Below are 144,179 nucleotides of genomic sequence, written 5' to 3' on the forward strand. Positions count from 1 at the left end.
TGATTAGATTAATGCATGAGGAACATTTGCTCTGGGGCTGGAGTTTGAAAGGATGAGGGGGGGATCTCATTGTAACCTATTGCATAATGAAAGGCCTTGATAGAGTGGACGTGAAAATCATGTTACCAGTAATGGGAGAATCTAGAACCAGAGGAAGCAGCCGCAGAGAAAAAGGACATAACTTTAGAATGGAGATGAGGAGGAATTGTTTTAGCCAGAGGGTGGTGAATCTTTGGAATTCATTGCCACAGATGGCTGTGGAGACCAAGACATTTGAGCAAGATATTTGACCAAGACATTTGACATTTGAGACATTTGACCAAGACAATTTTAAAGCGGAGATTTTTGATTAGGAAGGGCATCAAAAGTTATGGGGAGAAGGCAGTAGAATGGAGTTGAAAGGGAAAAATAGATCTGCCATGATTGAATGACGGAATAGACTCGATGGGCTGAATGGCCTAATTCTGCTCCTATCCCTTATAATCTAACTCTGAGGGAATGCCCAAAGACAAGGGACCTTTATACTTTCTACCAGATTACTCAACAAAATGTAATTCTTTAGATTTTATCAAAACCAAAGTAGTCTGATGAAGGGTCTCGACCCGAAACGTCACCCATTCCTTCTCTCCCGAGATGCTGCCTGACCCGTTGAGCTACTCCAGCATTTTGTGTCTGCATGTGCAATGCCCAGGTCAGCACTTAACTGTAGTAAATGAGCTCAGTTCAAAACTGCAGTTCCTCATTCATTATTAATAACAATGCAGCTGCATATGTTAAGCTGATTGACTGTTGTGTGATATTATTGCACAATGTATATATAACTCAGCAAGGAGCCCCCCCACCCCCCTCCTCCCCCCACCCCCCTCCTCCCCCCACCATTTCCAAACCATTGACTTTCTTTCCCCCCCCCCCCCCACAAAAAAAAGAGATGAGAGAGAGAGAAATGTTGTCCTCGGTCAATCTGTACCAATTAATTCAAGAGGGAATGAAAATTTGAAAAACTGGTGTTGCTGTAAAACTGAAATAGAAAATAGAAAATGCTGCAAGCTCTCAACAGGCCAGGCAGCAATAGTGGAAAGAAAAACAGTTAATGTATCCGGTGGAAGGCAAGTCAAATCTAGTCAAGTTGAGTTTATTGTCAAAACACTAGGTTCTGGGCGGCACGGTGGTGCAGCGTAGAGTTGCTGCCTTACAGAGCCAGAGACCCAGCCAGGTTTGATCCTGACCTTAGGTGCTGTCTGTACAGAGTTTGTACGTTCTCCCTGTGAACCATGTGGGTTTTCCCCGGGATCTCCGGTTTCCTCCTTCACTCCAAAGACGTGCAGGTTTGCAGGTTAATTGGCTTTGGTAAAATTGTAAATTGTCCTTGGAGCGTGTAAGTTAGTGCTAGTGTACAGAGATCACTGGTCGCCGCAGACTTGGTGGGCCGAAGGGCCTGTTTCTGTGCTGTATTTCCAAACTAAACAAAGCTAAATTTAACTAAACTAAACTAAACCTGATAGTTGTAGGGAAGTAGCTGTTCCTGAATCTAGTAGTGTGGGCTCCTGCCCAACAGTGGCAGCAAGAGGCAGGCATGGGCCTGGCTGGTCAGGATCGCTGCTGATGGATGCTGCCTTGAGATTTTAGAATCTAGACTTTAGAGATTCAGCATGGAAACAGGCCCATCGGCCCACCGAGTCCGTGCCAACCAGAGATCACCCTGTACACCAGCACAAACCTGAACAGTAGGGACAATTTACAAATTTTCAGAAGCCAATTAACCTTCAAACCTAGACATTTTTGGAATGTGGGAGGAAGCCGGAGTAAACGGAGAAATCTCACATGGTCACAAGGAGAACGTACAAACTCCGTACAGACAGCACCCGTAGTCAGGATCGAACCCATGTCTCTGGTGCTGTAAGGCAGCAACTCTACCGCTGCGCCATTGTGTTGCCTTCTTGAGGCAGTGTCTTCATCAAAACTGAATGATGCCTATTTGTTATACAAATGAGAAGAATTGAAGTAACAGCGAGCATAAGGTTAAAGATAACTGGGAAAAGACAAAGATGAAAGGTTCGTAATGTTCATAAGTTCACAAGTGATAGGAGCAGAATTAGGCCATTTGGCCTATCAAGTCTACTCTGCCATTCAATCATGGCTGATCTATCTACCCCTCCTCTAACCTCATTCTGCTGCCTTCTCCCCATAACCCCTGACACCCGTACTAATCAAGAATCTATCTATCTCTACCTTAAAAATATCCATTGGCTTGGCCTCCACAGCGTTCGGTAGCAAGGTTACAGAGACATTGATCAATGATGACTTATAACAAAACTGAAATCCACAAGTAACCATTGTGTGGTGAGAGTATAAAACTGCTGTCAGTACTGTGAATCTTTGAAACATTTTGGGTTTTCTCAGAGTGTTTCCCAGGATACGCTGTTAAGGCCTTCATTAACCCAATTTGTTTGAGAAACTTACCTTTGGTTTATAGGATGTTTTATTTTGTGTCTTGCTATCTGAGCTGGGCCCCATGTAAAAACAGATTCGGGGTACTGGCAAACACACAAAATTCCTTCCTACCAACATATTCAATGAAATTTTGTGCCCATATTGCAGGAACTTTGTTTAGCAAGATATTCAGGAACACATGACACATTTTATATATTTTTATTGTAAATTATTGTGAATATTATAAAAGAATATATGTAACAATTAGGAATGCAAATTGCAATTGTATTATTAATCATTTTGAAAAGTTGCTGGAACTGTTAGACTCATCAATATTGAAACATATGTGAGTTAATAACATACAAAAGGTAAAGTACTATTTAGTGATTCTGATAAATGTAGCCACTGCTCATTTGACTATACAGCAGATACAAACGTGACGAAGAAAATAATATACTTGTGTTATCAATGAAGATAAATACAAGCAGTTTGGTCATTACTACACGTATTCCATATTGGTCCTTTACTACATTTCCTTTAATCTTTTGATTACATAGAACATAGAACATAGAACAGTACAGCACAGAAACAGGCCCTTTGACCCACAATGGCTGTGCCGAACATGATGCCAAGATAAACTAATCACATCTGCCTGACCATGACCCATATCCCTTCATTCCCTGCATAACCATGTGCCTATCGAAAAGCCTCTTAAACACCACTGTAATATTTGCCCCCACTACCACCCCTGGCAGCGTGTTCCAGGCATCCACTACCTTCTTTGTAAAAGACTTGCCCCACACATCTTCTTTCAACTTTGCCCCTCTCACTTTAAAGCTAGTCTTTGACATTTTCATCCAGGGATGTATATTAATACTGTAAAACAAACATTTTCAGCATACATATCCAGTACTTTTTGAATAACTTTAGGGATGTGCGCAGAATATTGTGTGCAATATGCTCTGATCAAATGCTTTATAAGTACATCTCTATATAACATTCTTCCAGTAACTCATTCATGGCTGCTTGGATTTTTTTCTCAGCTTTGTGTTCACAACTGGTGCCCCCAGCTCAGTGTTTTACACTAATAGACCCAGACAAAAGCAGTGCTTCAGGTCAGAAAGGTTAATGCATTTTCTCTAGGCCTTCCTGCAATAAAGCACACCATGTTATGTGGCCTGGATGAAAAGCAATTAGTTTTATTTCCGACTCAGATGGCAAATTTCAAGCATGAGCCAGCACCGGAACTCAAATCCACAGCAAAACTGTGTGATTGTCATTCCTGAGCCTCGAAGTCAATGGTTACTCTGGAATTACCCAACATTTGTAGGAGTTTTCTGCAATGAAATCTTCACAAGAACCACAAAAAAAAAACCACCAAGCATTCATGTCTCTCATAAAAAGAGCTTTCTTTTGTTTCTTTATCTCACTTCAGATCAGGCACAGATGACAAGCATATGAGATTTTACATTGCATTGAAACCAATGGTCATTTTATTATCGCATATTTCCTCCGTTTGCTGTTGGTTAGAATTGTTCCGGCATTGCTTCATACTTCAGGGAATATATCTTAAGACCTTAAAAATCTTTGTTCGGATCGGATAAGACTTAAAGAAGGTTTTCGCTTGCAGGCACAATTTAAAGTTATATTTCAAATGTAGTATCTGATTAGTGATTATTTATACAGGCAGGTACATTTAGACAGATACATTCAAAATAAGCACTCAAGACGGTGTCTGGAGAAACAATAAATCTACTTTGTATGCTGATCATTTGACAAACCTGTGATGAGGCTGCACGTTCTTTCCCTTTTTAACACAGTAAGTAAGGTGCTCTCTCCACATCGCCGTGAGAAGATAGGCTGGCTAAAATCTGGGGGTGCACTCACAATGAACAGACAATGTTTACAGAAGGCTGTGGAGGCCAAGTCCATGGATATTTTTAAGGTGGAGATTGACAGATTCTTGATTAATAAAGGTGTCAGGGGTTATGGGGAGAAGGCAGGAGAATGGGGTTGAGAGGGAACGATGGATCAGCCGTGATTGAATGGCGGAGTAGAAGTGATGGGTCGAATGGCCTAATTCTGCTCAGAAATTTCAGAATTGGGTAGAACCAATGTTTTTATATGAAATGTCAGTGTCACTGGTGCCATTTGACAGAAGTGCAAGTTGTGTGAATGTAGGTCCACTTATGAACTTATGAACTTATAGGCCACAGAAAGCATGCAAGGTGGCATCCATGTATGGCTGGCAGGTGAATAGTTTGAATATTGAAGGAACATCAAATATTGATTTGACACCGGGGCGCAGCGGTAGAGTTGCTGCCTTACAGCACTTGCAGCGTCAGAGACCTGGGCTCGATCCCAACTACGGATGCTTGTCAATAGACAATAGACAATAGGTGCAAGAGTAGGCCATTCGGCCCTTCGAGCCAGCACCACCATTCAATATGATCATGGCTGATCTTCTCAATCAGTACCCCGTTCCTGCCTTCTCCCCATACCCCCTGACTCCACTAACCTTAAGAGCTCTATCTAGTTGTACGGAGTTCACAAGTTCACACGTTCACAAGTTATAGGAGTAGAATTAGGCCATTCGGCCCATCGAGTCTACTTCGCCATTCAATCATGGCTGATCTCTGCCTGCTAATCCCATTTTTCTACCGTCTCCCCATAACCATTGACACCACATCCTGCACCTATTGTCTATTGTCTATTGTTATATCTAAATTAAACTAAAATTTCAGAAATGGGTAGAACCAATGTTTTTAATGTCAGTGTCACTGGTGCCATTTGACAGAAGTGCAAGTTGTGTGAATGTAGGTCCATCATGAGAGAGAAAGCAACTCTATATACTGCGTTATTTAACCCAACATTAAAAACACCAAGAACTATCGTGCCCCTCATGCCTCTGATTTTCAGTCAGCTTCCACTTATACAAATACTTTGTCTTTTACATTTCTAAATTATCATGGCAATTAATATTTACCATCCATGAATTTCACATTGGACTGCACCTACCATCAAGACAAAAGTCAGCGTAGTTTTCACCAATGTCAAACAGATAGTTCATGGTGGCCGTGTTGTGTTTGTTAGATTGAATTCCAGTCTGCATAAAGTCATCATGGACCATCAAGTCTTCATCTTCCACATCTATCACTCTCCCTTTGGTCAGCACTTCATTGTCGGAGTCTCTGAAATCTGGAATCAGTCTCCCCGTCTTCTGGGATAAGTCTTCTGGCATATATATTTTGACTTCTCTGCAATACTCGTCAGGACTGTATGGTCCTATGGTGTAGTAGTTGTCATCATCTTCTTCTGGACAAGAACTCCCTTTGGCACTCTCACCGTCAGACTGGGATACGTTTTTAATTCTGCTCTTTTGGGAGAGATCGAAGGGCTCTTCCTGCACAAAATTACTCAGGCTGTTCGGTGCGAATCCAATGCATCCACGCCGCCTGAAACCTAAAATTAAGGAACATCAACGGGTTCAATCCAAAGACTGCATGCGATATTTTACGCTAGTTTCAATCAAATTTGGCTTCATGACGAAAGGGGCAAAGTTCAAAGGAGTTGTGCGGTGCAAGATTTTTTTCACACAGTGGGTGCCTGGAACACTCTGCAGAATTGGTGGTGGAGGCAGGTATAACAGAGGCATTTAAGAGACTTTTTGGACAGACACACAGAGCTGCAGGGGATAGGGAAAAAGGAGTATGTGCAGGCAGATAGCAGTTGATCTTGGCATCAAGTTTGTCACAGACATTAAGGACACCCTCCTGTGTAAGACTACTCTTTTATGTTGTCAAGTTGGAAAGGGAGCAGAGAAGATTTACGAGGATGTTGCCAGGGCTCGAGGTTCTGAGCTTCAGGGAGAGGTCGAACAGGCTGGGGCGCAGGAGGATGAGGAGTGATTTTTTGAGTTGTATAAAATCATGAGAGGAATAGATCGGGTAGACGGTAGATGTTGGAATAGATTGGGTTGAGTCTCTTGCCCAGAGTAGAGGAATCAAGAACCAGAGGGCATAGGTTTAAGGTGAAGGGGGCAATACTTCATAGGATTCTGATGGCCAATTTTTTCACACAAAGGATGGTGGGTTTATGGAACGAGCTGCCAGAGGAGGTAGTTGAGGCAGACACTATAAGGCCTGTCCCATTTAGGCAATCTTTTAGGCGACTGCCGGCAACTGTCATAGTCGTAGCAGGTCACCGAAAAACCATCAACTGGACCCCCTACGACAATGTCTACGACAAGCTACAATGACCTACCACCTAGTCGACGTCAAGCTATGGCAAGGTACCGACAACCGGCGACCCAATCGTCGTGAGTAGGACGTCCACCTACGACCGCAGATACGACAACCTACGACCACACTGGCGACAACCTACGACAACCGAAATCAACCTACATCTACCCGCGACACGCTACGACAAGCTACGACCCTGTCGGCAACAACTGAAGACAATTCACGTCATTTTGGCCTTCGGTTTTGACGCCGGTACCTGTCGCCGGTTGACGTAGGTTGACGTAGGTAGTAGCCAATGGAATTCACCAAAGTCAGCACCGGCGACAACCTACGTCACCCGGAGACAACCTACGACAGCACCTACATCAGGAGACGTCAAGCTACGCTCATTGGCATCAAACCCACTGTCGGCGAAAAATTTTCAACATTCTGAAAATCCAGCGGCGACCAGAAAGACGCCACGACTCTTTGGAGATGACTCACGACCATGGTGACCATGTGGCAACAGCCTAGTCGCCTGTAGTTGCCTAAAGAATCGCCTAAGTGGGACAGGGGTTTATGGCAACGTTTAAGAAGCAATTAGACATGCGCATGGATAGGACAGGTTTAGAGGGACATGTGCCAAACAGGCAAGTGAGACGTGTACATGGGACATGTTGGTTGGTGTGGGCAAGTTGGGTCGAAGGACCTGTTTCCACACTGTATGACTATGACTCTCTCTCTGTTCCACGTTATAACAGGATGCTTCTTCATAGAATGGGTATGGACCTGATGGACCGAATGGCCTCCTTCTGTGCTGTGATAATTCTATGATCCAGCAATCCCAAACTCTTCACTTTTGACAGAAAACATTACATTTTCATATTCCTGTTTTCTATTCATCATTTGCTGGGTGAAGAAGGGCAGCAGAAACAAATAGAAAAATTAAACACCATATTTAGTGGGTTTTGATTGAAGGTCACACTTTAAGGTCATTGTTTAAAAAATGTTGCTGCTCTTGAGACCTGCTCTTTGGTTCAGGAGTTGATTGTTACATTGACGAATTGTAGGGTCACAATAAGTACAAATGTACTCAATCAAACCTGGAACAAAAGGGAATAAAGTGCTATAAATATTAGAGCGCATGAGTGTTTGATGTTAATCTCTCGCTGTCATAACACCACAGGCCTGCTGGAAATAGTTTAAACCATTAAATGATTTCATCCCTCCTTGGACTATACACTGATTAGAATACACATTTAGTTAATGCTCTGACTTCTTTGGTTAGGCAGAATAAATTGCACATTATGATATTTTATTATAGGTGACGTCAATGGAATTTCTTTAGAAAAGAACGGCGGTTTCATTCTGGTCAGCGTCCAAATGTGTTTTAGATTTTAGATTTAGAGATACAGCGCGGAAACAGGCCCTTCGGCCCACCGAGTCCGCGCCGCCCAACGATTCCACGCACATTAACACTATCCTACACACACACTAGGGACAATTTTTACATTTACCCAGTCAATTAGCCTACATACCTGTACGTCTTTGGAGTGTGGGAGGAAACCGAAGATCTCGGAGAAAACCCACGCAGGTCATGGGGAGAACGTACAAACTTCGCAGTCAGGATCGAACCTGAGTCTCCGGCGCTGCATTCGCTGTAAGGCAGCAACTCTACCGATGCGCCACCGTGCCGCCCACCATACAAGCACAAAATTTAACAATTTCCCAATTCAGAGAATAGATATATCATAGACGGGTTTCATAGAAGGGGAATTGAACCAGAGGACATAGGTTTAAAGTGAAGGGGCAAAGATTTAATAGGAATCTGAGGGGTAACCTTTTCACACAAAGTTTGGTGGGTGCATGGAATGAGCTGCCAGAGGAGGTAGTTGAGGCTGGGACTATCGCAACGTTTAAGAAATAATTAAACAGGTACATGGATAGGACAGGTTTGGAGGGATATGGGTCAAATGCAGGCAGGTGGGGCTAGTGTAGCTGGAACATGTTGATCATATGTTGAAAGACTGGAGCAACTAGGCTTGTAAACACTGGAATTTAGAAGGATGAGAGGAGATCTTATCGAAACGTATAAGATTATTAAGGGGTTGGACACGTTAGAGGCAGGAAACATGTTCTCAATGTTGGGGGAGTCCAGAACAAGGGGCCACAGTTTAAGAATAAGGGGTAGGCCATTTAGAACTGAGATGAGGAAAAACTTTTTCAGTCAGAGAGTTGTGAATCTGTGGAATTCTCTGCCTCAGAAGGCAGTGGAGGCCAATTCTCTGAATGCATTCAAGAGAGAGCTAGATAGAGCTCTTAAGGATAGCGGAGTCAGGGGGTATGGGGAGAAGGCAGGAACGGGGCACTGATTGAGAATGATCAGCCATGATCACATTGAATGGCGGTGCTGGCTCGAAGGGCCGAATGGCCTCCTCCTGCACCTATTGTCTATTGTCTATTGGTCGGTGTGGGCAAATTGGGCTGAAAGGCCTGTTTCCACGTTTTATGACTCTATGACTGTGACTATGAGTGCAGCACAGGAACAGGCCATTTGGACCACAATGTCTGTGATGAATATCATGCCAATTTAAACTAATCTCTTCCGCTGCACATAATCCACATCCCTCTAGTCCCTGCACACCCAAAATACCACTATTATATTAATCTCCATAATCACCCCAAGTCGCAGATTTCAGGCACCCACTACTCTCTGTGTAAAAAAACTTGCCTGCACATCTCCTTTGAACTTTCAAAGAAAATATTAACCAGTAGGTTTTATAGGTTATTAGAGTGCATGGTTATTAATATTCCATACATACGTGTTTATTAATTCCAGGTCCATTAATTATTTTTAAATATTTTTAATTTATTGACTATAAACAATTTTGATGTTGAAACAACACTGCAGCCACCAGATACCCTTCAATAATTGAAGCATTGAACAATTGAAGCACTGTTGGTGCGGCACGGTGGCGCAGCGGTCAAGTTGCTTCCTTACAGCGCCAGAGACCCAGGTTCGATCCTGACTACGGGTGCTGCCTGTACGGAGTTTGGACGTTCTCCCTGTGACCATGTGAGTTTTCTCCGGGTGCACCGGTTTCCTCCCACACTCCAAAGACATACAGGTTTGTAGGTTCATTGGCTTCTGTAAAATTATAATTCGTCCCTAGTTTGTAAGTTAGTGCTGGCGTACGGGGTGATCGCTGGTCGGCGTGGACTCGGTGGGCCGAATAGCCTGTTTCTGCACTGTATCTCTGTATCTCTAACGCCTAATGTTCTATAATATCTTATAGAAACATATAAAATTCTTAAGGGGTTGGAGAGGCTAGATGCGGGAAAATTGTTCCCGATGTTGGGGGAGTCCAGAACCAGGGGTCACAGCTTAAGGATAAGGGGGAAGTCTTTTAGGACCGAGATGAGAAAACATTTCTTCACACAGAGAGTGGTGAGTCTGTGGAATTCTCTGCCACAGAAGGTAGTTGAGGCCAGTTCATTGGCTATATTTAAGAGGGAGTTAGATGTGGCCCTTTTTGCTAAAGGGATCAGGGGGTATGGAGAGAAGGCAGGTACAGGCTACTGAGCTGAATGATCAGCCATGATCATATTGAATGGCGGTGCAGGCTCGAAGGGCCGAATGGCCTACTCCTGCACCTATTTTCTATGTTTCTAATGTCTAAAGTCTGTATCTCTGCTTCACATTTCTTTCTTTTGACTATCCTTGCCTTTCTTTTTTCTTGCTCCTATCTTTCCATTTTATGTACCTCACCTTTTTCCTTTCCTTTTAAGCCTGAGAAATTGCTCCCATGAAAGCAGCTCCTTGCTTTAATCAGTGCTGGAGGGATGTTGTATGTTGATAGAACCGAATAATCACCATCACACAATGGCCTCAGAGGCGAGGATGGCAGGAAGATATTTTCCGTGGAAGGAAATTGGCCAGAATTAAAAACAAAGATTCAAGGGTACGTTTTACAGGATAACCTTTCAGCTTTTGAAAATATTTACACACAAGGTTTCCTCACAGAATAAAAAATGTGTGGGATAGAGTACATCACAGGGGAGAGAATGTGTATAATGAAAGGAATAAGCTTTTAGATCTGATTGTGATTTCTCATTGCATATTTGCTTCATGCTATTTTGTTTCACGTTGTCACAGAGTGATACAGCATGGAAACAGTCCCTTCAGCCCAACTTGCCCACACTGGCCAACATATCCCAGCTACACAAGTCTCACCTGCCCGCGTTTGGCCCATATCCTTCCAAACCTGTCCTATCCATGTACCTGTCTAACTGTTTCTTAAACATTGGGATAGTCCCTGACTCAACTACCTCCTCTGGCAGCTTGTGCAGGAAAATAACTGCAGATGCTGGTATAAATCGAAGGTATCACAAAATGCTGAAGTAACTCAGCGGGTCAGGCAGCATCTCTGGAGAGAAGGAATGGGTGACGTTTTGGGTCGAGGCCCTTCTTCAGACTAATGTCGGGGGGCCAGGACAAAGAAAGGATATAGGTGGAGACAGGAAGACAGTGGGAGAACTGGGAAGGGCGAGGGGAAGAGAGGGACAAAGGAACTATCTAAAGTTAGAGAAGTCAATGTTCATACCGCTGGGCTGTAAGCTGCCCAAGCGAAATATTAGGTGCTGTTCCTCCAATTTCCGGTGGGCCTCACTATGACACTGGAGGAGGCCCATGACAGAAAGGTCAGACTGGGAGTGGGAGGGGGAGTTGAAGTGCTCAGCCACCGGGAGATCAGGTTGGTTAAAGCGGTCTGAGCGAAGGTGTTGAGCGAAACGATCGCCGAGCCTGCGTTTGGTCCAGCACTTTGTGTCCTTTTGAATACAACTACAATATTATCTACCCGACAATTGTATTGAATTAGATCCCATATTTCTTTTCTCTTAAATTCATTTTCAATGTTCCCGCAAATAAATCTCTGTATAGCGTTCACACATGTGCACTTACTTTGTGAATCGGGCCCTCCATCCATGATGCCATGTTTGACCTTTATGTGGCGGGTAAGGTTTCCCTTCAGAGTGAATTTGCTGGGGCAATAGAGGCATTTAAACGGCTTGCTGTCTGAGTGTAGATGCATGTGGCCCATTAAATTGTGCATCCGATTAAATTCCTTCCCACACAGCTGTCAACGAAAATAAAGACACAAATTTAATGGGATGTATTCATTTCTAAGAAACCACCATTCTGCTGAGATATTAAATATTGCAAGAATATAACCAGGATTATTGTGAGCTCAAAAAAAGTCGTTGCTGTGCCTTACATCCAACCACCAAGTTTTTTTTAATAGGTGACGTGTTACCTACGTATAACAAGTAACTTACTTGTTAAATGTTAGGGTGGCACAGCGGCAGAGTTGCTGCCTTACAGCGCCAAAGACCCGTGTTCGATCCTGACTACAGGTGCTGTCTGTATGGAGATTGTACGTTCTCCCCGTGACCTGCATGGGTTTTCTCCAAGATCTTCGGTTTCTTCCCACATCCAAACACATACAGTTCTGGCTTGGTATAATTTTAATTGTGCCTAGTGTGTGTAGGATTGTGTTAATGTGTGGGGATCGCTGTTCAATAGACAATAGACAATAGAAAATAGGTGCAGGAGGAGGCCATTCGGCCCTTCGAGCCAGCACCGCCATTCAATGTGATCATGGCTGATCATTCTCAATCAGTACACCATTCCTGCCTTCACCCCATACCCCCTGACTCCGCTATCCTTAAGACTCTATCTAGCTCTCTCTTGAATGCATTCAGAGAATTGGCCTCCACTGCCTTCTGAGGCAGAGAATTCCACAGATTCACAACTCTCTGACTAAAAAAGTTTTTCCTCATCTCAGTTCAAAATGGCCTACCCCTTATTCTTAACCTGTGGCCCCTTGTTCTGGACTCCCCCAACATTGGGAACATGTTTCCTGCCTCTAACGTGTCCAACCCCTTAATAATCTTATACGTTTCGATAAGATCTCCTCTCATCCTTCTAAATTCCAGTGTATACAAGCCTAGCCGCTCCAGTCTTTCAACATATGACAGTCCCGCCAGTCCGGGAATTAACCTAGTAAACCTACGCTGCACGCCCTCAATAGCAAGAATATCCTTCCTCAAATTTGGAGACTAAATCGCTGTTCAGTGCGGACGCGGTGGGCCGAAGAGCCTGTTTCCGCGCTGTATCTCTAAACTAAACTAAACTAAACTAACTTAAAGTGTTGCTGCTTCTGTGCCTCAGTATTTTGCAGCTTTTCAATGGAACCAGCAAGCTGCCAGAGGAATGTTTGACATCCTGCCCACAGGGCTCTGTCAGAGATATTTTCATTGTCAGATGTTCCGAACTGCACTTCGTCATAGATTCATAGAAACATACAGCATGGAAACAGGCCCTTTGTTCCAACTTGTCCATGCCTACTAAAATGCCCCATCCAAGTTAGTCCCATTTGCACGGATGTGGCTCATATCCCACTAAACCTTTCCTATCCATGTACCTGTCCAAGAGTCTTTTAAATGCTGTTACGGTACCTGACTCAACGACCTCATCTGTAAGATCCTTCCATATACGCACCACTGGTTCTTGATTCCCCCAGTAATAGACTCTGTGTATTCACCGTACCAATTCCCCTCATGATTTTAAACACCACTATAAGATCACCCCTTAGCCTCCTGCGCTCCAAGGAATAAAGTCCTAGCTTGCCCAATCTCTCCCTATAGTTCAGGCCTTCGAGTCCTGGCAACATTCTCATAAATCTTCTCTGCACCCTTTCCAGCTAATGACATCCTTCCTATAGCAGGGTAACCAAAACGGAACACAATACTCCAAATGTGGCCCCACCAACATCTTGTGCAACTTTTAGCAGAATGTTCCAATTTCCATACACAGTACCCTAACTAATGAAGGCCAATGTACCAAAAGCTTTCTTTACCATCCTATCTACCTGTGAGGCCATTTTCGAGGAACTATGCACCTGCACTCCTAGTTCCCTCTGCTCTACAATACTCCCCAGGGCCCTATCATTCACCGTGTAGGTCCTGCCCTGGTTGGACTTCCCAAAATGCCAAAACATCGCACACTTATCAGCGTTGAACTCCATTAGCCATTCCTCAGCCCATGTGCCAAGCTGATTTAGATTCTGCTGTAATTTGTGGTAACCCTCTCTCCACTGTCTACGATACCACTTAATTTAGTGCAGTCCGGAATACAGATGGAATCCATGTACATGTGGAAATTTAATTACATCGCTGGGGCACTAGCTATGCCATGCTTCTAAAAGTATAGAAAATGAAAAGTATTTTGGAACTGTGCGATTGAGAATTGCCTCACATGCCTCAGATGGGAAAGTGATAAAGATTTTACTAAAAATCCACCCAAGTTACATTGCACAATATCCTCGTACGTGTCTGAAAGATGGTGCAGAAACCTAATTTGAGCCAGTGATTTGACTTCTCCGTTTAACTTCACTCTATCAAACGCTAAAGTGCCTGGATAATTCTAGTTGTCATTCTCTTGGAAGCATATCACTGCTCCGTCATCATCACTGGGTCAAAATCCTGGAAATCCTTATTTAAGAGCACTGTGAGAGTGCCTTCAAAGGAATCGAATGGTGCTTTTGCCTTCTGCAAAAGGGTATGGCGCCAAAGCATTGCCTTCCTACCCCCTCCACAGATACTGCCTGACTCGCTGAATTACTTCAGCACTTTGTGTTTTACTCAAGGTTCCAGCACTTGCGGCTCCATGTGTCTCTAGATGTCAAACTGTCTATTTATTTATCCATATCTCTAATGGGTAATCTGTATATTCATGTAGAAACAAAGAACTCCAGAACCAGGGGCCACAGTTAAAGAATAAGGGGTATGTCATTTGGAACGGAGATGAAGAAAAACTTTTTCAGTCAGAGAGTTATAAATCTGTGGAATTCTCTGCCTCAGAAGGCAGTGGAGGCCAATTCTCTGAATGCATTCAAGAGAGAGCTGGATAGAGCTCTTAAGGATAGCGGAGTCAGGGGGTATGGGGAGAAGGCCCATACTGATTGAGAATGATCAGCCATGATCACATTGAATGGTGGTGCTGGCTCAAAGGGCCGAATGGCCTACTCCTGCACCTATTGTCTATTGTCTATTAACTATCTCCTCTGATAGCTTGTTCCATACACCCACCACCCTTTGTGTAAAAACGTTACTCCTCAGATTCCTCTTAAATCCTTTCCCCTTCACTGTAAACCTACAGTATGTCTTCTGGTCCAAATCGTGGGCTCGTTGTTCCTATTCTATTGACATTGGCTGAAACGGCTAACTAATGCAGCTGAATACCGAATGTAGCTCATCTTTCCTCTGACTATGTAAGGTTACAATTTAACTATCCTCACTGAAACATCAGCACAACATCTAAGTTGACACTTCAAGGGAGTGCTGCATTGTTAGAGACATTGCCATTTGGATGTGACGATAGATCGATGCTCCCTTTCGCCATGCTCGATGGTGCCCCAAAGGTGCGATTTTGCGGGTTCACACTGCCAATTGTCCCCCACATGTCCAGAGATCTCACTGAATGAGGAATAAGGATTATGGTGAGTTGCTGCAACAAGTCAGAACCATCTTCAGCAGGTGCAGCAGGCAGTGAAGAAAGCGAATGGTATGTTGGCATTCATACCGAGGGGATTTGAGTATAGGAGCAGGGAGGTTCTGCTGCAGTTGTACAGGGCATTGGCGAGACCACACCTGGAGTAATTGCGTACAGTTTTGGTCTCCTAATTTGAGGAAAGACATTCTTGCCATAGAGGGAGTACAGAGAAGGTTCACCAGATTGATTCCTGGGATGGCAGGACTTTCATATGAAGAAAGACTGGATAGACTAGGCTTGTACTCGCTGGAATTTAGAAGATTGAGGGGGGATCTTATAGAAATATACAAAATTCTTAAGGGGTTGGACAGGCTAGATGCAGGAAGATTGTTCCCGATGTTGGGGAAGTCCAGAACAAGGGGTCACAGTTTAAGGATAAGGGGGAAGTCTTTTAGGACCGAGATGAGAACGTTTTTTTTCGCACAGAGAGTGGTGAATCTGTGGAATTCTCTGCCACAGAAGGTAGTTGAGGCCAGTTCATTGGCTATATTTAAGAGGGAGTTAGATGTGGCCCTTGTGGCTAAAGGGATCAGGGGGTATGGAGAGAAGGCAGGTATGGGATACTGAGTTGGACGATCAGCCATGATCATATTGAATGGCGGTGCAGGCTCGAAGGGCCGAATGGCCTACTCCTGCACCTATTTTCAATGTTTCTATGTTTCTATCTTCAGACCAAGGAGAAAACACAAGTTGGAATGAGATTCAACTCATTGTTTCCAATAACACAGGTGCTGTACATAGAGCAACATGGACAACAAATCAACTGAGATCTTAGGTGAGGGGGGGATCTCTTGTAAATGCTCCCCTATCTGTTTCGGTATTTTGAGCACCATTCTGCTGATTATTCTGTTATGAGAAAAAAAAAAAATGTATTCGGCCCTCCTGTTTGAGGTACAAATAAGATGAAGTAACACTGCTGTATATTTGTTATTTGTTGCGGCAACTTGGCATTTTGTAGATCCCACTCTCAGCCAGAACATCAAGGAAAGGCGCTGAGACAGTGCCCATTACACACAATTGAGGAAATCAGGAGGGAATCGAGGGGATATGCTGGGACATTATGCACTTGGCCATTTCACCGTGGTTGGCGACAGGGAGCCATTGATTGAAGGCAGCCTCGGATATTAATTTTCCATTGCCAACAGTCACGTCTGTTAAAGATATTCTCACAGTCCGTAGATTTTTTTTTAGATTTAGAGATACAGCGCGGAAACAGGTCCTTCGGCCCACCGGGTCCGTGCCGCCCAGCGATCCCTGCACATTAACACTACCCTACACACACTAGGGACAATTTTTCACATTTGCCCAGCCAATTAACCTACATACCTGTACGCCTTTGGAATGTGGGAGGAAACCGAAGATCTCGGAGAAAACCCACGCAGGTCACGGGGAGAACGTACAAACTCCATACAGACGGCGCCCGTAGTCAGGATCGAACCTGACTCTCTGGCGCTGCATTCGCTGTAAGGCAGCAACTCTACTGCTGCGCCACCGTGCCGCCATAAATAAGTCCTCTTAAATAGGAATTTCCAGGATTTGGACCCAGCAGCGATAAAGAGACAATGATATAGTTCCAAATCAGAATTTGAGTTGAGTTTAGTTTAGTTTAGTTTAGTTTAGTTTAGTTTAGTTTAGTTTAGTTTAGTTGAGTTTAGTTTAGTTTAGAGATACAGCGTAGAAACAGGCCCTTCAGTGCACTGTGTCCGTGCCGACCAGCGCTCACCTATATACTAGTTCTATCCACAAAATGCTGGAGTAACTCAGCAGGTCAGGCAGCATCTCGGGAGAGAAGGAATGGGTGACGTTTCGAGTCGAGACCCTTCTTCAGACTGATGTTTATACTACTAGTTCTATCCAATACACTGGGGTCAATTTACAGAAGCCAATTAACCAACAAGCCTGTATGTCTTTGGGATGTGGGAGGAAACCAGATCACCCAGTGGAAACCCACACAGTCACGGAGAAAACATACAAACTCAGTGCAGACAGCATCTGTAGTCGGGATCGAACCCGGGTCTCTGGCGCTGTAAGGCAGCGGCTCTACCACTGCGCCACCGTGCCACCCTAGAGAATGATCCTCAACTTGGAGGAGAACCTATGGCAAGTGTTCCTGCTTGCCTTCTACCTCGTACTCTTCTCTATGGTAAATGATGTGGGGCTGTAACAAGCTACGCAAGTACATGTAGTGTATTTTGTAAACTGTACACCTTGCGGCCAGGGTAGCCAACAGTGGAGGGAACAAATATTTAGGATAGAATGTCAATTATGGAAGGTTTAATTTAGTTTAGTTTAGTTTAGAGATAGAGCATGGAAACAGGTCATTCGGCACAGAGAGTCCACACTGACCATCGATCACTGGTTTACACTAGTTCTATGTTATTGCACTTTCTCATCCACTCCCTGTACACTAGGGATAATGTACAGAGGCCAATTTACCTACAGACACGCACGTGTTTGGGATGTGGGAGGAAAGCGTGCACGCGGAGGAACGCACATGCTCACAGAGAGTACGTACAAACTCCACACAGTGATATTACCCAAGGTCAGTTTTGGCCCATATGGTGTTGAGCTTATTGAGACTTGTTGGACTTGTTCATCGAGGCAAGTGGACATGATTCCATCTCACACACCTGAATCCCACTTTGCAGATAATCTTGAATGTTTGGTGAATCAAGAGGTGAATCACACAATGCAGGACACCCAACCTCTCTCTATAATACAGAGCGAGGGAAAATGCATGTGTCTTACTCAGGAATAGCATTGTTTGGATGACCATAACCTTGGACATCAACAAACCTCGGAGTGTGTTTTTAAATTCCTTCTGAAATTGTGCAAATGACTCAATAAATATAATTACCAATGATTCAAGAAACAGTTCCACAACTTTTAGGGCGGCACGGTGGCGCAGCAGTAGAGTTGCTGCCTTACAATGCTTACATCGCCAGAGACCCGGGTTCGATCCCGACTAGAGGTGCTGTCTGTACGGAGTTTGTACGTTCTCCCCGTGACCTGCGTCGATTTTCTCTGAGATTGTTGGTTTCCTCCCACACTCCAAAGACGTACAGGTTTGTAAGTTAATTGGCTTGGTATAAATGTAAATTGTCCCGAGTATGTGTAGGATAGTGTTAATGTGCGGGGATCGCTGGTCGGCGCGGACTTGGTGGGCTGAAGTGCCTGTTTCCGCGCTGTATCTCTAAACTAAACTAAACATCCAGTCACTTGTAGTGTTTCAATTTGTTTGTCTTTACAAATTCTTAGTAACAGGTAGCCACCACACCACTAAATGTAGCCCTGAATCTCAATTTCAAAATCTCTGGGTACATGGGGCTATAAAACAATGTTGCTGTCCACATTTTGAATTCTTCTGGAGAGGTTTCTGAGTTCTCAGAGAGAGGGAACAAGTCTGTAATCTGTCCAAAAGGACCGTGAGAAAACAGGAAGTTTTAAGGAGTACAAGAGAAAGCGAGATGAAATCTATTTGCAGAAAGTTCCCCGGGGACATGAAACTATTGTTAAGCAGGCAGTCAATGCAGCGATATCCTTCCTTCTGCTGAAGAGGAGCCTCTTGCCAAAAGGCATCTATCTGGTCACTGTTTTAACCCTTCATTAACCAAGATTAGCCACAAATCTTAACCTCTGACGATGAGATAGATTTTCACATCATATCACAAGTTCACAAGTTCACAAGTTATAGCAGTAGAATTAGGCCATTTGGCCCATCGAGTCTACTCCACCATTCAATCGTGGCTGACCTCTGCCTCCTAATTCCATTTTCCCGCCTTCTCCCCATAACCCTTGACATCCATTCTGATCAAGAATTTGTCTATCTCTGCCTTCAAAATATCCATTGACTTGGCCTCCACAGCCTTCTGTGGCAATGAGTTCCACAGATTAACTACCCTCTGACTAAGCAGTTCCTTTGTATGTGCCTGTAGTGGCCTGGCGGAGGCCAGAGAAAAGGCAAGACGCCAGGCAGTTTTTAGTAAGATTCTTTATTTATTAGGCCGCGCTTCAGCCCACAGCGTAGTTCCCCTAGGGTATAAGCCACGCCTCCCCCTGGTCAGGCTTTTAACCCCTTACGCCTGTCCGTCACGTAACGAGGGGGCTGACCCAAGGAGTGGCCTGATCCGCCACAGGACCCCCCCCAAGAACCGGAGGTACAAAACGGACAGGAGGGCGCACGAGGCGACCAGCCCGGGTGCGCACCATGACCGGCGCAGGGACCGGCGACTGACCGACAGGTGGAGGGGTCGTAGCAGACACTGGAGGGGGTAGCTTGGACGGGGGGCGACCGCGCGGGCGGGGCTGCGCAACCGGCACCGGCCGATCAATGTCCACGTGTGCCGGCTTCAGCCGTGCGACCGAAACAGTCTCTCTGCGACCCCCCATGTTCAGAACGAATGTGGCCGAGCCGTGTTGCAGGACCCGGAAGGGGCCCTCGTACGGCCGCTGGAGAAGTGATCGGTGTGCGTCCCTGCGCAGGAACACAAACTGGCAGTCCTCCAGAGCGGCAGGGACGTGTGGCTGTAAGGTCCCATGACGTGACGTGGGCACAGGTGGTTGCCCATAAGGGCGAGCATGTCCTCCAGAAGGGCCGACGGCCGTCGGTCCCCGAGCCCCCCCTGGCTCATAACTCGAGTTGCCCTCTCGGCGTCGCTGAGGCCGAACCTCCTGATAAGGAGTTCTTTAAGGCCCTTATATTTGTCATCCGCGGGGGGGTCATTAAGGTAAGGCTTTACTCGCCTTGCTGTCGCCTGGTCCAGGGCGCCGACGACATAAAAGTACTTCGTCAAGTCGACGGTTACCCCTCGCACAGCAAACTGTGCCTCTGCCTGCTGAAACCAGACCTCAGGCTCTTCGGTCCACAGGGTCGGGAGTTTGAGGGAGACGGCATCGAGGTCGGCAGGACCGGGTTGCACATCAACGTTCGACATCACTACGTGTGATGTCCGTCGAGGTCACCAATGTAGTGGCCTGGCGGAGGCCAGAGAAAAGGCAAGACGCCAGGCAGTTTTTAGTAAGATTCTTTATTTATTAGGCTGCGCTTCAGCCCACAGCGTAGTTCCTCTAGGGTATAAGCCACGCCTCCCCCTGGTCAGGCTTTTAACCCCTTACGCCTGTCCGTCACGTAACGAGGGGGCTGACCCAAGGAGTGGCCTGATCCGCCACATGCCAAACAATATCCTAAGTGATCATAGTGTGTCTATTAGAGTTTTGCAGATTTTATTAACCTCTTACCATTTAGATTTTATAAAGTACACATTGATCACTAATTTTGTATAGCTTTTCCAATGTTCAATAATCTGGCAGCAATGAAAGATACACAAATTATGCATTAATTAACCCAATTAGTTTTTGGTCAGTAATTCCCAACATGATTCTGAAGATTTTTGAAAAAATATGTAATTTCTTTTAATTACAGTGCAAGTCACAGATAATCATAGCCTACATGCCAAGACATTTTGAGATGGATTTATTGTTCTGTAAGCAGTTTTTGGCACTGTTCTCTGCTCTTGCTCTCAACAGATGATTTTGGGGAAACATGAGGTCATATCGTGGGCTACATTTACATAGTTTCGTAAATTTTGTCAGTTCAGTTTTAGAATGAATTAAGTGATCTGACCTGAATATGAAGTAGTATGGACTGGCCACCTCTGACGTTGAAGAACGGAGATACAATGGGCATTGACAAGGTGACTCTTTCCACCTGAACTCCCACCTTGGCCTGTCCCTGCCTTACTAAATAACTTTACTAAATAACCTTTTGTGACAGACAATGATTTTTGTTTTGCCAATGATCTGAACACCTTCTTTACCAGATTTGAATCACTAGATAATTCTGTTAAGTGCACCGAAATACTTAATACTGTTACACCTGCTGTTACGCCTCTGATAGAATTGTCACGACTGTCGAAGACGTTAGGAAAACATTTCAGTGTACAAATATCAAGAACGCCGCTGGGCTGGATGAGTGCAGCGCTTTTCTTTTGAAGAACTTTGCAACTGAGCTGGCTCCAGTGTGGCAACCAATCTTTCAGGCTTCCATAGATACACATACTGTCCTCTGTTATGGAAAACTTTGCATATAAAACCATTACCCGAAATCCCATGTCCAAAAGAACATAAGGATTTTAGACCGATAGCCCTTACCTCAGTGATTATGAAATCTCTAGAAAGAATTCTGCTCCAATATCTTGTCAGTACGACAAAAGACAAACTTGACTCTTACCAATTTGCGTATAAGCAGGGTTGTGGTACAGAAGACGTTGTTGCCACTCTGACTCGTACCATTTATAAACATTTAGACAAACCTAACACCTATGCAAGAGCCCTCTTTCTAGATTTTTCATCCGCTTTCAACACCATACAAGCAGACTTTTTGGTGTCAAAAATGGTCCAGCAGGAATTGAATCCTCACTAATGGAGTCCAGCTCGTAAAGGTGAACAAAACACTTTCATCTGCCATCATGACCAATGTTGGTGCTCCACAGGGCTGTGTGAGTTCAGCTATGCTTTTTATTTTTTACACTGACGACTGTCATACAGATAAACCAAATCAATAATAATAATAATAATAATAATAAGCCTTTATTGTCATTGTATTTAGAGATACAACAAAATTAGGAGAGCTACTCCTGATCAGTGCAACCAAAACAAGTTAAAGCAAGTTAAAAACACATCCAATACGTCATTTAAATGCTTAAAGTAGTAAATGAATATATATTTATCACACCTAGGTAAGATATTGCACTTGGGAGAATACATTTTAAAGTATTCTGATGATAGAGTTTTAATATCTCTGTTGAGTAAATCAGACAACCCTGAGCAGCACCAGCATGGGGTGAACGAAGTGGTCGAGTGGAGTGATAATGATGCTCTTGAGATCAATACAAAGAAAACGGAAGAAATTGTATTTGGTTCATCATCTGACTCTCATGTAGTTCGTATTGTTATCCATAATGAAAATATCAAGCAGGTGTGTTCTTTTAAATACTTGGGTGTGATGATATATATGTAATATAAGAAAATAACTGCACATGCTGGTACAAATCGAAGGAATTTATTCACAAAATGCTGGAGTAACTCAGCAGGTCAGGCAGCATCTCGGGAGAGAAGGAATGGGTGACGTTTCGGGTCGAGACCCTTCTTCAGACTGATGTCAGGGGGGCGGGACAAAGGAAGGATATAGGTGGAGACAGGAAGATAGAGGGAGAACTGGGAAGGGGGGGGGGAAGAGAGGGACAGAGGAACTATCTAAAGTTGGAGAAGTCAATGTTCATACCACTGGGCTGCAAGCTGCCCAGGCGAAATACGAGGTGCTGTTCCTCCAATTTCCGGTGGGCCTCACTATGGCACTGGATGAGGCCCATGACAGAAAGGTCAGACTGGGAGTGGGAGGGGGAGTTGAAGTGCTCGGCCACTGGGCTATCCTGGAAAGACCACATTGAATTTATTTTCTCCGCCGCCTTAGGTCCTTTGGGGCGAGTAGACAAATTCTTCTTTTGTTCCTTACTTCTGTGATTATGAGTGTTCTTCAGAATTGTAATACTACATGGTACGAGTGTTTGTCCATCGCTTCAAAGTCAAAACTGCTCCACCAAATGAAAATCTGCTCAAAGATCGTCGGTCAACCCCTTGAGAAACTCTATGAATCAGCCTACCACAATAACATGCTAAGGTTGGACAACAACATTGTTTCTGACCCCGACCATGTCCTGAACAGTGGATACGAATTGTTACCATCAAATCGGAGGTACAGGGTACCAAGATTTAATAAGGTTAGACTGAAGCACTCTTTTGTGCACCAGTCAATCCTGAAACTAAACATAGAACTCAATCCCAGATCAAATGTACATTGAAGGGTCTTGAATGTGTCATCATTTGTGATTGTAATAGAAACATAGAAAATAGGTGCAGGAGTAGGCCATTCGGCCCTTCGAGCCTGCACCGCCATTGAATATGATCATGGCTGATCATCCAACTCAGTATCCCGTACCTGCCTTCTCTCCATACCCCTGATCCCTTTAGCCACAAGGGCCACATCTAACTCCCTCTTAAATATAGCAAATGAACTGGCCTCAACTACCTTCTGTGGCAGAGAATTCCACAGATTTACCACTCTCTGTGTGAAAAAAAACGTTCTCATCTCGGTCCTAAAAGACTTCCCCCTTATCCTTAAACTGTGACCCCTTGTTCTGGACTTCCCCAACATCAGGAACAATCTTCCTACATCTAGCCTGTCCAACCCCTGGTGAATGGTGAATATGGTTATGGTGAATATATGTATCCTCGTTCCTTGTTTTACATTCTTTGTCTTTGTTGATGTTGCAAGTGGAGCTGCTGAGATGCAAGAAAAACTTTAGACTTGATCTGACAATAAAGTATTATCGTTATTTAACTAGTATTCTTACTGCTTTCGTACATGATTTGATTTTGGACTTTATTTGTTTACTTCCTGCATACTCAAATGCAATTAAAGATTAAGCTTACAACCCAGCGGTATGAATATTGATTTCTCTAATTTCAAGTAACCCTTGCATTCCCTCTCTCTCTGTTCCTCCCCCACCCTAGTCATCCTGCTAGTTTCACTGTTCGTATCACTGCGTTATCACCTCTTCCACAGCCAACAATGGACCATTGTGGGTTCCACCTTTCCTTGGTCATCGGTGCCAGCTCTGATTTGTTCTGTACCTTTTTATACCTCTAGTTTCCCTCTACCCTGACTCTCATCTGAAGCAGGGTCTCGACCCAAAACGTCACCTGTTCCTTTTCTCCAGAGATGCTGCCTGACCCGCTGAGGTACACCAGCATTTTGTGTCTGTCTAAGCATTAACGAGGTAGAGATTCACAATTAAATCATGTCTGGCTCCAGTTCATAAAACTTTCTGAAGATATGACCTTTTAAAGATTTGTACAAAAGTGAAATAAATATATTATATGCAGCAAATGTTATCCCACTTTTTAAGAAAGGAGGGAAAGAGAAAACGGGTAATTATAGACCAGTTAGTCTGACATCAGTGGTGGGGAAGATGCTGGAGTCAATTATAAAAGACGAAATTGCTGAGCATTTGGATAGCAGTAACGGGATCATTCCGAGTCAGCATGGATTTACGAAGGGGAAATCATGCTTGACAAATCTACTGGAATTTTTTGAGGATGTAACTAGGAAAATTGACAAGGGAGAGTCAGTGGATGTGGTGTACCTCGACTTTCAGAAAGCCTTCGACAAGGTCCCACATAGGAGATTAGTGGGCAAAATTAGGGCACATGGTATTGGGGGTAGGGTACTGACATGGATAGAAAATTGGTTGACAGACAGAAAGCAAAGAGTGGGGATAAATGGGTCCCTTTCGGAATGGCAGGCAGTGACCAGTGGGGTACCGCAAGGTTCGGTGCTGGGACCCCAGCTATTTACGATATACATTAATGACTTAGACGAAGGGATTAAAAGTACCATTAGCAAATTTGCAGATGATACTAAGTTGGGGGGTAGTGTGAATTGTGAGGAAGATGCAATAAGGCTGCAGGGTGACTTGGACAGGTTGTGTGAGTGGGCGGATACATGGCAGATGCAGTTTAATGTAGGTAAGTGTGAGGTTATTCACTTTGGAAGTAAGAATAGAAAGGCAGATTATTATCTGAATGGTGTCAAGTTAGGAGGAGGGGGAGTTCAACGAGATCTGGGTGTCCTAGTGCATCAGTCAATGAAAGGAAGCATGCAGGTTCAGCAGGCAGTGAAGAAAGCCAATGGAATGTTGGCCTTCGTAACAAGAGGAGTTGAGTATAGGAGCAAAGAGGTCCTTCTACAGTTGTACCGGGCCCTGGTGAGACCGCACCTGGAGTACTGTGTGCAGTTTTGGTCTCCAAATTTGAGGAAGGATATTCTTGCTATGGAGGGCGTGCAGCGTAGGTTCACTAGGTTAATTCCCGGAATGGCGGGACTGTCGTATGTTGAAAGGCTGGAGCGATTGGGCTTGTATACACTGGAATTTAGAAGGATGAGGGGGGATCTTATTGAAACATATAAGATAATTAGGGGATTGGACACATTAGAGGCAGATAACATGTTCCCAATGTTGGGGGAGTCCAGAACAAGGGGCCACAGTTTGAGAATAAGGGGTAGGCCATTTAGAACGGAGATGAGGAAGAACTTTTTCAGTCAGAGGGTGGTGAAGGTGTGGAATTCTCTGCCTCAGAAGGCAGTGGAGGCCAGTTCGTTGGATGCTTTCAAGAGAGAGCTGGATAGAGCTCTTAAGGATAGCGGAGTGAGGGGGTATGGGGAGAAGGCAGGAACGGGGTACTGATTGAGAGTGATCAGCCATGATCGCATTGAATGGCGGTGCTGGCTCGAAGGGCTGAATGGCCTACTCCTGCACCTATTGTCTATTGTCTATTGTCTAAATTACAATCTTCCCAGCTCATAGCAGGAGCAGAGATTGCAGCAGGCGGCCACCGTGACGGGCGTCACGGTGGCACAGCGGTAGAGTTGCTGCCTTACAGCTTTTGCAGCACCGGAGACCCGGATTCGATCCCGACTACAGGTGCTGTCTGTACGGAATTTGTACGTTCTCCCCATAACCTGCATGGGTTTTCTTCGAGATCTTTGGTTTCGTCCCACACTCTAAAGACGTACAGGCTTGTAGGTTAACTGGTTTTGTGAATGTGTAAATTATCCCTAGTATGTGTAGGATAGTGGATAGTGTTAATGTGCGGGGATCGCTGGTCGGTGCGGACTCGGTGGGTTGAAGGGCCTGCTTCCACGCTGTGTATCTAAACTAAGCAGGAGCAGAGATGGCAGAGCTTTGGCAAATGTAAGTGCCCTCGATCGAACTAATTACATTGCAAAAATTTCTAAACACCTGTTTTCACATCTTCATTCTGGGGCATTGTGTGTAGATTGATGATTAAAAAAATGAATTTAATCCATTTTAAAATAAGGCTGTAACGTAACAAAATGTGGAAAAAGTGAAGGGGTCTGAATACTTTCTGAATGGACTGTAATATTATAAGTTAATTAAATAAATCAATAATTTATAATTATATTATTTACCATCCTGTATAATTTTAATATTGTTTTCTTAAAGTTTACATAGAGCTTATAACAGTACAAGAAGCACAAACACATGTATTATGCCTGCTATTTCACTTCTTGTGAATAAAATTCTATCCAACTGCTAGAAATCAACTTCACTGTACTGCACGGTGGCATGATGGTAGTGAACTAGGCTAATGACCTGTAACCCAGAGAAGACAGGTTCAAATCTCACTCGGTACTAAACAAAGGGGGGAGCGGGTGGTGTTTGCATTGAATGAAGATTATAGTGCGGCACAGTGGTGCAGCCGATAGAGCTATCTTATCTCAGCACTTGAGACTTGGATTTGATCCTGTCCTCAGGTGCTGCCTGTGTGGAGTTTGCGTATTCTTCCTGTGATCACATGCGTTTCCTCAGGATGCTCTGATATCCTCCCCATCCTAAAGACGTGCAGGTTTGCAGGTTAATTGGTCTCTGTAGGAAATTGCCCCTGGACTGTAGGGAGTGGATGCCAAAGTGGGATAACATAGAACTAGTGGCAAAGGGTGATCATTGATCGGTGGGCCGACGGGCCTGCTTCCATATTGTATCTCTAAACTAGATCAAGTTATTTATAAATCCTCAAGCCACCTTCATAAATTCATGGCACAGAGGGCGTGCAGCGTAGGTTCACTAGGTTAATTCCCGGAATGGCGGGACTGTCGTATGTTGAAAGGCTGGAGCAATTAGGCTTGTATACACTGGAATTTAGAAGGATGAGGGGGGATCTTATTGAAACATATAAGATAATTAGGGGATTGGACACATTAGAGGCAGGAAACATGTTCCCAATGTTGGGGGAGTCCAGAACAAGGGGCCACAGTTTAAGAATAAGGGGTAGGCCATTTAGAACGGAGATGAGGAAGAACTTTTTCAGTCAGAGAGTGGTGAAGGTGTGGAATTCTCTGCCTCAGAGGGCTGTGGAGGCCAGTTCGTTGGATGCTTTCAAGAGAGAGCTGGATAGAGCTCTTAAGGATAGCGGAGTGAGGGGGTATGGGGAGAAGGCAGGAACGGGGTACTGATTGAGAGTGATCAGCCATGATCGCATTGAATGGCAGTGCTGGCTCGAAGGGCTGAATGGCCTACTCCTGCACCTATTGTCTATTGATAGATTCTTGATTAGTACGGGTGTCGGGGGTTATATGGAGAAGGCAGGAAACCCGCACATCTTTAGGATGGGAAGGATATCAGAGCACCCTGAGGAAGCCCATGTGGTCACAGGGAGAACATGCAAACTCCACACAGACAGCACCTGAGGACAGGATCAAATCCAATGGGGTTGAGAAGGAAAGAGAGATCAACTATAATTGAATGGCGGGGTAGACTTCATGGGCCAAATGGCCTAATTCTGCTCCTTTCACTTATGAACCACCTGGATCCAGCAGCTGTGTTGCTCCAGAGCCTACATGGGCTGGTTTGATCTCCCCTCTCATCCTGTCATTTTTCCTTCCATAACAACTGCTTGCCAACTGAATACCAGAGACCAGCAATGGACAACTCAACCACTTGGGTCCCTCTCCACTCTCCAAGTGGGAAGCAGCAGCCCCAGGATTAAAATGCCACTCTTCCAATCTCTACAAGAATGGATGAGTATTTAAGTCACCTCACCACCTTGCTTTGTCCATCTTCCCAAAACTGATATCTGCCCTTTGCTCAGCATAATTAATTTAAATGTAACATTGACCCTTAGTGTCCCTTTTCATCACTCTCATATTCCCTGAGTTGCAAACCTTCTATCCACTTGACACCTTCCTGCAATAAAGGACTGAAATCAGTAGCTCTGTGCACTGAAGAATCAAACCTAGAGCATACTATTCCCTAATACAGATGGTTCTGCTACAACAAGCATTTCCACGACATGGATTAGATATAACACAAGTGATTAATTCGGGAACACCATTTGCTTTATGTGGGCTGAATTGGCAATTTCAATCAGAAACTAGAGAAACTCACTTTCAAAATTGACAAGAAGAAATAAGCTCTGGATACAAAAAACTGCAGATGCTGGTTTACAAAATAAGGCACAAAGTGCTGGAATAACTCAGTGGGTCAGGCAATATCTGAGGGGATCATGGATAGACAATAGACAATAGACAATAGGTGCAGGAGGAGGCCTTTCGGCCCTTCGAGCCAGCACCATCATTCAATGTGATCATGGCTGATCATTCTCAATCAGTACCCCGTTCCTGCCTTCTCCCCATACCCCCTGACTCCGCTATCCTTCAGAGCTCTATCTAGCTCTCTCTTGAATGCATTCAGAGAATTGGCCTCCACTGCCTTCTGAGGCATTGAATTCCACAGATTCACAAACTCTAATTGAAAAGGTTTTTCCTCATCTCAGTTCTAAATGGCCTACCACTTATTCTTAAACTGTGCCCCCTTGTTCTGGACTCCCCCAACATTGGGAACATGTTTCCTGCCTCTAACGTGTCCAACCCCTTAATAATCTTATACGTTTTGATAAGATCCCCTCTCATCCTTCTAAATTCCAGTGTATACAAGCCTAGTCGCTCCAGTCTTTCAACATATAACAGTCCCGCCATTCCGGGAATTAACCTAGTAAACCTATGCTGCACGCCCTCAATAGCAAGAATATCCTTCCTCAAATTTGGAGACCAAAACTGCACACAGTACTCCAGGTGTGGTCTCACTAGGGCCCTGTACAACTGCAGAAGGACCTCTTTGCTCCTATACTCAACTCCCCTTGTTATGAAGGCCAACGTTTCATTGGCTTTCTTCACTGCCTGCTGTACCTGCATGCTTCCTTTCAGTGACTGATGCACTAGGACACCCAGATCTCGTTGTACGTCCCCTTTTCCTAACTTGACATTTTGGATAGGTGACGTTTTGAGTCAGGACCCTTCCAGAAAAAAGCTGTCTTGGATTTAAACAGTACAGGGGGGGAAACAGTTTCCATGTAACTTCCCCGCAGTAGTTAGACAACAAGGCCTCTTAAGAACACAGCTGCTGCTTTCAACCAGCGGGTTGAAATTGACGATCAATTGCTTCTGTTGATACTTCTGTGCAACAATGCTCTATAAACAATGTAACATGCAAACTTTGGTAGTGGTGGCTTGCGGTAATATAATACAACTTATTGCTGTTGAAAAGATCTTTCAATTTGAAAAACCTGCAGGAAAAGAACTTTGTTATTGTGAGTTTGAGACTCTTTTGCCCCTGACCTCCTTTCTCCTATTTGACTTTATAACGCAATTCTGTATAACACGGTTTCTTAAGAATGCAATTATCACGTTAGAGTCAACATGGACTCAGTGGATACATGGCCTCTTGCTATGTCTTCATAATGGTATGATTCCATGAAAAGAAGTTGCACTTTTGTTTATCTCAATTTTTTCCCTATTTTTCGACTACAACACACATTTACTGCTTCATTTTAAGCTCCTACTTATCAATAAATAAATGACATTTTGTTAACTATATAAATAGTAACCTATATATTAGAATACCAATATTCGTCACCCTTTAGCCTGTGATATTATAATATCCAAATCTAGGTCTTTTTTTGTGCTGTTGGACTTTAGGCAAATTTTGGAAAATAAATTGCTGGCTATCCAAACTAATGATGAGGCTTATGTGTAACTTTACTTTAGAGGTGCAGTGTGGAAACAGGCCCTTCGGCCTATCGAGTCCGCGCTGACCAGAGTTCACCCAGTACACTAGCACTATCCTACACACACTAGGGACAATTTACAATTTCACCAAAGCCAATTAACCTACAAACCTGTACGTCTTTGGAGTGTGGGAGGAAACCGTACATCTGGAGAAACTCCACGCGGTCACAGGAAGAACGTACAAACTCCTTACAGACAGCACCCGTAGTCAGGATAGAACCCGGGTCTCTGGTGCTGTAAGACAGCAACTCTACCACTGCACCACCCTGCTGCCCTGTTGAATGCTAATCAGTTTATTAGTTTCACTTTGCCTCAACTGGATAGTTACAACCAAAGCATCATGAAGCGGAAACAATTTATTTGCTAAGCTGCACAATTAATCAATACAAACAGGAAATGCCGGAAATGCTCAAGTGGTCAGGCAGCATCTGTGGAAGGAAAAACAGAGCTAACAGAGGGGCTCAGCCCTGAAACATTAACGCTGTTTTCCTTTCCACACAAGTTGCCCGGCATGCTCGGTGCTGCCAGCATTTTCTGTTTTTATTTCAGACTTTCGGCATCTGCACTTTAAATAAAAAATATGCATGCATCTTTACAAACCTTGCATTTAAAAGGTTTGATGTCAGAGTGGACTATCATATGTGCCTTCAAAGTTTGTTTCTGCACAAAGCTCTTGAAGCAAAGATGACACTGATAGGCTCGGATGTTGGTGTGAATAAGGACATGCCTCTTCATGTTTGCCAGCAAAGTAAACTCACGTCCACAGATCCCACATTTATGTTCCTTCACGCCCTGAAACAAGAAACAAAAAGAGGAAACATTTTACTGTAGGAATTCCCCTGTCACATCTCATTTTGTGCTTTTAATTATGTCGACAGGGTGTAAATTTCCAATTTCTTTCGCTCTCAGCTTGAAATCTTAGCCACAAAGAAATGAGAACTAGATGTAACAAATGCTTCTGTTTTCTCTTCTTTTTTTGATTTCTCTTTTCAAAATGCACTGACTTGTACTGTTCCTAAGGCTGTTCCCAGGGCACCTACCGCATTTCGTCCAAATGGTTGCCTAGACAAGAAGCCCAAATATTCTGTGGAAGTCGAGAGAGGTTGAACAATATAAAATGGGAAGTGGAGAGAGGTTGAACAATATAAAATGGAATTCAGATCTGTCTGGATTAACATATAGTAGGTGGGGAAGTTCTTATGGTGGGAAGAGATGAGGTCAGATCTTTCATTGGACCTTTCATGTCAAGAAAACACATATGGACTAACACCTCATATTTCGCTTGCTTAGCCAACAACCCAGCAGTATGAACATTGAACTCCCTAATTTTAGGTAACTTCTACCCCTCCCTCTCCCTCCCTCCTTGCTCCTTTCCACCACTCTAGTCGTTTTACCACTTCCACTGTTCTCCACACTGTTTCCCTCTTTCGATGACACCTCCCGTAGCCAACAGTGGGCTCACCACGCACCACCCTGCCTGAAGTCAGTGGTAGCCGACCCTGATCGATCCTGGTCTTTTCTCGCCTCCAGCTCTTCACTCCCCCCACCCCCCCCATCCCGTACTTTCAGTCTGAAGAAGCGTCCCGACCTGAACCGTCACCCATTCCTTTTCTCCAGAGATGCCGCCTGTCCCACTGCGTCACTCCAGCACTTTGTGTCTATCTTAAGCAAATATGTGTCAGCACTCCTCCTATTGAAGGTATATTCTTCCTTAGGAAAGGAGAGCAGAACTGTATACATCGCTCTAGGTGTAATCTCACCTTGGCCCGAAATAATTGTAGCAACACATCTTTGCTTCCTAAACTCCTGCAAATTAGGCCCACAAACCATCTAGAATTCTTATCTTGCTCACTCCACAATAGACAATAGACAATAGGTGCAGGAGTAGGCCATTCGGCCCTTCGAGCCAGCACCCCCATTCAATGTGATCATGGCTGATCATTCACAATCAGTACCCCGTTCCTGCTTTCTCCCCATACCCCCTGACTCCGCTATCCTTAAGAGCTCTATCTAGCTCTCTCTTGAATGTATTCAGAGAATTGGCCTCCACTGCCTTCTGAGGCAGAGAATTCCACAGATTCACAACTCTCTGACTGAAAACCTGCTTGTTTGCTTTCAGTGACTGGACTCTCACATCCTTTGCTAAATTTATCATCATTTAAATAATGTTCTGCCTTTCTGTTTTTCCACCAAATTGGATGACTTCACACATTTATCCACATTATACTGCACCTGCCACCTATTTGCCACTCACTGATCTTGGCTGAATCCCCTTGAATCTTTAGTATAAGAAAATAACTGCAGATGCTGGTACAAATCGAAGGTATTTATTCACAAAATGCTGGAGTAACTCAGCAGGTCAGGCAGCATCTCGGGAGAGAAGGAATGGGTGACGTTTCGGGTCGAGACCCTTCTTCAGACTGAATCTTTTTTGAATTCTCCTCCCATTTCACAGTCCCACCCAGTTTCATGTTTGGTAAACTTAGAAATATTACATTCAGTTCCCTCATCCCATTCAGTATGTTTCCTGTACATCCTGTTTCCTTTCTCTTTTAGGCCCACCTGCTGCACTCACATATGGTTTGATTGCACACGTGTGTGGTATGTTCTGCCAGGACAGTACGCAAAACATTGATCTTTACTGTATCTTGCCACACGACAATGATAAATTAATACCAATGCCAGCTGCTGGAGGAGGTAGTTGAGGCACGGACTATTGCACCGTTTAAGAAACATTTACACAGGTACAAGGATAAGGACAGGTTTGGATGGATATGGGCCCAACGCAGGCAGGCGGGACTAGTGTAGATGAGACATGTTGGTCGGTGTGGGCAGGCTGGGTCGAAGGGCCTGTTTCCATGCTGTATCACTCTATGACTCTACGACCAATATCAATGAGTAGCTGGAATCTGGTAATACTCTGTTAGACACTACCAGCCATCCCAAACGAGACACTTTTATTCCAATCTTTTATGCATGAAATAGCTTTCATACCATGGGAATACATTGCCTAAATCCTATATTCTTTAATTCCTCCCACCTTTATGTGGGATTTTATGCAAGGCCTTCTGAAAACCTAGATCACAACGTGCACAGGTTTTCCCTTATCCATTCTACCATTTACATCTTAAAAGGCCTCTAATAGGTATGTCAAATACAGCTTCCCTTTCATAAATCCATACAGAATCTAATGTCATTGATAATTTCTGTGTTCTGTAATCATATCATAGAACTATTGAGTAATACTGCATGGAAACAGGCCCTTCGGCCCAACTCATCCATGCCCACGAGGATGCCCCTCCTAAGCTAGTCCCATTTGCCAGCATTTGGTCCACATCCCTCTAACATTTTCCTATCCATGCATCTTTCCAAGTGTCTTTTGAACTTTGTTATTGTTCCTGCCTCAACTACCTCTTCCTGCAGCTCATTCCACATACCCATCACCCTCTGTGTGAAAAGGTTGCCCCCTCAGGTTCCTATTAGATCTTCCCCTCTCACCTTAAACCTATGTCCCCTGGTTCTTGATTCCCTTACCCTGAGTATATTCTTAGTAATACTCCACAGCATTTTCCCTATTGTTGATGACCAGTCTTTTTCTTCCTCCTTTTTCACGGTGGCACAACGGTAGAGTTGCTGCCTTACAGCGCTAGCAGTGCCGGAGACCCGGGTTCGATCCCGACTACGGGTGCTGTCTGTAAGGAGTTTGTACGTTCTCCCCGTGACCTGCGTGGGTTTTCTCCGAGATCTTCAGTTTCCTCCCACACTCCAACGATAGAAACATAGAAAACATAGAAAATAGGTGCAGGAGTAGGCCATTCAGCCCTTCGAGCCTGCACCGCCATTCAATATGATCATGGCTGATCATCCAGCTCAGTAACCTGTACCTGCCTTCTCTCCATATCCCCTGATCCCTTTAGCCACAAGGGCCACATCTAACTCCCTCTTAAATATAGCCAATGAACTGACCTCAACTACCTTCTGTGGCAGAGAATTCCACAGACTCACCACTCTCTGTGTGAAGAAATGTTTTCTCATCTCGGTCCTAAAAGACTTCCCCCTTATCCTTAAGCTGTGACCCCTGGTTCTAGACTTCCCCAACATCGGGAACAATCTTCCCAATGTACAGGTATGTACAGGTACAGATGTTTACAGGTATGTAGATTCATTGGCTTGGTGTATGTGTATATTGTCCCTTGTGTGTGTAGGATAGTGTTGATGTGCGGGGATCGCTGGTTGGTGCGGATTCGGTGGTCCGAAGGACCTGTTTCCGCGCTGTATCTCTAAACTAAACTAAACTAAACTAAAATGGTGGGATTACACTCACCATCCTCCAATCTCCAGGAAATGTCCAATAATTTAGGAATTTAGGAATATAACAATCAATGCTTCCATTAAGCAACACTAGCAAGTTTGCGGATGACACAAAGCTGGGTGGCAGTGTAAACTGTGAAGAGGATATTAGGAGGTTGCAGGGTGACCTTGACAAGTTGAGTGAGTGGGCAGATGCGTGGCAGATGCAGTATAATATAGATAAATGTGAGGTTATCCACTTTGGCGGCAGAAACAAGGAGGCAGATTATTATCTCAATGGAGTTAGGTTAGGTAAGGGGGAGGTGCAGCGAGACCTGGGTGTCCTTGTACACCAGTCACTGAAAGGTGACGTGCAGGTACAGCAGGCAGTGAAGAAAGCTAATGGCATGTTGGCCAATGGCATGTTGGCCTACATAACAAGAGGATTTCAGTATAGGAGTAAAGAGGTTCTTCTGCAGTTGTATGGGGCCCTGGTGAGACCACATCTGGAATATTGTGTATAGTTTTGGTCTCCTAATTTGAGGAAGGACATCCTTGTATTTGAGGCAGTGCAGCGTAGGTTCACGAGATTGATCCCTGGGATGGCGGGACTGACATATGAGGAAAGATTGAAAAGACTAGGCTTGTATTCACTGGAGTTTAGAAGGATGAGAGGGGATCTTATAGAAACATATAAAATTATAAAAGGACTGGGCAAGCTAGATGCAGGAAAAATGTTCCCAATGTTGGGGGAGTCCAGAACCAGGGGCCACAGTCTTAGAATAAAGGGAAGGCCCTTTTAAAACTGAGGTGAGAAAAAACTTTTTCACCCAGAGAGTTGTGAATTTGTGGAATTCTCTGCCACAGAGGGCAGTGGAAGCCAAATCACTGGATGGATTTAAGAGAGAGTTAGATAGAGCTCTAGAGGCTAGTGGAATCAAGGAATATGGGGAGAAGGCAGGCACGGGTTAGTGATTGGGGACGATCAGCCATGATCACACTGAATGGCGGTGCTGGCTCGAAGGGCCGAATGGTCTCCTCCTGCACCTATTTTCTATGTTTCTATTAATTCCATGACTAGGTGGCGCAGCGGTAGAGTTGCTGCCTTAGAGCACCAGAGACCCTGGTTCGATCCTGACTACGGGTGCTGTCTGTACGGAGTTTGCACGTTCTGCCTGTGACTCCATGGATTTTCTCCAAAGATCTCCACATTCCAAAGATCTACAGGTTTGTAGGTTCATTGTAAATTGTAGATTCTAAATTGTAAGGTTAGTACTAGTGTACGGGATGATCACTGGTTGGCACGGACTCAGTAGGCCGAGGGCCCGTTTCTGCACCGTATTGCTCGTCTAAAGTCTAACGTCTAAAGATTATCTTACTTAGTTCACTGTGATGTAGATTATTGGGACTCAGTGATTTCCTGAATTTCAGTGCCAATAATTTCTTCCGAACAATATTTTTTACAGGTAATATTTTCATGATGTGGGTATTTCTGCCTCCCTTGGAATAGAACTGAGGAGGAATTTCCTTAGTGAGTGGGTGGTGAATCTGTGGAATGGATTGCCACAGCCGGTGGAGGCCAACTCTTTGCGTATTTTTAAAGCGGAGATTGATAGGCTCTTCATCAGGAAGGGCATCATAGGTTACGGGGGGGGGGGGGGGGGAAGGCAGGAGAATGGGATTTAAAGGGAGAAATCGATCGGCCATGATTGAATGGTGGAGTAGACTTGATGTGCTGAATGGCCTCATTTGACTCCAAGTCTTATGGTCTTCTGGTCTTTGCAACTGGACCCTTGACTTCGTCATTGGCAGACCTCAGTCGGTGTAGATTTGTTGCAATGTGTCCTCCTCACTCACTATCAACACAGGTGCATCTCAGGGCTTCCTGCTGTATGCCCTTTGCACCCATGACTGCGTCAATAAGCACAGCTCTAATGGCGACGACAGCACTGTTGTTGGCTGAATCACGAGTGGTGATGAGTCAGCGTACAGCAGGAAGATAGAACATCTGGATGAGTGCAGCTTCAACAGCAACCTCTCAAAGCGATAATCGTTGACTTCAGAAAAGGGGAAACCCAGAGATAGCATGGCAAGTTTCACTGGTGCTTTGGCGATGGAGAGAGATAGCACCTTCAGATTTCGAGGCATAGGTACCTCGGATCACCTGTCCTGGGACCAGCAAATAGATGTAATAACCAGAAAAGGCTCCACGCCACCTTTACTTTGAAGTTTGAAGAGATTCGGCATGCTACCGAATATACTAATAAACTTCGATAGATACACTGTAGAAATATCCTAAATAGTCGCATCATGGCCTGGAACTGCAATTCCAACATGCAGGAACATAGCAAAGTAAAGAGAGTGGTGGACCCTGTCCGATCCATCACTGCTTTTAGTCTCTCAAATCATGCAGTCAAAGAGAGTCACAGTGTGGAAACAGGCCCTATGGCACAACTTGCCCACACCGGTCAACATGTCCCAGCTACACTAGTCCCACTGCCTGTGCTTGGGACATAACTGTCTATACCTCTCCTATCTGTGTACCTGTTCCAATGTCTCTTAAACAGTGCCTGCTGTTAAATTTTATGGATTTCAATAAGATCCCATCTCACTTTTCTAAGCTCCTGTGAATATAAGCCGTTCCTCCTGAATCTCCCATCAATGGAACATCTCGATAATCAATCTGGTGAATCCATGCTGCATTGCCACCTAGGCAACCTTATCCTTCCTTAAATATGGAAATAAAACTACACTCAGTACTCCAGATGTGGCTTTGCCGAAGTCTTACACAGTTCCAACTAAATGTCCTTATACTTACAATACAATACAATACAATACAATATATCTTTATTGTCATTGTACCCAGGGGTACAACGAGATTGGGAATGCGCCTCCCATACGATGCAATAATTTAGGTAATTTAGACAGCAGCAACCCAACGAAACGAAACAGTTGTAACAGTTTTGGACAGGGTAAAGTGCAAGTTGATCTATGCGTTGTGGCCATCCGGCTCAGCAGGACCGGTTCATAGCAGCTATGGCCCTGGGGATGAAGCTGTTCCTGAGTCTGGAGGTGCGGGCATAGAAGGCCTTGTATCGTCTGCCCGATGGAAGGAGTTCGAACAGACTGTTGCAGGGGTGTGAAGAGTCTTTGTGGATGCTGGTGGCTTTTCTGAGGCATCGTGTGTTGTAGATGCCCTCCAAGTCTGGTAGCTGTGTTCCGATGGCCCTCTGAGCTCTAAACTTGCACTAAACCCCATTGCAATATAGATCAACATGCCCTTTTCCTTCCCAAATGTTTGCTGTACCATCAACTTATGAACCAGCACACCACTACTTTGTGTAGAGTAGCAGTTATTTCACTGAAGCTAATGTTTAAACAAATTAATTCTCAATGCATAGACATCAGTCGTTTAGTTTAGAGGTACTGCATGAAAATAGGCCTTTCAGCCCACCGAGTCTACACAGACCATTGATCATTCATTCGCACTAGTTCTATGTTATTCGACTTTCTCATCCACTCAGTACACTTTAGGGGCAATTTTACAGCAGTCATTTAACCTGCAAACCACACATCTTTGGGATGTGGGAGGAAACTGGAGTCCCCGGAGAAATCCCACGCGGTAACAGGGAGAACGTGCAAACTCCACACAGACAGCACCTGAGATCAAGATCGAACCTGATTGTCTGATGCTGTGAGGCAGGAGCTCTACCAGCTTTGCCACCATACCCACCCTCAATAGATAGGCATCATATATTGCCCAACTTGACATGAACGAGAAAAGGTTGAAGGTGTTCCATCGAGGAGAGTATTTCACCTCGCCCACAAAGCTGCTTGGGAGTCAGAAGTTGAGCCTTTCTGTACAGAGTACCTAATATATGACCTGCTCTAGTTACCAAGGCACTTAGACAGATGGTTCAGTTGAAGTTCTAGCGAATGACAATTGATGATGGTGGAATCTTTTATAGCCACAAGCAGATGGCTCAGTGCTCTTGTTTTAAACACTCGTTCTCTAGCATTTGGCTGCAAATATTTCTTGCCACTTAAGAACATGACAACATGCATTGCTGTTACTGCTAAATATTTAGGAGAGGAGATAAAGGCAATAGGCTAGAAATTATTTTTCAAAATATTTTATTTTTTACACAATCCCACCAACTCCCTCTTCTCCCCTCTCCCATCAGGCAAGAGGTACAGAGGTTTGAAAGCACGCACCTCCAGATTCAGGGACAGTTTCTTCCCAGCTGTTATCAGGCAATTAGATCGTCCTCTCATCAACTAGAGTGCGGTCCTGACCTCCCATTTACCTCAATGGAGACCTTTGAACTATCTTTCCACGCTATGCTGGAGTAACTCAGCAGGTCAGGCAGCATCTCAGGAGAGAAGGAATGGGTTGTAGTGGCCTGGCGGAGGCCGGAGAAAAGGCAAGACGCCAGGCAGTGTTTAGTAAGATTCTTTTATTAGGCTGTGAGCTCCTGCCCACAGCGTAGTTCTCCTAGGGATAAGATACGCCTTCCCTTGGTCTGGCTTTTAACCCCTTTCGCCTGTCCGTCACGTAACGAGGGGGCTGACCCAAGGAGTGGCCTGATCCGCCACAGGACCCCCCCCAAGAACCGGAGGTACAAAACGGACAGGAGGGCGCACGAGGCGACCAGCCCGGGTGCGCACCATGACCGGCGCAGGGACCAGCGACTGACCGACAGGTGGAGGGGTCGTAGCAGACACTGGAGGGGGTAGCTTGGACGGGGGGCGACCGCGCGGGCAGGGCTGTGCAACCGGCACCGGCCGATCAATGTCCACGTGTGCCGGCTTCAGCCGTGCGACCGAAACAGTCTCTCTGCGACCCCCCATGTCCAGAACGAATGTGGCCGAGCCGTGTTGCAGGACCCGGAAGGGGCCCTCGTACGGCCGCTGGATAAGTGATCGGTGTGCGTCCCTGCGCAGGAACACAAACTGGCAGTCCTCCAGAGCGGCAGGCCACGAGTACGTCGTCCAAGTACACAAAGACGAATTCCAGGCCACGGCACACACAGTCCATAAGCCGTTGGAAGGCCTGTGCGGCGTTCTTCAACCCGAACGGCATCCGTAGGAACTCGAATAGGCCGAACGGGGTGATGATGGCAGTCTTGGGGATGTCATCGGGGTGGACCGGGATTTGATTAGCGCGCTCGCCCAGCCGCTGCGTGTCGGTGAAGGGGTCCTCAGCGAGCTGAGAACGGAGGTCGACCGGGAGCTGCCGCAGGTAGGCCTGCTTGAATAAGAAACAGGGCGGGTGGTTGCCCATAAGGGCGAGCATGTCCTCCAGAAGGGCCGACGGCCGTCGGTCCCCGAGCCCCCCCTGGCTCATAACGCGAGTTGCTCTCTCGGCGTCGCTGAGGCCGAACCTCCTGATAAGGAGTTCTTTAAGGCCCTTATATTTGTCATCCGCGGGGGGGTCATTAAGGTAAGGCTTTACTCGCCTTGCTGTCGCCTGGTCCAGGGCGCCGACGACATAAAAGTACTTCGTCAAGTCGACGGTTACCCCTCGCACAGCAAACTGTGCCTCTGCCTGCTGAAACCAGACCTCAGGCTCTTCGGTCCACAGGGTCGGGAGTTTGAGGGAGACGGCCTCGAGGTCGGCAGGACCGAGGGCGGCAGGACCGGGTTGCACGAGGGCGGCAGGACCGGGTTGCACATTATCGTTTGACATCACTACGTGTGATGTCCGTCGAGGTCACCAATGTAGTGGCCTGGCGGAGGCCAGAGAAAAGGCAAGACGCCAGGCAGTGTTTAGTAAGATTCTTTTATTAGGCTGTGAGCTCCTGCCCACAGCGTAGTTCTCCTAGGGATAAGATACGCCTTCCCTTGGTCTGGCTTTTAACCCCTTTCGCCTGTCCGTCACGTAACGAGGGGGCTGACCCAAGGAGTGGCCTGATCCGCCACAGGGTGACGTTTCGGGTCGAGACCCTTCTTCAGACGAAGGGTCTCGACCCGAAACGTCACCCATTCCTTCTCTCCTGAGATGCCGCCTGACCTGCTGATTTACTCCAGCATTTTGTGAATAAATACCTTCGATTTGTACCAGCATCTGCAGTTATTTTCTTATACTTTGAACTATCTTTAATCTGACTTCAATATGCATGAAATGTTGTACGTTTATCTTTCATCTGTGCACTGTGGACAGCTTGATTGTATTAATGTATAATCTTTTCTATGACTGTGTAGAAAGGAAATAAAAGCTTTCACTGTAAACCTCGGTACACGTGACAATAATAAACTGGACTAAACTAAACAATCCAATTGTATTAGAAAGGTCATTGGAACTCTATGAGTGCCTAAAATTCTTTGATGAATTATATCACTATCTCTCACATATCTGTTGTACTTGCACTGATGTTTGTTGGGTGAAAACCAATTATGTGCAACCCATGATTGTCTTACAAGCCAAAAAATTGCAGATAGAGTCATAGTTATAGGGTGATACAGTGTGGAAACAGGCCCTTCGGCCCAACTTGCCCAACAGCCAACGTCCAAGCTATACGACTTCCACCTGCATGCATTTGGCCCATATCCCTCTAAACCTATCCTATCCATGTACCTGTCCAAATGTTTCTTAAACATAGCGATAGTACCTGCAAAACATTGCGATAGTACCTGCACCAAAGACACAAAGTGCTTGACCAACTCAGCGAGTCAGGCTGCATCTCTTGAGAACATGGATAGGTGACATTTCAGGTTGGGACTTCTTCAGACTGATATCTTCCCATTTCTGAGGAAGGATTTGCTGGCTCTGGAGAAGGTCCAGAGGAGGTTTACAAGAATGATTCCAGGAATGAGTGGGTTGGCATATGATGAGCGTTTGACAGCACTGGGCCTGTACTCGCTGGAGTTTAGAAGGTTGAGGGGGGGACCTCATTGAAACACAGAATATTGAAAGGCATCGAAAGACATCGATAGAATGGATGTGGAAAGGATGTTTCCACTGGTGGGAGAGTCTTGGGCTAGAGGTCATAATTATAGGGCGCTCTTTTAGAAAGGAGGTGAGGAGGAACTTCTTTTGTCAGAGGGTAGTTAATCTGTGGAACTCATTGCCACAGAGGGCTGTGGAGTCAGTGGATATTTTTAAGGCAGAGATAGACAAATTCTTGATTAGAACGGGTGTCAAGGGTTATGGGGAGAAGGCAGGAAAATGGTATTAGGAGGCAGAGATCAGCCATGATTGAATGGCGGAGTCGACTCGATGGGCCGAATGGCCTATGTTGAACAATCCCTGTTCCAGGCGTACACTGGCCCTATCCCAGAACTCTATCTCCGTCACCTTGACAACTCCATCGGTGCTACCTCCTGCACCCATGCCGAACTCATGGACTTCATCAACTTCACCACCAATTTCCATCCTGCACTCAAATTTACTTGGACCATCTCCGACACTTCCTTCCCCTTTATTGATCTCCCGGTTGCTAAACAGTTTAATTCTCCTTCTCATTCCCACACTGACCTTTCTGTCCTAGGTCTCCTCCATTGTCAGAGTGAGGCTAACCGCAAATTGGAGGAACAGCATCTCATATTTTACTTGGGCAGCTTACAGCCCAGTGGTATGAATATTGATTTCTCTAACTTCAAATAACCCCGGTATTCTTTCTCTCTCTACCTCTCCCCCACCCAAGTCACACCAGCTTCTCATTTTCACCAACAAACAGCTAGCTACCAATGGCCTGTTTCCTTTATCATCGTTACTTTTTTGCATATCTTTCATGCATTGTTCTTTATCTCTCTACATCATCTTCTATATCTCTCATTTCCCTTTCCCGTGACATTCAGTCTGAAGAAGGGTTTCGACCCGAAACATCACCCATTCCTTCTCTCCAGAGGTGCTGCCTGCCCCTCTGAGTTACTCCAGTGCTTTGTGTCTACCTCTGGCCTAATTCTACTCCTATAACTTGTGAACTTGTAAACTTAGAAACATAGAAACATAGAAACATAGAAAATAGGTGCAGGAGTAGGCCATTCGGCCCTTCGAGCCTGCACCGCCATTCAATATGATCATGGCTGATCATCCAGCTCAGTAACCTGTACCTGCCTTCTCTCCATACCCCCTGATCCCTTTAGCAAAAAGGGCCAAATCTAACTCCCTCTTAAATATAGCCAATGAACTGGCCTCAACTACCTTCTGTGGCAGAGAATTCCACAGACTCACCACTCTCTGTGTGAAGAAATGTTTTCTCATCTCGGTCCTAAAAGACTTCCCTCTTATCCTTAAGCTGTGACCCCTGGTTCTGGACTCCCCCAACATCGGGAACAATCTTCCCGCATCTAGCCTCTCCAACCCCTTAAGAATTTTATATGTTTCTATAAGATCCTCCCTCAGTCTTCTAAATTCCAGCGAGTACAAGCCTAGTCTATCCAGTCTTTCTTCATATGAAAGTCCCGCCATCCCAGGGATCAATCTAGTGAACCTTCTCTGTACTCCCTCTAAGGCAAGAACGTCTTTCCTCAGATTAGGAGCCCAAAACTGCACACAATACTCCAGGTGCGGTCTCACCAAGGCCCTGTACAACTGCAGCAGAACCTCCCTGCTCCTAAACTCAAATCCTCTTGCTATGAATGCCAACATACCATTCGCTTTCTTCACAGCCTGCTGCACCTGCACGCTTGCTTTCAATGACTGGTGCACCATGACACCCAGGTCACGTTGCATCTCCCCTTCTCCTAATCGTTCACCATTCAGGTAATACTCTGCTTTCCTGTTCTTGCCGCCAAAGTGGATAACCTCACATTTATCCACATTATATTGCATCTGCCATGCATTTGCCCACTCGCCTAATCTATCCAAGTCACTCTGCAGCCTCCTAGCATCCTCCTCGCAGCTAACACTGCCACCCAGCTTCGTGTCATCCGCAAACTTAGAGATGTTGCATTCAATTCCCTCGTCCAAATCATTAATATACACTGTAAATAACTGGGGTCCCAGCACTGAGCCTTGCGGTACCCCACTAGTCACTGCCTGCCATTCCGAAAAGGACCCGTTTATTCCTACTCTTTGCTTCCTGTCCGCCAACCAATTTTCTATCCACCTCAACACTGAACCCTCAATACCGTGTGCTTTAAGTTTGTACACCAATCTCCTATGTGGGACCTTGTCGAAGGCCTTCTGAAAGTGATCTGTCTCCTTATGATTTAGAAGTTACAGATGCTGTAAATTGTAAATTAAAACAGAAAATTGATGCAGTGCTCAGCATATCAAGTAGAGCATCTGTGGATTGAAAACCCAAGGTCATACAACCAGAGAGTCATGCAGCCAAACAGGCCCTTCGGTGCAACCGGCCCATGCCAACCAACATGTCTATCCAAGCGAAGTCCATTTGGCTCTATTTGGTCCATATCCCTAAAGTTTAACGTATATATTGTTAGGATTCCTACACCTGAAGGATAGTTGCCCCAGATGGTCATCTCTGATGGCGTAGGACCTATCGGCTGTGAGAAGCACATGGTGTCCTCTTCAATTATAACCATCACTTACTGGAAAAACTGTCCCAGAGACACTGCTTAGTAAAGATGGTGCCTCTCGCACAACTTTGTTTCAAGCATATATGTCTCAGCAACTTTTAGACAGCATTTCAGTGTGGCTAAAAGGACGCAACGTGCTGGAGTAACTCAGCATGTCAGGCAGCAGCCCTGGAGAACATGGATAGGTGATGTTTCAGGTTGAGACCCTTCTTAAGACCTTCAGTATAGACAATAGACAATAGACAATAGGTGCAGGAGGAGGCCTTTCGGCCCTTCGAGCCAGCACCGCCATTCAATGTGATCTTGGCTGATCATTCTCAATCAGTACCCCGTTCCTGCCTTCTCCCCATACCCCCTGACTCCGCTATCCTTAAGGGCTCTATCTAGCTCTCTCTTGAATGCATTCAGAGAATTGGCCTCCACTGCCTTCTGAGGCAGAGAATTCCACAGATTCACAACTCTCTGACTGAAAAAGTTTTTCCTCATCTCTGTTCTAAATGGCTTACCCCTTATTCTTAAACTGTGGCCCCTGGTTCTGGACTCCCCCAACATTGGGAACATGTTTCCTGCCTCTAACGTGTCCAACCCCTTAATAATCTTATATGTTTCGATAAGATCTCCTCTCATCCTTCTAAATTCCAGTGTGTACAAGCCTAGTCGCTCCAGTCTTTCAACATATGTCTACTATTTAAAACAAGAATAGTTATCGTTTCAAATTAATTGAATTATTTTATTCAGAATTACACCGGAATTGCACGAAATAATGGGGAAAGGAGCCTTCTAATAACTTACAACGAACAGTAAAATGCAAAACAACTTTAAGACATCTGAACGGCAGCTGCTTTCGTCTTCCTGCTGTGTACGCATCAGGAGTGCTGCGTTCTCTCTATCTACCGAGTTCGCAGCCTTGCGAATATCCTGTCCTCTTTCAGTCAATTTCCTCAACTTTTCTTTTGTCTGCTGCTGGTCGCTCTGAACCTCTGGAGGGAAAGTTCTAACCAATCTCGAGGGGTTAACTACACGAGGCGGTGTCCCTTCCTGTTGTGTTCCAGTATGTTTAGCTGTGAGTTGAACTAAAAACAATCCTAGGCAATGTCTTTAAAATGCACTGCCCTGCCTTCTGAACTGGGGAGGAAACAATTAATGGGGCAGATTATCAGCCACGGAAGGCTGCCTGAAGAAGACCGATTTAAACCAGATAATTGCTTAAAAGATGTTTAAAATTAAATATATTGAAATGATATGTATCCTGCGAACTGGCTCTCTGCATGTAAGAAAATCAAGATTCGGATGCCTCTTTGGTCAGAGGGTGGTGAATCTGTGGAATTCTTTGCCACAGAAGGCTGTGGAGGCAATTATTCACAAAATGCTGGAGTAACTCAGCAGGTCAGGCAGCATCTCAGGAGAGAAGGAAAGGGTGACGTTTCGGGTCGAGACCCTTCTTCAGGCTGATGTCAGGGGGGCGGGACAAAGGAAGGATGGCAAAGTCAGTGGATATATTTAAGGCAGAGATACTGTAGATAGATTCTTGATGAGTACTAATGTCAGAGGTTATGGGGAGAAGGCAGGAGAATGGGGTTAGGAGGGAGAGATAGATCAGCCATGATTGAATGGTGGAGGAGACTTGATGGGCCGAATGGCCTAATTCTACTCCTATCACTTATAATCTTATCATTATGATTAAATGGGGCAAAGATTTTAGAATACGGATTTTTTTGATGCAGTGTATGAGAGTCATAGAGCTACATGGCATGGAAACAGGCCCTTCAGCCCAATTGGTTAATGTTGACCAAGTTGTTTTACCGGGCTAGACCCATTTGCCTGCTCCCAGCCCATAATCCGTCAATATTAAATCCAGGTTCAGGAACATCTTCTTCGGTTCAGTTTAGTTTATTATCATTTGTGCTGAGGTACAGTGAAAAGCTTTTGTTGCATGCGTGACATATTAAATTCTTAAAGGGTTGGACCAGGCTAGATGCAGGTAAAATGTTCCCCATGTTGGGGGAGTCCAGAACCAGGGGCCACAGTTTAAGAATAAGGGGTAGGCCATTTAGGACTGAGATGAGGAAAAAAAATTTCACCCAGAAAGTTGAGAACCTGTGGAATTCTCTGCCACAGAAGGCAGTGGAAGGCCAATTCACTGGATGTATTCAAGAGAGAGTGAGAAATAGTTCTTAGGACTGGCGGAATCAAGGGATATAGGGAGAAAGCAGGAACGGGGTACTGATTTTAGATGATCAGTCATGATCATATTGAATGGCAGTGTTGGCTCGAAGGGGCGAATGGCCTACTCCTGCACCTATTTTTCTATGCTTCTATGTTTCTAATACATTATTACAATTGAGCCATTTACAGTGTATAGATATACGATAAGGGAATAACGTTTAGTGCAAGGTAAAGCCAGCAAAGCCCAATCAAGGATAGCCCGAGGGTCACCAAAGAGGTAGATAGTAATTCAGCATTGCTCTCTGGTTGTGGTAGGATGGTTCAGTTGCCTAATAACAGCTGGAAAGAAACTGTCAATGCAGCCAACAGCCATCAGGCTATTAAACACTGCAACCTCCAAGTATACTCTGAACTACATAGAATTTGGGGCACTAGTTTTGTCTTTTGCACTATTATTGTCTGTTTGTTTACACACACATATATATATATATATATATATATATATATATATATATATATATATATATATATATATATATATATATATATAGTATATATACACAACTTTTTCTATCGTTTATTATATTGTTTACAGAGTATTATGTTTACATATTCTGTTGTTCTATTGCAACATAAGAATTTCATTCTTCTGTTTGGGACATATGACAATAAAACACTCTTGATTTTTCCATCATCTGCAGGTTTTTTAAAAATTCCATCTCTTTGACTGATTCATTCCACCAACTTAAAACTGACACGTTTTCTCTCTTTCTTACTTCAACCCAAAACGTTATCTCTATTTTTCCATAGATACTGCTTGACCTTCTGAGTGTTTCCAACATTACCTGTTTTTATTTCCAATTTCTAGCATCTGCAGTTTTTTGATTTTTTTTCATGCCAAGACTGACCGAACAAAAATAATATTTAGATGAAGTTGGATCCAAGGGTTTATTTATTTTTCCTCTAGTTTTATGCTGTTTTATAATCCCTTTATTATCACAAGACTTCCATTTTGAAAAGCTGTTCAAATTTTGACTGATGTTTCTTGAATGTTCATGCCAGTTTCACGTTTGGCTTTGAGAACATCAGATAATGAGACCCTGGTCTACAGGACCTTGGCCCTAATCTGGGTGGGTAATAGTGGTAGAATTAACCACATACCACCTGGACTTTAGACTTTAGAGATACAGCGTGGAAACAGGCCCTTCGGCCCACCGAGTCCGCACAGTCCAGCAATCTAGTACTATCCTACACACTCGGAATAATTTACAATTTTTACGGAAGCCGATTGACCTACAAACCCGCACGTCTTTGGAGTGTGGGAGGAAACCGGAGCACCTGGGAAAAACCCACGCGGTCCCGGGAGAACGTAAAAACTCTTTACATACAGCACCCACCCATGGTCAGGATTGAACCCGGGAGCGACTCTACCACTGCACCACCGTGCAGCCCATCACTTGTTCTGAGCCTCCCATTATTTACTTTTTACATATTATAATATAGTTTCATATCATATCATATCATATCATATCATATCATATATATACAGCCGGAAACAGGCCTTTTCGGCCCACCAAGTCCGTGCCGCCCAGCGATCCCTGCACATTAACACTATCCTACACCCACTAGGGACAATTTTTACATTTACCCAGCCAATTAACCTACATACCTGTACGTCTTTGGAGTGTGGGAGGAAACCGAAGATCTCGGAGAAAACCCACGCAGGTCACGGGGAGAACGTACAAACTCCTTACAGTGCAGCACCGGTAGTCAGGATCGAACCTGAGTCTCCGGCGCTGCATTCGCTGTAAAGCAGCAACTCTACCGCTGCGCTACCGTGCCGCCCTTTCCAACTGTTGATTCACAGCTTCATGGGTTACAACACTCCATGTCCCTCCATTCCCTGCATACTGTATCAATGTGATAATCTATGAGTTCTTTAAATGCCACTGCGACATTTGCCTGCGTCACCACCCCGGGCAGCTCGTTCCAGGCACCCACCGCTCTTTGTGTAAACATTTTGTCCCGTACATCTCTTTGCCTTTCCAGTTTCAGATTGTTCATCCAATAAAATCAAGCACAAAACCTACCATTTTCCCCCTCAATTCCTCTTCAAGGTTTGCTGCCTATTTCTTTAAGTCTACATCTTGCAGTTCGTGCCTTTTCTGCCGAAGGTGAAAGTTCACTATCTCACCCTACCACCCCAGTCTTCCTATCTCAGTTTGTTTTGCAGGAGATGCCATACCTTGTGAATCAGGGAGTGCTGTTTGAGGTGATGCGATTGAACGAATTCCATGCCACATTCAGTGCAGATATATGGACGGATGTCTTTGTGCTTCATTGTGTGATTTTGCAGTTGACTCGGGTACTGAAAGGTTTTGTCGCACTCATCACACCGGTAGAGTGTTGGGCCTCGGTGAGACGTGAGGTGCCTCTTTAACTGCGCCAGGGTGGGGAAGTCAAGTCCGCATTCGACACAAATGTTATCCCGGCCATTGGCGTGCTTGGCCTCGTGGGCTTTCAGCTCGCTAGGGTAAGCAAAGCCCCTGCCACAAATGCCGCAATTATACGGCTTCACCTCACTGTGCTGCATCATGTGCCGCTTGAGGTGGCTGGTCTGGGTAAAGGCTTTGTGGCAAACGTGACATTTGTGAGGCCTGGTGCCCTGATGTGTGAGCATGTGAGTATGGAGGTGGCTCAACTGCTTGAAGGGCTTCCTGCACTGAGAACAAGCGTGCGGCTTGATGCCACTGTGTCCCAAAATATGTGTCACGAGGTTGTATTTGGATGTGTAAGACTTCTCACATATACGGCACTGCCACCGTTTCTGACTCCCGCCCACATCAACGTAATAACTGTCATCAATATTAATGTTGACGTCGACCCGCTCAACTGCGGTCTTCGTTTCCTCCAGAGTGCTGGGACCGATATTAAAGTTTCTCAGAGGGGCATTTTGGTAAAAGGGATATCTCAGATGCAGATTTGATGGTGCCATGACAAAGGGGAGGATGAACTCTGGAGGGACATTGGCAAAGTAGGGTCGAGACGGGTGCATCATCAGAGGGCTGGTGGGCCACATCACATTATGGTTAATGGGCTCATGCTTCATGTACATCGTGTCACGGGGATCAAAACCTCTGAACAGGTGAAATCCGACATTGCTCAAATCTATCATTTGGTTCATAGGTATCTGTGATGGCATTTCGACTTTGATATCTTCTTCCACGTCTCTCGGCAACTCTTCTGACTGAACGGTATGGATTACTTTTGTGGGTGTACTCTTCCTCTTCCGAGATCCTCCTTCAGAGATGGCTGAGAATCCTTCCAAGTTTCCACTAGTGACGTTGTGTCTAGAGAAGGGAATTGCTGATTCATCATATTCATAGGCTGTAAATTTGTTTGTTTTCATGGTCAGCGAAAGAGGCCGCATTGGGAAGTGTGGAAAAATTTGTGTTCCTTTCATGTCCCTGGAATTAAGAATGTCTTTATAATTTTCATCCATGCCCTTGTACTCCATTGAAGCTGACTCGACTTCTTTCCTTAAAATAAAGGAAATAACACAACAATAAAAAATCTGTCCTTCACCAACAGGTAATACAGATGATAGAAATGTATAGCCCAGAAGAACAGCAGCACTGTGGCGCAGCAGTAGAGTTGCTGCCTTGCAGCGCCAGAGACCCAGGTTCGATCCTGACTAGGGGTGCTGTCTGTACGAAGTTTGTACGTTCTCCCCATGACCTGTGTGGGTTTCTCCGAGATCTTCGGTTTCCTCCGACACTCCAAAGATGTACAGCTTTGTAGGCTCATTGGGTTGGTATAAATGTATAAATGTAAAATTGTCCCTACTGTGTGTAAGGTAGTGTTAATATCATATCATATCATATCATATATATACAGCCGGAAACAGGCCTTTTCGGCCCTCCAAGTCCGTGCCGCCCAGCGATCCCGTACATTAACACTATCCTACACCCACTAGGGACAATTTTTACATTTACCCAGCCAATTAACCTACATACCTGCACGTCTTTGGAGTGTGGGAGGAAACCGAAGATCTCGGAGAAAACCCACGCAGGTCACGGGGAGAACGTACAAACTCCTTACAGTGCAGCACCCGTAGTCAGGATCGAACCTGAGTCTCCGGCGCTGCATTCACTGTAAAGCAGCAACTCTACCGCTGCGCTACCATGCAGATTTGGTGGGCCGAAGGGCCTGTTTCCGCGCTGTATCCCTAAATTAAATTAAACTAAACTAAATCTTTTCCTCTCCGGTCTTTATCCATTTCCTCAAAAAATCATATTTCTGGTCCTTCCATTTGGGAAACCGATGGTGACATTAATGAAACTTGGGAAAAAAATTAGAGTTTTAGAAGATGGCTCACTACCACTTTCTGAAAGGCAGTTAGGGATGGGTATGAATGCTGGCCTTGCTAGCTTTCAGGTCATGAAAAACCAATAAATAAAATACAATTTAGAAATTATGCTCTGTGTAAGCAATTAACACAATTAAGCTGGGATTGGATGCTATGGATAGTTTAGTTCAGTTTAAAGATACAGCGCGGAAACAGGCTCTTCCACACCGACCAGCGATCCCCACGCATTAACACAAGCCGACACACACTAGGGACAATTTACACATACCAAGTATACAAACCCAAGCCAATTAACCTACAAACCTGTATGTCTTTGGAGTGGGTGAAGATCTCAGAGAAAACCCATGCAGTCATGAAGAGAACGTACAAACTCAGTACAGACAGCACCTGTAGTCTAGATCGAAACCAGGCCTCTGGCACTGTAAGCACTGTAAGGCACCAACTTTACCGCTGTGCCACCGTGCCACCCTTAAATATTTATGAAATGCTGTTTCAAGTGGGGATATTGATTGTAATGATACATAGATAACTGTTTAATGAATGTCATATCTCTTTCAAACAATTCTCAATCAGTCATGTCCCCTTTTCTGCTTGGCAATAAGTTAGTTTGAAATTGAATCTGCTAGGATATAGTTTAAGTGAAAAAATAATTTGCAAAACACTCAATGAACAACTATCGAGTAGTGTGATAGACTATTCATTCAACAACAAATCTATTTTCAGCAAAAATACTTTTATTGAGGTTTTAAGACTTCCACCTTGAATAGCTTATTTAATAATCACAGTGATTGACTGAGAAGTCACGTGTGCCTTTTATTGGTTGAATTAGTGATCACTAGTCATTTTCTTAACAAGTCGAGTAATTCACAACGCTTACGATGTGATATTTGTGCACTAAAAAAAATAAGGACCCGTTCCTTACCGACACACTTGGTGAATCCCACAAATTCATCTAGGGAACTAGCCAAATTTCAGGATGGAATTAAATTTTGGTGAAACTGAATTGTAAAGTAGCATAATGGATTGAGGTCAGCTTAAATAGAGGTGATTTTGAGAGGCAAAAGGTGTGAGGCACAGTGTGCTGGAGTAATTCAGCAGATCAGGCAGCAACTCTGGAGGACAATAGACAATAGACAATAGGTGCAGGAGTAGGTCATTCGGCCCTTCGAGCCAGCACCACCATTCAATGTGATCATGGCTGATCATTCTCAATCAGTACCCCGTTCCTGCCTTCTCCCCGTACCCCCTGACTCTGCTATCTTTCAGAGCTCTATCTAGCTCTCTCTTGAATGCATTCAGAGAATTGGCCTCCACTGCCTTCTGGGGCAGAGAATTCCACAGATTCACAACTCTCTGACTGAAAAAGTTTTTCCTCATCTCCGTTCTAAATGGCCTACCCCTTATTCTTAAACTGTGGCCCCTTGTTCTGGACGTGGATATGTGATGTTTCGGGTCGAGGCCCTTCTTCAGGAGAGGGGTCCTGACCTGAAACGTCGCCTATCCATGCTCCCCAGAGATGCTGCCTGACCCACTGAGTTACACCGACACTTTGTGCCCTTTTGCGTGAACCAGCATTTGTAGTTCTTTGTTCCTGATTTTGGAGATAACTCATTTATGTTTGAAATGCCCTCAGCTGTTGCTCTGATTGAGCTTATTCAGCCTGGATTTCAGTGATCACCAGAGATTCAATTCCAAGTGTCTGTGGCAGATCAGGATTTTAACTCCTGTTCTTGGAACACGCTCCTCTAGTCAATGTCAGAAAAGCCACATTATTTTTATAAAATCAATATGCTGATTTTCCTGAAGAATCAACTAAAAAAATAAGCAATTAACATTTATAAGGTCATAAGTGTTAGAAGCAGAATTAGGTAATTTGGCCATCATTTACTCCACCATTCAATCATGGCTGACCTATCTCTCCCTCCTAACCCCATTCTCCCGCCTTCTCCCCTAACCTCTGACACCCATACTAATCAAGAATCTATCTATTTCTGCTTTAAAAATATCCATTAACTTGGCCTCCACAGCCTTCTGTGGCAAAGAATTCCACAGATTCACCACCCGCTGACTAAAGAAATTCCTCCTCATCTCCTTCCTAAAGGAACGTCCTTTAATTCTGAGGCTATAACCTCTAGTCCTACACTCTCCCACTAGAGGAAACATCCTCTCCACATCCACTCTGACCAAGCCTTTCACTATTTGGTATGTTTTAATGAGGTCCCCTCTCATTCTTCTAAACTCCAGCGAGTACAGGCCCAGTGCTGTCAAACGCTCATCATAAGTTAATGCACTCATTCCTGGGATCATTCTTGTAAATCTCCTCTGGACCCTCTCCAGAGCCAGCACATCCTTCCTCAGATATGGCACCCAAAATTACTCACAATATTCCAAATGTGGCCTGACCAGCGCCCCATCGAGCCTAAAACATCCCTGTTTTATAAAATAAAGGAGAAATATTTTAAATGAAAATGTCCAGTTTCCTACATTTGAGTACTCCGATTTAAAATCACTGAAATGATATCAGAAGAATTTCAACAGTAAAAATGAAAGCTCAAACTTGCATTTTTTTCGTTTCTTTTATGAACTTAGGATGAACCAAAACACTTTAAATTTGATGATATATCTACGGAATATTTTTTCCAAATTTTCCAAATTACCTATTGACGTTGATTGAAGGAATAATAACAGTTTAAAAGATCAAAATAACTCTTCTGCTTTTCTTCAAGTTTTGCCAAAAGCTCTTTTACAGCCACCCAGGAGCACAGTTGAGATCTATCGGTGCAGCGCTTCCTCAGAACTGAACTAGAGCCATTCAGAAGGTCATAGAGTCATAGTCTTAGTGTGATAGTGTGGAAACAGGCCCGTCGGCCCAACTTACCCACACCTGCCAACATGTCCCACCCAGCTACACTCGTCCCATCTGCCTGCGTTTGGCCCATATCTCTCCAAACCTGTCCTATCCATGGAGGAAGAAGGTAAAAGTTAATTCATCTTCCATCACAGTGAGGAGTGCGAGCTCACCGAAAATCAAGATGGATGCTGCCTGCGCTGGTGGGGACTCGGAGGGATTGCCGTGGTCTCGGTGTTTGCGGGGACATCGCGCCACGGGAGCGTCCTGGAGTCTGGTGCGAGTGCGGATGGCTTTCTGACTGTTCGGGCGGACAGGGACTGCAAGCGGTCGGTGCAGAGCCGTTTTTACAGCATTATGGGCCCCCGGGCAAAGCAGTGTACTGGGGCCCCTACCGTTACTCTCCCCCACCCCCCTTTCCCTACCAGCCCCCCCTGTCGTGCCGGCGAAAAGCACTTACCGAAAAGCACTTAGCGATGGACTTAGGGTGCTACATTGTTGCGAAAAGCACTTACAGATCGCTGTGAGAAGCACTTAGTGACCGAAAATGTTGCGAAAAAAGCACTTATTGAAACTACATTTTTAAAGTAGTATTTATTTATTGCAAGTCACTTAACATACACAGATCAGCATGGGGCCCCTATGCTCGTGGGGCCCCGGGCAAGTGCTCATCAGGCCCATGCGTTAAGACGGCCCTGGGTCGGTGCAACTCTGGGTCACATCACGGTGAAGAGCATGTGTGTGGCCCGGACATTGGACTGATGGCTGTGGGTCTCTGCTTTTGCTGTGTGCCCTGGGGATTCTCACACTCCGCTGCGGTGTCTATTTATGTTTAATTTTTATGTAATGTTGTGTCTTGTCGCTTTTTATGGTATGACTGTATGGTAAATCAAATTTCATTGTACCTTAGGGTACATGTGACAATAAAGGACTATTGAACTATTGAACTACCTGTTTAGTTGTTCTTAAACGTTGCAATTGTCACTGCCTCAGCTACCTCCTCTGGCAGCTCGTTCCATACACCCGCCACCCTTTGTGTGAAAAGGTTACCCCTCAGATTCCTATTAAGTCTTTTCCCCCTCACTTAAAACCTATGTCCTCTGGTCCTCGATTCCCCTTTGCTGGGCAAAAGACTCTGTGCATCTACCAGATCGTTTCCTCTCATGATCTTGTACAAGTCCTTCAAGTTATCCAAGTGGTGAAAAATGTGGGAAAATCTTTGGATTCAAATTGACGGCCCTGTTTGCAATTTTGCCAGGTGATGTTATGACCTAAATGTTGCTTTTGTGGTAATCTGCTGACATGGGTTGACAGTTGTTCTACTCTGCACAGCCATTTTAGATTAGGCCTCAAGCCTTTAAAGGAGGATTTCAACCCATGACCCTCAAACTAGTGAAGTACTTCCTGAGGTGAGATCAGAAGGGAACATCTTGTTTTGTGTGTACTTTGGAAACTTCCAGACTTGAAGGAGAATCATTTTCAAAATGCTGCACGGGGAAAAACTAAAAAAAAAATTCCGAAGTTCCTCCAAGTTATGTGACTGGTGAGAAATGTGGTCCATGAGACCGTAAGATATAGAAACAGTATTTGGCCATCACAGAGGCACAGTAGTAGAGTGGTAGAGTTACTGCCTTACAGCGTTGGGGACTTGGGTTTGATCCTGTACGGCGGTTGTATGTTTAGTTTAGTTTAGTTTAGAGATACAGCGCGGAAACAGGCTCTTCAGCCCACCGGGTCCGCGCCGACCAGTAAACCCGCTTATTAACACTATCCTACACACACCAGGGACATTTTTTACAGATACCAAGCCAATTTACCTACATACCTGTATGTCTTTGGAGTGTGGGAGGAAACCGAAGATCTCGGAAAAAACCCACGCAGGTCACGGGGAGAACGTACAAACTCCATACAGACAGCACCCATAGTCGGGATCGAACCCGTGTCTCTGGCACTGTAAGCGCTGTAAGGCAGCAACTCTACCGCTGTGCCACCGTGCTGCCCAAGTTCTCCCTGTGACCTCGTGGGTTTTCTCCAGGTGCTCCGGTGCCCACATTCCAAAGACGTACAGGCTTGTAGGTTAATTAGTGTTAGTGTACAGCTGATCGCTAGTTGGCACAGCCTTGGTGGGCCAAAGAGCCCTCTATAATGTTTGGGACAAAGACCCATCATTTATTTATTTGCCTCTGTACTCCACAATTTGAGATTTGTAATAGAAAAAAATCACATGTGGTTAAAGTGCACATTGTCAGATTTTATTCAAGGGTATTTCTATAGATTTTGGTTTCACCATGTAGTAATTACAGCTGTGTTTACACATAGTCACCCCATTTCAGGGCACAATAATGTTTGGGACCCATGGCTTCACAGATGTTTGTAATTGCTCAGGTGTGTCTAAATGCCTCCTTAATGCAGGTATAAGAGAGCTCTCAGCACCTAGACTTTCCTCCAGTCTTTCCATCACCTTTGGAAATTTTTATTGCTGTTTATCAACATGAGGACCAAAGTCGTGCCACTGAAAGTCAAAGAAGCCATTATGAGACTGAGAAACAAGAATAAAACTGTTAGAGTCATCAGTTAAACCTTAGGCTTACCAAAATCAACTGTTTGGAACATCATTAAGAAGAAAGAGAGCACTGGTGAGCTTACTAATTGCTAAGGGACTGGCAGGCCAAGGAATGACAGAAGAATTCTCTTTAGAATAAAGAAAAATCCCCAAACATCTGTCCTACAGATCAGAAACATTCAGGTGTGGATTTGTCAATGACCACTGTCCGCAGAAGACTTCATGAACAGAAATCCAGAGGCTACACTGCAAGATGCAAACCATTGGTTAGCTGCAAAAATTGGATGGCCAGGTTACAGTTTGCCAAGAAGTACTTAATAGAGCAACCACAGTTCTGGAAAAAGTTCTTCTGGACATATGAGATAAAGATTAACATATCAGAGTGATGGCAAAGCAAAGTATGGAGGGGAGAAGGAACTGCCCAAGATCCAAAGCATACCACCTCATCTGTGAAACACGGTGGTGGGGGTGTTATGGCTTGGGCATGTATGGCCGCTGAAGGTACTGGCTCACTTATCTTCATTGATGATACAACTGCTGATGGTAGTAACATAATGAATTCCGAAGTGTATAGACACATCCTATCTGCTCAAGTTCAAACAAATGCCTCAAAACTCATTGGCCGGCAGTTCATTCTACAGCAAGACAATGATCCCAAACATACTGCTAAAGCAACAAAGGAGTTTTTCAAAGCTAAAAAATGGTCAATTCTTGAGTGGCCAAGTCAATCACATGATCTGAGCCCAATTGAGCATGCCTTTTTTATATGCTGAAGAGAAAACTGAAGGGGACTAGCCCCCAAAATAAGCATAAGCTAAAGATGGCTGCAAAAAAGGCTTGGCAGAGCATCACCAGAGAAGGCACCCAGCAATTGGTGATGTCCATGAATTGCAGACTTCAAGCAGTCATTGCATGCAAAGGATATGCACCAAAATACTAAACATGACTACTTTCATTTACATGACATTGCTGTGTCCCAAACATTATGGTGCCCTGAAATGGGGGGACTATGTACAAACACAGCTATAATTTCTACATGGTGAAACCAAAATGTATAAAAATACCCTTTATTAAAATCTCACAATGTGCACTTTAACCACATGTGATTTTTTTCTATTACAAATCTCAAATTGTGGAGTAAAGAGGCAAATAAATAAATGATGGGTCTTTGTCCCTGACATTATGGAGGGCACCGTATGAAGTCTAAAGTATCTGTAAAGTCTAAAGTATCTCTAAAGTCTAAAGTAAAGTCTAAAAATTACAATATTCACTTCATGACAAAGCCAAGGAAAAGTTGAACAGGAACACAAACTCCCATTTCTAGTTTGTTTGATGTCATAAAACTTACAACTCTGTCGATTGAATGGGAATATGGAGGATCCTTCTCAAATTCGTCTCTCTTCGTCACTGTTCCACAATGACACACAATCTGTGAGGGACACATGATAGACCTGATCCCAGGGAAAAAAAACTGACATCAAGCAAAGTCGTGGCCAACACCAGAGCCAAAGCTCAGCACCAAGATTACAGTCCATTGAACAGCACCTCCTTGTCATGGACAACTTGTGGCAGCCACTTCAAAGGTATCAACAATACCGCCACCACAAACATCCCAAATCAACTAGTATAGATAAGTAAACCAATATCCCACCATCTCCCAGGCCAGTGTTCTGAGTACTGAGGCCTATGTTTACAGAGTACTGTGTTTACATATCTGTTGTGCTGCTGAAAGTAAGAATTTCATTGTTCTGTTTCAGGGCATATGACGAGATACAGCAAAGAAACAGGCCCTTCAGCCCACTGAGTCTGTACCGACCAGTGATCACCCCATACACTAGCATTATCCTACACACACTAGGGACAATTTACAATTTTTATCCAAACCCATTAACATTCTCCCAGTAATCGTGTGGGTTTTCTCCGGGTGCTCCGGTTTCCTCCTATATGCCAGACATGCGAGTTTGTAAACTAATTTTCCTCTGTAAATTGGCTCAGCTGTACAGGGAGTGGATGAGAAAGTGGGATAACATAGAACTAATGTGAATGTGATCGATAGTTAGCGTGGACTTCGATGTGATTGGTCAGCTTGACTGCTTGGTGGGTGGTGCAGCGTCCACGCCGAAATCCGGCTTGTTCAGCGGGTAGTTGAGGGTCAACGATTGGATCGAGCCGGGCCAGGAAAAGCCGTTCGAGGAGCTTGTACGGGACACAGAGGAGTGAGATGCGCCAATAGTTCATTGGGTCGTCCGCAGGCTTGTTTGGTTTTGGTCGCGCAATGATGGTGGCTTTCCGCCAGATCTTCGGAATGGACTGACCAATGAGGCAAGAGGAGTAAAACTCACGGAGCCAGGCCAGGCATTTAGGACCGCAGTGTTTCAGGAATTCTGGGGGGAAGTTATCAAGACCCTGGTCTTTTCCACATTTCAGTTGAGAGATGACAGAAGAAAGTACTGCAGAGGACAAGGGTGCTGACAGGTGCCCACCAGCACCTGGAACTTTCCAAAGATTAGTGGATTCCTGTTTGATAGAACGAGTATGGTTCTTGTCCGTGTCTTTGGAGTGGCCATTGGCCAGGAATTGGTGGGCGATGGAGTTGGCCATGACAGGGCAATGCTTTGGGCGGGTACTGTGACCGGTGAGGCGATTAAAGGTCTTCCACGCCACCCTACTGGAGTGTGTGAAGTCGATTCCTTGGACTGTCTCCTCCCACCGCTCTCTGCGCTTCTTGTCAAGGCGGTTTGTCAGTTCCGCAGCCTTGGAGGCAGCCTCTTCACCAGGTTCAGTGTACAGGAATGCGTCGTAGCAATTCACTGTCGCACCGAACACCACACCCCCACCCGGCTCGGACGTGCCCCGCAAAGAGTGGGTCGCCCTGAACTAGCTCCGCACAGGGGTCGGCCGGTTCAATGCCAACATGCATCGTTGGGGGTTGCGTGTGTGGAGCAGACCAGCAAACAGCGCAGCACGTCATTTTCGACTGCACTCTCCTCCGTCCCCCTGGTGGAGGGGTAGACCTCACGGCCCTTGACAACAGCACATTGCACTGGCTATAATGCCTGGAGGGCTTTACATAACTTCTGCTGCCTCAAACGCAAGAAGAAGAAGAAGTATGGACTTGATGGGCTGAAGGGTCTGTTTCCATGCTGTATCTTTTAATTAAACAAAAGACTTCAACACTCGGCCACATGGCTTGCTCTGATACTTAATGTGTTATTGATGGTGAGAGGCAGTATCAGGCCAGAGAACAATATTGATCAATTGGTAAAATGAACAGAGCAATGGCAGGATGAAATTTAATGCAGGTAGGTATGAGGAGATGCATTGTGTGAGGACCAATAAAGTTATAATGTACACAATGAATTTTAAACCCTTGGAAAATATTGGGGAAAAGAGGTAACTTTAGTTGTGAATTTTGCTACTAAAGGAAATATCCTTTCCATGTCCATCCTGTCAAGATATTTTATGTTTCAACAAAGTGAACTCTCACACTTCTAAATTCAAGTGGATTTAAGTCGTTTGTCAAACCTTTCCTCATAAGTCAACCTACCCATTCTAGGTTTTAATCTGGTAAGCCTTTTCTGAGCTGTTTGTAACACATTAGCATCCTTCCTTAGAAACATAGAAACATAGAAAAATAGGTGCAGGAGTAGGCCATTCAGCCCTTTCAGCCAGCACAGCCATTCAATATGATCATGACCGATCATCTAAAATCAGTACCCCGTTCCTGCTTTTTCCCCTACCCCTAATCAGAGGCTCAAGATGCTTTTAAACTGGTCGCCTATTCTATACTTGGTCTTGCCAATGTCGTGGAGACCAAATCATGAGCACTGAATGCAATAGAACAGGTTGGAGGTTAATTTCAGGTCACCCGCATGAAACCTGTGGTGAATCTGTGGAATTGTTTCCTACGGAAAGCTATGGGGATCAATTCAGTGGCTATGTTTACGGCAGAGACAGATAGATTCTTGATTAGTACGGGTGTCAGAGGTTATGGAGAGAAGGTAGGGGAATGGGGTTAGGAGGGAGAGATAGATCAGCCATGATTGAATGGCGGAGTAGACTTGATGGGCCGAATGGCCTTATTCTGCTCCTTTCACTTATGATCTTATGAGAGAAAGTCATGGGCTGACAAATAGGAAGATGCAGTCTTAATGTTACTTGCTAAAAGATAGCCTGCCCTTTGCAAATATTAGATGTTAGATCATTAACTGAAATCTCATGCTTCGTTTTCTGTTTATCCTTCTTGAACATATTTAAACAGAGTACGGGTTTTTTGAGTTTCAAGTGTCAACAGTGTTTAATTGTCGTATGTACCAACAGCAGAACAATTACATTCTTACTTGCACCAGCATAAGGGGCCTGCAAACACAATGCACAGAGATAATGTGCAATGAACAAAATTCAATAAATAAATAACCTACAATACTTGTGCAAAAAAAAAAAGAAGTCCTAAACACAAACCAAAGACTGTCCATAGGTGGAAATCTGAATGACTTTTGAATACTTTAAAATTAATTGTGAGCAAAGCATGTCTGAGTTGTCTCAGTGTCTGATTATTGCTCAGGAAGTCCTGTCACCAAAAGCACAAAACTGGACCATAACAATTTTGTTGTCAATGAGCAAAAGTACATTGAAATAATACATTTCTGTTTCTCAGTCCCTCAGTCCATTACACCCTGATCATTCCCTCATCTCCTCTCTCCTGTCGGGCAAAAGATACAAAAGCTTAAAAGCACAAACCATGACAATCTTCCCTGCTGTTACCACACAACTAAACAGACCTCTCATAAGCTAGGGATGTAGCCCCGATATACTAACCTACCTCATTGTGGCCCTTGCACTTTTTTTACCTGCACTTTCTCTGTAATTTTAATGTTACAATGCTGTAATATTATATTCTGCACTGTAGTATTTTCCTCTTTGCATCTGCTGTGACTTGGTTGTACTCAGATACATAACAATGTTTAGTTTAGTTTAGTTTAGACAAAAGACAATAGACAATAGGTGCAGACGTAGGCCATTCAGCCCTTCGAGCCAGCACCGCCATTCAATGCGATCATGGCTGATCACTCTCAATCAGTACCCCGTTCCTGCCTTCTCCCCATACCCCCTCACTCCGCTATCCTAAAGAGCTCTATCCAGCTCTCTTTTGAAAGCATCCAACGAACTGGCCTCCACTGCCTTCTGAGGCAGAGAATTCCACACCTTCACCACTCTCTGACTGAAAAAGTTCTTCCTCATCTCCGTTCTAAATGGCCTACCCCTTATTCTTAAACTGTGGCCCCTTGTTCTGGACTCCCCCAACATTGGGAACATGTTTCCTGCCTCTAATGTGTCCAATCCCCTAATTATCTTATATGTTTCAATAAGATCCCCCCTCATCCTTCTAAATTCCAGTGTATACAAGCCTAATTGCTCCAGCCTTTCAACATACGACAGTCCCGCCATTCCGGGAATTAACCTAGTGAACCTACGCTGCACGCCCTCAATAGCAAGAATATCCTTTAGTTTAGAGATACAGCACAGAGACAGGCCCTTTGGCCCACCGAGTTCACATCGACCAGCGATCCCTACACTATCCTACACACATTTTACACTTATACCAACTATACAAACACAAGCCAATTAACCTACAAACCTGTACATCTTTGGAGTGTGGGAGGAAACCGAAGATCTCGGAGAAAACCCACGTGGTCATGGGGAGAACGTACAAACTCTGTTTGTACTGCACCTGTAGTCGGGATCAAACCCGGGTCTCCGCCGCTGCAAGCGCTGTAAGGCAGCAACTCTACCGCTGCGCCAGTTTTTCACTGTCTCTCGGCACTAATGATAATATTAAACCAATGTCCAATCAATTGCTATCACACTTTCTTCAACTCCTTTCTTGCCTCAGCAGAAATAAAACAAATAAATTACAAGAGATGCTTTATATCCTGTGCCAAAAAATGCATAAAGAATTTGAAGCTTAAAGAGAGAAACATTTCAGAGGATCAATGGAGTCATAGAGCTACACATCATGCAAAGAGGCCCTTTGCCCCACTTGCTGACCAAATTGACATTCTGGGCTAGTCCTCGTGATCTAGTTCTCCTCAAAATGGCCTCCCTTCAACCTCCTACACTCCAAAGAAAAAGGTCACATATTTTTGACGATGCTCAATACACCTTGATCTGGAAAGCCATGTCTTTATTTTAGTTTAGTTTAGTTTAGAGATACAACGCGGAAACAGGACCCATCGGTCCACCGAGTCTGCACCGACCAGCAATCCCCGCACATTAACAACTACCCTACACACACACTAGGAACAATTTTTTTTAAACATTTATACCAAGCCACTTAACCGAGAGAACATACAAACTCCGTACAGCCAAGCACCCGTAGTCAGGATCGAACCAGGATCTCTGGCGCTTTAATGCAGTAGATCTACTGCTTCGCCACAATAGTCTTCTTATAATTGGAGAATTATACATTTATATCCTGCATGTTATAACTATTTTGCCAACCTATAAGCAGATTGAAGTCCCCATTGTATTACACATATTAGTTATATGTGCCTTTAACTTCTTGATTTAAACTATACCTTGCATTGCCGCTCCCATTTGGGGACATATTTAAACTGTATTCCTCTCTTCTTCCCTCCCCCACCCTAGTTGTCCTGCTTGTTTCACTGTTTATGTTCTTTTGTTATCACCCCTTCCACAGCCAACCTTTCCTTGGTCATCAGTGCCGGCTCTGATTTGTTCTGTGCCTTTTCATATGTCTAGTTTCCCTCTGCCCTGACTCTCAGCCTGAAGAAGGGTCTCGACCCGAAACGTCACCTATATCTTTTCTCCAGAGATGCTGCCTGACCCGCTGAGCTACTCTCGCACTTAGTGTCCATCTTCAGTGTAAGCCAGCATCTGCGGTTCCTTCCTACTCAAATTATTTTTGGGTCCCTTCGATGTTCCTTTGCAAGGAGACCCAAAAGATAATCAATCCCAAGCTCTATTCTCGGCATGGACACTGCCACTGTTTCCCACAGGACTAATTCCCATTATTAATGAGAAGCTAAAACAAAGTCCTATAGACTGGGTTTACAGGTAACACTGGGGTGGGAGCTGCTTTACATCCTCATCGTCCACCCTGGGTAGTTCTACAGAACTGGCAAAATTTGCCATTTGCAAATTGAAGCACCAATTCCCACTTTTGATTCTTGCAGTTGACATACGAAAGAAGACGGTAGGACTCAGCCTAACAATCATAAGATCATAAGTGATAGGAGCAGAATTAGGCCATTTGGCCCATCGTCTACTCTGCCATTCAATCATGGCCGATCTATCTCTCCCTCTACTAATCAAGAATCTATCTATCTCTGCCTTAAAAAAATCCATCGACTTGGCCTCCACAGCCTTCTGTGGCAATGAGTTCCACAGATTCACCACCCTCTGACTAAAGAAATTCCTCCTCATCTCTTTCCTAAAGGAACGTCCTTTAATTCTGAGACTGCGACCTCTGGTCCTAGACTCTCCTACTAGTGGAAACATCAATGATCCGCTTAGCTCCATCTCCTAAAACTCAAAGGAAATAGATAGGGCTTTCTTATCTCACAGTAATGATGCATACAAGCACGGAATATTAGTCGCTGCGATAACATCTTGTGAACAGCGCCATTCTAATGTGAAAACCAAACCCCTTCTTCATGGCCATTCCTTCCAGTATTTAACATGGCAAATTGCCATTTCATTACAAGATACATTTCCCATCCAGAACAGAAAGATTTTTTTTATTATGTTTCTTTAGGATTTTTTTTATTATCCATATGGTATATTGGCTCCAGAGAACTGTTTTTTTTGATGAGGAATGGTTTTCAGCCTCTGCAGTAAAGCTCCAATAAGCATTGTGCAGCTTCAAAAACACTTCCTGCTTTCCAATAAAAAATAACTGATTTCCATTGTGCTAAATAAAAACTACTTTCTTTGAAGACTACTTAGAGGTTTTTTTTGAAGCTCGCTTAATAGCTTTTTAGTTATCTTGCCGTCACCTTCATAAATCACATACCCATTTATTCTACAAAGCCAATAGATCCAAAATATTTATATCACTTTCTTTACTCTTTCAGCTCATAAACATTCGCCATCCCAGTTGTTATTTCATTTGAGGGTAAACACTGAGTTGATACAAAGGGTCTATATGTGTAGGAAGGGACTGCAGATGCTGGTTTACACCAAAGATAGACACAAAATGGTGGAGTAACTCAGCGGGACAGGCAGCTTCTCTGGAGAAAAGGAATAGGTGACGTTTCAGGTCGACACCCGTCTCCAGTCTGAAGAAGGGTCTCGACCCAAAACGTCACCCATTCCTTCTCTCCAGAGATGCTGCCTGTCCCGCTGAGTTACGCCAGCGTTTTGTGTCTACCGTCGATTTAAGCCAGCATCTGCAGTTCTTTCCTGCAACAAAGTATTATTGGATTGATTATCATATCATATCATATATATACAGCCGGAAACAGGCCTTTTCGGCCCTCCAAGTCTGTGCCGCCCAGCGATCCCCGCACATTAACACTATCCTACACCCACTAGGGACAATTTTTACATTTACCCAGCCAATTAACCTACATACCTGTACGTCTTTGGAGTGTGGACTAGATGTTTGTTGTACAAGGAGAGATTGAGTAGAATTGGTATCTACACCCTGGAGTTTAGAAGAAAGATAAGAGAGCTCATTGAAATTGGTTACAGGTTTACCCATTGAGTTACTGCCTGATTCGCTGAGTTACTCCAACATTTTGTGTCTATCTTCAGTATAAACCAGCATCCGCAGTTCCTTCCTATACATTTTAAAAATGATGGACAAACTGGGAGGTTTTGAACTAAGGATTGTATAATTGGGAAAGTTGCCACTTATTTGGACTGGGATAACAAGAAATGTCTTTACCCAGAGGTTTGTGAATATCTTGAAATCTATTGGGGCTGATGGTTAGTTGAGAAAAATATTCAAGGCTGAGATTTATTAACTGTAGATCTAAAAGTGGAATGGAAAGCGGAGTGGCATGGTGATTTAGACATATATATAGTATAAGAAAATTAATTTAGACATGATCACAGAAAATAGGTGCAGGCATAGGTCATTCGGCCCTTCGATCCAGCACTACCATTCAATATGATCATGGCTGATCATCCAGAATCAGTACCGCGTTCCTGCTTTCTCCCCATACCCCTTGATTCCGTTAGTCCTAAGAGCTAAATCTAACTTTCTCTTGAAAACATCCAGTGAATTGGCCTCCACTGCCTTCTGTGGCAGAGAATTCCACAGATTCACAACTCTCTGGGTGAAAAGGTTTTTCCTCATCTACACTACATGGTAGAGTGAGCTCTTTATGTTCTTCACATTAATCTGACAGCTATCTGTGCAAAGGAATGCAGAACAATATCATCTTTTATGAAATATCCTAGTGTCAAAGTAACTATGTCTTTGCTTTTCTTCAAGGAGCTCAAAATCCAAATACTGGAAATAAATGTATTTTACTTCATGCATTATCATTCACAACCCCTGAGCATCACCTGCATTTCCACAGTGAACAGGATACTGTAGATATACAGATGGTTATCGAAGATTATGTATATGAGCATTTATTCACAAAATGCTCGAGTAACTCAGCAGGTCAGGCAGCATCTCGGGAGAGAAGGAATGGGTGACGTTTCGGGTCGAGATCCTTCTTCAGACAGTTTCTTACACTACATGTATATGAGCATAGTTCCTTCGTTACTGGAAGAGCAGCCAGAGTTCTGAGACAATTGATGCAAGCTTGAGACTTGAATCCCACCATAGTTGCTGAGGATGCTTCCAAGAAGGTGCCCAGTCCAGGTGACTATTTGCATGCTAGCCACAGAAGCAGATCTGCTATCACAAATTACAATCGCTCCGCACTCTTAAACTTTTACACTGTAAATGGCTCGATTGTAATCGTGTATTGTCTTTCCGCTGACTGGATAGCAAGCAACAAAAGCTTTTCACTGTACCTCGGTACACGTGACAATAAACTGACCTGAACTGAGGAATTAAATAAGATTGTAAGATATAGAAGCAAGTGTAGGCTATTCATGCCCCTCATTCCTGCTTTTTCGTTCAATAGGATCAGGACTGATTTTTTAAACTCTCAACTGAAGCTCCATTTCCCCTGGTACTTAATCTCCCAAAATGTACCAATCTTGGAAGCCTGGACCTTCACAGCTTTTTTTCCGCAGAGAATTCCAAAGATTTACTAACCTCTGAATGGAGAACATTGTTCTCATCTCTATTCTGAATTTCTTGTTGTGCGGCTGTGACCCGGTCGGGTTCATGTTTCAGTGATGTTCTTGTGCTCGAAACTAGCTTGCTACCCAGTCTGTTTACTCTGTCCTCGTTAGCAGAAACCAGCCACCTCAGGAATCAATGTGGGGACACTTTCAGTGCACTCCATCAATCATGACTTTATCAAGTCATTCATCAAATAGGTATTTATAAACTGGTCTCAGTAATGGTGGCCGTCATATCTCCCATCCTTCTTCAGAGTCTGAAGAAGGATAGTTACAAGAAGAGTCCCGGTCTGACATGTTGTCTGTCCATTTCCCTCCACAAATGCTGCCTGGATTGATGAGCTCCTCCAGCAGTTTGTTTTTTGCTGTGTACGGTGGTGCAGCGGTAGAGTTGCTGCCTTACGCTCCAGAGACCCGGGTTCAGTCCTGACTTTCCTGTGCACAGTGACTCAGAGGTCGAGTTGCTGCCTTACAGCGCCAGAGACCCGGGATTGATCCTGACTACGAGTGCCGTCTGTACGGAGTTTACACGTTCTCCCTGTGACCACGTTGGCTTTCCCCAGGTGTTCCGCTTTCCTCCTACACTCCAAGGACGTACAGGTTTGTCGGTTAATTTGGCTTCGGTACAAATTGTAAACTGTCCCTGGTCTGAAGGGTAGTGCCAGTGCACGGGGATCGCTGCTCAGCACAGACTCGGTGGGCCGAAGGGCCTGATTCTGTGCTGTATCTCTAAACTAAATTAAACTAAAATTCTATCATCAATAGTCTTTTGTGTCTTGACCCGGCTTCAGAGTACCGTAGTTGACGCTTTGCGGCAAATTTTGCCAGTTCTGTAGAACTACCCAGGGTGGACGACGAGGATGTAAAGTAGCTCCCACCCCAGTCTTACCTGTAAACCCAGTCTAGAGAACTTTGTTTTAGCTTCTCATTAATAATGGGAATTAGTCCTGTGGGAAACGGAGGCAGTATCCATGCCGGGAATAGAGCTTGGGATTGATTATCTTTTAGGTCTCCTTGCAAGGGAACAGCGAAGGGACCCAAAAACATTTTGAGTAGGAAGGAACTACAGATGCTGGCTTACACTGAAGATGGACACTAAGTGCGAGAGTAGCTCAGCGGGTCAGGCAGCACCTCTGGAGAAAAGATATAGGTGACGTTTCCGGTCGAGACGTTCACCAAAGTTCAAGGAAGAAAATCTGCCATCTTGACTCGCCACGGCCTAAATGAGAGTGCAGAACGACCAGTATCCCTTCCCTTAATGGCCCCCTCAGTTCAGGGCAAGTAGGGACAGCCAATAGGGGATGCCAGTGCCCTCCACAACTTGTGAATAATAACAAACACTTGGGTAACACTCAGGGAATATGATTAACAGTTCATTTGCTCAGAGTTGGATAATAACCTATTTCCCATCAACCACAGAAGCTGCCTGCCCAACCAAATGTTTTCGACAATTTTCTCTTTTCGACTGCTTGAAATATGTGTTGAAGATAAGGGTTATCTGGGAGCCTGTCATACTGTCTGCTTATCTGGTACACTGTCGGGTTGCACCACAGCTTGGCTTGGGAATAGCTATGCCCAAGTTTGCAATGAAGTTGCAGAGTTGTAAATGTATCCCAGTCCATCGCATAGACCAGACTTCCCACCATTGACTCCATGTGCACTTCATGCTGTCTCGGAAAAGCATGACCCACCCAGTCGTTCCTTCTTCACCCTGCTCCCGACCGGCAGAAGGTACTGAAGCTTGAAAGCACACAAAGGTAGACTCAGGAACAGCTTCATCCCCTCTGTCATCAGGCTTCTCGATGGTCCTTCCATAAATCATCCCTACCCCATTGAGGTCATTTGATTTTGTTTAAATAACAGATGCGCTACATTGCTGAGAACTATATTCTGCACCCTGTGTTCCCCTTTTTTCTACATTCCTTAGGTCCTTCGGCCCCCTCGGTCATGGCTGACCATGGGTGATGCATCCTAGTTGTTGGCTGCTTGCTCCACACCTCGGCTAGAGCAGCGTCGCTTGTGGCTGAAGAGACCAATGCGGGAGTGACAGTCTCTGTCGCAAAGGTCACGTTTGTGTGTGTGGTCTCTGGTCTGTTGAAGTAGCTGCGCTCCTTTCTGCGTGTCCGCTTGTCTGCCGCTGCGTTCATCAGTTTCTCTTCCCCCGTTTTGAGATGTTGGTTCAGGTTACCTCTCCACCTCGTACAGTCAGCTGCAAGGCTCTCCCAGGACTCCACATCGATGTCGAGCGCCTTCAAATCTCTCTTTTTTCTACATATTGTACTTGAATTTGAACAGATTGTATTTATGTACGGTACATCTGATCTTTTGGATAGCATGCAAAACGAAGCTTTTCACTCTACCCTCTTACATGTGACAGTAGCTTTGTAGGAAAATAACTGCAGATGCTGATTCAAATCGAAGGTGGGTACAAAATGCTGGAGTAACTCAGCGGGTCAGGCAGTATCTCAGGAGAGAAGGAATGCGTGACGTTTCGGGTCGAGAAGTCGACCCGAAACGTCACCCATTCCTTCTCTCCTGAGATGCTGCCTGACCCGCTGAGTTACTCCAACATTTTCCTGACAGTAGCTTTGTTCAGTTTAAAGATACAGTGTGGAAACAGGCTCTTTGGCCCACCGAGTCCATGCCGACCAACGATGACCCATTACTAATTCTATCCTACAAACTTTTTGGGGACAATTTTTACGGAAGCTAATTAACCTCCAAATCTGCACATCTTTGAAATGTGAGAGGAAACTGGAGCAGCTGGAGAAAACCCAGAGAAGAATCAGAATCAGAATCAGAATCAGAATCAGAATCAGAATCAGAATCAGAATCAGAATCAGAATCAGAATAGCCTTTATTGTCATCCAAAAACAGAGAGAAATACAAACTCTGTACAGACAGCACCTGTAGTCAGGATTGAACCAGGGTCTCTGACATCAACTCTACCGTAGGGCCACTGTGCCGCCCTATAATAAACCTAAACTGAAAGTAACTCCTTCTCAAATGGCTGGATTTCAATTGCTTTCAATGTCAAATTAACCCTGCAAAAGGCAGCATCTCGGCATGGTGGCGCAGTGGTAGAGATACTCCAGTGCTTGCAGCGCCGGAGGTCCAGGTTCGATCCCGACTACGGGTGCTGTCTGTACGGAGTTTGCACGTTCTCCCCGAGACCAAGTCGGTTTTCTCCAAGATCTTCGGTTTCCTCCCACACTCCAAAGACATACAGGTATGTAGGTAAATTGGCTTGGTAAATGTAAAAATTGTTCTTAGGATAGTGTTAATATGCGGGGATCGCTGGTCGGCGCGGATTCGGTGGGCTGAAGGGCCTGTTTCCGTGCTGTGTCTCTAAACTAAAACTAAGCTAAACGTTCATTAGACCAACAGTTCACAGGTCTCTTAAGGTGGGAGTTGTACATACTATGTTCCAAACTAAAAGGAAATGTTAGCACAGAGGCAGCGTATTCAAGTAGAAACGTAAATAAAACAAAGTGAGAACAAAATAAATGCAGAGTTTGTGACAAGACTTCAAACCAGGTCTTCTTTACAGGTTTTCATTATATTTTTGTTGTTTCATTCCATAAAATTTTCATTTCCTCAATGTGACATTTTCTTTTCCTACGGGTGTTTTTCACTTGAACAAGCTCGTCAATACTTTCCAAACGCTGCACGTTATCTGTACTCAAAACCTAAAGACTAATTTAAAATCAGCTGCAAAGAATTGTTCACAGAGAGGGTGATGGGCGTATGGAACAAGCTGCCAAAGGAGGAAGTTGAGGCACATACTATCACAACATTTAAAAGACATTTAGACAGCCACATGGATAGGACAGGTTTAGAGGGATATGGGCCAAATGTAGGCGGGTGGGACTAGTGTAGATGGGACATCTTGGTCGGCCTGGGCAAGTTGGGCTGAAGGGCCTGTTTCCACGCTGTGTGACTCTGTGACGAGAATTGCATGGAATTATTTTAATGCATTCATTACCAGTACAGTCTGATATCAATGCACTCCATTTTCTTTCTGTTTTTTTTTTCAGAATGGGAGCATCTTTAGAAAAGCCAGCATCTATTCCATGTCTCTAAGATGCCAGTGTGCCTGAAACCCCACAGCCCTCTGGGTCAGGTGCTGCAATAAACTGTGGGAGAGACAATTCCACAATTCAGATTCAATATCAATTAAGGAAGAGCAATATATTTCCATGTCAGGATAGAAACAGAGAAATATAGAATATAGGAAATAAGAATATAGAGAAATATAGAAAATAGGAGCAGGAGTAGGCCATTCGGCCCTTCGAGCCAGCACTGCCATTCAATATGATCATGGCTGATCATCCAGAATCAGTGCCCCGTTCCTGTTTTCTCCCCATACCCCTTGATTCCGTTAGCCCTAAGACCCACATCCAACTCTCTCTTGAAAACATCTAGTGAATTGGCCTCAACTGCCTTCTGTGGCGGAGAATTCCACAGATTCCGCAAATCTCTGGGTGAAAAAGTTTTTCCTCATCTCAGTCCTAAATGCCTACCTACCCTTTATTTTTAAGGATGGCATGTATCTGCTGCTCTAGTCCTACTTGGTACAGTGGTTATGGGTTGAGATGGTATTGTTGAAGTAGACTTCATGTGTATAGTTAGTCTGTAGATGGTGTGAGTCACAGTCTTGGTGGTGGAGGAATTGAATATTCATGGTGATGGTAGAGGTTCCAGTCAAGCAAGATGTCCTAGAAATGTGAATCCATCTTTCCTTATCTCTTCAACACGGTTGTCATATATAGTTACAAGAGAAGAACTTACAAGTGAAAATAAAGAACATACATTTGTACATTTCCTATCGTGTGTCAAAGTGCTTCAAGTGGAATGAAGTACTATGAAGACATGAGAAAGGAGCTGGCCAAGGTCGACTGGAAAAGGATCCTGGCAGGAATGACGGTGGAACAGCAATGGCAGGAATTTCTGGGCATAATCCAGAAGATGCAGGATCATTTCATTCCAAAGAGGAAGAAAGATTCTAAGGGGAGTAAGAGGCAACCGTGGCTGACAAGGGAAGTTAGGGATGGAATACAACTAAAAAAAAAGATGTATAACATAGCAGAGAGTAGCGGGAAGCCAGAGGATTGGGGAACTTTCAAAGGACAACAGAAGTGACAAAAAGGTCAATACGGGCTGAAAAGATGAAGTACGAGAGGAAGCTGGCCAAGAATATAAAGAAGGTATGTTCTTTAGGTATGTTAAGAGAAAAAGAGTAGTAAAGACAAATGTGGGTCCCTTGAAGGCAGAAACGGGTGAAATTATTATGGGTAACAAGGAAATGGCAGAAGAGTTGAACAGGTACTTCGGATCTGTCTTCACTAAGAAAGACACAAACAATCTCCCAGGTGTACTGGAGGACAGAGGATCTAGGGAGACAGAGGAAGTGAAAGAAATTTGCATTAGGCGAGAAATAATATTGGATGGACTGATGGGACTGAAGGCTGATAAATCCCCAGGGCCAGATGGTCTGCATCCCAGGGTACTCAAGGAGGTGGCTCTAGAAATCATGGACGCATTGGTGATCATTTTCCAATGTTCAATAGATTCAGGTTCAGTTCCTGTGGATTGGAGGGTAGCTAATGTTATCCCACTTTTCAAGAAAGGAGCGAGAGAGAAAACGGGGAATTATAGACCAGTTAGCCTGACATCGGTGGTGAGGAAGATGCTGGAGTCAATTAGTAAAGAGGTAATAACGACGCATTTGGATAGCAGTAAAAGGATTGGTCCAAGTCAGCATGGATTTATGAAAGGGAAATCCTGCTTGACTAATCTTCTGGAATTTTTTGAGGATATGACAAGTAAAATGGATGAAGGAGAGCCAGTGGATGTAGTGTATCTAGACTTTCAGAAAGCATTTGATAAGGTACCACACGGGAGATTGGTGAGCAAAATTAGAGCACATGGTATTGGGGATAGGGTATTGACATGGATAGAGAATTGGTTGGCAGACAGGAAGCAAAGAGTAGGAATAAACGGGTCATTTTCAGAATGGCAGGCAGTGGCGAGTGGAGTGCCGCAAGGCTCGGTGCTGGGACCACAACAATTTACAATATATTAATGATTTGGATGATGGAATTAGAAGTATCACTGGCAAGTTTGCACATGACACAAAGCTGGGTGGCAGTGTGAACTGTGAAGAGGATGTTAGGAGGTTGCAGGGTGACTTGGACAGGTTGAGTGAGTGGGCAGATGCATGGCAGATGCAGTATAATGTAGATAAATGTGAGGTTATCCACTTTGGCGGCAAAAAGAAGGAGGCAGATTATTATCTCAATGGTGTCAGATTAGGTAACGGGGAAGTGCAACGAGACCTGGGTGTCCTTGTACACCAGTCACTGAATGTTAGCGTGCAGGTACAGCAGGCAGTAAAGAAAGCTAATGGCATGTCGGCCTTCATAACAAGAGGATTTGAGTATAGGAGCAAAGAGGTCCTTCTGCAGTTGTTTTGGGCTCTGGTGAGACCACATCAGGAGTATTGTGTGCAGTTGTGGTCTCCTAATTTGAGGAAGGATGTCCTTGCTATTGAGGCAGTACAGCATAGGTTCACAAGGTTAATCCCTGCGATGGCGGGATTGGCATATGAGGAAAGATTGGAAAGACTGGGCTTGTATTCACTGGAGTTTAGAAGAATGAGAGGGGATCTTATAGAGACGTATAAAATTATAAAAGGACTGGACGAGCCAGATGCAGGAAAAATGTTCCCAATGTTGGGGGAATCCAGAACCAGGAGCCACAGTCTAAGAATAAAGGGGAGGCCATTTAAAACTGAGGTGAGAAGAAACCTTTTCACCCAGAAAGTTGTGAATTTGTGGAATTCTCTGCCACAGAAGGCAGTGGAGGCCAATTCACTGGATGAATTTAAAAGAGAGTTAGATAGAGCTCTAGGGGCTAGTGGAATCAAGGGATATAGGCAGAAGGCAGGCACAGGTTACTGATTGTGGATGATCAGCCATGATCACAATGAATGCTCGAAGGGCCAAATGGCTCCTGCACCTATTTTGTATGTTTCTATGTTTCTATTGTTCAATTACAGCAGTTTCAAAAAAGTACAACCCAGCGGTATGAACGTTGATTTCTCTAATTTCAAGTCACCCCTTCATTCCCTCCTCGGCCCTCTCTCTCCTCTTCCTCCACCCTAGTCCTCCTACCAGATCCACAGTTCGCATCCCCGTATCTCTCTTGTTTTCTCACCTTGCCCGGCCCACAATGGGACATTATGGTCTCTACCTTCCTGAGGTCATCTGTTGCCAGCCCTGATTGTTCTAGCCTTTTCTCACCTCCAGTTTATTTCATACCCCCCCCCCCCCCCCCCAAACCTGCCAATACTTTCAGTCTGAAGAAGGGTTCCGAGCCGAAACGTCACCTGTTCTTTTTCCCCAGGGATGCTGCCTGACCCGCTGAGTTACTCCAGCATTTCATGTCTATCTTCGGTAGAAACCAGTATCTGCAGTTCTTTCCCACATATCAATGTGCTTATCCATTTGGAAACCATGAGGTTCACAGACGTTTCATTCTAGTAAGGATCCTGTGTGAAACACAGTGATTGACTGCTGCATTATTCAGCATTTGTAAAACCTCTTCCAATACTCGCTCTGCAGGATCAGCAGATGGACTTGCACCTCAGATGGACTTGCACCTCAGAATACTAAAAATGTTGGCAGTCAATTTATCGGTCGAAAATCTGTGATCTGTTTTGAAAATGATTTACTGAAATGGAGAAGTGAAATCGAGCCGGCGTCTCTGCTGGTTTGATGTGTTGCTCTCGACAGGCAGAGATGCAAGACTTCTGCTGCTGCTCTGCCTTTTGCCCTGGGAATTCACCTTCATTTGTCGATAAATGGATTAACACTTCCTGCTTTTAAATCTTTTAGTTTCAATTTGCTCTTCTGCATTTGAAGCAAAACTGCAAATGTATTAGTAATTATTTCTATGATGTGCACTGTTTGGAATCTTGGTTTGTTGTATGCGTGTGTGTTTGTGATTGTCTGTATGTCTGCATGTGTACGCCTGCATGTGTGATTGTGTGTGTGTGTGTGTACATGTGTGTCTGTGTATGTGTGGCTATGTTTGTGTATGCCTGTGTGCAGACAGAAGTCGTAGAATGATAGAAGTCACTAGATTATGTTCAGATCATTTTAAAATGTAAATTAGTAATTATTTAACTGTTCAGGTTAAATAAGGCAGTCTTTTGAGAAGGAAAGACTATTAAAACAGTTTAGATGTGTATTTTTTTTTCTTGTGCTCAAGCATTATGTTAATTTAAATAATTTCTATACAATTTTCCAAATTCTTGCAATGCAATGTGCAAATTTCAACCAGATTTCATGAATGAACGCATCACTTAATCTAAGAATTGTGCTGCTGCCTGCAGGCTTCTATACCATAGATACAAATTGTTGCATTGTGTTAAAGTTCCAGAAAATCAGATTATCTCAAAAAATTTAAAAATACATCAAGATGACAATTAACATATTACAATGCAGCAATTGCTTACAAATGATGCTGTTATTATTACTTTGCAGATTTATTTAAATTGGCAAAATAAGCAACACATCAATAAATTATTTTTTGAACAATTGGTATGTTTCAAATTGTACACAAATACTTCGGGACCACACTGGACCATGGGCAGAGTTTTGTTTCTTACCATGGGGAATATAGTTTTAGAAACCTGACTTAAAGCACTGAGACAGAATGAGGCAAGGAGATCTTCCTGAAAAGTTGATAGAGACATAGAAAATAGGTGCAGGAGGAGGCCATTTGGCCCTTCGAGCCAGCGCCGCCATTCATTGTGATCATGGCTAACCCGTGCCTGCCTTCTCCCCATATCCCTTGATTCCGCTAGCCCCAAAAGCTCTATCTAACTCTCTTTTAAAGTCATCCAGTGAAATATAAAAAAATGATCTTTTATACATTTTGATCTTAATCATTTTGAAAATCATGTTAAATATGCACATCCAGTAAAAGAACAGAATATCCATACACTTCACACCAGCACTTGGATTCGTGTTATTTCCTTTCGAGAAACGTAGTATTCTTACAAGCCAATGATTTTCAAACGAAGAAAGATTGACCATACCACTGAACTGTAACACGTATGAGTCCTGTGTTTAAAATATTTCTAATTAACTGCATTCATTTGACAAGTGTTACCTTGTCAGACTAAAAATCACAAGGTCATTACCTTTAAATTAATGTGCAGTACATGTCAACAAATGAAGTCTGAATTTCTCATGAAACTTACCAGTGAGTCTATAAAGAACGTGCCCGGCTACCTGCTCCCCACAGCCTCCACACATATATTTGATTAAAAGAAGGTATGGATCGCTTCAATGTTTGAAACTACCAAAGAAAGAGAACAGGAACAGAGTTACTTCGTTCCCTTTTTTTTTACAGATGAGTACCTTCGGAAAAAAAGGAAGGAAGGGAGGGGAGAGGAAGCCAACAGCCCTTTGACTTCCTGCAAAAAAATAAGGAAACTCCAGATAGTCATCTTTCTCTGAGAAAAAAAAAAGAGATTCATATGGAAACAACAAAAAAGGAAATTAGATAGAGGTTTGAACCTTCATTCCCAGCCTGGATTGGGGCACTGCTTGCTCGCAGGGCTTTGTTGTTTTTATGGAGAGTTAAGAGTTTAAACATAATTTACGAGCCATTTCGTGAACAAAAATCAGTTTTTAAGGATTTTAGTACCCACTTTATTAGCAGTCGGCATTGAATGCAAACTCAGTTTTATATTAAAAGCTTAAGATCCTCATACAAAGTGATCAACATAATTGAATTCAGTAATGTACGTTTTGAATGTCGTGGCATAGTGTGGAACAGTACTGCACAAGAATGGGGCCCTCAGCCCACAGTTTGGGCCGAACATCATGCCAAGTTAAACTGATCTCATCTGCATGTACTTGACCCATATCTCTCTATTACCTGCACTTCCATGTGCCTATCCAAAAGCCTCTTCAACACCACTATCATATCTGCCTCCACCACCACACCATGGCAGTGCGTTCCAGGTGCCTACCACTCTCTGAATAAAACACGTGCCCCACACATCCCCATTAAACTCTTCCCCCCCCCCCCCCCCCCCCCACCCCCCACCCCCCACCTGCAGAGATGCCCTCTATTGTTGGGCATTCAGAGGTTCTACAACAACCTCTGGGAAAAAGGCTCTGACTGTCTACTCTATCTAGGCTTCCCACAATTTTATTTCTTTCTATCTAGTTTCCCCTCAACCTCTGACATTCCTGAGAAAACAGTCCCACAAAGTGCTGGAGTAACTCAGCAATGCAGGTAGCATTTCTGGAGCACAGGGATGGGTGACGTTTCAGGTCGGGACCCTTCTTCAGACTGGGCGGATTTGGCGGAGAGTGACGTAAATCCAACCTCTACCTGTAGCTGCATTCTGATAAACTTCCTCTACACCCTCTCCAAAGCCTCTACATCTTTCCTGTAATGGGACGACCAGAACTGCACACTATACTCCAAATTCAAGATTCAAGATTCAAGATTCAAGATTCAAGATAGCTTTATTTGTCATCCAATATTGGACGAAATTCAGTCAAATTGCGCACAATAGTCCAAATAGACTCTTTAATCAGTCAGCCTGACTCCGGCATTTTAACTCCCTTTCACCCCAAACTCCGGCTCCATCCATCTCACCTTCTCACAACCTGGCATGTTTGAGGGCAAAAGGGGGAGGAGGGGAGGAGGTGGTGGTGGTGGTTAAAAAAAAACCCAAACTTTTAATTGCAACACATCCACGTTCAGCTCCTTAATAGAGAGGGTGTGATGTGTATTTTTTCTGGCACTTCTCTATTTTTCATTCCTCAGACCTGTTAGGAGGAGGATGACCCACAGCTTTTCTTGGAGTCCTTTTCCATTTTGATTACTTTCGTAAAATTCTTGCGCTGTACAATTCTATGTTCTGTGCTGGGCAATTTCCCCCAAACTTGATATTTGCAACCTATTAAAGACAAATAAACTTAATGTGCACGCAACTGACCCGTTAATTCATTTGGACCCACCCTATCAGGGATATCCCATCCCACTTCTGATAAGGGGGTTCCTGACCTAAAACAATAACACTCTCAGTCTCTCCTGTTGCCTGACCTGCTGAATATTTCCACCAATATTTGTTTTTAAGCCACAATTCAAGCAGCTGCAGTTTTTTGATTTTCTTTTGCCGGCAATGTGGATGCCTACTTGTGAGTAATGGGACATAGAATATAGAATATGGAGTGGGACTGCAGATGCAGTCAAAGCGACCGTCCACGTAAACCTTAGCGGAGTTTGGAGGGCACACCAGCCGCATGGAGCAGAGAGTGGAAGCACCACTTCAGGCATCAGTCACACCCCATATGCCATCTCCAAGTTGCAGATGACACAAAGCTGGGTGGCAGTGTGACTTGGATAGGTTGGGTGAATGGGCACATGCATGGCAGATGCAGTATAATGTGGGTAAATGTGAGGTTATCCACTTTGGTGGCAAGAACAGGAAGGCAGATTATTATCTGAATGGTGTCAGATTAGGAAAAGGGGAGGTGCAATGAGACCTGGGTGTCTTCAAGATTCAAGATAGCTTTATTTGTCATCCAATATTGGACGAAATTCAGTCACCCACAGTCCAACAATAAAAGCATTAAATAGGCATTAAAATTACACAACCCCAAAAACACACAAAAAAAGAAACATCCATCAAAGAAACATCCATCACAGTGAGTCTCCTCCAGTCCTCTCCTCACTGTGATGGAAGGCCACAATGTCTTTCCCTTCTCCTGTCGCTCTCCCGCGGTCAGGTTGTTGTGGTTGCAGGCCGCGCCGGACGGTCCGCAGCGGGCCGGCCCAAGGCGAGTCGCAGCCGCTCCCGCAGCCTCCGAAGACGGCCGGCTCCGCCGATGATAAGTCCGATCCGGGCGGGCGAACACGCTGCCGCTGTTGCTGCAAGTCGGGGCGGTCGTGGCTCCCGACATTGAAGCCCCCGCCCAGCAGAGAAACATCCCGCGGCATATTTTAGGCCGCGCCGGACTGTGAAATGTCCGCGACCCAAGCCCCGCGATCCGGGGCGGGCGAACACGCTGCCACTGCCGGAGCTCCCGATGTCGGCATCCACGCGGCCCGAGCCTAAGGCGAGTCGCAGCCGCTCCCGTAGCCTCCGAGGACGGCCGGCTCTGCTGATGGTAAGTCCGATCCGCGGGCTCTGCGAACCAGAGCCCTGGAGGCCGACAGCTCCAGGAGTTGGGCCGATGGTAGGCCGCAGCAGGAACGGAGACAACACCCAGAAAACAAAGGTCGGGTCTCCGTTCGGAAGGGACACCTATTTACAATTTTACAGTTCCCCCCCTCCCCCCCACATACACACATAGTACACAAACACAAAAACACCACATCACAACTACAATTAAGACAAAAAAACAACAAAAACACAAAGACAAATGGACCGCAGGTAAGCCACAGCTGAAAGTAAGCATGCAGGTACAGCAGGCAGTGAAGAAAGCTGATGGCATGTTGGGCTTCATTGCGAGAGGATTTAAGAGCAAGGAGGTCCTATTGCAGTTGTACAGGGCCCTGGTGAGACCGCACCTGGAGTATTGTGTGCAGTTTTGGTCTCCTAATTTGAGGAAGGACATGCTTGCTATTGAGGGAGTGCAGTGTAGGTTCACCAGGTTAATTCCCGGGATGTCGGGACTGACATATGATGCAAGAATGGGCTGACTGGGCTTGTATTCACTGGAATTTAGAAAGATGAGAGGGGATCTTATAGAAAGATATAAAATTCTTAAGGGATTGGACAGGCTAGATGCAGGGAGAATGTTCCCGATGTTTGGGGAGTCCAGAACCAGGGGTTACAGTGTAAGAATAAAGGGTAGGCCATTTAAGACTGAGATGAGGAAAAATCTTTTCAGCCAGAGAGTTGTGCATGTGTGGAATTCTCTGCCACAGAAGGCAGTGGACGCCAATTCACTGGTTTTAAGAGAGAGTTGGACTTGGGTCTTGGGGCTAATGGAATCAAGGGATATGGGGGAAAGCCGGAATGGGGTACTGATAGTGGATGATCAGCCATGATCATATTGAATGGCAACGATGGCTCAAAGGGCTGACAGGCCTACTCCTGCACCTATTTTATACGTTTCTATATTCCATGTGTGTTTCAGATCCAGTTATGTTCTATTTTCAGGAGGGAGCCGTAAATCTCTTCCCCTGTAGTTTTACCGATTGTTCTTTTATTTTATCACGGTGAAAAGAATACACAGGAAAGCACCTTCTCTGCTAATCTGACTAGAAAATGTGTTAGAATGACCCATGCTTCAGCTCTCTTTCCCTCCTGCACTTGCTGGAAATACTTGCTCTCTGCTTGGCAATGTTCTTGGTTTCTTGCCAAATTTGGAGCTTGTGTTGGGAATCATGCCCACAATCTGAGTTGCAGAGTTCCAGTTTAGTTTGGTTCAGAGATACAGCGCGGAAACAGGCCCACTCGGCCCACCGAGTCCGCCGCACCGACCAGCGAGCCCCGTACGCTAACACTATCCTACGCACGACTAGGGACAAAATACAATTTTACTGAAGACACATAGCCTACAAACCTGTACGTCCTTTGAGTGTGGGAGGAAACCGGAGATCCCAGAGAAAGCCCACGCAGGTCATGGGGAGAACGTGCAAACTCCGTACAGACAGCACCGGTAGTCAGGATCGAATCTGGGCCTCTGGCGCTGTAAGGCAGTGAATCGGTTTGGCAAGTATGGATGAGACATTTATATCCACAACAACTGGTGACAATGTAAGTATTATTTATTTTAATGTTGTATTCTCCCTTGTGGCACCCATTGTTCCCTATCCTGCGTCTAATCCTTTGACTGTTAAAAGGTGCATGCATCCTTGCTATGATGCTGTTTATACAGTTCCCACCCTCTCGCTATTTATTGTTTTAATTCATAACTTTGCTTCATAACAGGGTCTCCCATATCCTCAGATTGACAAACAAACGAATTCTCATCAGATTACCACAGTGAAAAATAACGACTGACAACAACAGTAACAGACCATTTCACTGAAAACCATTTCTTGCTAAATTTGGCAAAACTAGACAAATATTTACATTGAATTCAATTAATGCTTTCTGAACTATGCACACGATTGCAGACACAACTCTCACGAGGACAACATTTTGTGGTGAATACAAAGATAGCTGAAGCAAAAATGACAAAACACAGCACCAACCCTTCACTGAAAGTGACCTTACACCCTTAACTGGTCAGGGGCAGTAAGGGTGGAGACATGTCATGATGGATGGATGGCACAGTTAATGGGAGTTCCTTTACTGGAACATCAAGCTCATTCAACCCCAGGTGCAAATGACATGTTGCTGTTACAGCAGCAGCTTTAGAGTCCTAGAGACATAGAGTGATATAGTGTGGATACAGGCGCTTTGGCCCAATTTGCTCACAACGGGCAACATGTCCCAGCTACACTAGTCTCACCTGTCAGCATTTGGTCCATATTCCTCCAAACCTGGTCTATCCATGTACCTATCTAACTGCTTCTTAAATGCTGGGATAATCCCTGCCTCAAATACCTTCTCTGGCAGCTTGTTCCATACACCCACCACCCTTTGTGTGAAAAAGTCACCCCTCGGATTCCTATTCAATCTTTTCCCCTTCACCTTAAACCTATGTCCTCTGGTCCTAGATTCACCTACTCTGGGCAAACGACTCTGTGCATCTACCCGATCTATTCCTCTCATGATCTTATACACCTCTAAAAGATCACCCCCTCATCCTCCTGCGCTCTAAGGAATAGGAACCAAGCCTACTCAACCTCTGCCTATAGTCCTGGCAACATCATTGTAAATCTTCTCTGTGCAGTTTAGTTTAGTTTAGTTTAGTTTAGTTTAGTTTAGTTTAGTTTAGTTTAGTTTAGTTTAGTTTAGTTTAGTTTAGTTTAGTTTAGTTTAGTTTAGTTTAGTTTAGTTTAATTTAGTTTAGTTTAGTTTAGTTTAGTTTAGTTTAGTTTAGTTTAGTTTAGTTTAGTTTAGTTTAGTTTAGTTTAGTTTAGTTTAGAGATACAGCATAGAAACAGGCCCTACTGCCCACTGAATCCGTGTTGACCAACAATCACCCATTCCACACCTTCGCTCAGTCCGCCTTAACCAACCTGATCTCCCGGTGGCTGAGCACTTCAACTCCCCCTTCCACTCCCAGTCTGACCATTCTGTCATGGGCCTCCTCCAGTGCCATAGTGAGGCCCACCGCAAATTGGAGGAACAGCATCTCATATTTCGCCTGGGCAACTTACACCCCAGCGGTATGAACATTGATTTCTCTAACTTCAGATAGTTCCTCTGTCCCTCTCTTTCCCCTCCCCCTTCCCAGTTCTCCCACTGTCTTCCTGTCTCCTACTACATCCTATCTTTGTTCATCCCCCTCCCATGACATCAGTCTGAAGAAGGGTCTTGACCCGAAACGTCACCCATTCCTTCTCCCCTGAGATGCTGCCTGACCCGCTGAGTTACTCCAGCATTTTGTGTCTCCCTTCTGTACACTTCTATCAGGTCATTTTTCAGCCATAGAATTTCCAGAGAAAATAATACAAGTTTGTCCAATCTCACCTTATGGCTAATACAGTTAAATGCCGCCAACATAGAAACATAGAAACATAGAAAATAGGTGCAGGAGTAGGCCATTCGGCCCTTTGAGCCTGCACCGCCATTCAATATGATCATGGCTGATCATCCAACTCATTATCCTGTACCTGCCTTCTCTCCATACCCCCTGATCCCTTTCGCCACAAGGGCCACATCTAACTCCCTCTTAAATATAGCCAATGAACTGGCCTCAACTACCTTCTGTGGCAGAGAATTCCACATACCAGGGAATCTCTTCTGCACTCTCTCCAAAGCCACATCATCCATCCTACAGTGTAGCGACCAGAAGTACGTACAATATTGCAAATATCCCATAACCAAAGTTTTATACAGGTACAATATGACATCCCAACTTTTAGACTTAAAGTCCCGATCAATGAAGGCAAACAAACCTTCTATCCACTTGTGTTGCTGCTTTTTGCAAGCTATGTACTTGCACCTCAAGTTCCCTCTGTACAACAATGCTTCCAAGAATCCAGCCATTAACTGTATATTTTCCTCTTGCATTTGACTTCCCAAAATGCAACATCTCACACTTGTCCGGATTAAACTTCATCTGCTATTCCCCAACCCAAATTTCCAACTGATCTATAACCTGCATGATCCTTTGACAACCTTCTTCACTCTTTCAACTGCACCAATTTTTGTGTCAATTGCAAACTTACTAATCAGAACACCTACACTTTCACCCAAATCATTAACATTCATTACAAACCAAAAATTCACTGGAATTTAGAAGGATGATCGGGGATCTTATAGAAGCATACAATTCTTAAGGGATTGGACAGCTCGATGCAGGAAATGTTCCCGAATTTCAGGGAGTCCAGACCCAGGGGTCACAGTGTAAGAATAAGGGGTAGGCCATTTAGAACAGAGATGAGGAAAAACGTTTTCAGCCAGAGTTGTGAATCTGTGGAATTCTCTGCCACAGAAGGCAGTGGAGGCCAATTCACTGGATGTTTTCAAGAGAGAGTTAAATATAGCTCTGAGGGCTAACGGAATCAAGGGATATGGGGAGAAAGCAGGAACGGGGTACTGATTTTGGATGATCAGCCATGATCATATTGAATGGCGGTGCTGGCTCAAAGGGCCGAATGGCCTACTCCTGCACCTATTTTCTATGTTTCTAAGTCTCAGCACTGATCATTGGGAACACCACTGGTCACATGAGATACATGAACCATTTTAACAGATACATTCCCATCTGATAGCTCTTGATTTTGTAACGGAGCTGCTGCTGTTGGGGTGGCATGGTGGCGCAGCGGTAGAGTTGTTGTCTGACAGTGCCAAAGACCTGGGTTCGTTCCTGACTACGGGTGCTGTCTGTATCGGGTTTGTTCCTGCTCCCTGTGACTGTGTGTGTTTTCTCCTTGTGCTCCGGTTTCCTCCCACATTCCAAAGACGTACAGGTTTGTTGGTTAATAGGCTACTGTAAAATTGCCTCGTGTGTAGGATATGAAACTGGGATAACACAGAACTAGTGTATGGGTGATTGTTTAGGAAAATAACTGCAGATGCTGGTACAAATCGAAGATATCACAAAATGTTGGAGTAACTTGGCGGGTCAGGCAGCATCTCAGGAGAGAAGGAATGGCTGACGTTTCGGGTCGAGACCTTTCTTCAGACTGATGTCAGGGCGGGACAAAGAGAGGATGTAGTTAGAGACAGGAAGACAGTGGGAGAACTGGAAAGGGGAAGTGTTGAGCGAAACGATCGCCGAGCCGGCGTTTGGTCTCACCAATGTAGAGAAGTTGACATCTGGAACAGTGGATGCAATAGATGATGTTGGAGGAGGTGCAGGTGAACCTCTGCCTCACATGGAAAGACTGTTTGGGTCCTTGGATGGAGTCAAGGGGGGAGGTAAAGGGACAGGTGTTGCATCTCCTGCGGTTGCAGGGGAACGTACCTGGGGACGGGGTGGTTTGGGTGGGAAGGGACGAGTGGACCAGGGAGTTACGGAGGAAACAGTCTCTGCGGAAAACAGAAAGGGGTGGAGATGGGAAGATGTGGCCAGTAGTGGGATCCCGTTGGAGGTGACGGAAATGTTGGGGGTGTGGCGGTGCCCGGGGATTAAGACACTCCCTGGGTCATCTCCCTCGGCACTGAGTGGACAGGGCTGGGGAGGGGTCTGGAGCTATGGGGTTGGCCTGAAGGGGCTAGAGTAAACTCGTGCGGGAAACTGAAGAGAGTGAATGTTCTGATGCTACATTAAAGTTACTGTTAATCCTTACCTGGCGTCTTGCCTGATTCCTGCTGCATCCAGACCCACTACAGAGGATAATTTGTTGTATACGACGGCTGATGGGGTGGAAGGTGAGGACAAGGGGGACTCTGTCCTTGTTACGAATGGGGGAGGGGGAGCAAGAGCGGAGCTGTGGGATATAGAGGAGACCCAAGTGAGAGCCTCATCTATAATGAAAGAGGGGAACCCTCGTATACAGATTCAAGAGGGTCATAGATAGGGTGAGAGATTTCTTTTCCCAAGTTGGACATGTCAAATTAGAAGGCATCGGTGAGAAAATGAAGTTTCAAAAGAGATTTGTGTAGGAGCCATCTATGCTTAATTCAATTACTGTCGTTGTGTTGTGGCTATGTTTTCATGTTTCTAGTTTATGTCCTTTTTGCCTGCTTGTGGGTGTGACTTAATGCGTAATGGGGAGTGTCTCGATGGGAGGAGGCTAGCGTGGGGACAGAGGTTGTGGCTCAGTTTAGACTCGGAGGATGGTGAGCATACAGTTCTTTACCACGCGCTCGCTCGTACCATGTGCTCGCACCGGTTATATTTGTAAGAACCATACGGTAATAACTGCAAGATTTCTAGATATTGTTAGAAGAAGAAACAATTGATAAAGTACGGGAACTGATGAATTACTCTGTGATTTGTGCCACTTTAATAAAACCAATTAATGAAGAAAGGAAGTTTGGAAGATTCGTTTTGTCATATCAGGGTGCGACGTGTGCGTAAGCTATAACTACATTTCATCCCCGATTCATCCCCGAGAAGTAATGGCTACCGAAGTGGGATTTCGAGACGGTATATAAACTCCCATTACAATTTGCAAGGCAAGTTTTTTTACACAGAGGTGGGCAGATGCATGGGGGGGTGTGACAGGGGAGGTGGCAGATGCAGATACAACTGCAATGTTTAAAGTACACTTAGACGATACATAAACAAGCAGGGAATAGAGAGATACAGACCATTGTGCAGGCAGATGGGATTAGTTTAGATTAGCATCTTGGTTGGCGCAGACATTGTGGGCCAATAATTCTGTCCCTTTGTGAAGGAAGGAGCTGCAGATGCTGGTTTAAACGAGGATAGACACAAAATGCTGGAGTAACTCAGCAGGACAGGCAGCAGGAGAAGGAATGGGTGACGTTGCGGGTCGAGACCCTTCAGCCTGTTCCTATGCTCTACATGACAATAGTAGATCCGTGAGAACCAAGGGAGATTAGTCTTTTCAGATGGTGATCCAGATCTAAGCAATCAACTGTAAAAAACCATTTGTAGCTGATTGAATCATTTGCTTTTACAGCTGGTTTAATACTAGCGAGCTTTGACAGTAAAACTAAATTCACCAGAGGAATGGGCAGGTAATTAAATTCAACAATTTTGGTGGGAGCACATTGTATACACAGAAACACACACACATATTTTCATACATATGCATTGCCTTTCCGCTGACTGGTTAGCACACAACAAAATCTTGGTACATGTGATAATAACCTAAACTAAATAAGCATATTGATTATTGGTGAATGGAATCTATACCAGTTGCCTCCCCATCCAATCTTGTGTACATATCAGAAGTTAGACACACTGTAAAGTGAATGTGGAATGCCAGCAGAGTAACTGTTTCTTATCAACTAACTCGTAAACGGCACCAGCTCCATCTCAGCAGTGATCAATAATGGACAAGGTGATGAGTGGTGCTTTCAGCGACTTTTCATTTCCGATCACTTTGACTTTACCCCGGCAAAAAAGTCTCAGGTCAAATTGCATTTAAGCTTTCCATTAGAGTCAACGTTAGTCACCATTGACTTATCCACATGCTTTCAACATTAGCTTGCCTGAATCTGCACCTGTGGTTCGGCCACACAAACAACCAACTTGGGAAATTAGAGTCCTGTTAGTAATTTGCTGCTCGAGTGGGACTTGTATCAGGTCTGAACCAGTTAGTACCAATTCACATGAGTGGACTAATTTGTCTTCGTGTCTTGATACACCAGCTTCAATAGTAATGGTGCTGAAGGCTGGTTACCCCGTTGTAGCTTTATCTAACAACTCTCCTGCAGAAATGACATATGGTCAAATGTCCAAATGTGCCAGTGGCACAGCGGTAGAGTTGCTGCCTTACGGTGCCAGAGACTCGGGTTCGATCCTTACTATGGGTGCTGTCTGTACGGAGTTTGTACCTTCTCCCTATGACCGCATGGGTCTACTCCAGGTGCTCAGGTTTCTTCCCACACTCCAAAGACGTGCAGGTTTGTAGGTTAATTGGCTTGGTAAAATTGTACATTGTTCCTGGTGCTTAGGATAGTGATAATGTATGGGGTGATCATTGGTTGGCACGGACTCGTTGGGGTGAAGAGCCTGTTTCCATGCTGCATCTCTAAATGTACAAAATCTAAAATCTGTATTCAGCTGCCTCGATTGAGTCAACTGCTGACAATTCCAATAATCCCCTTGATATATGCAGCAATGCATCCAGTATATTCTACCCTCCATAGGGTGGGTAGTAATCCCAATCAACACTCAATTTACAAGAAGGCAGGGTACCTAGCGTAGCCAAAGGCCGAAATATAATCACACTCAGATTTTAAGGCCAAGATACAAGTCAACCAAAACTGAACCTGGATAATCTGACAAAATTGGCAGAGGTTTACCTGCACCTCCTCCAACCTCATCTATTGTATCCCTTTACCCGACTCCATCCAGGGACTCAAACAGTCTTTCCAGGTGAGGCAGAGGTTCACCTGCACCTCCTCCGACCTTATCTATTGTATCCGCTGTTCCAGATGTCAACTTCTCTACATTGGCGAGACTAAGCGCAGGCTCGGCGATCGTTTCGCTCAATACCTCCGCTCAGTCCGCCTTAACTAACCTGATCTCCTGGTAGCTCAGCACTTAAACTCCCCCTCCCATTCCAAATTTGACTTTTCAGTCCTAACCTCTTCCATTGTCAGAGTGAGGCCCAGCGCAAATTGGAGGAACAGCACCTCATATTTCGCTTGGGTAGTTTACCCTCCAGTGGTATGAACATTGACTTCTCTAACTGCAGATAGTCCCTGCTTTCCCTCTCTGTCCCCTCCCCCTTCCCAGTTCTCCTACTAGTCTTCCTGTCTCCGACTACATCCTATCTTTGTCCTGCCATCTCTCCTGACATCAGCCGGAAGAAGGGTATCGACCCAAAACGTCACCCATTCCTTCTCTCCAGAGATGCTGCCTGACCCGCTGAGTTCCTCCAGCAATTTGGAAACATTCATCTTCTCTTTTTGTGCTTCAAGTCAGGCTATGTTGATTCAGATAATCAGTTGGAACCCGATTGTGATCCAGGGTACAATTGCATTTGCATTACTGAAAATGGAAGCAGAATATTTGGTCGTTGAAGCAAATGGTTTTGTTCCATTTCTGCAGCACGGTGGCGCAGCCGTAGAGTTGCTGCCTCACACGCTTGCAGCGCCGGAGACCCGGGTTCAATCCCAACCACGGGTGCTGTCTGTACGGAGTTTGTACCTTCTCCCCGTGACTGCGTGGGTTTTCTCCAAGATCTTCGGTTTCCTTCCACACTCCAAAGACGTACAGGTTTGTAGGTTAATTGCCTTGGTACAAGTGTAAATTGTCCCTAGTGTGTGTAGGATAGTGTTAGTGCGCGGGTATCGCTGGTCGGTGTGGACCCGGGTGCCGAAGAGCCTGTTTCCGTGCTGAATCTCTAAACTGAACTAAACTATATCTGGATGCATTCCCATTCATGTTGCTCTAAGCGCTGCATACAATTTGAAATTACATAAGGTAAAGAATGATTTTTTTAAAACTTCCCACTGGATTTCTGAGAATATTCACAATAGAGGGAAGTAAATGTGGGAGGATTGTGATGAAATCAATAGTTAAGGGAAACATAACAATACAATACAAGGACATTCTTTAAAGTGGCAAACAAGATTATTTATGTCAATGCCAGTAATTTTGAAGATTCAATGAAATTGGGAGTATTATTTCGATCGGTTATGTGTGACTCATTGGAAGGCACCCTGAAAGAGAGGGCAATGAAACACCTACATCGATATGAGGTGTCCAGAGTCAACAGAGCATTCATCAAGGGAAAAAGATTTACAGCACTCCAATTATAAGAAGACTACTGGGCGGCACGGTGGCTCAGCGGTAGAGTTGGTGCCTTACAACGCCAGAGGTCCAGGTTCGATCTTGCTACAAGTGCTGTCTATATGGAGTTTGCACGTTCTCCCTGTGACCTGCGTAGGTTTTCTCCGGGTGCTCCAGTTTCCTCCCACACTCCAAAGCCATACAGGTTTGTAGGTTAATTGACTTGTTATAATTCTAAATTGTCCCTGGAGTGTGTAGGATAGTGTAAGTGTGCAGGGATTGCTGGTCAGCACGGACACAGCGGGTCGCAGGGCCTGTTTCCCATGCTGTATCTAGGTACCAAGAAGCTGAACAGAAGGAAGCCACTCATATACTGTATCCCTAATCTACTTGCTTGAAAACTTCCTAATCACTTTCACGTTATCACTCTCTCTCTCTCTCTCTCTCTCTCTCTCTCTCTCTCTCTCTCTCTCTCTCTCTCTCTCTCTCTCTCTCTCATCTCTCTCTCTCTCTCTCTCTCTCTCTCCTCTCTCTCTCTCTCTCTCTCTCTCTCTCTCTCTCTCTCTCTCTCTCTCTCTCTCTCTCTCACTCTCTCTCTCTCTCTCTCTCCTCTCTCTCTCTCTCTCCCTCTCTCCCCCTCTCTCTCCCTCTCTCCCTCTCCCCTCTCCCCCTCTCCTCTCTTCCCTCCCTCTCTCTCTCTGTATTTTTGCTCTTTATCTCATAAAAAGTGATTCATTGAGAGAGAGAAAGCCACAAAAAAAGTAAAAGGCTTGTAAGGTTAAAAAAAAACTGCTGGAGAAAACTCAGCAGGTCAGGCAGCCCTGTGAAGGGAATAAACAGATGACATTTTGGGTCAGACCCTTCTTCAGACTGATGGGTTCCATCATCTGACACAGCTTGTCACTTTCATCGAGGGGAGGCATTAAAATTGACAAGCCATTGCTTCTATGACCCATGTACAACAAGACTCTGTTAATACTGTAATACAGCCTTCAGTATCTTTAGCTTGCGGAAACAAAAATAAACTTATAGCTATTAAAAAGATCTTTAATTTTGAAAATCCTAAGGAAAAGATCTTTGTTACTGTAAGGACTGAAGCTCTCAGCTAACCCTGAAGCTCTCCAGCTAACCTCCTTTTCCCCATTTACACAATTGTTTTAATAACATGATTTTCTAGACTTCCTAGGAACACAATAAGTGTGTTTGCAGCAGAACTACCTGTATTTATTGGATCAAGATAAGACAGAGAGTAATCGTTCACATGTGATAGCAAAATAAATCTACGTAGGACTGAAAGAGGCTGAGCGGTCAAGGATAGTTTGGGTAAATGCAAATCAAAGACACAAGGGAAGATAATATTCATTCAGGATGTAAAATTAATATATAGGAGAATGCAGATGCCGGGATCTTGAGCAAAAGATAATGTGTGTTCACAGATGCTGCCTGACCCACTGAGTTCCTCCAAGACTATTTTTAGATGTAAAATGAATAGTTTCATAACTTAGGACACACTGAGGGAAAACAAATCCTTGAATAATTATGCCTCCTCGGGGAATTAGATTACAATTTAAAGAATAATTTTAAGCCAGTGTAGATTGCCGTTAAAACCGAGTTGGGATTTTGTACTGAGGAGAGACACAAAAAGCTGGAGTAACTCTGAGGGTCAGGCAACATCTCTGGAGAAAAGGGATAAGTGACATTTCGGGTCAAGACCCTTCTTCAGACGGATTTTTCTTTTATTTAGAGATACAGCGCGGAAACAGGCCCTTCGGCCCACCGAGTCCGCGCCGCCCAGCGATCCCCGCACACTAACACTATCCTACACACACTAGGGACAATTTTTACATTTTACCCAGTCAATTAACCTACATACCTGTACGTCTTTGGAGTGTGGGAGGAAACCGAAGATCTCGGAGAAAACCCACGCAGGTCACGGGGAGAACGTACAAACTCCGTACAGACGGCGCCCGTAGTCAGGATCGAACCTGAATCTCAGGCTCTGCATTCACTGTAAGGCAGCAACTCTACCGCTGCGCCACTGTGTATGAAGCTTTGACACCCTGCAGTCAAAACAGCATTGACACAAAATGATTCTAAAATGAAATGAATTCAAGCAAAGACTTAAGTTTTAAGGTGGAAGATGTGAAGCTAAATTTATCTGCATTAAAGTAAAAGATTGAACACTGTTCAGAAATTTGAAATGGTGTGAGTATAGATAATGTAAATATTCAGTAAACACGCTGAAACTAGAGGTACAACAATAACACTAAGAGCAGGGAAAATTGAACAGTTGATAAATCAATAATAAAAAATAAGGGTAGATTGAGAAGTGTTACTTTATATTAATGAAACCTCACAAAAAATAGACAGGGATTTGGACTTAATGGCCAAGGGCGGCCTCTGGTGTTCATTAATGTTCCTGCGTACAGTTTTGCAGCTTCATTTCTCTGAAAGTTATGACCATACAATTGTACTTCCTTACAACATCGGTAATTTCAGCCCATTGAACCTGTGCCATTGAAATTCCATTCCCCAACTAATGCCTCCAGTAAACTATTCTCTCCACAGTCCCATTCACTCCCCACACGATTCCTACCACCGATGTACAAGTTAATTTACTGTGGCCAATTAGCCTACCCACCATGCACACCTTTGGAATGTGGGTGGAAACCAGAGCATCCAGGAGAAAGCTATTGAGTCTCAGGAGTGTTTAATTGTCACATGTACCAATGATGGAATAATGACATTTGTAACAGTATAACAGGCCTGTAAACACCATACTCATCGATAACATATAATAAACACAACAAAAATGCAATCACTGGTTCTCCCTTGTCCATTTTCCTAGTTACATCCTCAAAAGTGGTTGTAGTGTACCTGGACTTTCAAAAAGCCTTTGATTATGTCCCACATAGGAGATTAGTGGGCAAAATTAGAGCACATAGTATTGGGGGTATGGTGCTGTCATGGATAGAAAATTGGTTGGCAGACAGGAAACAAAGAGTAGGGATTAACGGGTCACTTTCAGAATGGCGTGCAGTGACTAGTGGGGCTACCGCAAGGCTCGGTGCTGGGACCGCAGCTATTTACAATATACATTAATGATTTAGATGAAGGGATTAAATGTAACATTAGCAAATTTGCAGATGACACAAAGCTGGGTAGCAGTGTGAACTGTGAGGAAGACCCTATGCAGGGTGACTTGCACAGGTCACCACAGTGAACAGACGCATGGCAGATGCAGTATAATGTGGATAAATGTGAGGTTATCCACTTTGGTGGCAGGAACAGGAAGGCAGATTATTATCTGAATGGTTAGTATCAAGTTAGGAAAAGGGGAAGTACAACGAGATCTGGGCGTCCTTGTTCATCAGTCACTGAAAGTAAGTATGCAGGTATAGCAGGCAGTGAAAGCTAATGGCATGTTGGCCTTCATAACAAGAGGAGTTGACTATAGGAGCAAAGAGGTATTTCTGCAGTTGTACAGGGCCCTGGTGAGACCACACCTGGAGTACTGTGTGCATTTTTGGTCTCCAAATTTGAAGAAGGACATTCTTGCTATTGAGGGCGTGCAGCGTAGGCTCACGTGGTTAATTCCCGGGATGGCGGGACTGTTCATATGTTAAAAGAATGGAGCGACTGGGCTTGTATATACTGGAATTTAGAAGGATGGGAGGGGATCTTATTGAAACATATAAGATTATTAAGGGATTGGACACGCAAGAGGCAAGAAACATGATCCTGATGTTGGGGGAGTCCAGAACCAGGGGCCATAGTTTGGGAATAAGGGGTAGGTCATTTAGAATTGAGGTGAGGAAAAACTTTTTCACCCAGAGAGTTGTGAATCTGTAGAATTCTCTGCCTCAGAAGGCTGTGGAGGCCGATTTTCTGGATGCTTTCAAGGGAGAGTTAGATAGAGCTCTTAAAGATAGCGGAATCAAGGGATATGGGGAGAAGGCAGGAACGGGGTACTGATTATGGATGCAGCCATGATCACAGTGAATAGCGGTGCTGGCTCGAAGGGCCGAATGGCCTATTCCTGCACCTATTGTCTATTGTCCATTGTCTAACAAAGCTTGATGCCCTTAGTGCAACCAAGACAATCCATAATTCAAGGCTCAGTTGGTGTTTTGACGTGTTCAAGTGCCTGACGGTTGATGGGAGGAAGCTATTCTTGAACTTGGAGATTACGGTTTTCAAACACCTATACCTTCTTCCTGATGGTAGGAGTGAAATGAGAATGTGGCAATGGTGTTGTTTCCACATTGCAATTGTCTCCTCCCAATTTTGGTTTTGACCCAAATGCCGGAATCCATAGTGACCAATTTAGCTACAACCCTGCATATCTTCAGGATGTGGAAGGAAATTTTAAGCAGAGGAACCCATGTGGTCACAGGGAGAAAATGTATACTTCACACAGACGACAATGGAAGACAGGATTGAAACCCGCTCTCTGATGCAGGATTGAAACCCGCAGCTCCATTAGCTGCGCCACTGTTTAGTGGGGTGTGTGTGGGGGGAGGGAGGGGGGGGGGGATGGAGAAGGATTTAGAATGGGATTGGTATACCTGAATATCCGAACAATATGGAAGAGGTAGTTTTTGAGATACAGCACGGAAACAGGCCCTTCGGCCCACCGAGTCCGCACCGACCAGCAATCCCCGCACATTAACACTATCCGACACATACGAGGGACAATTTACACTTGTACCAAGCCAATCAACCTACAAACCTGTACGTCTCTAGAGAGTGGGAGGAAACCGAAGATCTCGAAGAAAACCCACGCGGTCACGGGGAGAACGTACAAACTCCGTACAGACAGCACCCGTGGTCAGGATCGAACCCGGGTCTCTGGCGCTGTGAGGCGGCAACTCTACCGCTGCGCCACCGTGCCGCCCTGGTAGCACAGTCCAGCATTGAAAAGGTAATTGCTGGAGCTAAGGAATATAAAGGAGTGAATCAACTGACAATGCTACTATCCTCATTCCTAACCCTGCTTCTACAATTTACGTCTTTCATGCCCCAAAATATGGGATGCATCGATACATTGCTGAAGATACAAAGGTAAATATCACTTACGATACCACATGATAGAACTCTATTTATCCCAGGAGGGAAATTGGTCTGCCAACCATCATGAAACACAACAAGATACATGAAACATGAAATTAAAGTGATGAGTGGAAAGTCCAGGATTGGGGATGTGCAAAGATTGGGGGGAGGGAGAGCGGGGGGGGGGGGGGGGGGGGGGGAGTGAGTGGAGGGGGGGGGGGAGGGGAGAGGGGTGTCATAAATTACCTTACCCCTGCCATACATCATAATGTAATCCTTATGCCTTTCTACTCTCAGATACTCAATGTGCAGCTTGACCAGACAGGACAAGGATCAGCAAGGAGGGTGTGATCAAGAAAACGTACCAACGCTTGATTTCAAACTCATAACCATTTGTTGATACAGACATTGCCTGCAATTTCAGGGATAGTATTTGGTGCACATCGAGAGATGTTGGGACAAAGAGTACAAATGGCTTCTAGCCAGGAAGGGGGCTAATGGTCACTTCCGACCCAAAACGTCACCTATCCATGTTCCTCAGAGATGCTGCCTGACCCGCTGAGCTACTCCAGCACTTTGTGTCTGTTTATGCTTAAGATCCAGGTTGTACTCACCTTGTACTGCAGAGATCTCTGACAGGATGGGCTACAGCAACTGGCTTCATGCAATGAAATGCGTGATACAGTGGAAAACCGAATAGAAAATGAACACTTGTATCAAAGAGTATGGAGATGCCTGGCATCACTGTGATACGTGACTTTGTGATAAGCTTGGAGCCTGTACTTTGCAACCCCATTATCAACATGATGGCATCACCAGGTGCCAGTTGTTCAGCTTCCATTCCAGCCATCCATTAGACTCATAGAGTCATACAGCGTGGAAACAGGCCCTTCGGCCCAACTTGCTCACAACAACCAACAACCAACCTATTCTAACTACACTAGTCCCACCTGCTTGCCTTTGGCCCATATTCCTCTAAACCTATCCTATTCAGGAACCTGGCTAAATGTTTCTTAAATGTTGCAATAGTCCCTGCCTCAACTGCTTCCTCCAGGAGCTCGTTCCATACACCCACCACCCTTTCTGTAAAAATGTTACCCCTCAAGTTCCTATTAAGCCTATCCCCCCTCACCTTAAACCTATGTCCTCTAGTTCTTGATTCCCCTACTCTGGGCAAAAGACTCTGTGCATCTATTCTTCTCATGATTTTGTACACGCCTATAAGATCACCCCTCGTCCTCCTGTGCTCCAAGGAATAGAGTCCTTGCTTGTGGAATCTCTCCCTATAAGTCATGCCCTCGAGTCCTGGCAACATCCTCGTAAATCTTCTCTGCACCCGTTGCCAGGATGCTACAATGGAAGCAAAAGTTGCTCCAAGCAAGCTTAGACTTCTGCCATGACAGCTGTTAACCTGTTTGCAAACAGTAAATTGTCTCTGGTGCATGTAAGTGGAAAAAGAACCAAAGGGGTCAGACACAAAATGCTGGAGTAACTCAGCGGGACTGGCAGCAACTCTGGAGAGAAGGAATGGGTGATGTTTCGGTTTGAGACCCTTCTTCAGACTTGCAGGAGGTTGACAGGGATGTGAGAGAAAATATGTGAGAGGGCTTCAGGGAAACAAAGAGCATATAGTCTTGTGAGGTTGCTTTGTTGAGAGCCAGCGTGGACGAAATGTGTCCCTTCGGTAAGCAAGTCGTCATTATCGGATACTCATACTTAATACATATTGAAGTCAACAGCCATATGATCAGCAAGCCATGTTCTCCAGTAGTCATGCTCCAGTTCCCTACAGTAATTCAAGGGAAGATAGCAGCGGGATAAGTATAGCAAGGACATGGGATATCGACATGTACAATTAACGTCCTGGGGTCACGTACCAGCCGGTCCTTGATGGAAGGCATCTCCTGCCATTGCCATGAAGGATAGAATAACATATATTAAAGGTGATTTTCATGTTAACATTGATAGTCAGCACCATGGTAAATCTGCATTCATAAAGTAGCCACGTGCTCAATCTGTCAATATGACTTAAATACCTTTGAATTGAGAAGCTCGCTGACCACAGAAAAGCAAACTGAAAAAAATAAATTCGAATGGAATATTTTATTACCGCATGTGACAAGGCACAGCGAAATCCTTTGCTTGCATACCCAAGGTATACAAATAGCGACCACCTACAAAGTTACAAAGTATGCCGACTCCTCCTTTGTTCCCCCCCCCCCCTCCCCCACAGTGCTTCCCCCTTGCCTGGTCCCCATTGTCCATTGTTCTCCCCCCCCCTCACAATGTTAATATCCCATCTCTGATCTGAGAGGAGTCTGTTGCATATAAATAGATGACAACTACTGTGACATTGATATATATGCAGCCTTTTCCAAGCTCCAACATCGTGGCTGTGCAGGTGTTGGATTTCAGTGAGGGCATCCTTATTGAAACACAAACAGATACGTTTGGTTGGTGAGAATCTTGCAAGGAAATTGATCCCTGTACCACTTGAATGTATTTGGACTTATTTTGAAGGCGAGAAATAGTATTGGGTAGACTGATGGGACTGAAGGTTGATGAATCCCCAGGGCCTGATGGTCTGCAAGGAGGTGGCTCTAGAAATCATGGATGCATTGGTGATCATTTTCCTATGTTCTACAGATTCAGGATCAGTTCCTGTGGATTGGAGGATAGCTAATGTTATCTCACTTTTCAAGAAAGGAGCGAGAGAGAAAATGGGGAATTATAGACCAGTTAGCCTGACATCGGTGGTGAGGAAGATGCTGGAGTCAATTATTAAAGAGACAATAATGGTGCATTTGCATAGCAGTAAAATGATTGATCCAAGTCAGCATGGATTTATGAAGGGGAAATCCTGCTTGACTAATCTTCTGGAATTTTTTGAGGATGTGACAAGTAAAAGGGATGAAAGAGAGCCAGTGGATGTAGTGCATCTGGACTTTCAGAAAGCCTTTGATAAGGTCCCACACGGGAGATTAGTGGGCAGAATTAGAGCACATGGCATTGGGGGTAGGGTATTGACATGGATAGAGAATTGGTTGGCAGACAGGAAACAAAGAGTAGGAATAAACTGGTCCCTGTCAGAATGGCAGGCAGTGGCGAGTGGAGTGCTGCAAGACTCGGTGCTGGGGCTGCAACTATTTACAATATATATTAATGATTTAGATGATGGAATTAAAAGTAACACTAGAAAGTTTGCAGATGACACAAAGCTGGGTGGCAGGGTTGCAGGTGGACTTGGACAGGTTGAGTGAGTGGGCAGATGCATGGCAGATGCAGCATAATGTAGATAAATGTGAGGTTATCCACTTTGGTGGCAGGAATGAGGAGGCAGATTATTATCTCAATGGTGTCAGATTAGGTCAAAGGGAAATGCAACGAGACCTTGTACACCAGTCACTGAAAGTAAGCGTGCAGGTACAGCAGGCAGTGAAGAAATCTAATGGCATGTTGGCCTTCATAACGAGAGGATTTAAGTATTGGAATAAAGAGGTCCTTCTGCAGTTGTACAGGGCTCTGGTGAGACCATATCTGGAGTAGTGTGTGCCATTTTGGTCTCCTAATTTGAGGAAGGACATCCTTGCTATTGAGGGAGTGCAGCGTAGGTTCACGAGGTTAATCCCTGGGATGGCGGGACTGTCATATGAGGAAAGATTGGAAAGACTGGGCTTATATTCACTAGAATTTAGAAGGATGAGAAGGGATCTTATAGGAACATATAAAATTATAAAAGGACTGGACAAGCTAGATGCAGGAAAAATGTTCCCAATGTTGTGGAGTCCAGAACCAGGGGCCACAGTCTAAGAATAAAGGGGAGGCCATTTAAAACTGAGGTGAGAAAAAACTTTTTCATCCAGAATGTTGTGAATTTGTGGAATTCTCTGCCACAGAAGGCAGTGGAATCAAGGGATATGGGGAGAAGGCAGGCATGGGTTACTGATAGTGGATGATTAGCCATGATCACAATGAATGGAGGTGCTGGCTCGAAGGGCCAAATGGCCTCCTCCTGCACCTATTTTTGAGAATGATCCCAGGAATGATTGAGTTAACATGTGATGAGCATTTGAAGGCACTCGCTGGAGTTTAGGAAGATGAGGGGGACCTCATTGAAACTTACCAAATCGTGAAATGGCTGGATAGAGTGAATGTGGACAGGATGTTTCCACTAGTGGGAAAGTCTAGGACTAGAGGTCATCGCCCCAGAATAAAAGGACATACCTTTAGAAAGGAGATGAGACGGAATTTCTTTAGTCACAGGGTGGTGAATCTGTGGAATTCTTTGCCACAGACGGCTGTGGAGGCCAAGTCAATGGGTATTTTTAAGGTGAAGATGACAGATTCTGGATGAGTCAGGGTGTCAGGGGTTATGGGGAGAAGGCAGGAGAATGGGGTGGAGAGGGAAAGATAGATCAGCCATGATTGAATGATGGATGGGCCGAATGGCCTAATTCTGCACCTAGAACTTATGATTTGCTTGTTCAACCAGGTTGTTACCTTTATATGAGTCAAGCACAAAGTGCTGAAGTAACACAATTGGTCAGGCAGCATCTCCGGGGGCAACGGACAGGCGATATTCCAGGTCGGGAGCCTTCTTACCTTTTTCTGTCCGGTCTCAACTCTTTCTCTCAGTGTCGTTCTTGGCTGTATTCCGCTAAAGCCTGGAAGCAAGATTTCTTTGTCCAGATACCTTACACTCTGATAAATTATGAGTCCCTGTCACACCCTCACTTCTTGTGGACTATTGCAACATGAGGCAACATCAACCCTTGAAAAAAAACAAGAACTCAGATAGGAGAAATTAATCAGGAAAAAAATCACACTAAGAGGTGGATGATCCCTTTAAATAACACTGGTCGGGCTGAACGTTCATTGATCCTGACAAGGTCAAGTGAGGAAATTAGCTGCAGTGTTGAGGTCCAAAATAGCAGCCTTGGCACCAAATTTGCAAGGCATGCTGATTGATGTCATGAGTCCATACTTCCAGAGGATCTGTACGATGTGCATATTAGCAGCCTCATGAAACGCTCTGTAATTTGCTATGTAATCATGTGCACACACTGGATTTACTATGTTAGAGCTCCAAGGGCACTTGTACTGCCATACAATAGATGCTCATGATTCCAGTTTCTTAATCTGTTCCCCAATAAGACATTGTTACAGCCTTTAGATTGATTTTCGGATTAAATTATGTCTCAATAAGTCTCAACCGTGCTGCCAGAGGGTGGTGAATCTGTGGAATTCTTTGCCACAGATGGCTGTGGAGGCCAAGTCAATGGATATTTTTAAGGCGGAGATTGACAGATTCTCAATTAGTAAGGGTGTCAGGGGTTATGGGGAGAAGGCAGGAGAATGGGGTTGAGAGGGAAAGATAGATCTGCCTTGATTGAATGGTGGAGTAGACTTGATTGGCTGAATGGTCTAATCTGCACCTTGAACTTATGAACTTATGAGTCAGTTGAGTGGAAATAACAGCAAGCCTTAATTATGTAAGGCATTCCTGGGCTGGAATATTTGTGTGTTCCATCTGAATCTTAAAATTATTTTTTATTACTCCTCAAAATTATTTATCTTAAAGCATATTATATGCATATTTTTAATAGTGATGGGTAATATGGGGACATGTATAATTAACGTCCTGGTTGTCACATACCAGCCAGACTTTGAAGGAAGGCATCTCCTGCCATTGCAATGAAGGATAGAATGACATATATTAAAGGTAATTTTCATGCTAACATTGATACCCAGCACCATGGTAAATCTGCACTCATAAAGTAGCCACGTGCCCAACCTGGCAATGTGACTTAACTGCCTTTGAATTGAGAACCTCACTGACCACAGCCAAGCAAACTGGAAAATGTTGTAAATATCCCATCTCTAACCTGGGAGGAGTCAGTTGCATATAAATAGATCGTATAAATCGATCACATAAATCACATATAAATAGATCTTGTAAATAGATCACAACCATCCATGACATTTATGACAACTTTCAATGAAGAAATTCTTACATGGATGAATTGGATTAGTCTGATTTTTAATGTGTCACCTTGATGTAATACCACTAAAGAAGTCACTCAATTTACATTGATAATGGCAATTGTGGCAATTGCAGTTCACACCCAGGTAATGCATTGAAAATCTACCTTGTGATTTCCTATCATCAATTATAATTTAACTGCTACGTTTAGGCCATTAAACATCTTTAGAATTGGATATCCAAGAAGACTGACATGATACCAACTACCAGGGAGACAAATAGACAGCTGGGATGAATTATACTTTTGGGACATGTTGACATGAGGCAAGAATTCTTTGATGTGTCAGAAGGGACTGCAGATGCTGGTTTCAACCGAAGATAGACACAAAATGCTGGAGTAACTCAGTGGGACAGGCAGCATCTCTGGATAGAGGAATGGGTGACGTTTCGGGTCGAGACCCTTCTTCAGACTGAGTCAGGGGAGTGGGAGATACAGAGATAAGGAAGTGTATGGTGTGAAAACAAGACAAAGGGGACGAAGTCAAGGAAAATGCAGAATAGATCATTGTTAGCTAGGAGAAGGTAATAACAAAGCAAACAGAGATAAAATGTAAATGAGGACAGTCAGACTGGTTGGAGAACTGGGAAGGGGGAGGGATGGAGAGAGAGGGAAAGCAAGGGTTACTTGAAGTTAGAGGTCAATAGTCATACCGCTGGGGTGTAAGCTATCCAAGCGGAATATGAGGTGTTGTTCCTCTGTTGCTCAATGTTGGTAACTTGAATTGATCGAAAATGCTTCAAATGTATCATTTCAATATTGCAGTAAAGCAGCCAGCTTTCAATTTCAGTTGTAAGATGAAGGGCCAAGGGATTAAATATAATGATAGATCGTACCACTGCAATAACTGATAAAATAAATGAAAGAGTTTAAAGTCCTTCTATTATTCCTGGTGAAAGAGATAAATAACTAACTACGATGATGCATTTTCAATAAAACTAACATGCCACCAATCACACACATATATATACACACACAGCCACATATATATATCTATATATATATAAAAAATTATATATATATATATATATATATATATATATATATATATATATATACATACATATATATACACACACACATATATACACACACACACACACACACACATATATATATATACACACACATATATATATACATACATATATATATACACACACACATATATGCACACACACATATATATATATGCAGACATATATATTTATACACACACACATATTTGTGTATATACATTAATAAATATACATGCACACACATATATATATGTGTGTGTGTATCTATCTATATATATATATATATACACACACACACACACACACACACACACACACACACACACACATATATATATATAGCACCTGTAGTCGGGAGCGAACCCGGGTCGTGGGCTCTGCAAGACCTGTAAGGCAGTAACTCTATCGCTGTGCTACCGAACCGCCCTCTACACATTGTGTGTCTACACACACAGGCATTTAGGTGTGTGTGTATACATATATATACATACACACGCACACTCAACTATTTTTGTTGTTTATTATGGTGCTTACAGAGGGCCAGGTTTACATATCTGTTGTGCTGCTGCAGCAAGAATGTTATCGTTCCATTTCGGGACATATGTCAATAAAAACCTCTTGAACGTAGATGGCTAATGATTTGCCAGGACATCTCTATGGTGCTAGACACATGTCCGGTGGGACATCTTGAGTTAGGAAGGATGTAGTGTCAATGCACCCGGATGATGGAATACAGAGAGTGTAAGGTGACTGGTGCAAGATATTTATAATGTTGGAAGAATTTGTTTGGATTAGGAGGCAACAGTCTGGCTAGCTTCCCAGACAAACAAAACATGTCAGCAGTGAGCCTGTACTTCTGGGCCTCATATCTCCAAGTGGGAATTTGTGTCAAAAAAGCATTGACAGTTTAAGACAACAAAAGTAAGTCAGATGCCATTTCCATTGTGCACTTTATCACTTCTAATATTACTGCAACAGCATATATGTCAGACACAAATGCTCAAATGTACATTTTTTATTTTGGTGCTCGAACAGCTAAAGTTACATGCGAGCTTTGCAAACATAGAGTCATTACAAGTCATAAAGCTGGAGTTCATTTATTTCCTTATCACTCCCAGCAAAATCAGGAGGAGACCATGCATCAGGGTTAGTGCAGCACTGATGTCAGAAATAATATTCTGCCAAATCCTACGCCAATGTCAACAAGCAGTTTCACATGGGGCTTGACAGTCATGAGGTGAAGTACACCAGTAGGGTGGCATGGTGGCGCAACATTAGAGTTGCTGCATCGCAGTGCCAGAGACCCGGGTTCGATCCTCACTTGGGTGCTTGGCTGTACAGAGTTTGTACAAGTTCACCAGTTATAGGAGTAGAATTAGGTCATTCGGCCCATCGAGTCTAATTAGGCCATTCAATCATGGCTGATATATGCCTCCTAATCCCATTTTCCTGCCTTCTCCCCATAACCCTTGACACCCGCTCTAATCAAAAATTTGTCTATCTCTGCCATAAAATTATCCACTGACTTGGCCACCACAGCCCTCTGTGGCAATGAGTTCCACAAATGAACTACCCTCTAATTAAAGAAGTTCCTACTCACCTCCTTTCTAAAAGAGCGCCCATTAATTCTGAGGCTATGACCTCTGGTCCAAGACTCTACCACCAGTGGAGCATCCACTCTATCCATGCCTTCCATTAGTCTGTAAGTTTCAGAGGTCCAAATGTGGCCTGACCAGCGCCTTATAGAGCCTCAGCATTACATCACTGTTTTTGTATTCCAGTCCCCTTGATATAAATGAATTTGCCTTCCTTTCTACCGGTTCAACTTACAGATTAACTTTCTGGGAGTCCTGCACTAGCACTCCCAAGTGTAGCGACCATAGAGATTGGTCCTGGGAGTCGAACCCTCAGATTGGCCAGCAAGGTCACGTGTGAGTGCGACCGTAGGGATTGGTCCAGGGAGTTGAGCCCGCTGATTGGACAGCGTCGTCACGTGTGGTTTTGGCGCCCAAAACCAGTCAGTTAGGCGAGTTCTTCGAAGTGAACAGTTAGAGTTAATGGTTGTCTGTAATCTCGTTCGTTAAACTTTGTAATCGAATGTTGCTGTCGCAATAAACTTCTTCAACAAAGAACGAGCCTCCAGACTCGCCATACAAGTCCCTTTGCACCTCGGATTTTTGGATTCTCTCTCCATTTAGAAAATAATCGACGCCTTTATTCTTATTACCACATTCTCCCCGTGACCTGTGTGGGTTTTGACCAGGAGCTCCGGTTTCCTCCCACACTCCAAAGACGTACAGGTTTATAGGCTAACTGGCTTGGTATAAACGTAGATTGTCCCTAGTGTGTGTAGGATAATGTTAATGTAAGGGGATCACTAGCCAGTGCGGGCCCGATGGGACGAAGGGCCTGTTTCTGCGCTGTATCTCTAAACTAAACTAAACTAAACTAAACTAAACTAAACTAAACTAAACTAAACTAAACTAAACTAAACTAAACTAAACTAAACTAAACAAGCTGTGGGTTATGAGCCACAATATCCTAAGTTTCACCTGGACTGGCTGTCCACCCCTATCAAGACAGCAGGAGCATGCAGTACTAAACAATATCAAATTCCAAGACTCTCAATCAGCAGGATCAGCACGACTACACGGATGAGATGAAGGGGTGCAGATGAACCTTGTCTGAACTGTTCAGCCTAGGATTTTGGCAATGAAAGCCCTCAGCAACCAGGAGGGTTAAAATAATTCCTAATCAAATTGTCAATTACAGAAATGAATGGAGCAGGCAACAAGGTCGAAGCCAGGAGACACAAGGAACTGCAGAAGCTGGAATCTTGAGCAAAACACAAAGTGCCGGGGCGGCACGGTGGCGCAGCGGTAGAGTTGCTGCTTTACAGTGCCAGAGACCCAGGTTCGATTCTGATCACGGGTGCTGTCTGCACTGAGTTTGGACATTCTCCGTTACCACATAAGTTTTCTCTGGGTGCTCCAGTTTCCTCCCACACTCCAAAGACGTACAGGTTTGTAGGTTAATTGGCTTCTGTAAATTATAAAGTGTTCCTAGTGTGGCGGATAGTGCTAGTGAACAAGGTGATCGCTGGTTGGCATGGACTCGGTGGGCCGAAGGGCCTGTTTCCATGCTGTATCTCTAAAGTCTAAAGTCTGCTGGGAGATGTCAACCGATCAGGCAGCATCTGCGGAGGGTAAAGACAGGCAGCATTGTCAACTGAGTTTTGGAGTGACTCTCTACAAAATCAAAGATATCTATGAGAAAATCTGTTAATTTAGTTACTCACTTTAGATTTCATTACATCATTAAATATACATCAAATTTGCAAATATTTTAAGTTGCAGAGGCAAAGTCCAAAGAATAATTTATTCCCTTTCTATTTTACACTTGAAAATTCCTTTGAATAATTTACATGAACAATTTTAGTTTAATGTAGTGATCGGAGCAGAAAAGAACACTGAGGATAAAGGAAAACATAAGGAGAAAACATAAGGGCAATAAATTGTCTGGAAAAACATAAAACTATTTTTTGCAAAACGATCAATTTGAAAATGGCATGAACTCCCAATTGCCCAACACTCTAATGGTCAAACACTAATGGAAAAATGATCAGGTGTACGAATGCCAGTGAAGATTTTATCCTTCCAGGAAATGTAAAGGTCAATTGTAAAGATAACTCAGCACGGACATAGATTAAACTACTGACCTTTTATTATGTTTAGAACTCATTTTAGCAAAGCAACTTTTCCTCACTGAGCCACAGCATTTTCATAAACAGCTTAGAACAAACAGCTCAGGAATGGACCCTTCGGACCACAATGTTCATGCTGAACATGATGCCTCGTTAAACTGATCTCATCTGCGTGCACATGATCCATATCCCTCTATTCTCTGCGTTTCCATGTGCCTATCTAAAAGCCTCTTAAATGCCACTATCGTATCTACCTCCATCACCTCCCCTGGCAATGCGTTCCAGGCCCCCAACTACTGTGTGTAGAAAACCTGCCCCGCGCCTGCATTAAACTTTCCCCCTCGCACCTTATAACTATGCCTCCAGCATTGGACACCCTGGGAAAATGTTTCTAACTGTCTACCCCATCTATTCCTCTGATAATTTTATATACTATCGTCTCCCCTCAACTTCCGATGTTCCAGAGGCAACAATCCAACTTCGTCCTGCGGCCGAAACCCTCTAATCTAGGTAGCATTCTTCCTCTACACCTCCTCCAAGCCTCCACATCTTTCCTGTAATGGGTTGACCAGATCTGCACGTAATACTGCAAATTGCACACAATACTCCAAGTAAACTCTTCAATGACTTCTGCATTTTAGTTCCCTTTTTACTCCAACTACCAGCTCCATTCCTCTCACCTTCCCACAACTCGGCAGGTTTGAGGGCTATAGGAGGAGGAGGTGGTGGGTGGTTTAAAGAAAAGAAAACATTCAATTGCAACACATCCGCTTTCAGCTCTTAAATGGAGGTGGCTGGGGAGGAAAGGGGAACAGATACAGGTTACAATCAAGGATATTATGCAAAATAGACGCAAAGTAGAGGATATTTACAGCAAGTTTCTCTTTGGAAGAAGAGACAAACGAAGTTATGATCATAGGAAGTTAATGTAAAAGTATTTTATGTGATGTGGAAAATGCTTTGCTTACTATTTAATTGAAATAGTATATAGTTAGTTACATCTAGCCCCGCCTAGCTCTAGGGGCTAGTGGAATCAAGGGATATGGGGAGAAGGCAGGCATGGGTTATTGATTGGGGACGATCAGCCATGATCACAATGAAATGAGCCAATGCTGGCTCGAAGGGCACCTATTTTCTATGTTTCTATGTTTCTATGTTTCTATCCAAAGAGCAAAGGTGCAAAGTAAGTGTTTCTTAAAGCAGCACCAACAGATTAGATTGATTCATTTATGCAAAAACATCAGACAAATTGGATTACATGCTGCAGAAATGTGGGATAATAAATGTATACCGTTTCAAATTAATTCTTCACAGGAAAGTTATTGGAATTGCAAGCTAAGATATTACAATTTAATCCTTGACATGAGCTAATAGTTTAAATGGTAATTAAACTCTACCCATGAGTGAAAGAACCAGTTAAAACAGAATACTTTAATTTTTCTTTGTTCTCATTGACTCTCCAACTTAAAATCACTGATTTTAACATCAAATAAGGAATAAATACGTCTTAAATGAGTTACAATTCTCATAGAATACAGATGTTTTAAAATCCATTCATGCATGCTATATATACAGTTTATATGTATATACACCGATGAGCCATAATATTATGACCACTGACAGGTGAAGTGAATAACACTGATTATCTTGTTACAATGGCGCCTGTCAAGGGGTGGGATATATTAGACAGCAAGTGAACAGTCAGTTCTTGAAGTTGATGTGTTGGATGCAGGAGAAATGGGCACCAGTAAAGACCTGAGCGACTTTGACAAGGGCCAAATTGTTATGGCCAGACGACTGGGTCAGAGCATCTCTGAAACGGCAAGGCTTGTGGGGTGCTCTCGGTCAGCAGTGGTGAGTACCTACCGACAGTGGTCCAAGGAGGGACAAACCACAAACTGGCGACAGGGTGTTGGGCGGCCAAGGTTCATCGATGTGCGAGGACAATGAAAGCTATCCCGTCTGGTCCAAACCGACAGAAGGTCTACTGTGGCACGTCACAGAAAATTTTAATGGTGGTCATGGGAGGAATGTGTCACAATACACAGAACTAAGACTGTAACTGCAAAAATCTGAAATGTACGCTAAGATGCCAGATAAATTTAATTTAGTTTAGAGATATAGCGTGGAAATATCGCTATTGGCCCACAGAGTCAGTGCCGACCAGCGATCACCTGTACACTAGTCTGAAGATGGGTCTCGACCCGAAACATCACCCATTCCTTCTCTCCAGAGATGCTGCCTGTCCTGCTGAGTTACTCCAGCATTTTGTGTCTACCTTCGATTTAAACCAGCATTTCATTCCTACACAATAGTTCAATCCTACACACTAGGGACAATTTACAGAAGCCAATTAACCTACAAACCTGCATGTCTTTGGAGTGTGGGAGGAAACCGGAGCACCCAGAGAAAACCCACATTGTCAGAGGGATAGTATATAAACTCCGTACAGACAGCACCCGCAGTCAGGATCGAACCCAGGTCTCTGGTGCTGTAAGGCAGTAACTCTACCACTGTGCCACTGTGCCGCCCTGAGAAATCAGTGAGAATATATGAGATTTTAATCCTTGCCAAATTCCCGCCTCTTTCTAAGGCACTGATGAAACTATCACTTTGTCAGAACCTACCGCTTTGAAGAAAAGGTAATGGATAACTGAGGTCTGTAAATACCAAAGTTGATAACCAGAGATAAAAAATGAGCAGAAAAATGAGAGGCTGAGATGATTTCCATTCTTCATCAGTTCAGCTGGAAGAACATTTGAATTCTGGAGCCACATGAAGAAATACCAATTGTAATTAAATGAAGGTGTTCAGTTACATAAGACATCCAAAGCTGCGTCGATATGTCCCCGCTGTGAGCAACAAATGATGCCAAGTTACGCTAAACATTAGTACTCTTCTGTCGGGTGCAATCTGATTCTTTGCAGTAGAATCCCTTTAATCATTGAAGTGAATTTGAGCACATGTAATCTGATGAGATTTGGCAGTGGAAATGGTGCGAGGCAAACATACGGCTGAAATTATATGCAGTCTATTATCAATATTGAATTGATGTGGCATCTGCGTTGTTTCTGACCCAGACAAGTGACAGAGGTGGAGCTACCAAGAACACATCGATTATTAAAGGCAGTAATGTCTGGTAAAATAATGCTTCAAAAGTCATCGCACCCACAGCATTCAGTTTGACACTTATAGACAGTACACTGCTTCTCTTTTAAAAAGCAGCAAAATAAATCAGTGATTTACATCGATGCAGTTATCTAATTAGTGAATTATTTACCTCAATATACGGTTCTAAATTCTATCGTTTGGTCTCTGTTAACTGAATTCTCTGCACTAGCAATGGACCTCCCTAAATCATTCACTCTAGACTTTCGCTCCAGTTCAATGATTCGATTCAATTCAATGATACTTTATTGTCACATATACCGAGGTACAGAGGTGCATTATTTTGCATACAACCCAGTAAAATCACACAGAAGACCTCACCCTAAGCAGTACACAAAAGTGTCGCCACGTTTCTGGTGCCGACAAAGTTCCAAAAAGTTGATCGAACAGTTCCGTACGTTGTGAGGTGGTTACTGGGGCCAATGTGGACCAGCAGATTCTGCCACAGATGGGTAGGAATGGTAGATGGGGTGAGCGGTGGGTGTGTAGTTTGGAAGTTAGCGCGTTGCACTTGTCGTATCGGCTCGTAGACCCTTCTTCAGACTGCTGGTAGGGAGAGAAGAATGTTGGTAAAGGGGAGAGGCAGGACAAAACCTGGCAAGGTAATAGGTCGATATAGGTGGAGGGGCTGGGGGCGGGTACGCAGATTGTTGGAACAATGTTGGAAAAATAGAAGGAAAATGTGAGATGGGTTTGAAGAATTGCAGGTTATAAAGCCAGAGGGAAGAAATTGACAGGAAGGGGGAACAACACCTCATAATCTACTTGGGTAGGTTACAACCCAATGGTTACCAACATTGAACTCTCCAGTTCTAGGTAATCTCTCACAAACTGCCCCTTTCTCCCTCAACCACCCCACCCCACCCCCCCCCCCCCCACTCCCTCCCCTGCTCCCCGAAACGTCACATATCCATGTTCTCCAGGGATGCTGCCTGACCCGCTGAGTTCGGCCATTACATTGTGCCATTTCATGTATTAATCGGCGTCTGTGGTTCTTTGTTTCTACATCCTCGAAAACTTTCTTCTGTACAAATGATAATCTGCCACAACAGAGTTCACAGAAGTGTGCCTATTTTGGGAGTCTGTTGCCGGGCATATGAATAACATGGCCAGCTGTGTGCAATTAGGGTCTCAATATGCAGGATGCTAGTATTGGTTATCATTGCTTTCCTCATCAGTAGATTTGGAAGATTATAGTTTAGTTTAGAGATACAGCCCTTCGGCCCACTGAGTCCGCACTCACCAGCACACTATCCCCGCACACTACACTATCCTATTATGTTTATACCGAGCCAATTAACCTACAAGCCTGTACTTCTTTGGAGTGTGGAAGGAACCCGGAGATCCCGGAGAAAACCTACGCAGGTCACGGGGAGAATGTACAAACTCCATACAGACAAGCATCTGTAGTCAGGATCAAAGCCGGGTCTCTGGCGCTGTAAGCGCTGTAAGACAGCAACTCTACTGCTGCTCTTTGGTGCATCCCCTTTGTGGAGGGAGCTTTGGCTGTAGTTGTCCAGTGAATTGAGGTAGCATTTACATCTTGTCTATGTGCCTGATTCATTGTGGAGTGCAGGAATCACACAATAATAAAGGTTTTTCACTGTACCCGTGATAATAATAAACTAAACTAAACTAAAACCAAATCATGCATGGAAAGGGCCTACTGAGTTCATATGCAATAGTCGCCATGTTTTGGCGCCTTTTTCGAAGTCCAAGCGACAGCTGGCTGTAAAGGCCCGTTGCAGCCATCACCATGATCCGGATCGTCCTGCAAACCATCGTCCCTCTCCGTATCCGGCCACCTTCAGCTTTTGTGCCACTGGGGCCCCTCCTGCAGCCGACCATGAGGGCGCGGAAGGTAAGACCCCCGGCTCTTCTTATCAACCCTTTGTCCAGCGTCCGCTGCCGTCGCCAACGCCTTCTCCCTCCACCCTTGTGTCCGCTTTCCGGTCTTCGGGGTCGAGCAGGAGACGAGCCCCGGACGAGGCTCCCACTGCAGGTGCGATCCAGGCTCCGCAGCGGGCCAGTCGGGCCTGCTGCCTGTTGGGGTTTGACAGTGACCCGCGGCCCTCCAGCAGCTTCTCACAACATGAATGGGTCGACTGGGCTTATATTCACTGGAATTTGGAAGGATGAGAGGGGACCTCATAGCAACATATTAAATTCTTAAGGGATTGGACAGGCTAGATGCAGGAAAAATGTTTCCCATGTTGGGGGAGTCCAGAACCAGGGGGTCACAGTTTAAGAATAAAGCGTCGCCCATTTAGGACTGAGATGAGGAAAAACTTTTTCACCCAGAGAGTTGTAAATATGTGGAATTCTCTGCCACAGAAGCCAGTGGAGGCCAATTCACTGGATGTTTTCAAGAGAGAGTTAGATAGAGCTCTTAAGGCTAATGGAATCAAGGGATATGGGGAGAGAGCAGGAACGGGGTACTGATTTTGGATGATCAGCCATGATCATATTGAATGTTGGTGCTGGCTTGAAGAGCCGAATGGACTACTCCTGCGCCTATTTTCTATGTTTCTATGTTTCTATGATGTAAGTCATTCGGTTTAGTGTTGTTTAAGGGGAGGAATGAGGCTGCTGAATAAAAGCCAACTGGAGAAGACCCAGGAAATTTAATTAAACTAAATATATAATTACAGCTATATAACTGCGGGGTTGCTCCAGAAGGATCACAATGTATGCCAGGTCCCAGATGCACTTGAATATGTTGCTGTAGAAACCTACTCATGGAGCAAAGCTTCTGTCTGCTCCTTGTACCTTAGTAATGTAGAAGGAGATGGTGTCTGGGATAGCAACTGCCCATGTCAGCAAATCTAGGAACTGATTGGGGCAAAATCAGCAAGGAAACATCAGTGAGAAGAATGTAACAGTTCAGCAAAAGAAACATGTGGGTCTCATTTATGTAAAATAAATGGATCCTATTTTAAATCAAAGGAGAATGCTGCCAAAGTGTTCAACATACTCCCAAAGGAAAGTTGGTAGTGGATGGCGGGTATTAATCATAATATTAGAATCAAAGGCAGGACAGTGGTGCAGCTGGTAGAGCTGCTGCTTCACAGCACCAGAGACCTGCGTCCAATCTTGACCTTGGGTACAGTCAGTGTGGAGTTTGCATGTTCTCCCTGTGACCGTGTGGGTTTCCTCCGGCTGCTCCGGTTTCCTCTCGCATTCCAAAGGCCTGGGGGTTTGTAGGTTAATTGTCCTTAGTGTGCAGAGAGTCGATGTGAAAGCAGGACCTCGGGTGCAGTCAGTGTGGAGTTTGCATGTTCTTGCTGTGACCGTGTTGGTTTCCTCCAGGATTTCCAGTTTCCTCCCACATCACAAAGACGTACGGGTTGGTAGGTTAATTGACCTCGGTATGCAGAGAGAGGTTGCAAAAGTGGAATAACATAGAAGTAGTGTGTACGGGTGATCGATGCTTGGTGTAGACTTGGTGGGCCGAAGAGCATGTTTCCATGGTAATATCTCTAAACATAATCTTTTTTAAATTATATTTTCAATTAGCAAGAAGGAGATTAACAAGAAACACTAAAATGCTAGTTAATTTGTTGATATATTTTTTTCTTGTGCTTTGGCTTCATCTGGTAAAGTAGATCAGTGGTGACCAACTTTTATGAATGGAAACCTTGCTTGCAAACATCCTCATTTCCCCCCTCCCCCACCACCCCTTCACCACTCTTGAATGACTGATGACTTTACAAGTCACTCCTTCGAAGGAGTTGGCGCTGTGCCAGGGATTCCCGGGCAGCTGGCGGCTCTAAGCTGGGGCAGCAGTCTGCTGACTTTATTTTCATGTATTTTGTAAACTTTCAACTAGATTGTCCCAACTTTAATTAAAGAATCGAGGACCTGCAGTAATCTTTCTAGCCATTCAAGGGGATCACACACCCCAGGTTGGGAACCATTGACCCAGATTGTTGCTGAAGAGGAAGATTAGCCTTGTGCTAGTCTCTGCCTATTATGGAGAGACTGGTTTTGTGTAATGCAAGGAGCATGATTTGGAAGAGCGTTGATTACACAAATCTGAAAGAAACTCTGTGTAAATCAGAGCAATGTTCCTGCTCCAACCCGTTCCTCATGAATTTCACCTTTTTATTTATGATTTAAACTTATTTATAATCACAGAATTATACAGCATAGAAACAGGCCCTTCTGCCCAACATGTCCACGCTGACTATGTTTTCTACACGAGTTAGCCCCATTTGCCTATGTTTGGCTCATTGAAACCTTGAATGTTATAATTATACTCGCTTCTACTAATTGTCTGGCAGCTCAGTCCACGTGCCCACAACCCTGTATGTGAAAGTCTTGCCTCTTGTGTCCCGTTTAAGTCTATCCCCTCTTACCTTAAATCGATGCTCTCTAGTTTTAGATAACCCTATCCTGTGAAAAAGACCGCACAACCGTCCATCTTATAATAATATTCATTTATTGTCATTGCAACGAGTACAACGAAATTAAAAAAATAGCCAATCCTGACGGTGCGTACAAACATATATGCAATAAATGCAAAAACAAATAAATACATAAATACAATTAAATACAATTATATTAATAACAAGATTTTTTAACGGTGTTGCCTAGTGCAAAGGTAGTGTTCAGTTCTCGTATGGCCTATGTCCCTCACGATTTTCTGCACCTTCAATTCTTCTTTACATTTTCCATTACATATTTGAAGGTATTCAAAAATCTAAATCCAGGGACCTATTTTAAAAGTTAGAGATCAATTTCTCTATTTCTTTAATCAGAGCCCTTCAGCATTCTAATTTGTTTTATATTGCATTTGCAACTGAAGCGGTGTTGGTTTAAGTGACTGTCTGCTTTTCACTGGCAGACTTCCCAGAGAATAAGCTTCCAAAACTTTCCAACCTCATTCCAGCTCTTCTTTTCACATGCTCGTGAGGTAAAATAAAACCATGGCGTTATGTTCTTATGTTTTTAATAAATGTTTAATCTTATCTCTGTAATAAATCCCTTGTTTATGTCTCTGTCATATATAAATGATGTGAAACGCTGCCAATGATATAGTCTTTGGCCATTGTTTGAAATCTGGGTCCATTCTATTTTGCCAATCTGAATTAATCATGGAGGCACTTGAAAAATGTTAATACTAAAGAGTGAAAAATGAACTCTTTCCGTTTTCCTGTTCTTAAATTCCAGTTACCAATCGCTGGGGTATTTAATCAAGTATTATGGAGGCATAGCATGTCACCATTCAGATTAATCCTATCTACCCAATTCCCACAAACTTTTCAGGAATAATTATTATTTTCTGTCTCAGAGATCTTGATTCCTCCAACTTACTGAGCCAAGATCAACTCTGTACAGATGAATGATTTGAATTGAGAAACTTACTGGGCTGAATGGCTTTGTGCCAATCCATTTGGCAAACTTATCCAGCAAGTTATCTGGACTGGAAGTTTCACTAGACATACTACATCTGCGTCTGAATAGTTGGATTATTTACTTCTTAATTCTTTTAAGCATTTATACAAATGTGCTTGATGAATTTTACAAACCCTGAATTCTCCAGCTCCGACTTCACATCATTCCTCTGACCTCATTCCATCATCAGTTACAATGACTTCAGTCACCTGGAACCATTGCACTAGAAGTCCATCTTTCCATCTCTTCACCTGTCTACCTTAAAGACTGTCTTAAAAAAACACTTTCACCCTCGCATGTGGTCAACTCTCTCTGGCATTGATCACACTGGAGACTAGGGGCCAGCAAGAAGACTCTTCTTCTGCAAGGTACCACTGAATCTGTCATTGGGAAGGAAGCCTAGGCTCACTCCTCAAGCTCACACCTCAGTCCTCTGTAGTAAAGGAATATGATGTACTTTTTAAATAAATATTCACTTTAGAAACATAGAAAAAAAAATAGGTGCAGGAGTAGGCCATTCGGCCCTTCGAGCCAGCACGGCCATTCAATATGATTGTGGTTGATCATCTAAAATCAGTACCCCGTTCCTGCTTTTTCCCCATATCCCTTGATTCCTTTAGTGCTAAGGGCTAAATCTAACTCTCTCTTGAAAACATCCAGTGAATTGGCCTCCACTGCCTTCTGTGGCAGAGAATTCTACAGATTCACAACTTTTTGGGTGAAAACGTTTTTTTCCATCTCAGTCCTAAATGGCCTACCCCTTGTTTTTCCAGATCTAGCCTGTCCAATTCTTTAAGAATTTTATATGTTTCTATATGATCCCCTCTCATCCTTCAAAATTCCAGTGAATACAAGCCCAGTTGACCCATTCTTTCATCATATGTCAGTCCTGCCATCCCGGGAATTAACCTGGTGAACCTACGCTGCACTCCCTCAATAGCAATAATGTTCTTCCTCAAATTAGGAGACCAATATTGCACATAATACTCCAGGTGTGGTCTCACCATGGCCCTGTACAACTGCAGCAGGAGCTCCTTGCTCCTAAACTCAAATCCTCTTGCAATGAAGGCCGTTAGCTTTCTTCACTGCCTGCTTGCAGTACCTGCATGCTTACTTTCAGTGCAAGTTGCATCCATTTGGACTGCTTACAACTAGCAGGTGCTAAACTTTCTCAGAATGAACCAAACATTAAGTCAAGTCAATTTATTTGTATAGCACATTTAAAAACAACCCACGTTGACCAAAGTGCTGCACATCTGACTAGGAAAAAAAAGAAACATACAGTGGCAGGCAGCCAAACACAACGGCGCGGCCATCTTGAACAAAATGTTAATTCAACCACCCACAGTCCAATCACCCACACCCACAGTTAAGGAACTTGTCAGCTAACCACATCGTAAGGTTCGGCCTCACACTTGGGCCAGTAGGACCTTTAAATAAATTCAAAGCTATTTAACTAATGTCAATGGTTCAATGGTGCTTTCTTTGTCACATATGCGACTGTACATGCAAAATGCCTTTTGCGTATATCACACATGTAGGTGCCGCCATTTTTGGCACCATTATTCAAAGTCCAAAGTACAGTCGGCCCTCGTCCACGGTGTACTCAAAATATTAAAGATATGCAGAAGATAATGAGGTTAAACCAGAAAATAATTTAAAAACGAACATCACATCTTCTATGTATTCATAAAAACGTGATTGAGGACTTAAAAATGGCAAATAGAGAAAGGTCAGAGATTCTAAATAGTTATTTTAGACTTTTCCACAGTAGAAGTTGTTATAGGGAGAGAGGAAGAAATAAATTAAACTCTGCCTCAAGAGAAAACGTATTAAGCAAACCAATGGTGTTAGAGGCTAACAAGTCTTCTGAATTACATGGATAGGATAGGTTTAGAGGGATATGGACCTAATGCAGGCAGGTGGGACTAGTGTAGATGGGGCATGGTGGCCGGTGTGAACAAATTGGGCCGAAGGGCCTGTTTCCACGCTGTAAGACTTTATTAACGCTATGACTCTCAGCTAATGGCCTGAATTCTAGGGTCTTAAAGGAATTGGCCGAAGTGATAATGGCAGTCTTGTTCAAAAGTACCAAAGCTCTCTAGATTCTGGAATACTCTCAGTCTCGTATCACCACTAGAAAAACACTGGAATCCATTATTAAGAAGGTAATAGCATGTCATTTAGAAGTCATAAGACAATCAAGCAGTCACCATTATTATTTGAAAGTGAAATAGCGTTTGATAAATTTGCTAATGTTCTCTTGGATAAAATTAAGAGGATGGATAAAGGGGAACCAAATTATGTATTTAGATTTCCAGAAGACATTCAAAGCAGAGGATCAGAATAACTGTAGACACAAAAAGCTGGTGTAACACAACAGGGCAGACAACATCTCTGGAGGAAAGGAATAGGTGACGTTTCGGGTCGAGACCCTTCCTCAGACTGAGAGTCACGGGTAAGGGAACAAGAGATATAGGCAGTGATATTGAGAAATGTAGAACAAATGAATTAAATATATGCAAAAAAGTAACAATGATAAAGTAAGCAGGCCATTGTTAGTTGTGGACTAGGTGAAAACGAGTTACAGAAATGAAACTCACCAGGATGACACTGAAACGAGTACAACAACCAGGGTGGGGAAGGATGGAGAGAGAGCGATGCAAGGGTTACTTGAAGTTTGAGATATCAATATTCATACAGCTGGGTTGTAAACTGGATTATTGTCAGATAGGCGATCAGTAATTAGTGGTGTTCCAGGGATCAGTGCTGGGACTCAGTTATTTAGAATCTATGTGCACTATTGCAACTTTGTCTTCTGATGCAAGATTGATGGTGTGTGAAAAGATTGAAGAGGAATCAAAGAGTCTGCAGAGGATAGAATAGATTCAGTGGCTGTGCAAGAAGTTGGCAAATGGAGTATACTTGAGAAAATGTGAGATTACCACTTTGGAAAGAACAATGAAACAATGAACAATGAGACATGGAGGCTAATGGAGGCATGGAGGCCAATTCACTGGATGTTTTCCAGAGAGAGTTAGATTTAGCAATTAGGGCTAAAGGAATCAAGGGATATGGGGGGAAAAGCAGGAACGGGGTACTGAAGAAGGGTTTCGACCTGAAACATCACCCATTCCTTCTCTCCACCCGCTGAGTTACTCCAGCATTTTGTGTCTACCACTGATTTTAGATGATCAACCATAATCATATTGAATGCCGGTGGTGGTTTGAAGGGCCAAATGGCCTACTCCTGCACCTATTTTTCTATGTTTCCATGTTTCTATGACACAATAAGTTAACAAGGAGGTATCCCAGGTAATTAGGAAGGCCAATGGAATGTTGGCTTTACTGCTAAGATTAGAAATTAATGGATGGTGGCACGGTGGCGCAGTGGTAGCGTTGCTGAATTACAGCGCTTGCAGCACCAGAGACCCGGGTTCGATCCCGATTACGGGTGCTGTCTGTATGGAGTTTGTACGTTCTCCCTGTGACAGCGTGGGTTTTCTCCAAGGTCTTTGGTTTCCTCCCACACTAATATGTGTGTGAAGGATAGTGCTAATATGCAGGGATTGCTGGTCGGCGCAGACTCGGTCGGCCGAAGGGCCTGTTTCTGCACGATATCTCTAAACTAACACTAAACTAAAAGTCGAGGAAGTTTTGAAATGACTTACAGGACACTGGTGATTCCTTACCTGGAACTCAGCAACAGCTTGGGAGAAAGGTTGACCAGGTTGGGTTGATACCCATGAGAATTTACAAGAATGGGAGTTGATCTCATTATAACATATAGATTCTGAGAGTGTTTGACAGCCATAATTCTTACACAATAACACGCTCAAGAGACCTTCACATGCTCCCATTTCTTTCAATGTCACCAAAATGGCGGCGCTGCCCTAGCAGCTGCGGCTTACCTGTGGTCCGTTTGTCTTTGTGTTTTGTTGTTTTTTTTGTCTTAATTGTAGATGTGATGTCGTGTTTTTGTAGTTGTGTACTATGTGTGTGTGTGTGGGGGGGGGAAGGGGGAACTGTAAAATTGTAGATTTGTCCCTTCCGAACGGAGACCCGACCTTTGATTTCTGGGTCGGGTCTCCGTTCATGCTGCGGCCTACCATCGGCCAAACTCCTGGAGCTGGCGGCCTCCAGGGCTCTGGTTCGCAGAGCCCGCGGACCGGACTCACCATCAGCGGAGCCGACCGGACTCACCATCAGTGGAGCCGGCCGTCCTCGGAGGCTGCGGGAGCGGCTGTGACTCGCCTTAGGCTCGGGCCGCGTGGATGCCGACATCGGGAGCTCCGGCAGCGGCAACGTGTTCGCCCGCCCGGATCGCGGGGCTTGGGTCGGCCCGCTGCGGACCTTTCACCGTCCGGCGCGGCCTAAAATAGGCCGCGGGAATTTTTTTCTGCTCGGCGGGGGCTTCAATGTCGGGAGCCATGACCGCCCCGACATGCAGCGGCAGTGGCAGCGACAGCGTGTTCGCCTGCCCCGGATCGAGGGGCTTGGGTTGGCCCGCTGTGGACCTTTCACCATCCGGCGCGGCCTGGAACGTGGCAACGACAACAGCCTGACCGCGGGAGAGGACAGCAGGGGAAGGGAAAAGACATTCTGGCCTTCCATCACAGTGAGAAGGGGACTGGAGGAGACTCACTGTGATGGATGTTTCTTTTTTTGTGTTGGTGGGGTTGTGTAATTTGCTTATTTTATTGCTTTTATTGTTGGACTGTGGGTGACTAAATTTCGTCCAAAAAAACTGTTTTTTGGATGACAAATAAAGATATCCTGAATCCTGAATCCTGAATATTCAGAGATCAATAACTTACTTGGGAATCTGCATGTTAACAAATTTCTACACTTAAAATTTATCAATATTTATTTGTGAGAACATAGAACATAGAACATAGAACAGTACAGCACAGGAACTGGCCCTTCAGCCCACAACATTTTGTGCTGAATATGATGGCGTTAAACTGATCTCATTGACCTGTACATGATCCCTATCCCTCTATTCCTTGCACTTACTTGTGCCTATCTAACATCCTCTTAAACGCCACTATTGTATCTGCCTCCACCACTACCTCTGGAAATGCGTTCCGGACCTCTGTGTAAAAAGACTTGCCCTGCACATCTCCATTAAACTTTTTTTCTCGCACTTTACAGCTATGTCTTCGAATGTTGGAGGTTCTGACTATCTACCCCATCTATGCCTCCCATAATTTGATATATTTCTATCAAGTCACCCCTCAACCTCTGATAGTCCAGAGAAAACAATCCAAGTCTATCCATCCATTCACTGTGGCTGATCCCCTCTAATGATGAAGGGATTAAAAGTACCATTAGCAAATTTGCAGATGATACTAAGCTGGGGGGTAGTGTGAATTGTGAGGAAGATGCAATAAGGCTGCAGGGTGACTTGGACAGGTTGTGTGAGTGGGCGGATACATGGCAGATGCAGTTTAATGTAGATAAGTGTGAGGTTATTCACTTTGGAAGTAAGAATAGAAAGGCAGATTATTATCTGAATGGTGTCAAGTTAGGAAGAGGGGATGTTCAACGAGATCTGGGTGTCCTAGTGCATCAGTCACTGAAAGGAAGCATGCAGGTACAGCAGGCAGTGAAGAAAGCCAATGGAATGTTGGCCTTCGTAACAAGAGGAGTTGAGTATAGGAGCAAAGAGGTCCTTCTACAGTTGTACCGGGCCCTGGTGAGACCGCAACTGGAGTACTGTGTGCAGTTTTGGTCTCCAAATTTGAGGAAGGATTTTCTTGCTATTGAGGGCGTGCAGCGTAGGTTCACTAGGTTGATTCCCGGAATGGCGGGACTGTCATATGTTGAAAGGCTGGAGCAATTAGGCTTGTATACACTGGAATTTAGAAGGATGAGGGGGGATCTTATTGAAACGTATAAGATAATTAGGGGATTGGACACATTAGAGGCAGGAAACATGTTCCCAATGTTGGAGGAGTCCAGAACAAGGGGCCACAGTTTAAGAATAAGGGGTAGGCCATTTAGAACGGAGATGAGGAAGAACTTTTTCAGTCAGAGAGTGGTGAAGGTGTGGAATTCTCTGCCTCAGAAGGCAGTGGAGGCCAGTTCGTTGGATGCTTTCAAGAGAGAGCTGGATAGAGCTCTTAAGGATAGCGGAGTGAGGGGGTATGGGGAGAAGGCAGGAACGGGGTACTGATTGAGAGTGATCAGCCATGATCGCATTGAATGGCGGTGCTGGCTCGAAGGGCTGAATGGCCTACTCCTGCACCTATTGTCTATTGTCTATTGTCTATAATCCAGGCAGCATTCTGGTAAACCTCCTCTGCATTCTCTCCAAAGCCTCCACATTTCTTTGTAATGGGGCATTCAACAGCACAAAATACTCAAAATGCAGCCTAACCAAAGTCCAACAGAGCTGCATCATGACCCTGACTCTTATATTCAATGTCCCTAGCAAAGAAGGCAAGCATACCATATGCGTTCTTTACCACCCTATTTATTTGTGCGCCACATTCAGTGAGCTTTGACCTTGGACTTCAAGATCCCTCTGCACATCAATGCTGTTAAGGACCTTGCCATTAACTATATACTTTCTCCTTACTTTCAACCTCCCAAAGTGCATCACCTCACACTTGCTCGAGTTAAACACCGTCTGTCATTTCTCTGCCCATTTCTGCAGCTGATCTGTATCTTCTGACAGCATTCCTCACTGTCTGCAGCTCCTCCAATTTTGGTGTTGTCAGCAAACTTACTCACCAACCCATCTACCTGGGCGGCACAGTGGCGCAACGGTAGAGTTGCTGCCTTACAGCGAATGCAGCGCCGGAGACTCAGGTTCGAACCTGACTACGGGCGCCGTCTGTACGGAGTTTGTACGTTCTCCCTGTAACCTGCGTGGGTTTTCTCCGAGATCTTCGGTTTCCTCCCACACTCCAAAGACGTATAGGTATGTAGGTTAATTGGCTGGGCAAATGTAATCTAAAAATTGTCCCTAATGGGTGTAGCATAGTATTAATGTGCGGGGATCGCTGGGCGGCGCGGACCCGGTGGGCCAAAGGGCCTGTTTCCGCGCTGTATCTCTAAATCTAAAAAAAAAAAAAAAATTATGTCTAGGTCATTTCTATATATCACAAACAGCAGAGGTGTTGTGATTACACCTGAGGAACTCCACTGGTCACAGACCTCCAGCCAGAATAGCTACCTTCCGCCACAACCCTCTGTCTCCTATGAATAAGTCAGATGAGATTAACTTCTTCTCAGCTGTAACAAATCTGGATTGTTTTCTTTGAACAGAGTCCTCCACTTGAAAACCATAACTAAAATTAGCAACCTCTTATGATCTGATCTCAAATTATTTCTCATTTCCATTTTACAAGCCAGCAGCACAGCTTATGTCAAATATTTATCTTAAGAGAAGTCTTTCTGTTGGCTACTCCCAAGGTGAACATGTCCCGGGTGTCAGTAAATTATTAACCATGCAGCGACTTTGATAAAACAGCATATCATTCCGCAAAAATGTGATTTTCAAAATTTGAATACTGCTTTAATTCCTCAGCATTCCCCTTCGATGTATACGTTCCATGTTAAATGTTCACGGACAGGACCTGAGGAATATATAACAAGTAGGTAGCTTGGTCAGCTGTGCAAGTGGGCCAATGAATGGCTAATGGAGTTTACTTCAGATTAGCGTGAGGTGATCTCGTGATTAGCGTGAGAAGATTTTGGAGATCGTCAGTAAGTGGCGAGGCCTTGGGAATTGGTGTAGAGCAGAGTACAAGAAAATAGTTCCCTGAAACTGGCATTGCAGTTAGATTGAGTAGTGAAGGACCTTTTCGTGCATCATCATTCACCATTCAGATAAATGAGTACAGAGGTTGGGACATTATGTTACAGTCGTACAAGATGTTGCTGGTGCCGCACTTGGAATATCGTGTTCAGTTTTGCTCACCTGCAATGGGAAAGCTGGAAAAAGTGCAAAGAAGGTTCACAAGGATATTGCCAGGACTCAAGGGCCTGAGCTTTGGGAGGGGGGGGGGGGGGGGCAGGCTATTCCTTGGAGCGCAGGAGGCTGAGGGGTGATCTAATAAAGGTGCATATGATAAGTGGGAAATAGATAGGGTGAATGTACAAAGTATCTTTCCCAGGGTTGGGGAATCAAGGACTAGAAGGCATAGGTTTAAGGTGAGAGGGGAAAAATTTAATAGGATCCTGAGGGGCATTTTTTTTCAGAGAGGGTGGTCGGTATTTGGAATGAGTTGCCAGAGGAAGTTGAATCAGTAGAGAATGAAATAGATTGGCAAAACTATAATATCTTCTGTAGCTAATACCCAAATGCAAATCAAATCTGTTCATCACTCACAATGAAAAATTGCCAAGTCAGTTTGGAAGGGAAGACAAGGCTCTCTTGGTAGCTTAAAATGAAAAACAAATTTAATGGTGTCAAACACATTTGTCAGTTGTTTGGGATTAGTTTAGTTTAGTTTTGAGATACAGCATGGAAACAGGCCCTTCGGCCCACCGTGTCCGCACCGACCAGCGATCCCCGCACACTAACACTGTCCTACACACAATAGGGACAGGTTTTTACAATTTTACCAAGCAAATTAACCTACAAACCTGTACGTCTTTGGAGTGTGGGAGGAAACCGCAGCACTGAGAAAATCCACGCAGGCCATGGGGAGAACAAACGAACTCTGTACAGACAGCACCCGCAGTTAGGATCGAACCCGGGTCTCTGACGCTGTAAGGCAGCAATTCCACTGCTACGCCACTGTGCCCGCCATATGTTAATAAGTAATCTGTGAAGAGAGTTTATTTATTAAGATAGTAGAAAGTAGATTGAAATACAATTTGACTATATTTATGTATTAGCTAGAACTAAGCTTGATCCTCTGAGTCAGAGGTTTGTGGCCAGGAAAATATGGTGATTTCTAGCTCTAATTGAGCAGCTCCAGAAATTCAACCAGGCTGTTCCAGTCACAAATTGAGCTTGTGCTGATGATGCAATGTCTGTGCCAGATCTGCACATATTGACTTTTGTCTGAGAAATTAGGCAACAATGTACTGTTGTGCACACCCAGAACAACCATGTTTTATTAATGCTGTTCCCTGATAAATCACAGCTTCGTGGGTTTCCTACTTAAAAATCAAAAATCTATAGATGCTGGCAATCTGAAATGAAAAACAACAAAGAAAAATGATGGAAATACAACCAACATCCGTGGAATCAGAAACAGGGTTAATATTTCATGTCAAACAACCTTGATCAGAATTAGAAAGGAGAAATAAAACAGAATAAGTTTGAATAAAATTGTAGGAAAGGTGGGGGAGGAATGAAGAGGAGAAAAGGAACATCTTTGATAGATAGACACAAAGTGCCAACTACTGCATCTCTGGAGAAAATGGATGGGTGAAGTTTCGGATCGGAACCCTTCTTCAGACTGTATTTCACTGCGATATCTCTGAAAGGTTGAGGCCATGGTTGCCCGAGGGAAAAACTGTGAACATTGAATTCTTATATTTTTGGTAACCCTTACAACCCCCCCCCATCTCCCCTCTCCCCTTTGTCCCCACACCCCATTTTCTTCCCCTCCCCACTATATCCCACCTGGACTTGCATCTGATTCTCTCCCCTTCCCCAACATTCTTTACTCTGGCTTCACAATTTGCCACCCTTCAATCCCTTTGCCTCACACCTTCGGTTTTAATCTCTGGTCTGTGTTCCAACTATCTACCTGTCAAAAGCTCTCTCGCCTCGTCCTGCCTCTCCTCTATCCCACATTGATTGATTTCCCCCCTCTGTCTGCAATCAATCTGAAGAAGGGTTCCGACTCAAACTAAACTAAACTAAACTAAAAGACACCTATTCGTATTCTCCAGAGATGCTCCCTGTCCGGCTGAGTTACTCCAGCACTTGTGTCCCTTTTTGTAAACCAACAAGGTGGCACAGTGGCACAGTGGTAGAGTTGCTGCCTCACAGCAACAGAGACCTGGATTCGATCCTGACTACAGGTGCTGTCTGTACTGAGTTTATACGTTCTCCCTGTGACTGTGTGGGTTTTCTCCAGGTGCTCTGATTTCCTTCTACATTCCAAAGAAGCACAGATTTGTAGGTTAATTGACTTTGGTAAGTTGTAAATTTGTCCCTGGTGTGTAGGACAGTATTAGCGGACGGGGTGATCACCAATCGGCACAGACTTGGAGGTCCAAAGGGCTTGTTTCCGCGGTGTATCTCTAAAGTCTAAAGCATCTGCAGTTCCTTATTTCTACAGGTCATCTGATTCATGGGTTAATGGGAGAAGACAGGGAGGGAGAATATTGCCCTTTAATCACAACAGCAATAGATCAATATCAGTTAGAGAGAGAATTCACAGGCAAAGGACAGTAGCCAAAGTGAAATGCAGGGCTGCAGTACTGAATGCCGATCAGGCTGTGCTAATGAACAATGGACCATGCTCATCCTCTTCAACTGCCCGCACTGACCGATGGATAGGATGACTTTGTTTACAGTTTATCCCCAAGGCAACTCCGGCCTCACCCAACCAGAAATATTCCCTTTGTTCTATCCTCCCTGCTAACTTATTTTTGTTCCTTCCAAGTTCTATTGACCTGAAATGTTAACTCTGTTTCTTTTTCCACAGATGCTGCCTGATCTGCTGAATGTTTCCAGTGTTTTCTGTTTTCATTTAGGGTGGCACAGTTGCGCAACAGTAGAGTTGCTGCATTACAGCACCACAGAACTGAGTTCGATCCTGACCAAGGGTGCTGCCCGTACGGAGATTGCACGTTCTCCCCGTTAATTGGCGTGGGGTTTTTCCGGAAGCTCTGGTTTCCTTCCACACTCCAAAGATGTGCAGGTTTGTAGGTTAATTGGCTTCTGTAAATTGTAAATTTTCCTTCGCATGTGTAGGATTGTTCAAATGCAGGGATCACTGGTCGGCGCGGACTCAGTAGGCCGAAGAGCCTGTTTCCACGCTATATCTCTAAGCTAAACTAAATTTTCAGTTTCCCTTTTCTACCGCCTGTTCTTGAAGTCTCAACCCCCTATTCTCTCCCCACCCACCTTCTCAAACATCACATATATCATTACTCCCACCTCTAGTTCCCCGATCGTTTCCCAAATCCCCAATTGACCCTCAACTCCACCCAGTCCAGGCACAGAGCCATTTGATCAAAATGACACCTTGGGCCCCGTTTACTGGTTACTTTTGCTACAGGAGATTCACAATCAAAACAACTGGTGGGCCACTCAGTGACATTCTAGCACATCTCACCAGCGCCAATGAAATTTGAGGCCAGTTCAATGTAAACCAACACTTCAAATGCAGTAGTCAGTGAGTTCTGTACTGCCTGGGGAGTTCTATTTTTCAGATGAAATGTTAAACCAACATGCTGCACTGCTTTTTCAGGTTTATTCAGTGCCAACAAGCGGAGTTACCTTCAAATCCTCTTTTCCATTCTCTTCTATTCCCTCTAATTCTATTCTCTCTAACAACACTAATTGATTCAAAGAGGAGAAACAGAGTTGCCCCTGTCACACCTTACCTTCGACCAACATGAGTTAAACAGATCAACTAGTCATGAACTTAATATTCGATGTAAGCACACTAGCTGATGAATTTGCCTGTCAAGCACAGTGTCTATACTGTAAACGTAATTCAATGCCTGGATAACCTTTTAGGATATCTTGAGGTTGCGAAAGTCACGATATCACCGTTTTCTTGGAAATTGCTGCTTCTGCTTCTCATTGTTAGTGAATTTTATGAACCCAAACAGGAAGTTGCAGGTGTAAACCCTGTCCAATATTAACATGTTTCCATACCAATCTGTTGCATCACTGCTCTGCCCATATTAAATATGATCAATGGAATAGCTCAACAGCCCAGACTGCAATTTGCAAAGATATGCTTGAGAAGCTGATTCGGTCCTTACTCCAAAGCCATATTTGGCACTCTGGCCTTCTGTAACATTAGTTGCTGGGTGGGAGGGATTTGTGCAACTAGCTCCAGCCACAAAACAGTTTAAAATGTTTTTTTATAACCAGCTAAGTGACACATCATGGTCCATTTTATTGTCAAACCTGTCAAAAATATGAAGTCTTTCAAATATTGTGGAATATGAAAATTGTTAGAAATTTTTCAAACAATTAATCACTATTTTATAAAAGTTAAGGACAAAAAAGCTATGACATACATTTGATGAAATCCTCCATTGGGTTAAGTAAAATATTGTTTCTCCATTATATTTTATTCAATACGGTAGTGAGGTCTAATTGTTTATACAATCTTTATCTGGCTATTTGTGCAAGAAGGCTGTGGAGGCCAAGCCGGTGGATATTTTTAAGGCAGAGATAGATAGATTCTTGATTAGTACGGGTGTCAGAGGTTATGGGGAGAAGGCAGGGGAATGAGATTAGGAGGAAGAGTTAGATCAGCCATGATTGAATGGTGGAATAGACGATGGGCCGAATGACTTAATTCTACTCCTTTACCTTATGACCTTTTGAAGTCATGACATAAGTGTCCATGCAGGGAATTGACCCGACCTTGCAGTTTTGCCACCACCTCTGACTGGAAGCTTTGTCACTCAGTTAACTGGACGTTCCTAAGTGCTGGAGCTCCGTGCATGTGCCATCAAGCCCGGAAGTCTGATACTTAAGTGACAGATGGCGCTCTGTTACTGGATTCCGCATCGTCCAACAGCAGGGCTCCCTTGCTGGAGTGCCCCAGCATTACACACGATCCAAAACACCACTCATTCAATGGGAATCCAAGGCATGGCCCATAGGTGGCAATGGGATAGGATAGTTATTTATTATAGTTATCTTACCTGCATGGTTTAATGTTTTACTTGTGTATTTAACGTATGTTTAATTAGCTTTATGTTTTTTGATTTTTTAATTATGTTTTAATTTTAACATTTAAAAAATTTATATAAGTTAATTTAACCATTTAAAAAGGTCTAATATTCAATCTTTCATAGTAGTAAAGTTCCATGCTCAGATTTGCAATTGTGAAAGTCTGACTGGTCTTTTGGAGGTGCACACCCAATTACCCATGGTCGAGGCATCTCATGCCAGGGTACTTGATGTGGAGGGACCCCAGATAGACCTTCAGTATAATTTAGTTTAGTTTAGAGATACAGCACAGAAACAGGCCCCTTCGGCCCACTGAGTCCGTGCCGACCAGCGATCCCCGCCTACCGGCACACACAAGGGACAATTTACAATTTTACCAAACCAATTATCCTACAAACCTGTACATCTTTGGAGTGTGGGAAGAAACTGGAGCACCCAGAGAAAACCCACGCCGTCTTGGGGGGAGCATACAAACTCCGTACAGACAGCACCCTAAGTCAGGATCGAACCCAGGTCTCTGGAGCTGTAAAGGAGCAACTCTACCACTGCACCACGGTGGCGCCACCAAGGTGACCAGCCCAGGTACGTGTGGCCCTGTGGGAATTGTAGGCGACAATCCCGTGCATTTGGGTCACATCCAGCTGGACCAGCCTAATGTCTATAAAAAGTTAATGATACAAAAATGGGATAGTTGGGGAAAATCTAATTCAAATTAGCATTAACATTGTGGCCTATATTGCCAAAGGAAAATATTCTGGACATTACAAGTTATTCAATTAAATGGTTCAATGCTTCAATGGTAGTTTATTGCAGTTAATGGTGCCATTGTACCATTGAACTTTTGAAATTATGGCCTGTATTGTATTGCCAAAGAAAAATATTCCAGACATTACAGAATATTCATGTGGGCACATTGTTAATGCCAGTTTGTTATGCTTCCAATAGTATAAACATTCATTAAAGAAGTAAAAATATCTAAGAAATTTGCTGGTGTGGCACACTGGGGCAAAAGGTAGAGCTGATACCTCACAGCATCAGAGACTCGGGTTCAATCCTGACTTTGGGTGCTGTCTGTGTGGAGTTTGCATGGTCTCCAAGTGACCTTGTGGATTTCCTCCAGGTGCTCTGCTTTCTTCCCTCATCCCAAAGACATGCGGTTTTGTAGGTTAATTGACCTCTGAATTGTCCCATAGTGTGTAGTGAATGGATATGAAAGTGGGATAACATAGAACTAGTGTGAACGGGTAATCGATGGACTCAGTGGAGCAAAGGGCTCATACACTTCCTTAGAAGATTGAGAAGATTTGGTATATCAACAAATACTCTCTTGAACTTCTACAGGTGTACAGTGGAGAGCATATTGGCTGGTTGCATCACAGCCTGGGTCGGCCCAGGAAAGAAGAAGATTGCAAAAAGTGGTGAACATTGACCAGTCCATTATGGGTATTGACCTCTTGACTATCAAAGGGATTTTTCCAGGAGTCGCTGCCTCAAAAATGCAGCCAGCATCGTCAGAGACCCACACCAACCTGGTCACACTCTGATTTCACTCCTGCTATCGGGAAGAAAGTATTGGACCCTGAAAACTGTAACGCCCAGATTTAGGTGCAGCATCTTCCCTACAACCATCAGTCTATTAAACACTACAAACTCCAAATAAGTTCTAAACTACACTTCCTAGACTTGGGGGCATTGTTTTTGACTCTGCGCTATTATTGTTGGTTTGTTATATATATATTTTTTTCAGGATATATGACAATAAAACACTTTTGACTTGATTTGACTCTTGAAAAACAATATTAAATTCTGCAAAACATTTAACATTGCAAAGTTTCTTCACAGAACTACACCTGTGAAGTGGTCACTTCAATTTTTAACCATTCTTGGAACGTGGTCTTTGCTGCACAGGCTGATGTTTAGAGTCAACATTAACTGCCTCTGAGAATATGTTTTGTGAACTATTGGATATGAGGGTGTGCTGACTGAATGGTTATTTTGCCAAATTCAATTTGCTTTTTCTGCACAGGACAAAGTTGGGCAATTTTCCACATTGTTAGGTGGAGGTCATAGCTGTTACTGTGCCGGAACTCCTTGGCTAGAAGCCCATTAGTCTGAGCCACAATGTCTCATTTGGGTTGTTGTTAGGACTCAAAAGCTTTGCTGGTGTTCACAACATTCAACTATTTCTCAATATTACCTGGTGTGAATCAAACCGGTTGATGAAAGCATAATGGCAAGAACCTTAACAGAGCGTGAGAGGAATTATCCACTTGATTTTGGTTTTGGTTAATTATTATTATCATGTGTACCGAGACACAGTGGAAAAACTTTGTTTTGCAAGCTATCCAGGTAGATCATATTGTACATGAGTGCAAAAGATAAAATGAAAAGAGTGCGGAATACTCTAGGTTATAGCTATAGGGAAAGTGCAAATAAAGCAAAAATGCAAGGTCCACTACAAAGTAGATTGGAAGATCGGGAATACATCCTTAGTGTATGAGTGCTCCTTTCAAGAGTCTGATAATAGTAGGGAAGAAGTTGTTCTTGGTTTTTGGTTCTTGGTCCTCCAAAATATTCCAAATGGAATTTAAACTGGAGGTGGCGGAGTATGGACTTAAGCAAGAAGGGCTTCTGTCCATACTCCGCCACCTCCAGTTTAAATTCTTGAATCTGGTGGTATGTGCTTTCAAAGCTTTGAATATTCTGCACTCCAGGGTGAAAAAAAGAATGCCAGGGTGCAAGTAATCCTTGTTGGTTGGTTTCCTGAGGCAGCTTGATGCGTAGACAGTCAATGGAGGGAGGGGGAGGAGGGGTGGGGGGTGGTGCAGAGGCTGGTTTGAATGACGGACTTGTTGCTTCTGACTGAATATGATTACAAATGTTTTATAGACAATAGACAATAGACAATAGGTGCAGGAGGAGGCCATTCGGCCCTTTGAGCCAGCACCGCCATTCAATGTGATCATGGCTGATCATTCTCAATCAGTACCCCGTTCCTGCCTTCTCCCCATACCTATAAGTATAAGAAAATAACTGCAGATGCTGGTACAAATCGATTTATTCACAAAATGCTGGAGTAACTCAGCAGGTCAGGCAGCATCTCGGGAGAGAAGGAATGGGTGACGTTTCGGGTCGAGACCCTTCTTCAGACCCATACCCCCTGACTCCGCTATCCTTAAGAGCTCTATCTAGCTCTCTCTTGAATGCATTCAGAGAATTGGCCTCCACTGCCTTCTGAGGCAGAGAATTCCACAGATTCACAACTCTCTGACTGAAAAAGTTTTTCCTCATCTCAGTTCTAAATGGCCTACCCCTTATTCTTAAACTGTGGCCCCTTGTTCTAGACTCCCCCAACATTGGGAACATGTTTCCTGCCTCTAACGTGTCCAACCCCTTAATAATTTTATACATTTCGATAAGATCTCGTCTCATCCTTCTAAATTCCAGTGTTTACAAGCCTAGTCGCTCCAGTCTTTCAACATATGACAGTCCCGCCATTCCGGGAATTAACCTAGTAAACCTACGCTGCACGCCCTCAATAGCAAGAATATCCTTCCTCAAATTTGGAGACCAAAACTGCACACAGTACTCCAGGTGCGGTCTCATTTATGCGGTGCCATGTATTTTGTACCCAAATGCTTGAGTCCACCTTTGTCCAGGATGGGGATATTTATATGACCTCCTCCCCCAGTTGGTTATCTGGATGTGAGCTTAGTTCTGTGTGTTGTTGAGCATTAATGCATAACTGTTTTGTACATAACATAACATAGATGTTGTTACACCTGGTGCCACAGTTTTCTGAATGCTATCCCCACATAACACGGAGATTTTTCGACACGTTTCTGAATGTTGGCTTTACTGGCCAGATCATGATCTATCCCTAATTGCTCCTGAACCAAAAAGATACTTAAGAGTTTGTGAGTCTGCCATCACATAGAAACCAAGCAAAACTGCCAGGGTTTCTTTCACAAAACTTCTTAGCTAACGAATATGCTTGATCCTGACCAGGGGTGCTGTCTGTATGGAGTTTGTACATTCTTCCTGTGACCGCGTGGGTTTTCTCTGGGTGCTCCGGTTTCCTCCCACACTTCAAAGACATACAGGTTTAATTGGCTTTGGTAAATATTGTAAATTGTCCCTCGTGTCTAAGATAGTGCTAGTGTATGGGGGTGATCGCTGGTCAGTGCAGACTCCTTGGGTCGAAGGGTCTGCTTCTGCGCTGTATCTCTAACATCTAAAGTCAAAAGGACTTGCACAACCATAGCAGTTTCATAGCCATCATTATTAGTAGTAGTTTATCTTTTGTTAAGAAAAAAGGTTACGAAGTGAATTTAAATTCCACATCTGCCATTTTGGGATTTGATCTCCAGATGCACTATCATATCATATCATATCATATACATACAGCCGGAAACAGGCCTTTTCGGCCCACCAAGTCCGTGCCGCCCAGCGATCCCCGTACACTAACACTATCCTACACCCACTAGGGACAATTTTTACATTTACCCAGCCAATTAACCTACATACCTGTACATCTTTGGAGTGTGGGAGGAAACCGAAGATCTCGGAGGAAACCCACGCAGGTCACGGGGAGAACGTACAAACTCCTTACAGTGCAGCACCCGTAGTCAGGATCGAACCTGAGTCTCCGGCGCTGCATTCGCTGTAAAGCAGCAACTCTACCGCTGCGCTACCGTGCCGCGCAGCTTCTCGTTTTCACCTAACATACAGCTAACAATGGCCTGTTTCCTTTATCATCGTTACTTTTTTGCATATCTTTCATTCATTGTTCTTTGTCTATACGTCATCTATACCTCTCATTTCCCTTTCCCCTGACTAGTCTGGTCTGGACCCGAAACGTCACCCATTTCTTCTCTCCAGAGATGCTGCCTGTCCCGCTGAGTTACTCCAGCATTTTGTGTCCATCTTCGGTTTAAACCAGCATATGCAGTTCCTGTCTACCTATTAGCTCAATCATTGCAGTAAAAACAGAAACACTCTTCAGGTCAGACATAACCTGTGGCAGGAGAAACACATCAATATTTCAGGCAAAGTCCTTATGAAGGGTCATTGAACAATGGGAATAAGTGCTTTACTTTCGTACTTTGTTTTTACTTTTGTTATCTGTGTGTTACGTGAGTTGTTGCTATGAGGCCATTTAGAGAAATCCGAAAAGGGCACAAAGTACTGGAGTAATTCAGTGGGTCAGGCAGCATCTCTGGAGAACATGGACAGGTGATGTTTTAGGTCGTGATCCTTCTGCAGACTCAAATCCTAAACCAGTTTCAGTGTCTGATTTCCACAGATGTGTTGCCCAGGTACTCCCTTCTAGTTACTGCACACATGATGAGAACACTTGGTTTTGGCCTCAGCCCTGAGTGTGCTGCATCCCGGTAAAAGTGAGATTTCAATTTACGTTTCCAAGACTGTTCAGTTTTAGCATCCCACCTATTTGGAAGAATGATAGGCAATTTCACTGAAACATAAAAGATTCTTAGAGGGCTTGACAGAGTACATGTGGGGAGGATGCTTCCACTCAGGGATGAGTCGGGGATGGAAATGAGGAGAATCCCTATTTCAGGAGGATAAGTCCTTTTCAGAATGAGGAGAATCCTATTTAAGACCGTAATGAGGAAAGAACTCTTATCTTAAAGTGTGCCTTTGGAATGTCATGGCCTGGAAAAGCAGTGAAGGCTGAATCCTTCAAGATATTTAAATCCAAATGGCATCTTTTTTATTCAGTTCAACAATCAATATTTGTGCTTAGGTGACAGAAAAGACTTGAGGGGCCTAAATGGTCTGTTCTTTGCTCTATTTCTTATGTTCATATAATGTGATCTCAGTGCATCTAGAGCAAAGGTTTAACAGTCCGACTATGCAAACCAAGTATATTGTGTCTTGCTTGATCTTAAGTTGAGTAAGTGCAGCGTAGGTTCACCAGATTAATTCCTGGGATGGCAGGACTGATATATGATGAATGAATGGGTCGACTGGGCTTGTATTTACTGGAATTTAGAAGGATGAAAGGGAATCTTATAGAAACATATAGAATTCTTAAAGGACTGGACAGGCTAGATGCAGGAAAAATGTTCCCGATGTTGAGGGAGTCCAGAACCAAGGGTCACAGTTTAAGAATAAGGGGTAGGCCATTTAGGACTGAGATGAGGAAAAACTTTTCACTCAGAGAGTTGTGAATCTGTGGAATTTTCTGCCACAGAGGCCATTTCACTGGATGTTTTCAAGAGAGTTAGGTTTAGCTCTTAGGACTAAAGGAATCAAGGGATATGGGGAAAAAGCAGGAATGGGGTACTGATTTTAGATGATCAGCCATGATCATATTGAATGGTGGTGCTGGCTCGAAGGGCCGAATGGCCTACTCCTGCACCTATTTTTCAATATTTCTATGTTCTATGTTTCTATGAAATTATCATTTCCTTCACCCCATCCAAAGACCCAGGCAAAACAGTCCTGTTTCTCCATTCTTATTTGCTGTTCTAGTTCTGTCGTAGGAGGGAAATACATGTTAGAACAGTGATGAAGCAATGTTCAATTACACATATGATTCAGCCTTTCTCTAATATGAATTTCATCCCCTTAATTTGATATTAACTGTCTGGCAGCTGTCGAGGCGTGAGTGCCAAGGTAGTCATTAATCAACTGAAAGCAAAGAGTCTGGCACCATTTAATGGTATCGGCCTCATTAAAATAGAACTGGCGATTCAAACTATTTTCGTGAACTGCAGTGCGTAAATCGTCTTGCAATTTGCCCCATGAAAATTATTTACAACTTGACTTTCCCCATTTTCCTCAAGAATGTTCCAACTTTGCTGTGGTAACTCTTAAAGCAAAATTGTGATGAAACCCTAGTTACTTACATTAAAAAAAGTCCACCAAAAAGACAATACTAGATTGGAAAAGGTTGGTGAAGTAGAATACTGGGAAGCTAATCAGAGATCCTGGCAAAGTTGGTGTCAATGATATGATTAGGGAATGGGGGAAGAGCTTGCTTGGGGAGCTGAGGAGGAATTTGGGGAAAGAGACAGGGAAGAAGCTCATGGGATGGGAAAAGAGAGATCTAAAGATCCATGGAGAAGATTGGCAGAGAGTGGAAATAGATCATGCTTGGGGATATAGAGAGTGTTTTCATTTTGGAAATGTCCATGGGGAAAACCATTCGATTCCATTGTTGGCCTCTAAAGTAGACGTTCAGGAAGGAACACATCAGAAACCCTGTCGTGTTCAAGGCTCCTTTCATCAGTCATGTACGGCAAGAGAAATCATGCAAGTGTCGCAGTTTGTTGATTGTACACCGTTTGCTCATGCAAAGAGGCCTCCATGGCATACTTACAGAGAGCTGGGATAGAATTTATGATCTATGCTCACCGCACACAAAGTACCTGATTGGATTTAGCAGTCAGGCTTCAGATGAAACTCTATAACGTGTTACATAAACATAGAACAATACAGCACAGGAAACATGCCCTTTAGCCCACAATGCCTGTGCCAAACATGATGTCAAATTAAACTAATTTCCGCTGCCTGTAAGTGACCCGTATCCCTCCAGTCTCTGCATATTCATGCATCTATCTAAAATGCTCTTAAATGCCTCTATTGTATCTGCTTTGACCACCACCTTTTGCAGAGTGTTCCAGGCACCCACAATTCTGTGAATCCACCACTCTCTCTGCACATATACTTTCCCCCAACGACCTTGAAGCTATGCCTTCTAGTCTTTGACTTTTGCAGAGTGGGCTAGGTAATGACCATCTCCAACAAGTGTGCCTAAAACCACCAAATTTTCATATTCTTTGGTACAAGTCCACCCCCGATTTTCCAGCACCCTTGGTTCCAGAGCCTTGCTGGGTTATCCGTTTTGCTGGACCAACGGAGATCACGGCCTCCGAGAGAAGTCAAACGGTACCGGAATCAAAGTCGGCCTCAGAGGTCGGCAATGGAAAGGATCTGCCGGCTCTGGCTGGGCTGAAGTTCCTGAGCCCTGGCTGCACCGGGCAAACTTAACCCGCCGGTTGGTCACGGAAGTCCCGATGAGGTTGAGATCGGCTGCCTCACCCAGCTTGGGTGGCACATTTTCAGGGGGACTTCCGGAGGCGACTTCAAGTGCACTCTCGTAATTTTGTCTGGATTAAAGGAGGTGCTGGACCACCAGCTGCCAGAAAATAGGTGGTGGACCTGTATTACCATTTCCAAGTCTGCCACTATCAATATCCTGGAAGAGATCTCCATTGACCAGAAATTGCCAGATCAGCCACCTAAATACTGTGGCTACAAGAACACAGTTAGGCTGCCTGGAGCCAATGACTCATTGCCAACTGCCTCCTGCCACCTGAAACTCTTTCTACTACTTACAAGGCATAGGACAGCAAACTGATGAAATATATTCTATTTACCTGGATCAGAGCAGCTCCAATAGGACGGCTCAGTGGCACAGCTGGTAGAGTTGTTGCCTCACATTGCCAGAGACCCAGATTTAATCCTAACCTTGGGTGCAGTCTGTGTGGAGTTTGCATGTTCTCCCTGTAACCGGGTGGGTTTCTATCGGTTACTCAGTTTTCCTCCCGTATCCCAAAGGAATGTAAGCTTGGAGGTTAAATGGCCTCTGTACAATTGCCCCTAACGTGTAGGGAACAGATGAGAAAGTGGGATAAGATAGAACCAGAGTGAACTAGATCGATGGTTGGCGTGGACTTGATGTCTGAAAGGCCTGTTTCCATGCTGTATCTCTAAACAATACTCAAACAGTGCACCACCATCCAGCACCAGGCAGCCTGCTCATCAACCACAGTAAACATGGTGTACAGTGGCTGCAGTATGTACCTCATTGACTTATGGAGTGATGCAGCATGGAACAGGCCCTTTGGCCCAACTAATCCATGGTGACCAAGTTGCCTATTTGTACGTCATATTTGCTGTATTTGGCCCAAATGAATATGGGAATAATATGGCCCGCATACAAAATAGGATGCAGTTGATGCAATAGGATGCAAAATATGATGCAGAAGCACCTCCGCAATTCAAGAAGGTAAATATAAAAGATGTTTCCACAGGTTCGTGGTTAGGAGAAGTTTGGAGCAATATGAGCCAAAAGTAGGCAGGTGGAACTAGTGTAGATGGGGCAATTTGGTCAGACATGGGCAAGTTGGGCCGGTGGGCCTGTTTCCACACTCTGTGACACTACGAACCAGCACTATCCCAAAGCCTAGATAAAGAAATGCGAGCTGCTCAAAATTGTAACTTAAAGTAATCATATTGTAGCATCATATTATCTTGGCTCTCATTCCTGGTCACAAACCAGAGGCACACAGTGCAAATATCAAATGTATCAAAGTATATGAGAGTGGCTCTTCCCTCAAATAGTGGCGGTGTTCAGTTACATATTGATAAGTTCATAAATTCTAGAAGCAGAATTAGGCCATTCGGCCCATCAATGTTCCACCATTCAATCCTGGCTGATCTATCTTTCTCTCTCAACCCCATTCTCCTGCCTTCCCCCATAACCCCTGACACTTAGAGTAATCAAGAATCTGTCAATCTCCGCCTTAAAAATATCCATTGACGGCCTCCACAGCCTTTTGTGGTAATGAATTCCACAGATTCACCACCCTCTGACTAACGAAATTCCTCCTCATCTCCTTTCAAAAGGTCCATCCTTTTATTCTGGGGCTATGGCCTCTGGTCCTAGACTCTCCCACAAGTGGAAACATCCTTTCCACATCCATTCTATCCAGGCCACTCTATTCTGCAGGTGAGGATAGGTTTCGATCAATAGAGAAGCTGCCACAATATCAAAATTAAAGTTTGAAACCAAGAGAACACATTCAATATTGTAAACAATCAGTTCAAGGACAATTGGCACCCATGGGAAGTTTGCTCAGGGCCATCCTGCAAAATTTATCTTAGTGCATCTGACTTTGCCTAACTTTACCTAATCACATCATGTGCACAACAGTCATTTCCACAATTACCAGTGTAAATTAGTACAAAAAGGCTAAAAATAATTACCTATCTGCGTTATAAAAACGGCAGATTGGAAAAATGATGTGAATTAAAAGGTGCCTGGTGTGACATTGTTATTTAACTCAGTGCATATGACTCACTCGTTTATCAGTGTCCAGCATCTATACAAAGGCACCGTGACACATTCTCTTGATAATTCTTTGATCCAAGATGTCGTGATGCTTGCTGAAATGATTAGCCTGTACCTTGCTGTAAAGTGTAGGAAGGAACTGCAGAAGCTGGTTTAAACCGAAGATAGACACAAAAAGCTGGAGTAACTCAGCAGGACAGACAGCTCTGGAGAGAAAGAATGGGTGACGTTTCGGGTCGAGACCCTGCATCAGACTGAAAGTCACGGCAAAGGGAAACGAGAGATACAGACGATGATGTCAAGAGATATTGAACAATAAATGAAAGATATGCAAAAAAAGTAACAATGATAAAGGAAACAGGCCATTGTTAACTGTTTGTTGGGTGAAAACGAGATGCGGGTGTGACTTTGGTGGGGGAGGTATAGAGAGAGAGGGAATGCCGGGGTTACTTGAAGTTAGAGAAATCATATTCATACCACTGGGGTGTAAGCTGCCCAAGCAAAATATGAGATGCTGTTCCTCCAATTTGCGTTTAGCCTCACTCTGACAATGGAGGAAACCTAGGACAGAAAGGTCTGTGTGGGAATGGGAAGGAGAATTAAAGTGCTTAGCAACCGGGAGATCAGATAGGTCCAGGCGGACTGATTAAAAGTGTTCAGCGAAACGATCACTCAGTCTACGTTAGGTCTCGCCGATGTATAAGAGTCCAGATCTTGAACAACGGATACAGTAGATTCGCTTGTTGTAGAGTAGTAGTTCATGTGCCATGGAGCTCAAATCAGGGCATAGGTTCATAGAATCAAAGTCATACAATACAAGCCCTTCAGCCCACCCGTTGTGCACAGACCATCAAACACCTATTTACACGAATCCCATTTTAATCTCTCACATTTCGTCAACTTCTTCCAGATTCTATGTTACCTACACACTAGCGGCAATTTACAGCAGCCAACAGCAGACCAGCCTGCCCAGGGAAAATCTATACTGTCACAAAGACAACATGCTTCAACTCCATCTACTAGCCCCTTAAATGTGCTACATACACCGATAGTCGCTGTTTTCCTTTACCTCCACTGCAGTTTCTTTCTATAGTTGCTTAGTAACTGCAATGGAAAGACGTTCCTTAAGCTCTTGGGTGGCACGGTGGAGCAGCAGTGGAGTTGCTGCCTTACAGCACTTACAGCGCCAGAGACCCGGGTTCAGTTCTGACTACGGGTGCTGTCTGTTGTAGTGGCGTGGACGAGGCCAGAAAAAGGCTGGACGCCAGGCAGGTTTCGAAAGTTCTTTATTCCCAGTTCCACCGCAGGGATGAACCACTCCCCCAAACAGCCTGAGTATAAACCTTGTAGCCTGTCCGTCAAGTGCCGAGTGGACTGACCCTAGGAGTGGCCTGATACCCAGGGACCGCCACACTGTATGAATTTGTATGTTCTCCCCGCGTGGGTTTTCTCCGAGATCTTCGGTTTCCTCCCACACTCCAAAGACGTTCAGGTTTGTAGGTTCATTGACTTGATATAATTGTAAATTATGCCTAGTGTGTGTAGGATAGTGTTAGTGTGCGGGGATCGCTGGTCGGCACGGACTCGATGGGCCAAAAGGCCTGTTTCTGCGCCATATCTCTAAACTAAACTAAACTCTGACTATTACAGTTTGTACAGTAAATACAAATCTTTTATATAAATGGACACAGCATAAGAATCAGGACAAATGAGTGAGAAAACATTAAAGACCAGGCTATGGACAGAACTGGACTGGTCAGCCCATACCTTGCAGTCGAGTAAGAGTACATGGAACATGTACATGTACATGTCGAGTACATGGAACTCAAGCAAGGCATTGGATCATGGAATCAAAGTCATACAGCACAGGCCCTTCATTTAAATTATATAAGTTATAAGAAATTTACAGACCAAGAGAGGAGGGAAGATATAAAACTGATAAAAGACACTTACAGTTAAAGATTTCAACTCAGGTTCAACACGCTATGGAAACACAATGGTTGGCTTATAGCGTCATAGAGTCAAAGAGCATGGAAACAGGCCCTTCGGCCTAAGTTGCCCATGCTCACCAACATGTCCCATCTAAACTAGCCCCACCTGTCTGCATTTGGCCCATATCCCTCTAAGCATATCCTATCCATGTACCTGTCTAAACATTGCGATAGTACTTGCCTCAACTACCTCCTCCGGCAGCTCGTCCCATACACCTATCACTCTTTGTGTAAAGTTTATTAGTAGAAACAAGGAACTGCACATACTGGTTTACATAAAAGGATGCAAAGTGCTGGAGTAATTCAGTGGGTCACACAGCATCTCTGCAGAACATGGACACGTGACGCCCTGGGTCTGGACCTCTTTTGAGACTGATCAATCAGTCTGAAGAAGGGTCCTGCCCAAAGGAACAATACAAACATCTGGTGGTTGTCCAGCTGTGGGATGGCAGTGATGAGGTAGAGCATTGAAGTACTGAGATCAATTAAGCAATCAAGACAAACATCCTTGCTTAAAAAAAGGAAGATTTTACTTTTCATATGAATTTAAAAATGCGTAAAAACTATTCTAAAGGCAATAAATTTCAAAAATGTATTCAGGGTCATTTTATAGAACAAAATGTTTTTCAACTGATAGGGGAATTTTCTGTTTGGCATCTTTCCCAACTAATATTTTTATTGAAGTATGCGGATTTAATGTAAACAGAGCCAACATCGTGTAGAGAAAAGTTAATACAGGAAGAATTCAGTGACTTCATCCAATGGGAATATAATGTCATTTCATTGTTATAAACAGCTAGCCTCTCATGTTTAAAGCAACATAGGAAACATCTTAACATTGTTTTCTGTACTTTAGTATCACAATTCTTTGTAGAAATAAATCATTTAGTGTCAGTGTATAGAGTGACATAGTTTTTTAAAGTATCAAGTGTACGAGTAATATCAAGTAAGAGAAATAACAAATCAAGAATTTCAATTCATTTGGGGTTTAATATCTGAGTGAATAGAGCAGTTGCAACATTTTTTTCTACTTGGTTTTATTCCCCTGGAATCATTTGCATCAGGATTTACCCGGAACTCATTTCCTTTGGGTTTCACTCCCTTTGGAGGCGATTTATATCATGTTTCTCCAGAATCACTTCTAAAATAGTCTTCTCTTGATTGCATACACAATATATTGCTCTAGAAATCAAATGCCTTTGTTTACGGTTCGGGGGGGGTAGGATGTTGACGTGAATGGCAGATTGCCTGGCCAACAGGAAACAGAGTCGATACATATGTTGTCTATTCCTCTGAATGGCAGGATATAACAAATGGTGTGTATGTTGGGATCTCAACATTTTACAATTTGTATGAATGAACAGGCACAGTTGGATAAATTTGTTGATAACACAGAAATAGGTATGAAAGGAAAATGTGAAGAGAACAGCTGGGTGGCACAGTGGAGCAATGGCAGAGTTGCTGCCTTACAGCGCCAGAGATCCGGGTTTTATCCTGACTTTGGGTGCAGTCTGTTCGGAGTTTCTATGTTCTCCCTGTGACCGCATGGGTTTTCGCCGGGTGCTCCAGTTTGCTCCCATATTCCAAAGACGTGCAGGTTTGTCGGCGAATTAGCTTCTGCAATTTGCCCCTAGTGTGTAGGGTAAAACTTGTTTACGGGTGATCGCGGTGCGGACATGGTAATCCAAGGGCGTGTTTCCATGCTGTATCTCTAAAGATATGGAGGTTAAAAGATATATTGATACGTTTAATAGGTTAATTGAAAGGTTGAATGAGTGGGCAAAGATCTGGCACACAAAAATGTGCATTAGTCCATTTTATGAGATGATGGGCAAACGTTGTCTGAAACTATTGGCCTTTGGAAGAGCAATATGGGGGTTGATTAAAACATACAAAGCCCTGGGGATCCCAGAAAAAGTGAATGTGGAGAAAACATTTCCTCTTGTGGGAGAATCTATACCTGGGGTGTTGCTGTTTTCAAATAAGAAATCACACATTTAAGTCAGCATCCCAAATCTTTAAAGTTCACTTCCCCAAAGGTCTGTGGAAACAAAACCGTTGAATCTCTTAACACCAGAACTAATAGATTCTGGCTGAGCCGGAGGCATTGAAAGGTTATTATGGATAGACTGAAAAGCAGAGTTCAGGTCAGCCAGAATCTTATTGCGTGCGGTGTAGCTTTAACAGCCATTTCCTGATTTATGTAAATATTTAGGCAGCAGAAAAATGCACATATTAGATAAAATCAAAGGCTATGAGTTCTGTATCATTTCATCCTGAATTCCCATACCTTCATGATTTGTCAAATTCTTCTCTGTCTGACCACAGCCCAAATCCCAACAGCTTGTGTCTGCCCTTGGATTAAACCATTCAGTAACTTACCCCTTTTCTGCCATATACTTGTACTGTATCTGTGATGCTTATCTAACATGTATCTAAGTGCTTATGCATAGGTCATAAGATCATAAGTGAGAAGAGCAAAATTAGGCCAATCGACCCATCAAGTCTAATCCGCTATTCAATCATGGCTGATCTATCTCTCCCTCCTAACCCCATTCTCCTGCCTTCTCCCCATAACCCCTGACACCCATACGAATCAAGAATCTATCTATCTTTGCCTTAAAAATATCAATTGACTTGGCCAACACAGCTTTCTGTGGTAAAGAATTCCACAGATTCACCACCCTCTGACTAAAGAAATTCCTCCTCATCTCCTTCCAAAAGGAACATCCTTTTATTCTGAGGCTATGATGTTTAGTCCTAGACTCTCCCACTAGTAGAAACATCCTCTGCACATCCACTCTATCCATGCCTTTCACTATTGAGTAAGTTTCAATGAGGTCCCCCCTCATCCTTCTAAACTCCAGTGAGTACAGGCCCAGTGCTGTCCAACGATCATCACATGTTAACCCACTCATTCCTGGGATCATTCTTGTAAACCCCCTCTGGCACTCTCCAGTGTCAGTACATTCTTCCTCAGATATGGTGCCCAAATTGCTTACAATGCTCCAAATGTGGCCTGACCAGCGCCTTATAGAGCCTCAACATTACATCCCTGTTTTTGCATTCTAGCCCTCTTGAAATAAATGCATTTATCTTCCTTACCGAATCCCTATCGATTCAACTTGCAAATTAACTTTTGGGGAATCCTGCACCAGCACTCCCAAGTCCATTTGCACCTCTAATTTCTGGATTCTCTCCCCATTTAGAAAATAGCCTATGCCTTTATTCCTACTACCAAAATGCATGTCTCCACATTTTGCTACACTATATTCCATCTGCCACTTCTCTGCCCACTCTCCCAACCTGTCCAAGTCCTTCAGCAGAGTCCATGCTTTCTCTACACTACCTGCCCCTCCACCTATTTTCGTATCATCTGCAAACTTGGCCACAAAGCCTTCAATCTCCTCATCCAAATCATTAATATACAATGTGAAGAACAGCAGCCCCAGCACCGAGCCCTGCAGAACTCCGCTAGTCACTGGCAGCCAAACAGAAAAAGCCCCCTTTATTGCCACTCTTTGCCTTCTGCCATCCAGCCGACCTGCTATCCATGCTCGTATCTGCCCTTTGATACCATGGGCTCCCATTTTCCTTAGCAGCCTCACATGTGGCACCTTATCTAAGGCTTTCAGAAAATCTAGGTAAACAACATCCACTGACTCTACTTTGTCTGTCCTGCTATTTACTTCTTCGAAGAATTCCAGCAGTTTCCACAGGCAAGACCTCCCCTTCACAAAAACATGCTGACTTTGGCCTATTTTATCATGAACTTCGAAGTACTCCGTAACCTCATCCTTTATAATGGACTAAAATGTTACCAACCACTGAAGTCAGACTAACTGGCCTATAGTTCCCACTATTCTGGTTTACTCCCTTTTTGTGCAGTGGGGTAATATTGGTAATTTTCCAATCGTTGCCTTCTGTTGTTCTTTAAAAGCTTCCCAATCCTCTGGCTTCTCACTAATCTTTGCAATGTTATATGCTTTCTCTTTTAGTTTTATACTGTCCTTGACTTCCCTTGTCAGCCACGGTCGTCCCATTCTACCCCTAGAATCTTTCTTCCTCTTTGGAATGAAAAGATCCTGCATCTTCTGAATTATTCGCAGAAATTCCTGCCATTGCGGTTTCACTGTCATTCCTGCTAGGGTCCCTTTCCAGTCAACTTTGGCCAGCTCCTCCCTCATGCCTCTGTAATCTCCGGTGCTCAGCTTTAATGCCGACACATCTGATTTCATCTTCTCCCTCTCAAATTGAAGGTTAAATCTTATCATGTTATGCTTGCTACCTCCTAGTGTTTCCTTTACCTTGAGTTCCCTTATCATATCCGGTTCATTACACAACACTAAATCCAAAATTGCCTTTTCCCTGGTAGGTTCCACTACAAGCTGCTCTAAGAATCCTTCTCGGAGGCACTCTACAAACTCTCTTTCTTGGGGTCCAGTACCAACCTGATTTTCCCAGGCTCAACCTTTCTCTTGAATCAGTTTGCACCAAGTTTACCTGATTTGTATCCACCTATCTCTTGTGTAGGAAAGAACTGCAGATGCTGGTTTAAATCGAAGATAGACGCAAAATGCTGGAGTAACTCAGCAGGACAGGCAGCATCTCTGGAGAAAATGGATAGGTGTTGTTTCAGGTCGGGATCCGTTTTCAGACCAGACCTTGTCTGGCCCCCACATCTCATCCATTGCTCCCCCCCTCCCCCCCCCCCCCCCCCCCCCCCCCCGCCCGTGCTCTAACCCCCACGGAAATCGGTTTGAAGAAGGAACCTGACCTGCACCATCCATGTCCTCTGGAGATGCTGCCTGACCCACTGGGTTACTCCAGCACTTTGTGTCTATTTTTGTAAACCAGCATTTGCAGTTCATTGTGTCCGCACAAGGCCTATTGCCAGGAACTAGCTGATACCAGTATTCCCCAGGACCATTTCAGCTGCAGATCCGACCAGTGATGGTTCTAATGAGATGTCTTGGACCTGAAACATTAACTGTTTCACTTTCCACAGATGCTGCCTGACCTGACCAAGAGTCTTTGCATTTTGTTGCCTGGTGCCCAATGGTTCCAAAGGGAAATAAAAATCCAGCAAGGTTCCTATGGAACTAATTGATGAAAACTGGAATCTACGGAAATAATTGGGTTTTGAAGGAAGAATCTGTTAGAAATGGGGTTTTATGAGAAAAGATTTCAGGGTGCAACCAAGTGCAAAATGCTTCCAATGAAAAAAATCGATTTAGATTTTCTTGCTACCAGGTTTTTCACGATGTTAACACAAGGTTTTTATTTTGGAACCTCTTTGAACTGGGTTTACCTTTAGGAATCCCTTTTTGCCAGGTATTCCCCATGGACAAATTTGCAGCAAATGTTACTGAGAGCCTATTTGTTCAAGGCATTTCCTCCAGTACGTATTTGCACCTGGGGTTTCTGCTGGGACCTATTTGAACCAGGTGTTTCCCAGAAACAAACTTCCATCAATTTTTTTCTTTGGTAACATTTTGCACCAGGAATTTCCTTCGTAATCTTTTTGAATCGGGTATTCCCCTCGAGTCCATTTGGACCAGGATCTACCCTGGAGTTTCTTTACAGCATGCTTTTTCCTGGTTTACATTAGGTTTTCTGCTCGGACTTATTTGCAACAGATTCTCTTTTCTCAAACCTGTTTACGTTAGTTTTTTCCAGGTGTACTTTGTTGGCTCAGGTTTTTTCCCAGAACCAATTCCCAATAGGTTTTACCTTCAAATCTGATTGCACCTGTTATCTCTGATATGATATTAATACACCAATGGTATCCCTCCAAATCAGCCTTTTCCCCTGGCACCTGTTCGCACCATTTGTTCTCAAACCTATTTTCTGTTTGTTGCAATTCGCTTCCCCCCAAAACTTGTTGGCTCCAGGTTTTGCCCCCAGAATATGGTTGCACCAGGATTTTGCTCTGAAACCCATTTGCTCTAGGCTTTTCCTCTGGGACTTATTACACTAATACTTTTCCCATAGAGTGACTTCATACCAGGTGACATGCTTGTGTTAGGATTTACCCATGGAATTGTTTTTTTGCATCAAGCTTTTCCATCATGGTTTTTAAACCATATTTTGCCTAGGAAAGTTTATCAAGGCAGGTTTTTCCCTGTCACCTCTTTGCAGTAAGACATTGCCCGTAACAGGATTTCTAGCAAAATCAGTTTTCTATTTTCAACTGCTTTTGTCACTGGAACGTTTGTACACCAACATATTGACTCGCAATCTATGGCCTTATACACCTCTAGAAGATCATCCCTCATCCTCCTCTAAGGAATAAATTCCTAACCTGCTCAACATCTCCCTATAACTCAGGCCCACGAGTCCTGGCAGCATCTTCGTAAATCTTATCTGCACCATTTCCAGCTTAACAATATTTCTCCCATAACAAGGTGACCAAAACTGAACCCAATACTCGAAATATGGCCACATCAATGCCTTGTACACCTGTAACTAACCACCCAACTTCTATACTCAATGCTCTGATAAAGCCCAATGTACCAAAGTCTTCGTGACCACCCTATCTACCTATGACGCTACATCCAAGGAACTATGCACCTGGACTCCTAGATCCTTCTGCTCAACAACACTCTACAGAGCCCTGCCTTTCATTGTGTAAAAGCAAGACCTTGCACTTATCTGTATTAAACTCCATTAACCATTCCTTAGCCCACCTGCCCAACTGATCAAGATCCTGCTGTAAATTTTGACAACCATCTTCGCTATCCATAATGCCACTCAATTTAGTGACATCTGCAAATTTACTGATCATATCTTGTACGTTCTCATCCAAATCATTGATATAGATGACAGAGCAATGGGCCCAGCACCGAACCCTGAGGTACACCACTCGTCACAGGCCTCCAGTCTGAAAAACAACCTTCCATCATCACACTCTGCTACCT

General features: G+C 44.1%; 1 protein-coding gene across 1 annotated transcript; it reads right to left on the reverse strand.

Moving 5' to 3' along the window:
- Positions 1-2,669: 2,669 nt before the first annotated feature.
- On the reverse strand, positions 2,670-57,138 carry LOC144592474 (uncharacterized). Its single transcript, XM_078397067.1, has 6 exons — positions 57,039-57,138; positions 48,156-49,449; positions 30,569-30,760; positions 11,614-11,788; positions 5,449-5,892; positions 2,670-3,579 (listed from the first exon to the last, which is right to left on the reverse strand). The coding sequence occupies exons 2-6, from the start codon at positions 49,425-49,427 to the stop codon at positions 3,542-3,544; spliced, it is 2,121 nt and encodes a 706-aa protein (XP_078253193.1). The 5' UTR covers positions 49,428-49,449; positions 57,039-57,138; the 3' UTR covers positions 2,670-3,541.
- Positions 57,139-144,179: the final 87,041 nt, after the last annotated feature.

Source organism: Rhinoraja longicauda, chromosome 3 (assembly GCF_053455715.1).
Source record: "Rhinoraja longicauda isolate Sanriku21f chromosome 3, sRhiLon1.1, whole genome shotgun sequence".
NCBI classification, from domain to species: domain Eukaryota; kingdom Metazoa; phylum Chordata; class Chondrichthyes; order Rajiformes; family Arhynchobatidae; genus Rhinoraja; species Rhinoraja longicauda.

Excerpts from the sequence above, each read along its gene's own strand:
- LOC144592474 (XM_078397067.1), bottom strand. The coding sequence starts at position 49,427 with ATGGAGTACAAGGGCATGGATGAAAATTATAAAGACATTCTTAATTCC. Across the intron at positions 30,761-48,155 it reads AGCACTCCCTGATTCACAAG|GGCGTGAAGGAACATAAATG; the intron begins GTATGGCATCTC and ends TTCTTGTTTCAG. Across the intron at positions 5,893-11,613 it reads TGGAGGGCCCGATTCACAAA|GTTTCAGGCGGCGTGGATGC; the intron begins GTAAGTGCACAT and ends CCTTAATTTTAG.